The sequence below is a fragment of the Ovis aries genome, chromosome 6 (genome assembly GCF_016772045.2).
Source record: "Ovis aries strain OAR_USU_Benz2616 breed Rambouillet chromosome 6, ARS-UI_Ramb_v3.0, whole genome shotgun sequence".
Lineage (NCBI taxonomy): Eukaryota > Metazoa > Chordata > Mammalia > Artiodactyla > Bovidae > Ovis > Ovis aries.
Genome location: NC_056059.1, coordinates 98,720,799 through 98,864,977, shown reverse-complemented (window position 1 = coordinate 98,864,977; position 144,179 = coordinate 98,720,799). Strand labels below are relative to the sequence as shown.

General features: G+C 42.8%; 2 protein-coding genes and 1 non-coding gene across 5 annotated transcripts; 2 read left to right on the top strand and 1 right to left on the bottom strand.

The window, feature by feature from the left end:
* The first annotated feature begins 39,602 nt into the window (after positions 1-39,602).
* HPSE (heparanase) lies at positions 39,603-90,933 on the top strand. Of its 3 annotated transcripts, none has more exons than XM_060417656.1 (13): positions 39,770-39,932; positions 63,955-64,080; positions 65,641-65,772; positions 69,547-69,596; positions 73,240-73,413; positions 75,760-75,928; positions 76,372-76,419; positions 76,896-76,989; positions 77,426-77,532; positions 79,117-79,231; positions 82,304-82,422; positions 83,587-83,733; positions 88,925-90,933. In XM_060417656.1, exons 2-13 carry the CDS (start codon positions 64,010-64,012, stop codon positions 89,082-89,084), a joined length of 1,386 nt encoding a protein of 461 aa, XP_060273639.1. In that variant the 5' UTR covers positions 39,770-39,932; positions 63,955-64,009; the 3' UTR covers positions 89,085-90,933. The 3 variants fall into 3 exon arrangements, with proteins under 3 accessions (XP_004010012.4, XP_060273639.1, XP_060273640.1); XM_060417657.1 differs by lacking the exon at positions 39,770-39,932 and adding an exon at positions 61,316-61,428; XM_004009963.6 differs by lacking the exons at positions 65,641-65,772; positions 69,547-69,596 and adding an exon at positions 61,283-61,428 and having other exon boundaries at positions 39,603-39,932.
* Positions 90,934-97,002: 6,069 nt separating this feature from the next.
* Positions 97,003-121,105, top strand: COQ2 (coenzyme Q2, polyprenyltransferase). The gene is made up of 7 exons (XM_015096604.3): positions 97,003-97,272; positions 106,223-106,389; positions 111,761-111,882; positions 114,242-114,327; positions 115,834-115,967; positions 119,352-119,540; positions 120,425-121,105. The coding sequence occupies exons 1-7, from the start codon at positions 97,020-97,022 to the stop codon at positions 120,587-120,589; spliced, it is 1,116 nt and encodes a 371-aa protein (XP_014952090.2). The 5' UTR covers positions 97,003-97,019; the 3' UTR covers positions 120,590-121,105.
* Positions 113,720-113,791, bottom strand: TRNAC-ACA (transfer RNA cysteine (anticodon ACA)). Its single transcript has one exon. It is a non-coding gene; the product is annotated as a tRNA-Cys (tRNA).
* Positions 121,106-144,179: the final 23,074 nt, after the last annotated feature.

Genomic DNA, 144,179 nt, shown 5'->3' with positions numbered 1-144,179 from the left:
ACACACACACACACACACACACACACACACACACACTCCCTCTCCTTTCCTCCCTCCCCAGAGAGAATAAAGTATTTTCTTTCTTGTCCACTGTCTCTGTCTCTCCTCTGATTTTAACCTCTCCACGCCGTTTGTTTTCAATCCCCACAAAATGAATTCAAATCTCTCCAGTCCCTACTGAAGAGATTTACACGATGGAGCTGCCGGTGTCCGCCTTAAATTCATGATCACCAACCTCAGATGGGCTCAGCCCTGCCCAGAAATCAGGCTACATCTCTCTGATCAACCCTCTTCCACTCAACAGAATGGCTATTTCAAACCTCCATACCCCTCAGATCTCTGAAGGTTGTAAGGATCCATTGTACAACAGGATGAAAAGAAAAATCCATCTTACTGTCTCAGAGGCCAGGAGCAAGTAATCCCAACCCCAACAGCTAGGAGTGATACAAAATTGAGGCTGGACCCTGGGTTACCGCAGAGGAGACCAGAGCAAGGAGGCAAGTTATGCCGTTTGCAAATTACCATCCCAGGATGCCTCCAGACAGACTAAGGGATGTGCCAACTGAAAATATAAAGATATATTATGTCATTCATTCTGGTAAAGGTCTGAACCTTTTGTAGGTCTTGGGTACAAAACAACAAGTCTTGAGTATACAACAAGTAAAGTTGTATAAAAATACAACTTTACTTATTACTTCTTTATTATTGCTTATCTGTTATTACTATTTATTTTGTTATATTACTCAAATGAGTAAAGAAAGACATATTTAGAAGAGGATGCTGGGATAATTAGTTTAAATTTTAGAGAAATAAAAGCTATTTAAGTTCTCACTTGGATAATATCAAAACCACCTCAAGATACTTTAAAATTATATGAATAAATAGAACAAAAATAAGCTTTAAAATTTTTTTTAATTTTTAACTTTTCAAATTATGAAAGTATGATAACATATTTACAGGAGACTTGGAAAATACAGAACAAGCATTTGGTTAAGAAATAAGCTTTTATCAAATAATTAGAATATGGGAATATTTGACCACATAAAATTTTTATCTGTTATATGTAAAAATAAAATTAGATTTAGAAAAAAAATCTGTGTGGTATGAAAAATGCTGGGAACAAAATAGTTTAGTTGGCAAGGGATTTGTTACAAAGTGAATTGTTTCCCCCTAAACTCATATGTTGAAACCATAACCCCCAACATCTCAGGATATGACTGCATTTGGAAGGAGTCTTTAATGAGGTCATGAAGGTAAAATGAGGAGATTAGGATGGATCTTAATCCAATATTAATGGTGTCCTTATAAGGAGGGGAGATTAAGACACAGACACTCAGAGGGAGGCCATCTGAAGGTACAGGGAGAAGATGATTGTCTACAAGCCAAGAAGAGAGGCTTCGATAGAAACCATTACTGTCAACAAGGTCTTGAGCTTCTAGCCTCCAGAATAATGAGACAATAAATTTGTTTCAGCCACCCAGTCTGGTGTACTTTTTTATCATAGTCCTAGTAAACTAATACAGACATGTATAGATCTTTTACAGAAAATAACACAATTAATAAAATTACTCAAAGGCAGAATGAAAATTCTCATGAAAGAGATGACTTTTGAGCCTGGTTCTAAAAACCAAAGGAAAATTGTTGACACCCAATGAGCTTGTAATCACTGATGTAACCACCGATTTAATAAAAAATGAGTAAATCCAAAACACCAAACTTAAGGCTGTACTTGGGTATCAGTGAAATAAACACTAGCAACAAACTAATTTAAGCCTTGTTGAAACAGATGTATGTCAGATACAAACTTCTTGTTGTTGTTCAGTAGCAAAATTATGTTCAGCTCTCTGCGACCCCATGGACTGCAGCACATCAGGCTTCCTTCCCTGTCCTTCACTATCTCCCAGAGTTTGCTCAAACCCATGTCCGTTGAGTTGGTGATGCCACCCAACCATCTCATCTTCTGTCACTCCCTTCTCCTCCTGCCCTCAATCTTTCCCAACATCAGAGTCTTTTTCAATGAGTTGGCTCTTTGCCTCAGGTGGCCAAAGAATTGGCACATATTCAGGGTTGATTTAATTTAGGATTGACTTATCTGATCTCCTTGCAGTCCAAGGGACTCTCAAGAGCCTTTTCCAACCACAGTTGAAAAGCATCAATTCTTTGGCACTCAGCCTTCATTATGGTCCAACTCTCACATTCATACATGACTACTGGAAAAACCATAGCTTTGACTATATAGATGTCTCTGCTGTTTAGGTTTGTCATAGCTTTTCTCCCAAGAGCAAGCATCTTTTAATTTCATGGCTGCAGTCACCATCTGCTCAAGAAAAGAAACATGTCGCTGTTTCCACTTTTCCCCCATCTATTTGCCATGAAGTGATGGGACCAGATGCCATGATCTTAGTTTTTTCAATATTGAGATTTAAGTCAGATTTTTTCACTCTCTTCTTTCGCTCTCATCAAGAGGCTTTTTAGCTCCTCTTCACTTTCTGCCATAAGGGTGGTGTCATCTGCGTATCTGAAGTTATTGATATTTCTCCCAGCTATCTTGATTCCAGCTTGTGCTTCATCCAGCCTGGCATTTCACATGATGCACTCTACATATAAGTTAAATAAGCAGGGTGACAATATACAGCCTTAACATGCTTCTTTCCCAATTTGGAACCTGTCCGTTCTTCCACATCCGATTCTAACTGCTGCTTCTTGACCTGCATACAGATTTTTCAGGTGACAGGTCAGGTGGTCTGGTATTCCCATCTCTTGAAGAATATTCTTCGGTTTGTTGTGATCCAGACAGTCAAAGGCTTAGCAGAGTCAATGAAGCAGAGTTGGTTTGTTTTGGAATTCCCTTGCCTTTTCAATGATCCAATGGATATTGTCAATTTGATCTCTGGTTCCTCTGCCATTTCTAAATCCAGATTGTACATTTGGAAGTTCTTGGTTTACATATTGTTGAAGACTAACTTGAAGGATTTTGAGTATTACCTCGCCAGCATGAGAAATGAGCACAATTGTGTGGTACCTTGAACATTCTTTGATGTTGCCTTTCTTTGGTATGGGAATGAAAACTGACTTTTTCCAATCCTGTGGCCAGTATGGAGTTTTCCAAATTTGCTGGTATATTGAGTGCAGCACTCTCACAGCATCATCTTTGTGAATTAGGATTTGAAGTAGCTTGGCTGGAATTCCATCACCTCCACTAGCTTTGTTCATCGTGATAAGGCCTACTTGACCTCATATTCCAGGATGTCTGGCTCTAAGTGAGTGATCACACCATGGTGGTTATCTAGGTCATTAAGATCTTTTTTGTATAGTTTGTCTGTGCATTCTTGCCACCTCTTCTTATCTCTTCTGCTTCTGTTAGGTCCTTGCCATTTCTGTCCTTTCTAGTGACCATCTTTGCATGAAATATTCCCTTGCTATCTCCAATTTTCTTGAAGAGATCTTTAGTCTTTCTTCTTCTATTGCTTTTCTCTATTTCTTTGCATTGTTCACTTAAGAAGGCCTTCTTGTCTCTCCTTGCTGTTCTCTGGTCTGTGTTGCTTTGATAGGGTTTTGTGGTGAGCTAATCTTATGGGAAACAAATGACAAACAGATTAGGTAGACTGAGTCTGTTTGTGCCGAGTAACTGTTGCTGTAGCATGTTTGCCATTGTCAGCCCTGGGTCTGCAGCTGTTTCATGGGGATGGATGTGGTGGACAGTCACACAGACAGTCACACAACGCATCCTGATTCCCTTCTAGAGGACCTGGAAAGTTGTGGAGGTGGGAAAACCCAGAGCCACACTTTGCTTCCTATACTTCTTTGTGGCTACAGTCCTAGATACGAAAGAGATGACACCATAAGATGCATGTTCACCTCTACAGCTACTATTCTTTACCTTAGGCTCCTTGTGTGTAAAACAGAGATCACAGCATCTACCTCATAGGGTTCTAATGAGAACTAGTAAATTAAATTATATAAATTGCTTAGCCTGGTGCATAGTATTGTTAGGGGAAGCACACTAATTGAAACCGCCCACCCTGGCCAGGCACCATAGTAACCATTTGCATGAGTTGTTTTATGACAAGAGATCCTGATAAGAAATATGGAACTAATAAGCCACCACCAACCAGAAGAGTTTGGGAAAAGTCAAAAGGAGACACCACGTGTCTATCCGCTTCCCAGAATCCCTCTCGCTAGCATCCATCTTGGCTGAGCAATGCGTGCGCCACCAGGAAAGACTCTGAATTAGAATGATTGGCCAAAGACCACCTGGAAACTAATCCCATCACCATAATACCTGAGCCTGCAAGCCATGCAGCAGAGCAGTTCTCCTGGGCTCCCTTACCCTACTGCTCTCCACCCAGGTGCCCTTTCCCAATAAAATCTCTTGCTTTGTCAGCACGTGTGTCTCCTCAGACAATTCATTTTCGAGTGTTAGACAAGAGCCCAGTTTCAGGTCCTGGAAGGGATCCCCCTTCCTGCAACAGTATCAGTAAGTGTTACCTTTATTACCATCTTTGTCATAGTAGTTATTTTGAAGGTGGAAATGACGGGCAGGCTACCTTCCTGCTGTGTAGCTGTCTTCCTCTGCCCTGGGGATTTCTACAGCCAGGGTTTGGGGTCCCTCATTAACTTCCTAGTAGCCCCAGGCAGTTGGTTGTGGATCAGGGCTGTGGAACCGTTTCTTTGAAGTCAACAAGGCTCACTCAACCTCTGACTCCATGGTGGGCCAATTTTGCAACATGTCTTTGAGACTTATTACAGAGGCCCAGCCTGGAGCCCTTTCTTCCAGCTCCTGCAAGTGATTTTGTAAGAAAATTGTGAAAATTAGGGTTAGGGTTAGGGTCAGGGTTAGGGTTACCATTTTCGATAGCTCTTTCTGCATATGCATCTGTTGCCACAGTTGAGTCCTGAATGTGCCTTTCTCAGTGTCCCTTTGCCCATTTTCAGAGTTCTGAAAATGAACAGGAAAACTGGCTTAGAAGGCATCACAGAGCTGTCTTGCAAAGCCCAGTCTGGAACCCAAGGGTCCTGCTCAGCACTGTTCTGCTTTATCGGACTCCAAGGAGGATATCCTGTCTAGAGCTGCCAACTGACTCTAGAGATCACGCCCCACCTCCCCACAGAGCTAACAACAGAGAAGGGGGAAGGGAACTTGTCCTTTATTGACATCCCCTCTGTGTTGGACATACCTCCGGAGGCAAAAGACCAATCGTATTCATCTTGTAGCCCCAGTACTGGCACAATCTATTCTGTTTATCATGTGTTTGTTATATATCTGAACTGAGCTGTTGAACAGGGCGTATTGCAGAATTCCCACATCTCCACTGAGAACTAAGTTTCTGAGGAAACCAAGGGAAAATGACGATGTGCTTATTTCCATGTATGTTTTAGGTTGGTATTTCAGATTGAATTTACTGTGCATTTTATTTGCTCTGAACTGAGAATGGAAGTCCTAACACAGAAGAACCTAAAGAAACTACTGAAACCATGATACCTCTCTCATTTAAGATTGCATTAACTAAATAAGTTAATTTTTTTTAAGATATTCAGATTCTGTGGCTACTATTTAGTAAGTGGTCTTTATTTCTTAGTCAAAGTTCTTTGGGTTACAAGTTAGAGAAAACCAAGCAGAAGAAGGTAGGGTGAATGGGGGGGTGGTTTATTCTAAAATGCAGGGTCACTGCACAGACTCAAAGGAGAGGATGTGCCCTTGGGGTTACAGGGGACGGAACCAGGAGCCAGAAAGCGATCAGACAGCTACTCTCTGTGTCTCCCATGCGGCCTAGCGCATATCTTCCTTTGCTTCGCCCAGCACTTCTGCATCTTTCTCTCTCTCTTTTCATTTCTCTCTCTCTCTGCAGGCAAGCTCCTTGGGCTCCACAGACATGAGGTGCAAGATGGCTGCCCCACCGTAGTAGCTTCACAACCCCCTTCACAGGGCCTCCCATTTACAGACCAGCAGACACTCTCCCACATCTCTAAGTCTCAACTTCCTAGAAAGGAATGACCAAGTTTGGCTTGCATTCCCAACCTTGGTCAATCAACTGTAGTAGGAAACAGCAGCCATCACATAGGACAAGCTTCCTGTAGAATCAGCTCTGTGGACAGGTGGGAGGGGCAGTTCTTGGGGGCACAGAGAGCAGGTAAACACACCATCCTGTGCATTTGACAATGTCTCAGATAACAGTTCCCTGATAGCTCTGTTGATAAAGAATCTGCCTGCAATGCAGGCGACCCTGGGTTGATTCCTGGGTTGGGAAGATCCTCTGTAGAAGGGATAGGCTACCCACGCCAGTATTCTTGGGTTTCCCTTGTGGCTCAGCTGGTAGAGAATCCACCCACAATGCCGGAGACCTGGATTCGACCTCTGGGTTGGGAAGATTCCCCTGGAGAAGGGAAAGGCTACGCACTCTAGTATTCTGGCCTGGAGAATTCCATGGGGTCGCAACTGAGCGACTTTCACTTTCACAGGGAACAAGGACTTTGTCGCTTTAATGTGAAATTGATATAACTCTTATACTGCCTGCATATAGTAGTATCCTCCTTCACATTTAAAAAATGACGCTCTTTTCATGTGAATGTGTATTTGCGTTTTAAGTGTGTTAGCGTATGGCCACTTAAAATAAACCACATTAGCTCGGTCACTTTAGTATTTTCCTTATCTAAGCAGGATGGTATGGCTCTGAGAATAGTTATCAAAGTAACTAGAAAAAGTATCTAATGAGATAACTAAAAAAAGAATTTGTGGGTGTTGCTGGGTGGCTAAATCATCCTGGGGGTACAAATTAGGCCATTTGGAAGGGACATTCATTTATTCAGGCCACCAGAGCATCACTGGAGGAATTACTATTCTGGGAAGTCAGGGTAAAAAGGACCCTAGTGACTGAAAAATTTTAGACTGCTTCCAAAAGCTCCAATTTGCACCCAGGGAGTACAAAGAAGAATTTGATTGGAATAAATAGCCAGATAAATAATGCAAAAGCAGAGTGTCTGGGCCAAGGTGGAAGTCATATTTGTGAACTCAGGTACTGAGGGAAAGATTTAAAGCATGTTTTATAGAAAGGTGTGCGTGCCTGCACTTCGTTGCATCTGACTCCTTGCGACCCACCCCATGGACTGTACCCCACTAGGCTCCTCTGTCCATGGAATTTTCCAGGCAAGAATACTGGAGTGGGTTGCCATTTCTTTCTCCAGGAAATCTTCCTGACCCAGGGATTCAACCCATGTCTCTTACATCTCCTGCACTGGCAGGCGGGTTCTTTACCAGCTGAGCCACTGGGGAAGCCTTGGTGACCATAGCAAATTAATTGGCATGAGGCTGTGACATTGGGGTGTCAGTATCTAGCACATATACCATTGTGGATACACATCTCAGTTTGGAGCCAAAGCCCCAAAATGTCATATCTGAAGTTTTGTAAGAGGAGCAGGCTCCTATTATCACTGCTTTCCAGACTTTCCCACCCTCACAACCTGTTCTCTTCAACCCTCATCTAAAGCAAGATTCCTCCACTGCAGCAATAGATACTATCAAAGTCTTTTTTTTCTTTATTTTAATGTCCTCATCTAAAGCAAGATTCCTCCACTGCAGCAATAGATACTATCAAAGTCTTTTTTTTCTTTATTTTAATGTCCTCATCTAAAGCAAGATTCCTCCACTGCAGCAATAGATACTATCAAAGTCTTTTTTTTCTTTATTTTAACGTCCTCATCTAAAGCAAGATTCCTCTACTGCAGCAATAGATACTATCAAAGTCTTTTTTTTCTTTATTTTAATGTCCTCATAGGTAGTGTCTATGCACAGAGAATTATTTTTTAAAAATTAGTATCTCAGTTATTTAAAACGTGATTATTTCTTAAGCTTTTAAGAAGTCACAGTCTTTTTAAAATTTTTTATTTATTTATTTTTGACCACACAGGGTCTCCATTGCTGCATGTGAGCTTTCTCTAGTTGTGGCAAGTGGGGGCTACTCTAGTTGTTGCGTGTGAGCTTCCCACTGCGGTGGATCCTCTTGTTGTGGAGCGTGGACTTATTTGCCCCATGACGTGGGATCTTAGTTCCCTGACCAGGGATCAAACCCATGTCCCCTGCATTTGGCAGGCAGATTCTTAACTATTGGACCACCAGGGAAGTCCCATAGTTTTTAAACCATGTAGTTCTTTTTATATATCTGGAAATTTTTAACACTCCCCTTAAGAATAAATTTTTTAAGTGAGTAGATTCCCTTAAATATTTCCTACTATGTTTATACTTTTAACATATTTGATTTACCTTTCAAGTACTATTGAAACAAACAAAACTTTCCTATTTTAAAATCTCGTAAATTAAACTTATAACACCTCAACTTAAAATCAGGAGCCAAATCAGTTGCTCAGATGCACGTTTAACTGGGAGTTACAAAGCTAAAATATTATGAAAACAGGCCAAATTCTCTTAAAGACTTAAAAATCAAATATGTACAATTTCTTTAACCCAAAGATATTCATGTGATTTTCCTAAACACTCTTATACTAGTTGCCTTCTAAGGTGGAGAGGTGCTTATCCACCAAGGAAAAGATGATGTCATCCCACACCCAGGAAATTATCTTCTCAGGTGCTTGAGACATCGCAGAACAACCAGAAGTTTCAGCCTGACCAGCTTTTCTTACAACCCAGCCTAGGCTGAGCTCCCACCTCTAATTACTATAGTTTTTGTGCCATAATTTAAGGGAGTGGGTAGTGAACAGCAAGACTAACATCCATTAAGCAACGGGCACAGTGTCTAGGACTTTGTGTGTGTGCCTGCGTTCAGTCTGGTCCAATTCTTTGTGGTCTCATGAACTGTAGCCCACCAGTCTCCTCCATCCATTGAATTTTTCCAGACAGGAATACTGGAACAGGTCACCATTTCCTACTCCAGGGGCTCTCCCTGACCCAGGATCGAAGTGGTGCCCACAAATATATTCTAATTTTCATTTGTTTTAAAACCAGAAGAAAATATTAATATGATAACAATGCATCAGTTCAGTTCAGTTCAGTCGCTCAGTCGTGTGCGACTCTTTGCGACGCCATGAATTGCAGCACGCCAGGCCTCCCTGTCCATCACCAACTCCCGGAGTTCACTCAGACTCACATCCATCGAGTCTGTGGTGCCATCCAGCCATCTCATCCTCGGTCGTCCCCTTCTTCTCCTGCCCCCAATCCCTCCCAGCATCAGAGTCTTTTCCAATGAGTCAACTCTTTGCATGAGGGGGCCAAAGTACTGGAGCTTCAGCTTTAGCATCATTCCTTCCAAAGAAATCCCAGGGCTGATCTCCTTCAGAATGGACTGGTTGGATCTCCTTGCAGTCCAAGGGACTCTCAAGAGTCTTCTCCAACACCACAGTTCAAAAGCATCAATTCTTCGGCACTCAGCCTTCTTCACAGTCCAACTCTCACATCCATACATGACCACAGGAAAAGCCATAGCCTTGACTAGATGGACCTTAGTTGGCAAAGTAATGTCTCTGCTTTTAAATATACTATCTAGGTTGGTCATAACTTTTCTTCCAAGGAGTAAGCATCTTTTAATTTCATGGCTGCAGTCACCATCTGCAGTGATTTTGGAGCCCAAGAAAATAAAGTCTGACACTGTTTCCACTGTTTCCCCATCTATTTCCCATGAATTGATGGGACCAGATGCCATGATCTTTGTTTTCTAAATGTTGAGCTTTAAGCCAACTTTTCGCTCTCCTCTTTCACTTTCATCAAGAGGCTTTTTAGTTCCTCTTCACTTTCTGCCATAGGGTGGTGTCATCTGCAATGCATATATACTACCAAATCAAGTTTGGATTATATTCATCTTTATTCCGATGCAGTAGTAAAAATACAATAAGATTTTTTCCCACAAAGGCAAAAGTGCCCAAAGCTTGCAGAAATCATCAGGCGACCCTGGTTCCTTAGCCCACTTCCCTGGGTGTGTACTCTATCAGGCCCTCATTCTTAAATCTACAGAATTTTCACACCTCACCTGGATGCATCCCTCATGCCAGTGCATTTCCTTAGCTTTTAAGGTACTTAGGGTCAGAATTCTGTGTTCTTTTTACTTTTTTAATTTATTTTTTTTTCTGTGTTCTTTTTAAATTCTTACTATCTTGAAGGACATACAACACTTACTTATGTTAAAATGCTATACAATTCAGTCATTTCATAAAAGAAGCTGTTCAAATGACAATTGAGCACGTAAAATATGTCATTAGTAATCAGCAAAATGAACATTGAAACCACAATGAGATAGGTTTTTAGTGCCCTATATGGGCATATAATGGGTACAATTTTTTAAACTGACAACGCCAAATGTTGGCGAAGGTATGGAAAAACCAAGACACTCAAACATGGTTTATAGGAGTGTGAAGTGGTACAGTCACTTGGGAAAAAATTTTGGCAGGTCCTATGACCCAAATAATTCCACTTCTGGATATTTACCCTGGAGAAATGAAAATATATGTCCACAGAAGGACTAAGGTAAGAATGTTCTGAGCACTTCCCTGGCAGTCTAGTGGTTAAGACTGCTTTTCCAACGCCGGGGGCATGGGTTCAATCCTTGGTCAGGGAGCTAAGATTCCACATTCTTTGTAGCATGGTCAAAAGATAAAAATAAATAAAATAATAAGAATTTTTTAAAAAGAAAAGAGAATCTTCTAAGTAGCTTTATTCATACTAGCCCAAAAGTGGCAATGCCCATTGATAGAAAAATGGATAAACAACCAGTGGTGTATTCATAGAATAAAAGTGAAGTCTCTCAGTTGTGTCTGACTCTTTGCAACCCCATGGACTGTAGCCCACCAGGCTCCTCTGTCTATGGGATTCTCCAGGCAAGAGTACTGGAGTGTGTTGCGATTTCCTTCTCCACATAGGATGGAAACTGCCTAGAAAAAAAGAATGAATTCTGATACATACAACAGCCTGAATTAATTTTGAAGACATCATGCTGACTGAAAGGAATATTATGCAACCGTACATAATGCATGATTCTAGTGGGGTTTTTTTGTTTTTTATTTTTAGTTTTAGAGCAGGCTGAAGTAATATTTGATGAATGAAGTCAGAACAGTGATTGCTTTGAGGGATGGGGGAAGGGATTCACTGAGGAAGGGTTTAAAGAAAGTTTCCAGAGTGATAGAGATTTAGATTCACACATTGTCAAAAGTCATCCAATGTTACATGTAGAATTTGTGCACTTCACTTGTTAAAAACAAAATTCAACTGAGGAAATTTCAAAGATTTTATTGACTATATTCAGTGATTCATGAACCAGGCAGCATCAAATGCAGCAGTCAGAAAGGAGTTCTGAGGAGCTGGACGAAATGCAAGACTTTTATAGTTAAAAGGGAATGGAACAAGAAGTTGTAGCGGGCAAAATAGCAGACTAGTTATTGCAAGGTCACTTGCCTTAGAGGATGGCAGGGGTCTAAGAAGCCAATTACCTAACTAGTGCTGAGCAAGTGATTCCTGATTGACTGGTTGAAGATTCCATTTCAGTGCTGAAACTGTCCTATCTCAGTTTAGTGACGTGACTCTTTGCCTAAGTGACTCCATCTGGGGCCTGTTGTCTTGTTTTTAACACACTGTATGTAAATTTTTCCTAGAAACAAGAAACTATAAACAAATATTGAGCTAGAGGTAATAATTTTCATGTTGAAATGTTGAAACTACCACAGAATTGCACTCATCTCACACGCTAGTAAAGTAATGCTCAAAGTTCTCCACGCCAGGCTTCAGCAATACATGAACTGTGAACTTCCAGATGTTTAAGCTGGTTTTAGAAAAGGCAGAGGAACCAGAGATCAAACTGCCAACATCCACCGGATAATTGAAAAAGCAAGAGAGTTCAAGAAAAAAAAAATCTATTTCTGCTTTATCAACTATGCCCAAGCCTTTGACTGTATGTATCACAATAAACTGTGGAAAATTCTGAAAGAGATGGGAATACCAGACCACCTGACCTGCCTCTTGAGCAAGCTACATGCAGGTCAAGAAGCAACAGTTAGAACTGGACCTGGAACAACAGACTGCTTCCAAATAGGAAAAGGAGTAGGTCAAAGCTGTATATTGTCACCCTGCTTATTTAACTTCTATGCAGAGTACATCATGAGAAACGCTGGGCTGGAAGAAGCACAAGCTGGAATCAAGATTGCTGGGAGAAATCTCAATAACCTCAGATATGCAGATGACGCCACCCTTATGGCAGAAAGTGAAGAGGAACTAAAGAGCCTCTTGATGAAAGTGAAAGAGGAGAGTGAAAAAGTTGGCTTAAACTCAACATTCAGAAAACTAAAATCATGGCATCCGGTCCCATGACTTCATGGGAAATAGATGGGGAAACAGTGGAAACAGTGGCTGACTTCATTTTTCTGGGCTCCAAAATCACTGCAGATGGTGACTGCAGCCATGAAATTAAAAGATGCTTACTCCTTGGGATGAAAGTTATGACCCACCTAGACAGCATATTGAAAAGCAGAGACATTACTTTGCCAACAAAGGTCCATCTAGTCAAGGCTATGGTTTTTCCAGTGGTCATGTAAGGATGTGAGAGTTGGACTGCGAAGAAAGCTCAGTGCCGAAGAATTGATGCTTTTGAACTGTGGTGTTGGAGAAGACTCTTGAGAGTCCCTTGGACTGCAAGGAGATCCAACCAGTCCATCCTAAAGGAGATCAGTTCTGGGTGTTCATTGGAAGGACTGATGTTAAAGCTGAAACTCCAATACTTTTGACCACCTGATGTGAAGACCTGACTCGTTTGAAAAGCCCCTGATTCTGGGAAAGATTGAGGGCAGGAGGAGAAGGGGACAACAGAGAATGAGATGGTTGGATGGCATCACCAACTCAATGGACATGGGTTTGGGTGGACTCTGCGGGTTGGTGATGGACAGGGAGGCCTGGCATGCTGCGATTCATGGGGTCTCCAAGAGTCGTACACGACTGAGTGACTGAACTGAACTGAAGTCTTTAAGGGTATACTGACTATAGCTTACATTGCAATATCAATAAATAAGCTGATGGGCAAAGAATTTAAACGGCCATTTCTTCAAAGAAAATGTACAAATGGCTAATAAGAACATGAAGTATGTTCAGCATCATTTTTCGTTAGAGGAATGCAAATCAAAATCACAATAAAATATCACTTTACAGCTCCTAGGATAAGTATAATGATAATAATAATTTTTTAAAAAGACAGAAAATAACAAGTGTTGCAAACCTGAGACCCAGCAAGTCTGCTTCAGCAAGTTAATCTAAGGAAATAATGACAAGTTAGTTGAAATAAATGTATGTGGGAAGAAGTTTCCCAAAGTGTTGTTTATCATAACACAACCTTTGGAAACACAGTAAATAAACACTGTGGCAGAGATGAATCTCAGAGCACAAATTGAGGTATGCCTTAAGTATAAAACTGTAAATACTTTTTCTGTGACAACTCAATTTTTACTTTGAGCCCATTCCATAGGAAGTGTAACAATCTCAGTCAATTAATAATTTTCCCTCTTCATGCGTAGAAAAAAGGGAACCCTCTTACACTGTTGGTGGGAATGTAATTTGGTACAGCCACTATGGAGAACAGTATGGAGAGTCTTCAAAAAACTAAAAATGGAGCCACCATATGATCTAGCAATTCCACTTCTGCACACATATCCAGACAAAACTCTAATTTGGAAAGATGCATGTACCCTTATGTTCATAGCAGCACTATTCACAGTAACCAAGGTATGGAAAAACCTAAATGTCCATTGACACATTAATGGATAAAGAAGATATGGTGTATACATATATATATATGAATATTGCTCAGGAATTAAATAATGCAACAACACTGATGCAACTAGAGATTATCATATTAAGCAAAGCAAGTCAAGAAGAAAAAAACAAATACCCTATAACATTCCTTATACAAGGAATCTAAAACATGGAACAAGTGAACACATCTGTGAAACAGAAATAGACTCACAGATACAGCAGATGGGCTTCTAGTTGCCAGGGGTTTGTGGTGAGGTGGGGTGAGGGATGAATTGGAAGTCTGGGGTTAGCAGATACAAGCTACTAATATAAAATAGATAAACAACAAGGTCCTATTGTACAGCACAGGGAACTATGTTCAATAGCTTATAATAAAGCAACATGGAAAAGAAAAATAAACATTTTAAAATAGAAACAAATTGTAAAAAATTTCCACCTGAAACTATCACAACATCGTTCACTGGCTATACCTCAATACAGAATAAAGAGTTTTTAAAAAGGAAATTTTTCCTACCTTGCGGGATTATATCTGAGTTTGAGGAGGGGCACTTGCATGGCGCCAAGGGGTAGTATTTGTAAGGAGCAGGCTGGCAATGGACCGAACTGAGCTTCCAGGTAACCATCAACTCTGGTGTCAGCTGGAACACCTATTGGTCCACCTGCCTCTTGGTCATTGTCAAGGCCTTTCTGCCAATTACAACTTCATCAGTAATTTTGAAATACTTACCATGAAAAAGTTCAATTATATCTAAAAATATATTCACTTTATCATGGGAGATTTCAACATTATCTTTGTCATGAAATTAAAAAGGAATTGCTGTAAAATTCTTATAATAGAATTATAACTATTAAAATTTTTTGCTGTTTATTATATACTTGTATGAACAAAGAATTTAATCAAGATGATGGCCAACCATTTTAAGCACAACACTAGATATTAAAAAGTTTTGTTCATGGAATCATGCTCAAGTCTTTTGTTAAGAAAATGGAAGAGACAGTGTTTGGAAGTTGTGTACAAATCAAATATTTAGCAACTACATGCTCTGTATTTTATTTTTCTTATCATAATTATGTAATACACAAAATGGAATGATTGTTTTCACCAAGTGTACAAGGTTGGGCAACTGCACTCTGGTGACATGTTACCTCTGATGCACCTCACACAATCTCCTTAGAGCATTAGGCTTTTGGAAATGAAAGTTTTTTTATTTTTTAAATTTTTTCTTCTTTTTTTTGCCTTGTTACATCCTTCCCATGGGACAATGAGTCTGGTGGACCACTTGTTATAAAGGGAAGACAAGAAGAAAAAAAGAGTATAAGTTGGTAAAACAAAATTTCAACTGTAAGTGAATAAGGTCTGAGGATCTAATGTAAAACATGATGACTGTAGTTGATGACACTATATTGAATATTTAAAATTCGCTTAGAGAGTAGAACTTAAATGTCTTCTCTCTGTCACACACACACACACACACTAAATATGTGAGATGATGGATTTTAATTAACAAGATTGAGGAATATTTTCACAATGCATACATATCTCAAATCACCATTATGTACACATTAAAAATCTTAACATGTTGTCAGTATACTTCAATAAAGCTGAAATTTTAAAAGTATTTTTTAAAAGACCCAGAATAATATTGATAAAATAACTGTTCTTGAAATGCAGCCCATAGTCCATAAAGGATCCCAATATCCTGGCAGGAGGTCTATGAGGTCAAAACTCTTTTCATAATAATACTAAAATGTTATTTGCTCTCTTCATTCTCTTAGGAGATAACAGTGCAGTTTTCCAGAAGCTACACATGTAATATCATAACAGACTGACTTTAGCAGTTGATAGAGAATCCAGCTGTCTTCCATTAAGCCAGACATGAAAAGGATTTGCAGAAATGTAAAACAATGCCACCCTTCTCACTAATTGTCTTGCTTTGTTATTGTTCAGATGCTAAGTCATGTTTGACTTCGACCCCACGAACTGCAGCTCGCCAGGCTTCACTGTGTCCCAGAGTTTGCTCAAACTCATGTCCACTGAGTCAGTGATGCCATCCAACCATCTCATCCTCTGCTGCCCACTTCTCCTCCTGCCCTCAATCTTTCCCAGCATCAGGATCCTTTCCAATGAGTCGGGTCTCACATTAGGTGTCTTGAACATGAACGTGAACGTGAAGTCGCTCAGTCGTGTCTGACTCTTTGGGACCCCATGGACTGTAGCCTACCAGGCTCCTCCCTTCCATGGGATTCTCCAGGCAAGAATACTGGAGCGGGTTGCCATTTCCTTCTCCAGGGGATCTTCCAGACCCAGGTATCGAACTCAGGTCTCCAGCATTCCAGGCAGATGCTTTAACCTTTGAGCCATAGCTCTAAAGCCAAATTGTGTTACTTATATTAATTTTAAGTGTGTTTATATAATCATTTTAAATGACTAAACATTTTAAGTTCCTCAGTTTTAATACCTAGTACATTAAATATCACAGATATAAACGCACAAAAACGTTTTTTGACTTCCCAATAAATTTTAATTGTGTAAAGGGGTCCTGAGGTCAAAAACTTTGAGAATCACTGCCAAAGTTTTATTCTGTCACACACCTAGTATGGCAGGAAGCTCTGCAACCACTGAAATGGAACATGGAAACCTATCTGCTGAATGAAAAGATAGCTTGTTTATTGTGAAAGTGGATATGATGTGATTCCATATTTATTTACTTAAAGCATTTTTTTATATGGACCATTTTTAAAGTCTTTATGCATTTGTTACAGTATTGTTTCTGTTTTAGGCTTTGGGTTTTTGTCCACAAGACCTGGGATCATAGCTCCTTGACCAGGGATCAAACCCACACCCCTTGCATTGGAAGGCAAAGTCTTAACCACTGGACCATCAGGGAAGTCATGTGATCCCATATTTAATTTAAAAAGTGTGTATGTGTGTCACCATAAGAAAAATGTACAGAAGGATATATGTCGATTAATGCTAATTATTTCTAGGCTGTAAGATTATGAAGACACCTGTTGTCTTTATTCATTTCTTTATGTACTAATATAAAGCACTTTATTGTGGTAATAAATACATAACTTACAACTCACCATCTCAGCCTCTTCAAGTGTACAATCCAGTAGTGCTAAGTATGTTCATATTGTTGTGAACCATATCTCCAGATCTTTTATATCTTGCAAATTTGAAACTCTACGCGCATTAAACAACCACTCCCCATCCTGCAAACTCCCAGCCACTAGCAGCTATGGTTTTACTTTCTCTCTCTATGAATCTCACTAATCTAGGCACTTCATATAAATGGAACATACAATATTTATTTGTCTGTGTGTGACTGCCTTATTTTACATCGAATTATATCCCTTAACGCGAAAGTGTTAGTTGCTCAGTCGTGTCCGACTGCTGGTGGGCTACAGCCCACCAACCTCCTCTGTCCATTGAATTCTCCAGGCAAGAATACTGGAGTGCATCTCCTTCTCCAGGGGATCTTCCCAACCCAAGGACTGAACCCAGGTCTCTTGCATTGCAGGCAGATTCTTTACCATCTGAGCCATATCCCTTAGATTCATCTATCTTATAGCTTGTGACAGGATTTCCTCCCTGTTTAAGACAATAATATTTCATTGTATGTATATACCACATCTGTTTACATGTTTATTCACCAGTAGACATTTGAGTTGATTCTAAGCATACTAATTTTTTAATTTTTTAAAGAACATGAATTCACTTTAGAAATAGAAATAAAATAAGGCTATTTCCATTCTTGGAAAAAGATGACACATTCTCCCTTAAAAAGCACAGGGAACAAACAGAAGGAAAGGGAGGTTTCAGAATTCCTTAATTTAGTTGATCAGCCTGTTGCGCAACACTTGACTCATTGGAAAAGACTCTGATGCTGGGAGTGATTGGGGGCAGGAGGAGAAGGGGACGACAGAGGATGAGATGGCTGGATGGCATCACTGACTCGATGGACTTGAGTCTGAATGAACTCCGGGAGTTGGTGATGGACAGGGAGGCCTGGCGTGCTGCGATTCATGGGGTCGCAAAGAGTCGGACACGACTGAACGACTGAACTGACTAAGGAAAAAAAAAAGATTATCCATAATCCTGTCACTGAAAAATTAATCAAGAAAGAAAGAAATGGAAAATTTTATTTGAACTAAATTTGAGGATTTCAAAAAGCTCCAAGAACTGTTCCTCTTTTTAGAAGTCAAGGCAGAGGATGGCCTAGTGGTTTAGACTCCATACTCCCAATGCAGGGCACACAGGTATGACCCCTGGTTGGCGAGCTAGGATCCCCCATGCCGCTTGTGGTGAGTGAAGTCGTTCAGTCGTGTCCGACTGTTTGTAACCCCATGGACCGTAGCCTACTAGGCTCCTCTGTCCATGGAATTTTCCAGGCAAGAGTACTGGAGTGGGTTGCCATTTCCTTCTCCAGCTTGTGGTGAAGCCACGCAAAAAAAAAAAAAGGCAAGGCAGAACCATATCAGTTTTCTGAGACAGAGGGCTGTACATTAGATGACATATTTTTTAAATTGTCAAATATTTACTTTCTTTGTGTGTTATTTAATTTTTGTTGGAGTATGATTGATTTGCAGTATTGTGTTAGTTTCAAGTGTACAGCAAAGTGAATCTGTTATACAAATGCACATACCCACTCTTTTTTAGATTCTTCGTAATAGGGACCATTACGGAGAATTGAGTTGAGTTCCCTGAGCTATACAGGAGGTCCTTATTAATTATCTATTTCATATACAGTAGTGTGTTTATGTCAGTTCCAATCTTCTAATTTAACCCTCCTTCCCTTACCCCTTGGTAGCCATAAGTTTATTTTTTACATCTGTAACTCTATTTCAATTTTGTAGATAAGTACATCTGTAGCTTTTTTTTTTAAGATTACACATATAAGGGATATCATATGGTATCTATTTTTCTCCAGATGATGTAGTATTGACAGTTTATACAGTCCAGATCTAAGTGTCATCATGACTCCTTATAAGATCGAGAAGGAATGCTTCCTTTTAAGGAGTCGTCTTACCAATGCTGGAAGAATGTTGCACCTTACAGCTGAGCAGATATTTCTGTCTACAGGTTTGCTCAATGCAGTAACAGAGATACACAATACATAGTGCGGGAAGAGAGGAAACTAAAGGGTAGATAACATTTCTCATGTGTAAATTTTTCTTGTCTTGCCATAAAATATGTATTTTACTTCATAATCCAAATATTAATGAAGAAGAAATATGGGTTTGGACAGCTTCTCTGCACATAAAATGTAGAAACCTATCTAGAAGCTGCAATTTACTCTAATTTGACCCTTTTACCCTGAACACTAGAGTCTCCCCAGCCCACTGTCTCCTCAAACTCTCTCCTCTCCAAATTTATACAAAAAAAATCTCATCTAGACACTCTGACTTTCTCATAGGCTGCATGTACATGATCAAGGAATCTGAAAAGTTACCATACTGTAAGATGTATTCTATCCCCAGAGAGCTAAAACCATTGTAAAACCCTTCATGGCATCATATCTTTTAGACAACCTGATGTTGTATTTCTAGCATTTTATTTTTTAAAAAATTTATTTATCTGGCTGCAAGTCTTAGTTACAGCATGTGGATTCCAGTTCCCTGACCAGGGATCGAACCCCAGGTCCCCTGCATTAGGAGCTCAGAGTCTTAGCCACTTGACCACCAGAGAAGCCCCTCTGAGCATTCTTTTTTTAATGCCCATACACATCTTTTGAAAACTTTTTATTATGGACAGTTTCAAATATATACAAAAGTAGATAAAGAGCCAAACGCCCCTCTATTTCATTCCTCTGTTGTTACATAATCTCAAACTTTGTGATATAAATCAAGAACCATTTTTCTACGTTCCTGGCATCTAAAGATCAGGAATTTGGACAGCACATGGCAGACGTGGCTTGTTTCTGCTCCACAGTGTCTGGGGCCTCAACTGAAAAGAGCAAAATGAGTGGTGTGATTTGAATCACCCAAGCTAGAATCATCTGGAGGTTTCTTCACTCACAGGTCTGTGCCTGTGCTGGGGTGATGGCAAGGCTGAAATTAACCGAGGTTGTTGACTGGAGTGTCTCCCTTTGACTTAGGTTTCTCCTAACGTGGCAGCTGGGTGCCCAGAGGGAGCAACCCGATTGAGCAAGAGAACCAAGGGCATCAGGTGGGAGCTGCGTGGCCTTCATGACCTAGCCTCAGAAGTCACCTTCCGTCATTTCTCTTATGCCACGTGTTTTATAAATTGGTCACACTATTGACAATCATTAATCCTTATGAATGTAGGGAAGGCTGAAAATGAAAATCACTATAATTTTGGACAAAAGGAAATAGGTTATTTCTATTCTTGTGTGTTAGTCACTCAGTCATGTCCAACTCTTTGCGACCCCATAGACTATAGCCCACCAGGCTCCTCTGTCTATGGAATTTTCCAGGCAAGAATCCTGGAGTGGGTTGCCATGCCCTTCTCCAATTTCTATTCTTAGTTAATTGAAAATTAGAATATTTTACATGGTTAACTGTATTTGACAATTCTTATCTGCTCTGAATAGGGAAGTCACAATACTCTTCAGTCAGTTTCATACCTAAAGGAAATGTGAAACTTTCCCATTCACCTTTATATTTCTTTCTTTTTAAATTTTTATTGGAGTATAGTTGCTTTGCTAACACAATGTTGTGTTAGTTTCCGCTATACAGCAAAGTGGATCAACTATCTTATGCCATATTGATCAAAGTCATTGTAAGCCTGCTAATATTCAAGGGAAGAAGCATAGATCCTCACCTTTCTATGGGAGGATGGAAAGGTCAAGTTACAGAGGACATGTGGTTTGGGAAATACTGTTACTTCTAAATTTAGAAAATAAAATTGCATCCCCATCACCCAACTTCAAGAACTGTTCACTCAGGGTCAATCTTGTTTCATCCACACCCAAACCCTCCTCTGGCTGAGTGTTATTTTGAAGAAAATAGCAAACATCATACCACAGTAACCATAAACATTTCAGCATACACCTTTAAAAGATAAAGATTCTTGAAAAATAGCCACAATGCCACTGTCCTACCTAAAAAAAAAATTGACAACTTGTCTAATATCATTAAATACCCAGTCTGTATTTCCCTAATTGCCTCACAAATGTTTTAAAACAAAGTTTCTTTGTTTGAATTGGGATTGGAATCAGGTTATTTCTAGCATTTTTGGATAGATTCTTTAGTATGAATTCACATTTGGCCTGCATATGTCTGAAGAACTTCAGATTGAGGATAAACATTTGTCTCTAAGTGCAGCCACTGTGAAAAACAGTATGAAGGTTCCTCAGAAAACTAAAAATAGAATTGCCATATGATCCAGCAATCTCGCTCATAGGCATAAAACCCAGAGAAAACTATAATTAAAAAAGATGCCTGAACCCCCATGTTCATAGTAGCACTATTTACAACAGCCAAAGCAGGGAAATAACCTAAATGTCCATCAACAGATGACTGGATAAAGAAAACGTGTGTGTGTGTGTTTAATCGCTCAGTCATGTCTGATGATTTGGAGCCCCATGGACTGTAGCCGACCAAGCTCCTCTGTCCGTGGAATTTTCTAGGGAAGAATACTGGAGCAGGCTGCTATTTCCTACTCCAGGGGATCTTCCCAACCCAGGAATCAAATCCTCATCTCTTGCATCTTCTGCACTGGCAGGTGGATTCTTTATCACTAGCACCACCTGGGAAGCCCCAAAGAAGATATGGTACACATAGGAAAAGGAGTGCGTCAAGGCTGTATACTGTCAGCCTGCTTATTTAACTTATATGCAGAGTACATCATGAGAAACGCTGAGCTGGAAGAAGCACAAGCTGGAATCAAGATTGCTGGGAGAAATATTAATAACCTCAGATATGCAGATGACACCACCCTTATGGCAGAAAGTGAAGAGGAGCTTAAAAGCCTCTTGATGAAAGTGAAAGAGGAGAGCGAAAAAGTTGGCTTAAAGCTCAGCATTCAGAAAACAAAGATCATGGCATCCAGTCCCATCACTTCATGGGAAATAGATGGGGAAACAGTGGAAACAGTGTCAGGCTTTATTTTTGGGGGCTCCAAAATCACTGAAGATGGTGACTTCAGCCATGAAATTAAAAGACGCTTACTCCTTGGAAGAAAACTTACGACCAACCTAGATAGCATATTCAAAAGCAGAGACATTACTTTGCCAACAGAGGTCCATCTAGTCAAGGCTATGGTTTTTCCTGTGGTCATGTATGGATGTGAGAGTTGGACTGTGAAGAAGGCTGAGTGCCGAAGAATTGATGCCTTTGAAGTGTGGTGTTGGAGAAGACTCTTGAGAGTCCCTTGGACTGCAAGGAGATCCAACCAGTCCATTCTGAAGGAGATCAGCCCTGGGATTTCTTTGGAAGGAATGATGCTAAAGCTGAAGCTCCAGTACTTTGGCCCCCTCATGCAAAGAGTTGACTCATTGGAAAAGACTCTGATGCTGGGAGGGATTGGGGACAGGAGGAGAAGGGGACGACCGAGGATGAGATGGCTGGATGGCATCACTGACTCGATGGACGTGAGTCTGAGTGAACTCCGGGAGTTGGTGATGGACAGGGAGGCCTGGCGTGCTGCGATTCATGGGGTCTCAAAGAGTTGGACACGACTGAGCAACTGAACTGAACTGAACTGATACATGGAATACTTCTCAGTGGTGGCTCAGATGGTAAAGCATCTGTCTACAATGCGGGAGACCTGGGTTCGATCCCTGGGTGGGGAAGATCTCCTGGAGAAGGAAATGACATCCTACTCCTGTGGGTCACAAAGAATTGGACACAACTGAGCTACTTCACTTGACTTATAAAAAAGAACTAAATAATACCATTTACAGTAACATGGATGCAACTAGAGATTGTCATACCAAGTGAAGTAAATCAGAAAAACAAATACCATATGATATCACTTATACATGGAATCTAAAATATGGCACAAATCAATCTGTTCTACAGAAACAGAATCATGGAAACAGAGAGTAGACTGGTGGTTTCCAAAGGGAGCAGGTTGAAGAAGGGATGGAGTGGGAGGTTGGGGTGAGCAGATGTAAGCTTTCAATGTGTAGAATGGATAACAAGATCCTACTGTATAGCACAGAGAGCTGTATTCAATTTCCTATGATAAACCGTAATGGAAAAGAATATATGTGTGTATGTATGTATAACTGAGTCACTTTGTGGTACAGCAGTAATTAATACAACATTGTAAGTGAACTATACTTCAATTTTTTTTAATGCAAAAAAAAAAAAAAGGTTTGCCTCTATCACCACACCTAATGATTTCTCACCTGGTTGCAAATGAAATAACTTAACAAGACCCAAGTTTCTCAGCCACAGTGTTTTCCATTTTCTATTCATTTTATGAATAGCTGACAAAGTCTAATGCAATATTCAAATAATTGCACAATCATGCCCAAATAACTGTTCAATGAGAGTTGTAGAAGCCACTGACCATCCAGCTCATTGAGCATTCCAACATGCACTTTGGCCACAATCTGGATGCAAACAATTACCATTACAAGGCCCAAGTCACCAGCGCTAAATCAGTTCCAACACAAGGCCTGTTTCCTACACAGGCCACCTTAACTCCTTATCTGGAGTCAACAAAGCAGGCAATATTTCCACTCCACTTCATAGCACTTATTTCTTAAGAGAGCCCCAAGCTAGCTGATTGTTTAGTCACTAAGCTATGGGATTCTCCAAGCAAGAATACTGGAGTGGGTAGCCATTTCCTTCTCCAGGGGATCTTCCCAACCCAGGGATCAAACTCATGTCTCTTGCATTGGCAGTTACCTGATGCCTGGACCCAAACCAAGAACACAATAGATAGCATATGCTACATGTAATATGGGATAGACACCTCCTCCCTATCTCTCCAACTACTTCCCTATTTCCAGGGCATTTCTTTGCCCACGTTTGCATTGTTTATACTGTTTATAGAACCAGAGATAACAATGAATAATGTCCCACTTAATTCACTTTATTGTGCTTTTTTGGCACGAGTATAATAATTATCAGGGTCTTCCAGGCTCTTCGGGCTTCCCTCGTGGCTCAGATGGTAAAGAATCTGCCTGCAATGCAGGAGATCCAGGTTCAATCCCTGCATCGGGAAGATGCCCTGGAGAAGGGAATAGCAACCCACTCCAGTATTCTTGCCTGGAGAATTCCATAGCTTAGTGACTAAACAATCAGCTAGCTTGGGGCTCTCTTAAGAAATAAGTGCTATGAAGTGGAGTGGAAATAATGCCCATCCCACTTCATCATCCCAGAGACTGGTGACCAAAACTGAGCAGTCTGTTTGCTCTGGCGACCTCTGAACAAATCCTCAGCTCACACCACAATAACCTACCTGGTTACTGTGAGTGACCACTGCGACTTATAGGTCCTTATTCTAGGAATACTTCCTGCTTTCTCTGACACCCCTAGGCTTACTTCCTGGCTCCAAGTACCTACTTTCCTATAGACATAGAGTGAAATACACATTTACAGGTATACATCGACATAAAGCTAATAAAAACAAACTGGGAACCTAGTCTAGAGCTGTAGAGAGATGCACATCCATGTTGTATAAACAGACGTCCACCCAAGAGTGGAAACAGAATATCTACAGTTTGCTTTTTAAAATATAAATCTAGGACTCTCCTGGTGGTCAGTGGTTAAGAATCTGCCTGCCAATGCAGGGAACATCGGTTCAACCCCTGGTTTGGGAAGATCCCACATGCTGAGCCCACAAGTACAATGCTACAATTACTAAAGTCTGCGTGCCTAGAGTCCATGCTGTGCAACAAGAGAAACCACCGCAGTGAGAAGCCCAAGCAACTAGAGCGGAACGCCCACTTGTTGCAACTTAAGAAAGCCCCCATGCAGCAGTGAAGACCAAAATTTTAAAAAAAATTTAAATGTTATCTAAAATGTAAACCTTGTCATATCACATCCCTTCTCTGCCTGCCAAAAGCTTGAAGCCCTTCCAGTGCCCTCTCTAGCCCTATTGCTACAGGGATATTGCAAGACCCTGCAATGCCAGTCCCTGCACTCTCTCAGTCCAGCACAGCACCTTCACCCACGCACAAGCCATCTCCTTGGCCTCGAATACTTCCCACTCCCCAACTTTGCCATGTTGTTTACTCATCATTCAGCTTTCAACTTAACTTTTACCTCCTATGGAACAACCCCACCCACCCAAATTCAAATCTTTCAACATACGCATGTAAAGCACCGTGATCATCTTTGAAGCATCTGCCACACTTGCAGTTTCACTTCTGTGCGATTTTTATTTTTAATACCATCTGCCTCCCCAGGGAGACAGAGTTGCAGAGCACAGGGACTTCTGCTTGCTGCTTCCTACTGCCCAGCCCAGTGCTTGACACATTATAGGCACCCAGTCATCTTTGAGGGGCTTCCCAGATGGGGCTAGTGGTAAAGAACCCACCTGCCAAAGCAGGAGACATAAGAGATGTAGGTTTGATCCTCAGGTTGGGAGATCCCCTGGAGGAGGGCTTGGCAACCCACTCCAGTATTCTTGCCTGGAGAATCCCATGGACAGGGGGAGCCTGGTGGGCTACAGTCTATAGGACTGCAGAAAGCTGAACACAGCAAGTGACTTAGCACACAGGCACACACAACTTGGAATGACTAGATGAATTAATAAACCTGTAAGAGCTCCTCGAAGAATAACATATGCTCAGTACATGTTAACTTCCTTCTTTCCAACCTCTGACATATACTTGCTTTTAGTTTCTCTTTGCTTTAGACTGCAGCGGGATCATTAAAAAAATTTTTTAAACTTCAGTAAATCTTAACCCAATAACTAACAACATAGTAGCTGTATACCATGCTAGTGGTAAAGAACCTGCCTGCCAATGCAGGAGACATAAAGAGAAATGGGCTCCATCCCTGGGTTGGAAAGATTTCCTGGAGGAGGGCACGGCAACCCACTCTGGTATTCTTGCCTGGAGAATCTCAGGGACAGAGGAGCCTGGAGGCCTACAGTTCATAGTGTTGCAAAGATATGACTGAAGTGACTTAGCACGCATGCATCACAATCTGAAGGGAGCCACAAATGTCTGCGAGATTGCTCTCACTAAGGGATTTCTACATTAGGAAAATCTTAATTTTTCTAGACAGACAAGTGAAAACATTATTTTCTGATGATGCTCTGAAATCAGCTGTTGTCCTACAACTGTTTGCAGTTGTAGACCCAGGTAAACCTTCTGTGAGTCCCTAAAAACTCAGTGTCACAACTGAAGTCAATCCAAGGTCACATAGAAATGATGCCCCTGCATAATTATTGAGATTCACATGTACTGCTAATCATGATCATCACAAAATTTGGGAGTCACTGAGTCTGGGAGAAAATAGGGGGGAAATCTCTAGACTTAGAAAGCTGGGTCCAAATCTACTTTATAAGGCTATTATGAAGATTAAATGAGTCATAATAATAAGTACTCATCTCTTGAACACATACCTCATATTGCATATGGAGCTAGATTGTGTTACATGTATAAAGTTAATTGAGTCTCAAAACAAGCACTGTGAACTACGCATTATTACACCCAGTTTCCCAATGAGGAAGCTGAGGCTCTGGGAAGTTGAACAACTGGCCCAAACTTTCACACCCTCCCAAATTGCAGGGCTAGGATGCTTGTGTTGGGTTGGCCAAAAAGTTAATTTGGGGTTTTCTGTAAGACAGGGGTTCACAAAAAACTCCAAAAGAACTTTTTGGCCAACCCAATTAAAGCACTCTAGCTAGAATGTATGTAAGCTGGAGCATGCCACAAAACTGTAAGGAGTCTAATTATGAAGTGTCTCTGAAAAGACAAGATCTATTCATATCACCATATAGCTTTCCTCCCGTGTGCCTGTGTACTCTTATGTTATTAATATATTATCTAGCATAGTGGATCAAACCAATTGAGATCAGGATCCAGGAACTCACTGGATCTCAACCATCATTTACGCAAGTCAGTTTTCTTCACTTCCTCATTTATGTTTTCCCAGTTTCCATATTAGTAACTCACATGTGGACCACACTGACCCACATCTCAGGATGTCACGAGGACTTACTCTTTAAGAAACTTGCGATGATCAATTTTTCAAATCGCCCAAATATTCCAGAGAAACCGGTGTTACTTTTGCCCCATGACGACAAGGGCATGGGTGAGGTGGGGTGGTTGTGGAAGCAATGTCGTGACAGAGGCAGAAAAAGAGCCAAACGTCTGCTTTTCCACCTCCATGTCTGTGGCCATATGATCTCCTGGGAACTTGGTGCTTATGCAGGAATTTTTTTCTCATGGATTGCTGAAGGATATAAACCTGATTCAGATTGCAAAATTACTGAGTCACGGATACATACATATGTAAAATATCCAAATTGTAACCTTCCTCAATTGACTATACATTTAATTTTTAATGAGAATTTGGAGGCCCAGTGGATAGGACTTAGAACTTTTGCTACTGGGGCCCGGGTTTCATCTATGGTTGGGGATCCAAGAATAGATAGATCTGTGAAAATTAGATTTAAATTTCAGAATAATTCATTTGTATTTATTGCTTTATTGGAGGCACAATCTAAGCAGAAAATTCTGAGGGTTTTGATGTCATTTGCTTACTCAGCTTTGATTGATGTGAGGGTGACTTGAGCTTCCATGAATGCAGTAGTAGTATAAACCCCATTTCTGGAGTTTATAATCCGGCAGGTGAGGACAACAGGGGAGCAATACTAACAGATGTGGCTTGAGTACTATCAAGTTCAGGATGCTGTGAGAGTGTGTCATGGGGGAATTCAGCTGCCTGGAGATTCAGGCAAAGAGTCTTTGAGGAAGTTAACATTTCAGCTGAGACAGACTGCTGTTTCTTCTGGGTTCTATAACTGCTTTCCCATCCGGATTCTCACACTTGGAAATGTCAACGTCTCAGAGCTTGGGTGCTCACATGTAAAATGAGGATAATACCCACTTATCAGTGTTGTGGGAGTAAGTGAGAAGACAGGTAAAGCATCTCTCATGGCACCAGGCACAGTCAATCCCAAGTGCATGGCTGGGTTTCCCAGGTGTGCCCAGTCACCTCCAGCTCTTTGCAACCCCATGGACTGTAGCCAGCCAGGCTCCTCATCCATGGGATTTTCCAGGCATATATACTGGAGTGGGTTGCCATTTCCTCCGTCAAGGAATCTTCCGAACCCAGGGATCAAACCCAAGACGCCTGGATGGCAGGCAGAATCTTTACCACTGTGCCGCCTGAGAAAACAGTCCATGGAGTCACAAAAAGTCCAACAACTGAGCAGGCACCCACACAAGCACATGGGGCTTGTTATAATGTTGTCGCCACGCATTCCGGGAAACAAACTCACTCAGAAGGACAAAGCAGATAGTGGAGTGCAGTTTATTACACCAATGGGCCCAGGGTAGAGTCTCCTCTCAGCCAACGACCTCGACCAGTTTTTGTGAAAACCTTATATGCTCTAAGTGTATGTGCCCAAACCCACTTACTTCCCCAAATTTCCTGAAACTAGTCTGAACAAAGGAAAAGAAAGATACAATCAAAGTTAACCCATGATTCATATGCCTTAAGCCTAGGTAGTTAACAGTGGACAATTATCAATAGGCCTGTGGTCATACCCCAATAAGCATAATAGAATGTATGATTCTATTCGGTCACACAGATAATTAGGGTATTCTTTTAGGTGATGGGTTCTGGGAGCCTGGTTTTCTAGTTGGTATGTTGTTTCCATAGATACTGGGCTATAGTTCAAAATCCACAGTCCAGCCCAAGATGGAGTCCTGCTTTCAAGACAGAGCCTGTTCTGTTTCCTCCTTAAATGATGAATTATCAGTGTAGGGATCAAAGGGAAACTGAAGAAAACTTTGGCCGACAGCTGAAGATAAATGCATCAGGAGAAAACTTGGCAAAGGATCCACATTAAAGGGACAGTCGCTACCCCTTATTTGTAAGGCTTTCAGTTCAGTTTAGTTCAGTCAGTCACTCAGTCGAGTCTGACTCTTTGTGACCCCCATGGACTGCAACACACCAGGCCTCCCTGTCCATCACCAACTCCCAAAGTTAACTCAAACTCATGTCCATTGAGTTGGTGAGGCCATCCAATCATCTCATTCTCTGTCATCCCCTTCTCCTCCCTCCTTCAATCTTTCCTAGCATCAGGGTCTTTTCCAATGAGTCAGCTCTTCGCATCAGGTGGCCAAAATAATGGAGTTTCAGCTTCAGCATCAGTCCTTCCAGTGAATATTCAGGACTGATTTCCTTTAGGATGGACTGGTTGTGAAGGAGGAAACAGACAGATCTGGACTCCATCTTAGGCCTATTCATGCTGATCATGCTCGGCCACCTCTCCAATGAACTCTGAACTCTGTGCTTAGTGGCTATGGAAATGACAAGAGAAGGATAAGACCCTCTCTGGACAGGGGAGCTTGAAGATCACATCCAGGTTAGTCATCACCTAAGAGAAAACACACTCTAATCACCCCTCCCTGCCTCCGGACAGGTCATAAATTCTTATTGATTATTAACTGTTTGAACACATAACACATGAATGATGGGGTTATTGTGATTGTATTTACCCATCCTTTGTTTTATGTAAGTCTCAGGGAAATTGGGGTGGTGGGTTCGGACACGTACACATGGGGTATAAAAGATTTTCACAAATGCTGGTCAGGGTCCTTGGCTAAGAGGAGGCTCTGCCTTGGGCCCAACTCCACTATCTGCATTGTCCTTCTGAGTAAGTTTGTTTCCCAGAATGCGTGGCTATTACATTTGGTGCATGGGCCAGGAAACTCCTCACTTTGAGAGGACAGGTCTCATTTGAGGCCACCCTGAGGCTTTGCGGCTTGAATCTCCTAGAGAGACGAAGGCGCCTCGCCCCTCTGGAAGAATTCAGCCTTTCAAGCCCGGTTTCTTTGCTTTGGCAGGTAGTGAACGGCAGCAAGGGAACTGAGCACTCAGGTGAGGAGGAACCCACCTGGCAGGGTGGAAGAGGGGGCCTGATCACACCCCTGGGAGGGACTAGAAGGGGCACAGACCCACAATAGGCAGGCAGCAGCGATTGCTTGGTACACAGGTTGACGAGCGTGCTAGGGTTTAGGAAGGAAATTTGTGAAGGTCACTTAGGAGGTGTGTCCACGCTGTCTCAGGGAAAATTATCAGCGATCGCCAGGGGATTTTTAGGATAGAAAACTGGTCCTTGTATGTTCATATTCTGCCCTCCCCCAGGAGGTGTCCCATTTGCTGTGAAATTCTTGACCCCCTCAAAACTGTAAGGCTAGAAGGAGGAGGATACATAAGTGAGTATGAATTGGCTTTTCCGGAGATGGCCTGGGGCATGGGATATTTAACCCAATTGTGTTTTCATCAGCACCTGATCAAGCCCACCAAGGCAGAATGGACTTGAAGGGAGAAACAGTCTTGGACCACGTGGTGTTCTGGTACGGCTGTGCTGACCAGCAGGTGAAGGCACACCAATCCCCCTTCTCCCTCTGGGATCTGGCAGGTAAGGCTCTTCTCACCCCAATTAAGGAGGCAGAATGGCAATTTAAGTGTCTTGAGTGGAAATATCAGAAGTACAGAGGGTACTGAGAACTTTGTAGACGAAACGAAAAGGAAAAGTAGAAGGTCTGAGAAGGTAAGCAAGATGGGGGGAAGTGAATCTAAGGCGACTGTATTGGAGTGCAGGATTAAAAATTTTAAGAAGGGATTTGGAGGAGATTATGGGGTGAAGATGAAGCCTAACCGCCTCCACATGCTCTGTGAGGTCGAATGACCCCCTATGGGAGTAGGATGGCCACCAGAGAACACCATGAACTTAAAAATAGAGGAAGCAGTCTATACAGCAGTCACAGGAGGGCCAGGACACCTGGATTAATATCCATATACTGACTCATGGCTAGGCTTAGCTCAAGACCCTCCTACTTGGACAAGGTTCTGTATCCAGAAGGGAAAGGGGAAAATATTAATGGCACAAAAATTGACTGATGATAAAAAAGGAAATTCTACAGGATTTGGACGGGGACAACCTGACCTTTCCCCCATACTGGATAATGACGCACTTGCCTCCCAGTGCTCCACCAGGACCAGACGCAGCCTTACTGCCTGATCCAGGGCCAGGTGAAGTCCTGCAGCAGCCGCTGCTCCTCCACCAGCTCTCCCTGAGGTGCTAGAGCCGCCACCTCAGCAGGCTCCGATCCCGGTAACAGAAGCCTCTGGCCAGAACTTCCAGGATCCAGCTCCAGCCGAACTGCCCAAGCTATACCTCCCACTTCTCCCGGTGAGTACTGACAAGAAGGGGAGGGAGACGTTGGAATTAAGCAGAGACTGCGCTTTGCCAGAGAGCCGGAGGGAACAAAAGAGAACAGATAAGAGATTTGCAATGCTAGCTGCTGCTCTGGGAAAGTCTATCTCGGCCCTCCGGAAAACCTCATCTGCCCCAGGGACAGGACAGTCCTTCAGCCGGTCCGGTCCTGTTACAGCCAAATTAGTGTGCTTGGTGACAAGCTTTTGGCCACTGGAAGAATGAATGCCCTAAGGCAAGGAAGGAAGAGGAAGTTCCCGCAGTTGTGGGGCTTGCTGACTTGGAAATTAAATAGGGCTGCCGAGGCTCAGAGATATCAGGTCCCTGAGAGCCCATGGTAACCTTAAAAGTGGGGGACCAAAACACTGACTTCATGGTGGATATAGGAGCAGAACTGTCGGTAGTAACAAAACCTGTGGCACCACTGTCCAAAAAGATTACCGCCGTAACTGGGGTATTGGGAGAAGTGATGATTAAATCGTTTTGCCAGCCCAGAAAATGTCAGATGGGGGGCACCAAGTGATTCATGAATTCCTCTACATTCCTGGGTGCCCAGTACCCCTGTTGGGAAGAGACTTGCTCTCCAAACTGGGAGCACAAGTGATTTTCTCCCCTGAGGAGAGACCCACCTTCTGGAAGGACACTATGACTTATTAGCTCTCTCTCTCAATACCACCCCAAGATGAGTGGAGTTTGCATGAGCCCCCAAAGGAAGAACCGGGTGGGCTGGAAGAGCATGAGAGAGAGCTAACTCAATTATTCCCTGAGGTCTGGGCGGAAGACAAACCCCTCTCCCCTCAGGCTGGCTAAACATCAAGCCCCAGTGATAATAGAACTCAAAGCAGGCACCATCCCAGTTAGAAAGCGCCAGCACCTGCTACCAATAGAGGCCTGGGCCGGCATACTGCCCCGCATCAATAGATTGAAACAAGCGGGCATTCTAGTAGAGTGCCAGTTGGCTTGGAATACACCGATCCTGCCAGTCAAAAAGGAAGGAGGACAGGACTATAGGCCTGTACAGGATCTCAGGCTAGTCAACCAGCCCACTGTTCCAAACCCCTATACCTTACTTAGCCTCCTCCCGCCGAGGACTAAAGTTTATACTCACCTAGATTTCAAGGATGCCTTCTGCGTATGCCTCGCCCCAGCATCACAGCCCATCTTTGCCTTTGATTGGGAAGATCCAGTTGGGGGCACCAAGCAGCAGCTCATCTGGACTCCCCCACAAGGGTTTAAGAACTCCCCAGCCATCTTTGGGGAAGCCTTGCTTCTGACCTGAACTCATTCCATCCGAAAGAGTATGGATGTTGGCTCCTACAATACAGGGATGACCTGCTGCTGGCCGCCGAGACCAAGAAAAAATGCTGGGAAGGGACAAAAGCACTGCTCCAGCTGCTGATGGGAGCAGGTTACCGGGTGTCAAAGAAGAAGGCACGGATCTGCAAGGAGGCGGTAAGGTATCTGGGGTTTGTTTTAAAGAAGGACACAAGGTTCCAGACCCTAGTTGGGTCCTATACACTGATGGCACTAGTCTGATAAAACAAGGACAGTGGCTTTCAGGTTAGCCAAAGCAGAAGGGGCCATCAAGACTCAAAAGGGATGGTGGGAATTGCCACGCGGCAAATTATTGGTACCAGAGGAGCTGGCACACAATCTGATAAGCCAAACACACCAAGCGACCCACCTAGGCCATGCTGCCTGCTCACAGGTTAACGCTGCCTGTTGGGTATTCAGACAAAAACCTCTGGGCATTCAGCTGAAAGGCACGCTGCCCTTTGAACACCTGGGAGTGGACTTCACTGAAATGAAACCTCAGTGACACTACCGTTACCTGCTGATCATGGTATGTACATTCTCAGGATGGGTAGAAGCTTTTCCTACCTGGACTGAAACAGCGTCAGAAATAGCCCGGTGCTTGCTTAGGGAAATAGTTCCCAGATGTGGACTTCCTACCAGCACTGGTTCAGACAATGACCCAGCTTTTGTAGCTGATTTAGTACAACAAGTAAACAAAACTTTAAACATCAGATGGAAACTGCACACTGCATATAGGCCCAGAGTTCTGAGATGGTGGAATGAACCAACCGGACCTTAAAGAGACTCTCCAAGTGTATCTTAGAGACTGATTGCTCCTGGGTGGACTTGCTTCCAACAGCTCTGCTCAGACTCAGGATGACCCCACAGTCCCATGGCTCTTCTCCATACAAAATTGTGTATGGCAGGCCCCCTCCCATAATAAAACAAGTGTCAACAAATTTGCCTTAGGTAAGGGGAGATAGGATTTCACAGCAGATGGAACAGGGTAAGGTAATAAATTGGGTAACTAAGTTTGTACAAGAAAGCGTTGGGGAACAGATTCATGAGTTTATGCTTGGTGACCAAGTATGGGTCAAAGATTGGACACATGATTTGCTAGCCCTTTGGTGAAAGGGCCCTTGTGTTATTCTAACTACCCCTACTGCAGTTAAAGTTGCAGGTATTGTCCCTTGGATCCATCATACGAGGGTGAAGAGAACATACCACGCAGACCCCAAAAACGCTCAGTGGACTGCACAGAGGGACCCCGCTGACCCTCGAGAGACTAAGACCATCCTTAAGAAGAAGGAAAAGAAGATCCTGGATGAGCCTCTTCAGGATGAAACCGCACAATCAACTCCTGCTGCTTGGCCTCATTAACGTGATTTTGAATTTAACTTCCGTTTCAACTCAGGACAATGTTTTCATCTCATGGGCACATTCCTATGCAGACTTCCACAGCATTTCCAACTGCTGGGTATGTAGGGCTATGCCTCCATAAGTGATGGATGGACTTCCTTGGTGGGTGTCACTGCTCTGCCAAGGAGATTTACAACCACTCTGCTCTTTTCTGGGATGACAAAAAGAGACTTTCCTCTCTCTTATCAATCATAACCTCTCCTTGCTCTCTTGGTGTAAGACCTAGAGTCAATAGACTCAGGTCTTGAGGTTACATTTGATATAAATGCCAGTGTAACAAAAGCCTAACCTACAACAGTTCAGTTCAGTTGCTCAGTCATGTCTGACTCTTTGCGAGCCCATGAACTGCAGCATGCCAGGCCTCCCTGTCCATCACCAACACCCAGAATCCACCCAAACCCATGTCTATTGAGTCGGTGATGCCATCCAACCATCTCATCTTCTGTCATCCCCTTCTCCTCCTGCCCTCAGGGTCTTTTCCAATGAGTCAGCTCTTCGCATCAGGTGGCCAAAGTACTGGAGTTTCAGCTTTAACATCAGTCCTTCCAATTCCAAAGAACACCCAGGACTGATCTCCTTTAGAATGGATTGGTTGGATCTCCTTGCAGTCCAAGGGACTCTCAAGAGTCTTCTCCAACACCACAGTGCAAAAGCATCAATTCTTCGGTGCTCAGCTTTCTTCACAGTTCAACTCTCACATCCACACTACTGGAAAAAACATAGCCTTTACTAGACAGACCTTTGTTGGCAAAGTAATGTCTCTGCTTTTGAATATGCTGTCTAGGTTGGTCATAACTTTCCTTCGAAGGAGTAAGCGTCTTTTAATTTCATGGCTGCGGTCACCATCTGCAGTGATTTTGGAGCCCCCAAAAAAACGTCTGTCACTGTTTCCACTGTTTCCCCATCTATTTGCCATGAAGTGATGGGACCAGATGCCATGATCTTAGTTTTCTGAATGTTGACCTTTAAGCCAACTTTTTCACTCTCCTCTTTCACTTTTATCCAGAGGCTTTTTAGTTCCTCTTCACTTTCTGCCATAAGGGTGGTGTCATCTGCATATCTGAGGTTATTGATAGTTCTCCCGGCAATCCTGATTCCAGCTTGTGTGTCTTCCAGACCAGCGTTTCTCATGATGTACTCTGCATAGAAGTCAAATAAGCAGGGTGACAATATACAGCCTTGATGTACTCCTTTTCCTATTTGGAACCAGTCTGTTCCATGCCCAGTTCTAACTGTTGCTTCCTGACCTGCATACGGGTTTCTCAAGAAGCAGGTCAGGTGGTCTGGTATTCCTGTCTCTTTCAGAATTTTCCGCAGTTTATTGTGATCCACACAGTCAAAGGCTTTGGCATAGTCAATAAAGCAGAAATAGATGTTTTTCTGGAACTCTCTTGCTTTTTCAATGATCCAGCAGGTGTTGGCAATTTGATCTCTGGTTCCTCTGCCTTTTCTAAAACCAGCTTGAACATCTGGAAGTTCATGGCTCATGTATTGCTGAAGCCTGGCTTGGAGAATTTTGAGCATTACTTCAATTGTGCGGTAGTTTGAGCATTCCTTGTCATTGCCTCTCTTTGGGATTGGAATGAAAACTGATCGTTTCCAGTCCTGTGGCCACTGCTGAGTTTTCCAAATTTGCTGGCATACAACAAGCCCCGGTAAATCTACCTTATTTACATGCTAGGTGGACAAGATCCGTGTTTCGATGGTATGAGTATATTGCTGCCTTTTTCGTACCCTCTGTAGGGACAACAGATATCATGATTAAAGCAGAGACCTTGACTAATTTCACAAAACAGGCCCTTCTAGATAGAACAAAAGCCATCCAAGCCTTAAATGAAGAGCAAATCCAAATGAGAAAAGCAGTAATTCATAGTAGAATGGCTTTGGACATACTCACAGCTACTCAAGGACCTGTGCTATGATTAAGATTGAATGTTGTGTATACATTCCTGACTTATCTGGCAATGTATCCACTGCTTTAGATAACATGAAAAACCATGTAAAAGCAATGTCAAATGAAAACATTCCTTTCTGGACTTCGGTCCTATCTTGGGTGAAGGGCGATTGGTGGAAAACTAAATTTACCACTGCTATAGTTAGTTGCCTTGATAGTTCTGCTTTGTGGACCCTGAATTTTACAATGTATTATGAACTTTGTAACCCGAAGGTTGTTGTCATTCTCCCAAATTGGTGGTCGGAGAGCCAGGGTGCAATATATCCCTATGAATGATGCTCATAATATGAGTTAAGAGCATCAAGAGCTGGGAATGAAGGAGGAAACAGACAGCTGGACTCCAACTTAGGCCTATTCATGCTGATCATGCTCGGCCACCTCTCCAATGGACTCTGAACTCTGTGCTTAGTGCCTATGGAAACGACAATAGAAGGATAAGACCCCCTCTGGACAGGGGAATCTTGAAGATCACATCCAGGTTAGTCATCGCCTAAGAGAAAACATACTCTAATCACCCCTGCCTCCAGATAGGTCATAAATTATTATTATTAACTGTCTGAACACATAACACAGGAATGATGGGGTTATTGTGATTGTATTTACCCTTCCTTTGCTTTATGTAAGTCTCAAGGAAATTGGGGTGGTGGGTTCGGACATGTACACATGGAGTATAAAAGATTTTCACAAATGCTGGTCGGGGTCCTTGGCTAAGAGGAGACTCTGCCTTGGGCCCGCCGGTGTAATAAACTGCACTCCACTATCTGCACTGTCCTTCTGAGTGAGTTTGTTTCCCAGAGTGCGTGGCTATTACAGTTGGATCTCCGTGCAGTCCCAGGGACTCTCAAGAGTCTTCTCCAACACCACAGTCCAAAAGCATCCATTCTTTGGCACTCAGCTTTCTTTATAGTCCAACTCTCACATCCATACATGACTACTGGAAAATCATAGCCTTGACTAGATGGACCTTTGTTGGCAAAGTAATGTCTCTGCTTTTGAATATGCTGTCTAGGTTGGTCATAACTTTCCTTCGAAGGAGTAAGCGTCTTTTAATGTCACGGCTGCGGTCACCATCTGCAGTGATTTTGGAGCCCCAAAAAACAAAGTCTGTCACTGTTTCCACTGTTTCCCCATCTATTTGCCATGAAGTGATGGGACCAGATGCCATGATCTTAGTTTTCTGAATGTTGACCTTTAAGCCAACTTTTTCACTCTCCTCTTTCACTTTTATCCAGAGGCTTTTTAGTTCCTCTTCACTTTCTGCCATAAGGGTGGTGTCATCTGCATATCTGAGGTTACTGATATTTCTCCTGGCCATCTTGATTCCAGCTTGTGCTTCATCCAGACCAGCATTTCTCACGATGTACTCTGCATAGAAGTTAAATAAGCAGAGTGACAATATACAGCCTTGACGTACTCCTTTTGCTGTTTGGAACCAATCTGTTGTTCCATGTCCAGTTCTAACTGTTGCTTCCTGGCCTGCATACAGGTTTCTCAAGAGGCAGGTCAGGTGGTCTCAGAATTGTCCACAGTTTATTGTGATCCACACAGTCAAAGGCTTTGGCATAGTCAATAAAGCAGAAATAGATGTTTTTCTGGAACTCTCTTGCTTTTTTGATGATCCAGCGGATGTTGGCAATTTGACCTCTGGCTCCTCTGCCTTTTCTAAATCCATCTTGAACATCTCGAAGTTCACAGTTCATGTATTGTTGAAACCTGGCTTGGAGAATTTTGAGCATTGCTTTGCTAGCTGTGAGATGAGCACAATTGCATGGTAGTACAAGCATTCTTTGGCATTGCCTTTCTTTGGGATTGGAGTGAAAACTTTTCTAGTCCTGTGGCCACTGCTGAATTTTCCAAATTTGCTGACATACTGAGTGTAGCATTTTCACAGCACCATCTTTTAGGATTTGAAATAGCTCAATTAGAATTCCATCACCTCCACTAGCTCTGTTCATAGTGATGTTTCCTAAGGCCCATTTGACTTCACATTCCAGGATGTCTGGTTCTAGGTGAGTGATCACACCATTGTGACTATCTGGGTCATGAAGGTCTTTTTTTGTACAGTTCTTCTGTGTATTCTTGCCACCTCTTCTTAATGTCTTCTGCTTCTGTTAGGTCTATACCATTTCTGTCCTTTATCGACCCCATCTTTGCATGAAATGTTCCTTTGGTATCTCTAATTTTCTTGAAGAGATCTCTAGTCTTTCCCATTCTATTGTTTTCCTCTATTTCTTTGCACTAATCACTGAGGAAGGCTTTCTTATCTCTCCTTGCTATTCTTTGGAATTCTGCATTCAAATGGGTATATCTTTCCTTTTTTCTTCTTTGCTTTTTGCTTCTCTTCTTTTCCCAGCTATTTGTAAGGACTTGTCAGACAGCCATTTTGCTTTTTTGCATTTCTTTTTCTTGGGGATGGTCTTGCTCCCTGTCTCCTGTACAATGTCATGAACCTCCATCCATAGTTCATCAGATCTCTGATAGATCTCTGTCTATCAGATTTAGTCCCTTAAAACTATTTCTCACTTCTGCTGTATAATCCTTATGGATTTGATTTAGGTCATACCTGAATGGTCTAGTGGTTTCCCTACTTTCTTCTATTTAAGTCTGAATTTGGCAATAAGGAGTTCATGATCTGTACCACAGTCAACTCCAGGTCTTGTTTTTGCTGACTGTATAAAGCTTCTCCATCTTTGTTGCAAAGAATCAATCAATATGATTTCAGTGTTGAACATATTGTATGGCTTTACGTCCTGAGTTTCAGATGTTGGAGCACGGAATACTTCAGTGCTCTGCTAAATACAGTTTTCATGAGAAATTGATAAGAAATGTTTGGAGTTTTGATCTATTTCCAGGTGTAGGTTAGCTAATGTCGAGGTCAGATTTTTGTCAGGCAAAACTGAGATGACTGGGAAACAGCACTCCAGCCAGAGAACACACAGTTCATCAGATTCTGGCAAGCTCTAAGGGCTTCACTCATAGCTCAATCGGTAAAGAATCCTCCTGCAATGCAGGAGACCCCCGTTGGATTCAGGCCTTGGGGAAGATTCGCTGGAGGAGGGATAGGCTGCCCACTCCAGTATTCTTGCACTTCCCTTGTGGCTCAGATGGTAAAGAATCTGCCTGCAATGCAGGAGACCTGGGTTCCATCCTTGGGTTGGGAAGATCCCCTGGAGAAGGGAAAGGCTACCCACTCCAGTATTCTGGCCTGGAGAATTCCATGGACTGTACAGTCCGTGGGGGTCGCAAAGAGTCGGACAGAGACTCAGCAACTTTCACTTTCAGTGGCTCAGCTGGCGAAGAATCCGCCTACAATTCAGGAGACTCAGGTTTGATCCCTGGGTAGGGAAAATCCCCTGGAGAAGAGAATGGGAACCCACTCCAGTTATGCTTGCCTGGAGAATCCCACGGACAGAGGACAGAGGTTCCTGGCGGCCCCAGGCTATGAGGCTCCAAAGAGTGGGACACGGAGTGACAAGCAAGTGTTCCAAAAGCCAGACGAGAGTGAAGCGATGTATGCTCACTGGAGGCTTTAGCTGAAGTCAGAAGACCCGGTGGGCGCCACGGGGAGGACCTGGAAGGAGGAACCGCTGGCCTTTTCGCTAACTGACTTCATGCTTCAGGGAGCCAGGTCCGGGGTGCCCAGCCCTCCTCCCCAGGAGCTCCCCGGGCCTCCCGGACACTTGGCTCCGGGCCACGTCCGCACCCTTCGAACGGGTGTGGGTGATTTCGTAAGTGGACGTGACACAGCCACCGTGGGGGAAAGCGTACAGGGAAGCGGGAGTGAGCCGGGAGGCGGGCGCGGTGGGAGGGGTGAGGGGAGGAGGGAGACCGGGAGGACCGCGGAAAGCACGCCGCGCCTGGCGTGAGGAAGTGCACAAGGTCTCGGCGCTGTCTGCGCGCTGCCGGCTGGAGGGGCGGCCAGGTGAGCCGGGGATGCTGGCGTGCGGGAAGCCGGGGATGCTGGCGTGCTGGAAGCTAGGGCTGCTGCCGCCGCCGCCGCCGCTGCTGCTGCTGCTGCTGCTGCTGCTGGGGCCGCTGGGTCCCTGCTCCCCGGGCGCCCCCGCCGCAGCCGCACCGGCCGACGACGCCGCAAAGCTCGAGTTCTCCACCGAGCGGCCGCTGCACCTGGTGAGTCCCGCGTTCCTGTCCTTCACCATCGACGCCAACCTGGCCACGGACCCGCGCTTCTTCACCTTCCTGGGGTAAGTGCCGGCCTGCGGGTCCCTGGCCTCCTCGCTCCTGGTCTCCTGACGTCCACGGCCTGCCCGCCGGCCACTCCTCCTCTCTTTACTCCGGGACCTTCTCACCATCTGTCTCTCTCTCCTTTCTCTCTCTCTCTGTCTCTCCCCAGCCCACCCCCGCTGCTGTGTTCCCCGAACCGCCCTTTCCCGCCTTCATTCATTCAGCAAGTGGTGCCTGAGCGCCAACTGACGGCTAGATATTAGGGTAGAAATTGAGAAAAGAAACTTTCCATCTGCCCCAGAAACTTGCCTGCAGGACGGTACCCACCTAGAACACCTGGAGGGCTTTGAGCGCTTGAATTTACTGCCCAGTGTAGGACAAGTAACGCTGTGCCAGGCTCCAGTCTCTTACACGCTGGTAATGTTGTAGCCACACGTTCTAAAAAACAAACTCACTCAGAAGGACAATGCAGATAGTGGAGTGCAGTTTATTACACCAGCGGGCCCAAGGCAGAGCCTCCTCTTAGCCAAGACCCTGACCAGTTTTTCTGAAAACCTTGTATACCCTAGTGTTCATGCCAAACCCACCTCCCCAAATTCCCTGAAACTAGTCTGAACAAAGGAAAAGAAAGATACAATCAAAGATAACTTTGGGCTTCATATGCCTTACGCCTAGGAAGTTAACAGCAGACAGTTATCAATAGGCCTGTGGTCATACCCCAATAAGCAAAATAGAATTTATGATTCTATTCGGTTACACTGATAATTAGGGTATTCTTTTAGGCAACAGAGAGTCTAGGTAGGAGCCCTACGGCTCTTCCATGCAGGGGGCCTGGTTTTCCAGTAGATATGTCGTTTCCATAGATACTGGACATATAAGTCAAAGTCCACAGTCTGGCCCAAGATGGAGCCTGTTCTGTCTGTTTCCTCCTTCGTTCCCCGCCCTTGATGCTTTTAACTCATAGTAGGAGCATCATTCATAGGGCTGTATGCACTCTGACTCTCCAACCTCTAATTTGGGAGAACCACATCAACCTTTGCGTTACAAAGTTCATAATACATTGTAAAATAAAGGGTCCACAAAGCAGAACTATCAAGGCAACTATAACAATGGTAAATATAGTGTTCCACCAATCACCCCTCACCCAAGATAGGACGGAAGTCCAAAAAGGAAGATTATCATCAGACATAAGTTTTACCTGACCTTCCATGTCATCTAGGGTGGCTGATACATAGTCAGATAAATCAGGAATATATACACAACATTCAACTTTAATTATAGCACGGGTCCCTCTTTGTACTGAAACTATGGTCAGTCTCAAGATGATACCAGCAAGTCCTTGTAGCAGCAGTTGATTGTAGAGCTTCGTCTCTTTTTCTTCTCTAAGATGATCTTGGTTTCACGGGGATCAGTGGGGTCCTTTTATGTAGTCCGCACAGCATCCTCCGGGTCTCGTGGTGTGCTCTCTTCACCCTCATGTGGTGGATCCAGGGAGTGACACCTGCAACTTGAACTGCAGCAGGGCTGGTTAGAGCAACAGTATATGGACCCTTCCAATGTGGGGCCAAGGAGTCGCGTTTCCAGTCCTTGACCACACCTGATCCCTGGGCACAAATTAGTGAATCTGTTCCCCAAGGGGGAACGGCACCCTTTCTTGGACAAACTTAGTTACTTGATTTATTACCTTCCCCAGTTGTTCCATCTGCTGTGAAATCTCATCTCCCCTTACCTGAGGCAAATTTGTTGACACCTGTTTTATTAAGGGAGGGAGCCTCCCATACATAATTTGTACAGAGAAGAGCCATGGGACTGTGGGGTCATCCTGAGTCTGAGCAGAGCCGTTGGAAACAAGTCCATCCAGGAACAGTCAGTCTCTAAGATGAATGTTGGAGAGTGTCTTGGAGAGTGTCTCTTTAAGTGTCCGGATGGTTTCTTCCACCATCTCAGAACTCTGGGGCCTATATGTTGTATGTAATTTCCACTTGATGTTTGAAGTTTTGCTTACTTGTTATACTAAATCAGCTATGAAATCCGGGCCATTGTCCAATCCAGTGCTGGTAGGAAATCCAAATCTGGGAACTATCTCCCTAAGCAGGTACCAGGCTACCTTTGATGCTCTCTCAGTCCAGGTAGGAAAAGCTTCTACCCATCCCGAGAAGGTACATATTATGACCAGCAGGTAATGGTAGTGCCAGTGAGGTTTCATTTCAGTGAAGTCCTCTTCCAGGTGTTCAAAGGGCAGTGTGCCTTTTACCTGAATCCCTGGAGGTTTCTGTCTGTGCTGAGAGGCAGCATTGACCTGTGAGCAGGCAGCGCAATTCTGAGATTTTGTCCTGCATAGGGAAAAGAGGTGGGGAACCAAGAAATAGCTTCCAATTAGCTCTTCCAGTTTATCATGGCCTAGATGGGTTGCTTGGTGTGTTTGGCTTACCAGAGTGGGTGCCAGCTCCTCCAGTACCAATAATTTGCCACTTGGCAATTCCAACCATCCCTTTTCAGTCTTGGCCCTTTCTGCTTTGGCTAGTTGTTTGGGGCTTCAGTGTATTTTGGAGAGTCTAGCATTAGCTCAGGCAGCTCTGCCAAAATGAGAGCTTTAACAGGGGCCCCTCTTGTCACCCCCAAGCCCTCGGCTGGCTTGTTTAGTGGTCTTATCTGTCAGTCTGTTCCATGAGCCCAGGGGGTATCCTCTTTTTGACGTCCTCAGCAGTGTATGACTGCAACCCTTTCTGGTTCCCAGGCAGCATCTAATAGGGTCTTAATTTCTTCCTTATTTTTAATATCTTTTTCACTGACTGTCAAAGGCCTCCTTATACAGAGCCCTGTAGTGTGGCAAAAGCATACCTGGAGTCTGTGTAAATGTTTGTCTTCTTACCTTTTGAGAGCTGGAGGGCCTTGATTAGAGCATATGGTTCGGCCATTGAGCAGACCAGTGTGATGGCAGAGAACTAGCCTCAACGATGGTTTCTTCCATGACTCTTGCATATCCCAAGAGTCATTGTCCCTGTTTCACCAGGCTGGTGCCATTGGTGTATACGACCCAATCTGGGTCCGGGATTGGCTGGTCTCTCAAGTCAGGACTGCTGGCCTATTTCCTTGCAATCATGTGAGGGCCCACCTTCTCCCACAAGAAAGAGAGCGGCCAGATTCAGGGCCTGACAAGGCTCAGTAGTAACATGGGTTTCTCACATAACAGTCTCTGGTATTGAGTAATCTGGGATGTTGCCAGCCATTTATGGGAGTCCCCTGGCAGGGGAGTGTTGACCTCATGTGGGACTTTTAGGAACAAATCTTGGCCCAAAGTCAGCTTGGTTGCCTCCCGGACCAGTAAGGCAACTGCAGCACCAGCCTGTAAGTGTCCCAGCCACCCAGTGGCAACATGGTCCAGCTGATTAGAGATAAGTCACTGGTCTGTCCCATGTCCCCATAGTCTGGGACAACAATCCCGTGGCCATGTTGTCCTTTCCAGTCACATAAAGAATAAATGGCTTAGCAAGGTCTGTCAGGCCCAAGGCGGGTGCTGACATAATTGTACCGGGTTTGAGTTCTCTTACCAGTGGGACTTGTTTTGCAAGCCTGGGGTGGGTTGTCTTCCGCCCGGACCTCAGGGAATTGTTGAGTTAACTTTCTTGACTGTTTAGCCTATCCGGTTTCCCTTCCGGGAGATCGTGCAACCTCCATTCATCTTGAAGGGTTACTGAAAGGAAGAGTAAATAGGTGGTTGAGCCCACTCGAACAGTGGGTCTTTCGTGGGGGGAAAGGTCACTTGTGCCCCCAATTTAGACAGCAAGTTTCTTCCCAACAAAGGTACTGGGCATTCAGGAATGTATAAAAACTCATGAGTCACTTGGTGTCCCCCCATCTGACATTTTCAGGGTAGGCTAGAGACACAAAGGCTGCATTTATCACCATCTGAGATCCAGCTCTCGCTGGGTCTACTGGCGTATAAAGTCTATAGGGTCGCACAATCTTTTTGAGAACTCAGAGGGTGATTTGCTTTCCCTTTGAATCACTTGGGAGGGTTTTGAGATACTCATAGCTTTTTGGGCCCCCCTCTTGAGACCTTGTAAAATAGTCACCTGATATCTCTCCAGGTGGCCCGTCCCTTTTTCTGTGTTACAGTCCCAACTTGGCCTCTCATTGGGGGTAGCTAGTTCTCTCAACCGCTGCGGGTTTGCAGTACACTCGGGTTCCACTTCTCTTAACCATTGTTTGGCCTCAGTTAGGATTCTGTGTCTTTAAAAAAAAAAAAAATCCTGTGTCTTTCCTCATTGCTGAGAAGGGAGACTAGTAGTTGGATTATGTCATCCTATACAGGGCGGTGGGTTCGAAAAATAGCCTCCATTAGCCTAATCGTCGGAGAAGGCAATGGCACCCCACTCCAGTACTCTTGCCTGGAAAATCCCATGGACGGAGGAGCCTGGTGGGCTGCAGTCCATGGGGTCACTAAGAGTCAGACACGACTGAGTGACTTCACTTTCACTTTTCACTTTTCACTTTCATGCATTGGAGAAGGAAATGGCAACCCACTCCAGTGTTCTTGCCTGGAGAATCCCAGGGACGGGGGAGCCTGGTGGGCTGCCATCCATGGGGTTGCACAGAGTTGGACACGACTGAAGCGACTTAGCAGCAGCAGCAGCCTAATCATGGCTTGTGGCTCCTCCAAGTACGGTGGAGGGTATCTCTGCCAGTTTAATACATCCGTAGAGGAAAATGGCTGGTAATACTAGGCTACAGGGGGCTGATGGTAGTTCCCTTGAGTCCTGAACTGGAGGCTCTTGTAGCTCTCTGAGGGGCATCTGTAGTGGGGTTCTTCCCCCTGTTCCTTAGCAGAGCGCAGCCTCTGTCTAATTGCTGTGTTTTCTTCCCCCTTCCCATCAGTACTCACCGGGAGATATGGATACAATCTAGAAGGTCTAGCTGAGGCGGAGTTCTGGGGGCATTGACCAGAGGTCTCCATTGCTGTGATTGGAGCCTGGTGGCTCTACAAACTCCGGGAGAGCTGGCGGAGGAGTAGCGGCTGCTGCAGGACTTCACCTGGCCCTGGATTGGGCAGTAAGGTGGCGTCCGGTCCTGGTGGAGAACTGGGAGGCAGGCCCATCATTATCCAGTATGGGGGAGAGGTCAGGTCGTCCCCGTCCAAATCCTGTAGAATTTCCTTTTTTATCATCAGTCAATTTTTGTGCCATTAATATTTCCCCCTTTCCCTTCTGGATGTAGAACTTTGTCCAAGTAGGAGGGTCTTGAGCTAAGCCTAGTCACGAGTCAATATATGGATATTGATCCAGGTGTCCTGGCCCTCCTGTGACTGCTGTATAGACTGCTTCCTCTATTTTTAAGTTCATGGTGTTCTCTGGTGGCCATCCTACTCCCATAGGGGGCCATTCGACCTCACAGAGCATGTGGAGGCGGTCAGGCTTCATCTTTACCCCATAGTCTCCTCCAAATCTCTTCTTTAAAATTTTAAACATGTATCTAATACAGTTGCCTTAGATTCACTTCTGCCATCTTGTTTACCTTCTCGGACCTTCTTCTACTTTTCCTTTTCATTCTGTCTACGAAGTTCTCAGTACCTTATGTACTTCTGATATTTCCACTCAAGACACTTAAGTTACCATTCTGCCTCCTTCCTAACTGGGGTGAGAAGAGCCTTACCTGCCAGATCCCAAAGGGAGAAGGGGAATCAGCGTGTCTTTATCTGCCGGTCAGCACAGCTGAACCAGAACACCACGTGGTCCAAGACTGTTTCTCCCTTAACTTTTAAAGTCCATTCTGCCTTGGTGGGCTTGATCAGGTGCGGATGAAAATACAGATGGGTTAAATATCCCACATCCCGGGCCATCTCCAGAAAAGCCAATTCATACTCACTTATGTATCCCCCTCCTTCTAGCCTGACAATTCCTTGAGGGTCAAGAATTTCAAAGCAGATGGGACACCTCCTTGGGGAGAGCAGAATACGAGCACACAAAAAACAAGCTTCTTCTCTTAAAAATCCCCTGGCAATTGCTTGGTAATAATTTTCCCCAAGACAGTGTGGACACCACCTCCTAAATGACCTTCACAAATTTCTTTTCTAAGCCCTAACACACTCGTCAACCTGCGTACCAAGCAATCGTTGCCACCTTCCTATTCCAGGCTCCTGTGGGTCTGTGCCCCTCTTAGTCCCTCCCAGGGAGGTGATCAAGCCACCTTTTCCACCCTGCCGGGTGGGTTCCTCCTCACCTGAGCGCTCAGTTCCCCTGCTACCGTCCACTACCTGCTAACATGAAAGGTCCGGGCATTGAGAAGCAGAATCCTTCCAGAAGGGCGAGGCGCCTTCCCCCCACTAGAAGATTCAAGCCATGAGGCCTCGGAGTAGTCCCAGATGGGACTTGTCTCCTCAAAGTGAAGAGTTTCTTGGCCAATGCACCAAATGTTGTAGCCACGCGTTCCGGGAAACAAACTCACTCAGGACAATGCAGATAGTGGAGTGCCGTTTATTACACCAGCGGCCCAAGGCAGAATCTCCTCTTTCTTAGCCAAGAATCCTGACCAGTTTTTCTGAAAACCTTATATACCCTAAGTGGACATGCCAAACCCACCTCCCCAAATTCTCTGAAACTAGTCTGAACAAAGGAAAAGAAAGATACAATCAAAGATAACTTTGGGCTTCATATGCCTTAAGCCTGGGTAGTTAACAGGGAACAATTAGGCCTATGGTCATACCCCAATAAGCAAAATAGAATTTATGATTCTATTCAGTTACACAGATAATTAGGGTATTCTTTTAGGCAACAGAGAGTCTAGGTACAAGCCTCTTCCATGCAGGGGGCCTGGTTTTCCAGTTGATATGTCGTTTCCGTAGATACTGGGCATATAGGTCAAAGTCCACAGTCTGGCCCAAGATGGAGCCCTGCTTTCAAGATGGAGCCTGTTCTGCCTGTTTCCTCTTTCAGTAGGAAGGTTAAAGAAAGAAGGAGGAGGCGGAAAAGGTCATCAAGGAGAATAAGCTTGCTTATTATCCTATAATAAAACTTTAATTTTTTAAATTTTTATTTATTTGACTGCATAAGCACACAGGATTTTTAGTTGCCACGTGTGGGGGTCCAGCTCCCAGACCAAGGATGGAACATCAGCCCCTTACATCGTGAGTGAGTCTGCCCCTTCCATTGTCTCAGCCACTGGATCACCAGGAAAGTCCCAATAAAACTTAAAGGGTAGTTTTAGGTTCACAGCAAAATCGTGCCCTAGGTACAGAAATTTCCCATTACATCAGTGATACCTCGGAGAAGGCAATGGCACCCCACTCCGGTACTTTTGCCTGGAAAATCCCATGGATGGAGGAGCCTGGTAGGCTGCAGTCCATTGGGTTGCTGCAGGTCGGACTCGACTGAGTGGCTTCACTTTCACTTTCACTTTCATGCATTGGAGAAGGAAATGGCAACCCACTCCAGTGTTCTTGCCTGGAGAATCCCAGGGAAGGGGGAGCCTGGTGGGCTGCCTTCTATGGGGTCGCACAGAGTCGGACATGACTGAAGCGACTTAGCAGCAGCAGCAGCAGTGATACCTGGAAGATTATTACAGTGACTTACAGAGCCTTAACAAAAAGCTTTCTCTCCAAAATGAGGCTGCAAAATGTGGCACTGCTTTATCAGCTGGAATTTTTTTCTCCTTTGAGGAAGACTGAGCCTGGTGTAGGCAGGTTCCCTGGCCCCTGCCAGTGAGTGTGGGCTAATCCTGAGATAGGGCACTACCAGACCCAGGTCATCCAGGCCATTCATCTGGTTCATGTGAGCCTCCAGAGAATGCCACGCCTCTCACCCAACTCAAAACAACTGGGAGTCCTGCCATTACCAAACACCTACAGTCTAGCCTTCTGCTGTCATTGGTAATTCTAGTTATTTATTATGCAAATAGGGCTCAGAGGTAAAGAATCTGCCTGCAGTACAGGAGACCTGGTTGATCCCTGAGTCAACAAGATCCCTATGGAAGGGAATAGCTACCCACTCCAGTATTCTTGCCTGGGTAATTCCATGGACAGAGGAGCCTGGAAGCCTACGGTCCATGGGGTCGCACAGAGTCAGACACGACTGAGTGACTTAGCAGCAGCGGCAGCACTGTGCAAATAAAAGCACATGGTCTAACACGACTGACACTGAGCCCAGCCTTGATTCCCAGCTCTGTCAAAACCTGGTGGCTTGGTCTTTACAGGTTGCTTGGCAACTTCAACTTTAGAATGGAACTTCTAAAACCTTCTTGTAGGATTGTGATGAGCATTTGATGAGATAATAAATAAGTACTTAACATAATGTTTGACAGTGTTCAAAATTTAATTGCTACTTTTGTTTAATTGTTTTTTGTTTAATTGCTTTTTTGTTAATTGTTTCCTAGAAATTGGTGAGTATTTGCTAACCATTCATCAGTTCTCTGTGGATTTCTTTCAATGGTCACTAACCTCTATCAAGTGTTTCCTTGTGGGAAGAAGTTCCCACTTTGAGCCCTTCCCCTTACCCATAGTGAGCTGATATTGTGCAGCCCTTGGTGCTGGTTGAGAGAAAGATTACTCTGGTGAAACACTGGGCTACAGGGCTCCATATGTGAGGACCCCCAGGCTTAGAAGGGATGTGAGGAGTGGGGATGGGAGGATGTGATAGGGGAAGAGAGAATGGAAGGTGCCTTACTGCAAACAGAAAAACTAAGTAAATAACCATTTACTGAAATGTGAGAACTTAAGTCCTTTTCTGCTACTGTGGCCAGCACATACCCTACCCCACCCCTCCCCAAAGAAGGGCATTTGAGGATCCCTTTCTGGGGAAACAAGTCCAAAAAACCCCTGAAGTATGACTTTTGGGGTTTGGGTCTGATCACCCTGCAATCAAGCTAACCAACTCACAAGCAATACCCTCCCCCCACCCCCACTCCCCCACCCCAGTCCCAGTCCCAAACACACACACACAACTTCCATCCTGTGATTTAGTGAGTGGAATACCCTCTCCTCTTCTTAAATGCCTCTCTTAATTTCTCATAGCACTCTTTCTTTCCCCACTGATCTCCACCTTTTTGTTAAAGGCTGAAGGATAATGAAAACCAAAACAGTATAGAGTGCAATTAATAAAACTGTTTGCTTACAAAACACAGAGCATTGTTGTTCCCAAGGGCTTCAGGGCTGGCTCCCAGATGAGCTGCTGCTCATCTTCCACGTCTACTGGCAGAGACCTTAAAGATTCCAGCTTAGGACGCATAAGCTCCCTCCCCTTCTCACCTAGGACAGAGCTTCTGAATTAGAGCTTCTGGTGGGTCCATTTCCCCAGGAGGGTTGGCACAGTGCCCAAAATGACCTTGTCATCTCAGAAGACAAAATATTTAGCTTCCATCTCGGAAGACAACCCAGGGCTTATCTGTCACAGGAGCCGAGAGTCACACGGGCATTTTTGTATTTCATTTCCTCAAAAGTTAACTGCTTGGGTGAAGAGCTGAGCAGATGAAAGCTGAAATGCTAAGAAGGAAAGGATTATAAAAATAGTTGACACTCATTGCGCCGCCGTCACAGGCCAGTCCCCATTCTAAGCATCTCCTGGGTATTAGTTCACTTAAGTCCTTGCTACAAAACTCTAAGGTCAGGAATATTATTATCCCCATTTTTAAAATGAAGAGGTTGAATCTTAGGGAGATTCAGCAGCTTGCCCATGGTCAGCCAGCTGTGAGACGAAGGAGCAGAGTTTGAAACCAGATGCTAATTGCACAGACACGAGGACACAAAAAGAAAGTAAAGCATTTTATATATATATATTTTTTTAATTTTTTTAATTTTTTTTAAATTTATTTCTTTTTTTTATTTTTATTTTTTAAATTTTAAAATCTTTAATTCTTACATGCATTCCCAAACATGAACCCCCCTCCCACCTCCCTCCCCATAACATCTTTCTGGGTCATCCCCATGCACCAGCCCCAAGCATGCTGCATCCTGCGTCAGACATAGACTAGCGATTCAATTCACATGATAGTATACATGTTAGAATGGCATCCTCCCAAATCATCCCACCCTCTCCCTCTCCCTCTGAGTCCAAAAGTCCGTTATACACATCTGTGTCTCTTTCCCTGTCTTGCATACAGGGTCGTCATTGCCATCTTCCTAATTCCATATATATGTGTTAGTATACTGTATTGGTGTTTTTCTTTCTGGCTTACTTCACTCTGTATAATCGGCTCCAGTTTCATCCATCTCAACAGAACTGATTCAAATGAATTCTTTTTAACGGCTGAGTAATACTCCATTGTGTATATGTACCACAGCTTTCTTATCCATTCATCTGCTGATGGACATCTAGGTTGTTTCCATGTCCTGGCTATTATAAACAGTGCTGCGATGAACATTGGGGTACATGTGTCTCTTTCAATGCTGGTTTCCTCGGTGTGTATGCCCAGAAGTGGGATTGCTGGGTCATAAGGTAGCAGTTGTATGCCAATAAAATGGACAACGTGGAAGAAATGGACAAATTCTTAGAAAAGTACAATTTTCCAAAACTGAACCAGGAAGAAATCGAAAATCTTAACAGACCCATCACAAGCACGGAAATTGATACTGTAATCAGAAATCTTCCAGCAAACAAAAGCCCAGGTCCAGATGGCTTCACAGCTGAATTCTACCAAAAATTTCGAGAAGAGCTAACACCTATCCTACTCAAACTCTTCCAGAAAATTGCAGAGGAAGGTAAACTTCCAAACTCATTCTATGAGGCCACCATCACCCTAATACCAAAACCTGACAAAGATGTCACAAAAAAAGAAAACTACAGGCCAATATCTCTGATGAACATAGATGCAAAAATCCTCAACAAAATTCTAGCAATCAGAATCCAACAACACATTAAAAAGATCATACACCATGACCAAGTGGGCTTTATCCCAGGGATGCAAGGATTCTTCAGTATCCGCAAATCAATCAATGTAATTCACCACATTAACAAATTGAAAATAAAAACCATATGATTATCTCAATAGATGCAGAGAAGGCCTTTGACAAAATTCAACATCCATTTATGATAAAAACTCTCCAGAAAGCAGGAATAGAAGGAACATACCTCAACATAATAAAAGCTATCTATGACAAACCCACAGCAAACATTATCCTCAATGGTGAAAAATTGAAAGCATTTCCCCTAAAGTCAGGAACAAGACAAGGGTGTCCACTTTCACCGCTACTATTCAACATAGTTCTGGAAGTTTTGGCCACAGCAATCAGAGCAGAAAAAGAAATAAAAGGAATCCAAATTTATATATTTTTAAAGGCAGCAGAGGAGGGGTGGGAGAAAAAGATCGTCTGGAAACGAACTGAGATGACTGATGGACCGAATTGAGAATAGAAAACTCAAGGTTCATACCTCGACGGTACTTCAAAGGAGATCACAGCAAATTCAGTCAGGTGGTTCTGGTTCCAGTTTCCCATAATGGCAAACAGATGTGTTTGGCGGTTTGTTTGCTTGTTTCCCACATTTGCAATTAAAGAACATGGAGTACGTAGAACGTCAATGACAGTGGAAGAACAATCTACAATCAGAAAGGAGCGTCTTTTCAGTTTGTCCTCTTCCCAGAAGAAACTCATCAACAACCCAGGCAAAGACTTCCTAAGCCCGAAGATCTGGTTCTCAAAGACGGGAGGACAGAGGCCAGCACAACTCAATGGAAATAGAATGTGGGCCTCACGTGCAAGCCTCGTAATATAATTTAAAGTTCTCTAATTCAGTTCAGTTCAGTCACTCAGTCGTGTCCAACTCTTTGCAACCCCATGAATCGCAGCATGCCAGGCCTCCCTGTTCATCACCAACTCCCAGAGTCTACCCAAACTCATGTCCATCAAGTCGGTGATGCCATCCAGCCGTCTCATCCTCTGTCGTCCCCTTCTCCTCCTGCCCCTAATCCCTCCCAGCATCAGAGTCTTTTCCAGTGAGTCAACTCTTCCCATGAGGTGGCCAAAGTATTGGAGTTTCTTCTAATAGCCATACTTAAAAAAGGTAAAAAGAAACAGGAATAACTTATTTTAATATTATATTTTGCTTAATACAAAAGTAGCCAAATTATTATCATTCAACATACAATCAATACAAAATATTAATGAGATATTTTACACTGATTTTCGAGCCAAGTCTTCAGAGAAATCTGGTGTATATCTTATATTCACAGCATGTCTCAGTTCAGACTAGCCACATATCAAGGGTTACCGCATGTGGTTACCATCTTGGCAGTGCGGCCACATTTCAATCAAGACACATATTAAGCACAGTTCACTAATTCAAGATAAAAAATTAGAGTGCTGAGCCAGTGGTAGAAATCAGGAGTGCTACAGAGAAAAAAACAGTGGTGCTACACAGTAACCATGCAGTAAAAATAAGACTCCAAGCTCCCCATGCAGGGGGCCCAGCTTCCATCACTGATCAGGGACTAGATCCCACATGCTTCATGGCATGACCAAAACAAGAAAAATGGTTTGCTTATTTTATTTCAGCAAAATACACCTCCTTTGCCAATTTGACAAATACTTAGTATTTGTAACTTCCAATAATCAGGTTCCTTCATCTTCATTGACAAAGTTGCTTTTCCTCTTGGGAAAAGCACTTATCAGCAATGCTAAATGCAGGTCTGGATAACTGATGTTTGCTTCCCTCGTGGCTCAGACAGTAAAGAATCCGCTGCAATGCAGGAGACTTGGGTTCGATCCCTGGGTTGGGAAGATTCCCTGGAGAAGGGAATGGCAACCCACTCTATTATTCTTGCCTGGAGAATTCCATGGACAGAGGAGCCTGGCCGGTTCCAGTCCATGGGGTCGCCAAGAGTCAGACATGACTGAGCGACTAACACTTGACTTCACTCTGTTAGGGTTAGTGAACCCTAACCCTTCACTTCCTGTTGCTGAAAGAAAGAACCACAGCCAACAAAACAACTGAGGGCAATCACAAGCCATAGGCTCATATGTTTTGACCCCTGAGACTCCCCTCTGGTTGAACAGTGCTCACTATTCCCTTCCCTCCCAAACCATTCCCCGTGCAGCCTGCAGCCCTTTGCATAGTAATCCTGCTCCATCCTCCTCGGAGAAAATTCCTGCTTCTTCTTTGCCTTAGCTCAAACTGAGCTCTTCTCTGAAGACCCAAGTGGAGAAATAGATGCTGCTTCTCCTCTGAAGTAGCCCACCAGAGTAGAAGCTGTGCCTTGTCCAACACTGTAGCCCCTTCCCATTACCCAGGGCAGCTTCTAGATCATTGCCCACTGGTTTGAACTCCAGTTGCTGTGGTTCAAATCCCCAGTGGCTTGTTACCTTGGGCAGATGACCTAGCCTCGTTTTGTTCAGGTTCCTTGTCTGTAAAATGAGGGTAATAAAGACACCTACCTCTTTGGGTTGTTTGGGGATGAAGTGAAATAATCTACGCAAAGTGTCTAAAGCATTCAGTTTGGACAACTGCTGCCCGCTGGAGAGGACTGTCCTGATCTGTGTGAGGTTCACTGTCTCGTGTCTGGCTCTCCTCGTCTGCTCTTTGCCACTGCGTCCACTCCCTTCTTTCTTACTCCTCCTTATTGATGATCAGCACTGATTTGTCTCCTCTGCACTTCCACGCCCCGCCACCTTCCTAGGTGACTTCAAGTCCACTTGAATACTGTCTTTCAATTTCTTCACATCTGCATTTTCTAATAATCTTCACTCGGTGTTTTATTGGAACCAGCTTCCACTGGCTTGTGAAATGTGTTCATTTCTTCCCAACTCCACATTCAGTGACATCAGTACCATTATCTTGAAATATAGCCCTGAAGGGAATATTTACATCATGGCAATTGTTAAATGCAAAAAAAAAGGGGGGGGGGCAGTTTTCTGGCAGATGGGAGCCAGTTTCCTAGCACACACCACTTCATTTCAGCCACCTGATGCCATGTCTGTGGCTTGACTCTTCCCATAACTAAGAACCTTTCAACATCTGAACTCTTAAAACTTCTATTCTTGAACTATACTCTCCACTCTCTTAGGTTTTTTTGAGTCTGTGGATCCCAGTACAACTATTTTTTAAGTACCTCTACTAAACAGCCTCTTTTTCTATTCCTTCCATATCTGATTTAGGCCTCTTGGTTTATTCCATGAGTCATTCTTATGATAACACCCCGAAACTCCTGTCTCATTTTCTTCTTGCTAAAACCCAAACCTAGCTTAGTCTAGCTATATTTTCCCTCTTGGGAATCTATAAGGTGGCCATAAAGTCTGGAAATGGAAAATATTATCTAATCATGAATAGTCATGTGTATTAATAAGCCAGTTTTAGGTATTTGCCTCTTCTTTCTGTCTCAATGGACACCCTGTGTAGCTGGGCTGTTACACTCTTAGGGGCAAAGGGGAATCTCCCAGCCACATGGATTGATGCTGCATTAGAAATTCCTGGCCTCCAGATTTAATTGCTCTTTTTTAGAAACAATTTTAAGTAAGTGGCTGAGGTTTCTTTATAATTTATTTATTTATGGCTGTGCTGGGTCTTCCTTGCTGCTCAGATGTTTCTCTAGTTGTGGTATGAAGGCTTTTCACTGTGGTGGTTTCTCTTGTTGCAGAGAACAGGCTCTAGGGTGCATGGGCTTCAGTAGTTGTAGCTCCCAGGCTGTAGAGCTCAGGCTCAATAGTTGTGGCTTAGTTGTTCCGAGGCATGTGAAATCTTCCCCAATTAGGATTTGAACAGGTGTCTCCTGCATTGGCAGGTGGAGTCTTTACCATTGTACCAACCAGGGAAGCCCCCGGACTAACTTGGTCTTTAATGCTACCCTTCATGCTCTATTTCCCTGCCTTTCTCATTCTCCACTTCCTTCAAATCTCTGATCCCACCTCCAACTCATCACTCTTAGCCTATGACCACATTTCTCATTCCCAAAGAAAATGAAGTCACTAGACAGGAACTTGGGCTTCCCATAGCTCCGTTAATAAAGAATCCGCCTGCAATGCAGGAGACCCTGGTTTGATTCCTGGGTCGGGAAGATCTGCTGGAGAAGGGATTGGCTACCCATTCCAGTATTCTTGGGCTTCCCTGGTGGCTCAGCTGGTAAAGAATCCACCTGCAATTCGGGAGACCTGGGTTCTATCCCTGGGTTGGGAAGATCCCCTGGGGAAGGGAAAGGCTACCCACCTCAGTATTCTGGCCTGGAGAATTCCATGGACTGTATAGTCCATGGGGGTCACAAAGAATCAGACACGACTGAGCGACTTTCACTTTCAGACAGGAGCTTCTTTTTCTTCCTGCCGTCGAACCTGCAGGTATAGCACGGATGAGTCTAGCTTTCTTCCTTTCTCTCTTCTCAGGCCAGTTCTTCCAGCTCTGCTGTTGCTTCCGTCCACTCCTGCCTCCCCAAGGACTCTGCTCTAGCACTCATCTCTTCTCTCTCCTGTACCTTTTACCCCTCCCTTATTATTGGATCCTTCTTCTTAGCCTAGAAACATCAAGTCTTTCCCCTCTCAAGCACCTCTGCAGTCACTGCTCTTTCTCCTATTTGCAGCCTTTCTTACTGCTAGTGCTTTCCATGTTCCACCCACATGATGACCCCATCATCGTGTCAAAAAATCAATCTCTCCAACATCATTAGTGACCTTACTTTTTCAAGCTTTTTTTTTAAATTGTGGTAAAATTAATATAAAACATACTATTTTAACCATGTGGAGGAGGAAATGGCAAACCACTCCAGTATCCTTACCTGGAGAATGCCACGGACAGAGGAGCCTGGTGGGCTACAGTCCATGGGGTCGCAAAGAGTCGGACATGACTGAGTGACTAACACACACATTTTAACCATCGGGCTTCCCTGGTGGCTCAGAAGTAAAGAATCCACTTGCCAATGCAGGAAACATGGGCTTGATCCCTGGGTTGGGAAGATCCCCTGGAGAAGGAAATGGCAATCCACTTCAGTATTCTTGCCTGGGAAATCCCATGGACAGAAGAGCCTTCAGGGCTACAGTCCATGGGGTCGAAAAAGAGTCAGACACAACTTAGCAACTAAACAATGATTTTAATCATGTTTAACTACACAGTTCAGTGGCACTAAGTATATTCATGTGATTGTGCCGCTCTCCCCATCATCCATCTCCTGAATTTTCCACCTTCCTGCACTGAAACTCTGTCCCCATTAAACACTAACTCCCCAGCCACCCCACCTCCTCAGCCCCTGGCATCTACCAATGTACTTTTTATGATTTTGACTATTCTAGGTACTTTGTCTAAGTGGATTCAAATAGTATTTGTCTGCACCTAATGTATATTGGAATGCATTTTTAAGTTTCACTTAATGTAGGATCCATGGAATTTATACAGTCCATGGAATTCTCCAGAATACTGGAGTAGGTAGCCATTCTTTTCTCCGGGGGATCTTCCGAACCCAGGGACCAAACCCAGGTCTCCCACATTGCAAGCGGATTCTACCACCTAAGCTATCAGGGAAGCTCAATACATGATCACTGACCTTCATTTATTGAGAAATCCAATCCTTGTCTTACTTGTCTCTATTATGGGTTGAATGTCTGGATGGCCCCCCTACAGTTCCTATGTTGAAGTCCTCATCCCTGGCACCTCAGTCTGTGCCCTTATTTGGAAATAATGTCATTGCAGACACAATTGGGCTTCCCAGGTGGTGCAGTGGTAAAGAACCCACCTGCCAATGCAGGAGACCTGGGGTGGATCCCTGGGTCGGGACAATCCCTTGGAGTAGGAAATGGCTACCCACTCCAGTATTCTTGCCTGGAGAATTCCACGGACAGAGGAGCCTGGTAGGGTCACAAAGAGTCAGACACAACCGAAACAATTAAGCATGCACACACGCAGACATAATTAGTTAAGAATTGGTCATACTGGAGTGGAGTGGGCCCCCATTCAGTAGGACTGATGACCTTATAAAAAGGGGGAATTTGGAAACAGGCACGAACACACAGAGAACACCATGTGTCCTTGGAGCTGTACTGCTCTGAGAAGCTTTCAGAAGCTGGGAGAAAGGCCTGCAGTAGATCCTCCCCCAGCACCTGCAGGGGGAGCGTGGCCTTAACAACATCTTGATTTCAGACTCCTTGCCTCCAGAGCTATGACACAGGTCCATTGTTTAAGCTGCCCAGTTTGTGGTGTTTTGCCACTACGGTTCTAGCAAACCAATTCAGCCTCCCAGAAGCATTTGGCAAGAGTGACAACTGAAATGCCTTCTCATCCCTTCAGATCGGTGTCCCTGCCATCACTCTAAGGTTCTTCATCACCTCTTCCTCAAGCTTGTCTCAGTGGTGCTGTTCCCCGGGCTTCTGACCTAGGCCTTCACCTTCTTTTTTTATTATATTTATTTATTTATTTGGCTGTGCCGGGTCTTAGTTGCAGCATGCAGGTTCTTTAGCTGTGGCATGCAAACTCTTCAGGGTTGAACCCGGGCGCCCTGCATTGGGAGCATGGAGTCTTAGCCACTGGACACCAGGGAAATCCCGAGGCCTTCTTTTTTCACTTTACATAATCTCCTGAGTGGTTTCATCTCATCATTTAAATTACTGTTCAGGCAGTGGTGTGTCAAGCAATGTTTCACAACTGGCTCTCTGAGAGGAGAGGAGACTGATTTTTTTTTTTTCTAATTTCTGTGGTCTAAACACCCCCACCATGGCTGATTTCAAACTGCCAACAGTTAAACACTGGTTCTCAAAACATAACAGTTGGCGCTCACAAGCTGGTACCAGCCAGTACAGGGTGACTCCCACACACCTCCGCTTTTGTGTCAGAGATAAGTAACTTATTTTTACACATACAGTAAAATAAAAATACCTGCAGACGTTTCTTTCCACTAACGAACTGTTCCAGAAACGCAACACCTGCCACAGCTTTTGTGTGCTCTTTGGTTATTTCCATGTCATGGTGGTGGTGGTGAATTATTTTCCTCCTTTCTTTTTTCCATGTGTGATAGAAATACTGTACCTTTGTTCAGTTTTGTTTTTAAGACAAGCTCGCAGGTGTTTTAAATGTGGCTTTTATCAGAGAGCATCAATATTGTTTCTCAAAACAAGAAAAGATTCCATTGTATCAAGGACAAAAAGGTCCTTGATACAATACTCTGAAACATGTGATTTTGTTTACTTGGCAGAAGTCATAGCATTGGGTTTTAATTTTGTTCAGGAAACGGTCTATGTCTGACCCCTCATGCCCTGTTGTCAGGTTGGACTAGATTGTTCATGCACTTGGGCATGCTTGCTGAGTTGCTTCAGTTGTGTCCGACTCATTGCAACCCTATGGACTGTAGCCCACCAGGCTCCTCAGTCCATGGGATTCCCCAGGCAAGAATACGAACCTTTATTAAGCGCCGGCTGTGTGCCAGGTACTTGTCTAGGTTCTCATCTGGGTGCTGAGGCAATTCTGATGATCCGGACAGAGTCCTTCCTTTTCACAGAGCTTAGCTCGAGATGGGGGTGGGGATAGATAATAAACCAAGCAATCGCAATAGAAAGCTAATTTCAGAGACTGCTGGATGCTCAGAAGAAAACAAAGGCAGAGTATTGTGGTTGAGAGTGACCTGAGGGGGTACAGCCACCACCTCCGGGAGCCAGGCTGTGGTGCTCCGACTTCAGAGGCAGGCGGTACACAGACGCCTGCCTTGAGATCCCACAGCTCCTGCCTGCACTCGTGTTCCCTTCATTTCCCAGAGAGCGCCATTTCAATTGCTCTCCCATCTCGACTGCTTACAGACATCAGCCCCACAAATCTAAAAGAACTTCCTCTGTCACCACACACAACCAAAATCAAAATCTAGGACCAGTATCAGTGCCTGGCCAAAAAGCACCAGGGCAGGGCCAGCCCGAAGTGACTCTGCAGAAGTTCCTTGTATCAGGTTTAGGGGGGCAACTCTACTCGCGGGCTAGGGGTTCACTAGTTCACACCAGTGGTTCACATTAGTGGAACCACGTTAGTCAAAGCACCAAAGATGAGCACTGGAGAATTGATGCTTTTGGTGCTGTAGAAGACTCTTGAGAGTCCCTTGGACAGCAAGAAGATCCAACCAGTCAATCCTAAAGGAAATCAGTCCTGAATATTCCTTGGAAGGACTGATGCTGAAGCTGAAGCTCCAAGACTTTGGCCACCTGATGCAAACAGCTGACTCACTGGAAAAGACCCTGATGCTGGGAAAGATTCAAGGCAGGAGAAGAAGGGGACTACAGAGGTCCGTTGAGTCAATTGGATGGCATCACTGACTCAACAGACCTGAGTTTGAACAAACTCCAAGAGATAGTGAAGGACAAGGAAGCCTGGTATGCTGCAATCCATGACGTTGCAAAGAGTCAGACATGACTGAGTGAACAGCAACAAAAGGGTAACCACACTAGTGATTCACACTAAGCATTCACTGACTTTTAAACTGAGGACTCACCTCCCCTTTATGTCTTTTCTGAGCTCCAGACACACATGGCCAGGGGCCTGATGGAAATGGTTATTGGTGCCCCACTGGTATCTTGCAACACTGAGTCCCAAGCCTGCCTTCATCCCTGTCTCCAGTCTAATGCCTATTTATTTTTCATCTCATCAAATGATATTTCCATCTTCCAAGATGCTTCCCAGGAGTAATCTTGGATTCTTCTCCAACATTCCATTAAATACTCAAGCTAGTATTTCTGGGTTTCCCAGGTAGCTCAGTGGTAAAGAATCTGCCTGCCAATGCGTGAGGTGCAGTTTCAATTCCTGAGTGAGGAAGATTCCCCAGAGGAGGAAATGGCAACCCGCTCCAGTATTCTTGCTGGGAAAATTCTGTGGGCGGAGGAGCCTGGTGGACTACAGTCTGTGGGGTCACAGAGTCAGACATGACTGAGCATGCATGCACACTAGTATTTCTATCTCCACTTGTGTCTTGAATTTATCCACCTTGCTTCATCCCTACTTTCATTACCTGACCTCAGCCCGTCACTTTCTTTCAATATTAACACAACCACAGTCTTGGTCCTTCTGTTCAGTGATTTACATGGCAGCCTGGGATTCTTCTCTAAAACAAAAGTCTGGTGCAGCCACTCCATTGCTTTAAATCCTCCCATGGTGCCATCTTATAAACCAGATCTCCTTCCAGGACATGGCAGCTCACCAGCCATCCATGATATGGTCCTGCCTGCCCTGCCAGTCTATCCTCTCCCAGCACCTCCCTGCCCTCAGTCTCTAGGTTCAAGCCACACCTTGAGCATCTTAAAAGAACTTGAAGTATTTTCAAGGGTCCCTGAACCTACGGTGGGTCCTGGCACAAGGAGATGAAGCGCAGAGTGAAATTCATTCAAGGATGTTATTAATGAGGAATTGATTGAAATCCCTGACAGCACTAGAGAACTCAGGGAATGGTGGCCTCTTCCAGGAAATCCTTAGAACCTCTTGAAAACAAAGGGGAATGTTAGCTCGCACCAAGTAAGGATTCAGAAGAAAGTCATTTCCCCTTTGCTACGAACCCAAATGAAACTAAACTGTAGGAAGGGGGGACAGGATGTCAAGAAATATTGGCAATTAGATAGTTCTCTGGCATGATTTTCCAATTTGAAACAAACCCACATGCAAACTAATTAACTGGGCCATTTTGAGAACACACAGAGTCAGTCCCGTGTATTTTAAGAGCTATCCAGAGAGCATGGTGGCCAGGATCCCATATGCGAGGCTTCAGAAATACATGGCAGCTTGTTCCTGTTACCTGCGTCTTCTGTTTTCTTAGTTTTGTTCACTAAGTATTCATGACATCTTCATCTTTCTGAGAGAATGTATTATAAATCATTTGAATTCGGTTCTATAACATTCTGTACTATTCTGAGCACCTAACAGGAACATTTTTGGCTTGATGACTTATGCATTTAGAATTGCTTGAATTGGAAGTGTCCTTGGTGGGTAGGAATCAGAATCTTATACCATTCTAAGTCATTTGACTTATATTGAAAAGGATAGTTTTCCTTGGGGTGGTGGAGGTGGAGGTTGGTGAGGGAGAGGAAAAGCACTCGTAAGTCACTTATGAACTTCTCTGGGAACAGAAATTTTTCAAGACAATATATTTTTCAAAGAAACAGAGTCATCTTTCCTGTAGTTTCCACTCTCTTATGTCTTTTCCTCCATCAGTCACAGAAGATTATGAATTCTCTGAAAGCACTAAACACTGTCCTGCTAGTCAGGTTGAAATATAAGCTCTTGGCTGAGTCAGCACTCCCAGTTGCCTTCAGATGCCTATAAGAGCAGCCTTGCAATTAGGAAGATTCCAATTGAGACTATGTCCCCGATAGAGTGATATGACTTCTTTCTCCAGTGCCCTTACAGCTAGATGTTAGAAAATGGGTCCACCGAGAGAGGGGAGTCAATGTGTAGACGTAATTGTCTTGGGGAAAAAAATAATTTTAATTTCTTGCTTGTCTTCATAACAGTTCTTCAAAGCTTCGTACCTTGGCCAGAGGTTTGTCTCCTGCATACCTAAGATTTGGTGGCACCAAGGCAGACTTTCTCATTTTTGACCCCAAGAAGGAACCAGCATTTGAAGAGAGAAGTTACTGGCTATCTCAAGTCAACCAGGGTGAAATTTTTTAAAGATTACCCATTTATTTGAGTTCGCTTGAGTCGGTCACGAGCATTCTCAGAGAAGAGTGGTTTGTCATATCACCAATTGATAAGAGATGAAGGGCTCCCAGTGGAACTGTGGGGATGCCTACACAAAAGGAGGAAGCAGTGGGCAGGTTTCCTCCTCTTGATGTTCTCAGGAATGTGAGACATGGGGGGCACCAGGAAGGTGCTGGACACGGCTGTAAGAGAGTTAGTGTTACTCGCTCAGTCTTGTTGGACTCTTTGTGATTCTATTGACTGCAGCCTTCCAGGGGATCTTCCCAACCCAGGGATCAAACCCAGGTCTGCAGCATTGCAGGAGAATTCTTTACCATCTGAGCCACCAGGGAAGCCCTTAAGAGAGTTAATTGTGCTGTAAACAGAACAAAGATTGTAGCTAAAGGGCAGAGCTGCCTAGAGGAACCTGTGGGGAGAAATGAACCAAAACAGAGAGTATTCCCTGCTGAAGAGACAGCACTGATTGAAGCTCATTTATTCCAGAAAATGTGGATGAAAGGTGTAATAAGGGGATGTGGAGCTATACTCTACATCTAAGAATGGATTTTAAGGCTTGATTTGTTGGGCAGTGGTTCTCAGACTTTACTGACTATACACAGTCACCCAGGGGGAGTTTGAATATTTGAATTCCTGGGCGCCAACCTTAGATTACAAGTTGAGCCAGCTCCTCCTTGTGATTCTAAATATTAGGAGTCTGTGGGCTTCATCTGAGAAACACTCTAAGGCACCACGAGGATTTGCCCTTGTCTTTCATAAGTGCTATACAAACATCAAATGGAAGTTAAATTAGTATCTTAATAATTATTGAATGACATCTGAATGACAACAATGTATTATATATATATTAATGAACAATATTTTGCTATTTTATATATTACATTTTTTTGTGCTTAGGAAGTGTTTAGAACAGTTCATCAGTAACTGCGCCAAAGTTGATAAAATAGTAATTAGAAAAAATGAACAAAAGCCAGGAGGGTTTTCCTGGAATAACACACTGGAATATGTTTAGACCTGGCCCTTTCCCCCCAGTCAGTCATACGCGTTTTGAAGTTCTCATAAGTTTACATAGGAGACTGTCCTTCATTCATCAGCTTTCTTCATCCTGGTGGGGAGAGAGGATCACTGGGATTATCCAAGTGCTTCTGAAACATCCGTTATGAGGGGCTTCCCTGGTGGCTCAGACTGTAAAGAATCTGCCTGCAGTGCCGGAGACCCAGGTTTGATCCCTGGGTCAAGAAGATCCCCTGGAAAAGGGAATGGCTACCCACTCCAGTAGTTTTCATTCTGTCTGCCCTCTGATGGATGAGGATAAGAGTCTTGTGGAAACTTCTTGATGGGAAGGACTGACTGTGGGGAAAACTGGGTCTTGATCTGATGGGCAGGGCCATGCTCAGTAAATCTTGAATCCAGTTTTCTGCCAATGGGTGGGTCTCTGTTCCTTCCCTGTAGTTCAGCCTGAGGCCAAACTATGGTAGGGATAAAGATTTAAGGGAGGAGGAGGAGGGGACAACAAAGGGCAAAATGGTTGGATGGCATCACTGACTCAATGGACATGAGTTTGAGCAAGCTCCGGGAGATGGTGAAGGATAGGGAAGCCTGGCATGCTGCAGTCCATGGAGTCTCTAAGAGTTGGACACGACTTAGCGACTGAACAACCCACTCCAGTATTCTTGCCCAGAGAATTCCTTGGATCGAGGAGCTTGATGGGCTGCAGTCCATGGGGTCACAGTGTCAGACCCGACTGAGCGACCAACATGTTCTGAAACATCCTTTTTATGAACACAGGATGGATGAGGCACCCGCTGTCAGGAAGCCAGAATGTGAAGCTTCTAAGAAAGGAAGTCACGGGGGGCCAGCCAGTCCTGGCAGCCCGAGCCTGGCAGCCCTGCTGCCTCGTGATAAAGAAGTATGACAAGTACTGTCCTGCCGGACAGGATGGGGTGGCTTTGTCCAAGTATACACGCTGTGGTCTCGGGAGCTTTGATGATACCAGATATGAAGGAATATAAGTCAGCATTCCCTGTCCTACCATTTTGGCAAGAGGAGATTGCCACAAAGCAGATATAATCCATGCAAAGCAAATTACTGTGTATTTTGACAGTGAACTTTAAGAGAACTGAACAATGTTTTGTCTTCCAGAGGGGTTATCTAGTAATTTCAAGTTTCGGAGGAGCCTCCTGAATTGCCAAATAACTTGAAGTTATGTGCAGTGTATCTGTGTCCAGTATATGTGCGGTGTTTCTTAGGAAACATGCCTTTGGCTGTTGGTTTTTTGTTTTTTGTTTTTTTGTTTTGTGGTGATTGGTCAAGCAGCAAATTTGACATATATAACAGAATACATCTTTCTCTGATCTTAGACCCCAAAACCAGAAACTCAGCTATCCTGCTTTAGTTCACATATATAGCTAGGTAAATAAGCGTATGGGATTTCAACCTTATCATTGTAAAAGTAGATTCTCTGAATTATTCATTTCATTTGCAGATATTTGCAAATCCAGATCCATCCCTTCTGATGTGGAGAAGAAGCTGCAGTTGGAATGGCCCTTCCAGGAGCAAGTGCTGCTCAGAGAACAGTATCAGAAAAAGTTCACAAACAATACCTACTCAAGTAAGAAATGAAAGGCACCCTACTGGTGTCCCAGCCCCCGAAATGTTTGGATGGCTTGAACTTGGACTAAAATTTAAGAAGCCCTATAGCAGTCATTGAAGGCTGCATAATCTTCAGATGTTAGCAAGAGTTAGTGGACAATCTTGAACCTCAAGTTTCTGTTTTCTTTACCTGACTTTGCCTACTAGCCAGGGAGTCATTCAGTCTATTTTATCCATAGTATCGGTAGTATATATATATCAATCCCAATCTCTCAGTTCATCCCTCCCCACCCCCAGCTTTCCCCTCTTGCTCTCCATACATTTGTTCTCTACATCTGTACCTCAATTTCTGCTTTGCAAATGAGATCATCTATACCATTTTTCTAGGCTTCCCAGGTGGTGCTAGTGGTAAAGAACATGTCTCCCACTGCAGGAGACATAAGAGACTCAGGTTCGATCCCTGGGTCGGGAAGATCCCCTGGAGGAGAGCATGGCAACCCACTCCAGTGTTCTTGCCTGGAGAATCCCACGGATAGAGGATCCTGGTGGGCTGTAGACCATAGGGTCACGAAGAGTTGGTCACAACTGAAGCAATTTAGCATGCATGCACACACGCATATTGCTTTTCGAAGTAGATAACTATTGAGAACCTACTGTATAGCTCAGTGCTCTGTAGTGACCTAAATGGGAAGGAAATTCAACAAAGAGGGAGTATATGGATACGTATAGCTGATTCACGTTGCTGTACAGCAGAAACTAACACAACATTGTAAAGCAATCACAATTTTAAAAATGAATCATTCATTCACAAGCTAATGATGACCTTAACTGCTCTGAAGAATTAAGAAGTCAAGGAAGACATGAATACATTCCTTGAGAAAAAGTAAAATACCAAAGTGTGAAGAGTGAAATGTGAAATCATTCACACCTCATTGTCCATACTGTTTCGCCTCTCAGAAGCAGCCCCTGTGATGAACTGTGTATCACTGGCAGGACAGTTTTCTCATTTTCTTTCCTGCATGGCTTTGAAAACTTAGGACTAGCTCAGCTAACCAGGAATTTATTTCCATTCGTGGAAAAAGTTTTCCAGTGTTTAAACAGGATGATGTTGTCACGTGTATCTGTGGGTATGCTGTGTGCTCAATTGTGTCTGACTCTTTGCAACCGTATGAGCTGTAGCCTGCCAGGCTCCTCCATCTGTGGAATTCTCCAGGTAAGAATACTGGAGCAGGTTGTCATTCCTAAACCAGAGCATCTTCCCAACCCAGGAATCAACACATGTCTCTGGCATCTCCTACACTGGCAGGCAGACTCTTTACCACTCTGCCACCTGATGTTCTTACGCAGGTCTCTAAAACAAACAAGCAGTCCTTATCTAACTGTGAAACCTGAAAGTTGATGCTTTATACCCAACTAAGGGATGATGTTGCCCCAGATCTCAGTTAAGAAAATGTCCTGTGTAGATACTCTACACCTATCTTCTTTTGACTTCTGAAAAATAAATGATCTTGAGAAGACTCTACACATGAGCATCACCAGATAGTCGACACCAAAATCAGATTGATTATATTCTTTGCAGCCAAAGATGGAGAAGCTCTATACAGTCAGCAAAAACAAGACCGGGAGCTGACTGTGGCTCAGATCATGAACTCCTTATTGCCAAATTCAGACTTAAATTGAAGAAAGTGGAGAAAACCACTAGACCATTCAGGTATGACCTAAATCAAATCCCTTATGACTATATGATGGAAGTGAGAAATAGATTTAAGGGGCTAGATCTGATAGACAGAGAACCTGATGAACTATGGATGGAGGTTCGTGACACTGTACAGGAGACAGGGATCAAGACCATCCCCAAGAAAAAGAAATGCAAAAAAGCAAAATGGCTGTCTGAGGAGGCCTTAACTGTGAAAAGAAGAGAAGCAGAAAGCAAAGGAGAAAAGGAAAGATATACCCACTTGAATGCAGAGTTCCAAAGAATAGCAAGGAGAGATAAGAAAGCTTTCCTCAGCAATCAATGCAAAGAAATAGAGGAAAACAACAGAATGGGAAAGACTAGAGATCTCTTCAAGAAAATTAGAGATACCAAGGGAACATTTCATGCAAAGATGGGCTCAGTGAAGGACAGAAATGGTAGGGATCTAACAGAAGCAGAAGATATTAAGAGGTGGCAAGAATACACAGAAGAACTGTACAAAAAGTATCTTCATGACCCAGATAATCAGGATGGTGTGATCACTCACCTAGAGCCAGACATTCTGGAATGTGAAGTCAAGTGGGCCTTAGAAAGCATCACTACAAACAAAGCTAGTGGAGGTGATGGAATTCCAGTTGAGCTATTTCAAATCCTGAACGATGATGCTGTGAAAGTGCTGCACTCAATATGCCAACAAATTTGGAAAACTCAGCAGTGGCCACAGGACTGGAAAAGGTCAGTTTTCATTCCAATCCCAAAGAAAGGCAATGCCAAAGAATGTTCAAACTACCGCACAATTGCACTCATCTCACACGCTAGTAAAGTAATGCTCAAAATTCTCCAAGCCAGACTTCAGCAATACGTGAACCGTGAACTTCCTGACGTTCAAGCTGGTTTTAGAAAAGGCAGAGAAACCAGAGACCAAATTGCCAACATCCACTGGATCATTGAAAAAGCAAGAGAGTTCCAGAAAAACATCTATTTCTGCTTTATTGACTATGCCAAAGCCTTTGACTGTGTGGATCACAATAAACAGTGGAAAATTCTGGAAGAGATGGGAATACCAGACCACCTGACCTGCCTCTTGAGAAACCCGTATGCAGGTCAGGAAGCAACAGTTAGAACTGGACATGGAACAACAGACTGCTTCCAAATAGGAAAAGGAGTATGTCAAGGGTGTATATTGTCACCCTGCTTATTTGACTTCTATGCAGAGTACATCATGAGAAACGCTGGGCTGGAGGAAGCACAACCGGAATCAAGATTGCCAGGAGAAATCTCAATAACCTCAGATATGCAGATGACACCACCCTTATGGCAGAAAGTGAAGAAGAACTAACGAGCCTCTTGATGAAAGTGAAAGAGGAGAGTGAAAAAGTTGGCTTAAAACTCAACATTCAGAAAACGAAGATAGTGGCATCCGGTCCCATCACTTCATGGCAAATAGATGGGGAAACAGTGGCTGACTTCATTTTTCTGGGCTCCAAAATCATTGTAGATGGTGATTATAGCCATGAAATTAAAAGACGCTTACTCCTTGGAAGGAAAGTTATGACCAACCTAAACAGCATATTAAAAAGCAGAGACATTACTTTGCTAACAAAGGTCTGTCTAGTCAAGGCTATGGTTTTTCCAGTGGTCATGTATGCATGTGAGAGTTGGACTGTGAAGAAAGCTGAGTGCCAAAGAATTGATGCTTTTGAACTGCAGTGTTGGAGAAGACTCTTGAGAGTCCCTTGGACTGCAAGGAGATCCAACCAGGCCATCCTAAAGGAGGTCAGTCCTGGGTGTTCGCTGGAAGGACTGATGCTGAAGCTGAAACTCCAATACTTTGGCCACCTGATGTGAAGAGCTGACTCATTGGAAAAGACCCTGGTGCTGGGAAAGATTGAGGGCAGGAGGAGAAGGGGACAACAGAGGATGAGATGGCTGGATGGCATCACTGACTCAATGGACATGGGTTTGGGTGAACTCTGGGAGTTGGTGATGGACAGGGAGGCCTGGCGTGCTGCGGTTCATGGGCTCACAAAGAGTTGGACATAACTGAGCAACTGAACTGAACCGAACTGAAGTTAAATTGGGTAGTCAACATTTCTAAGAGTATATTTTTGACATTAAATCATTTCTTTGTAAGATTTTACTATAAACTATTTGAATTCCAGTGTAGTCAATGAATTTTTAAAAATATTTTTAATATATAAGGTACAGGAGGAAACTAACATGTAAGAAATCAGAAAATAGGTTATATGCTAATAGAAAATGTAGTCCTCTAAATTATTTTTTGCATTTTGAAGCAGAGGGCTGTGGGGGAAATATTCTAATCCTTTACTGATATGATCTATGGGACTTCCTTGGCAGTCCAGTAGTTAAGATCCTGTACTTCCAACAGAGGGAGTGTTGGTTTGATCCCTGGTTGGGAAAGTAAGATCCCACATGCCTCATGGTGTGGTCAAAAATTAAAATATATTTTAAAAAAAGATTTAAAAAAATAATATGATCCATGGTTGAACAAAATTTGGCATAACAGGGCCTTCTCAGATCCCATTAAAGAATGACACAAGTCCAAGAGGCCCACACAGTAAGATCTCAGTTGTAATAAATCATCCGATATAGGCCTGCTAGAGAAGATGCCACGGTATTAGGCATTTAGAGTCACACATGTTTTCTTGGTCATCTTAAACATATTCCAATTTACCTTAAATTTTTCTTTAAAAATGTTTGCTGCCTCGCATGATCTTTTTAGAACCAAGATGGTATGTTTTTAACATCTTTTCCCTGCCTCTGGAACTTGGACCTTCCTAGTCTCTACACCAGGGGAAAGCCCTTCTTTCACTAACTGTATCACAGGGTCAGTATAATCCCAGCCACCCTGTTGGCAATGCTACAGTGTATGACAAATACTACAGATAGTTAATTGTGTTTGGAAAGATTTTGACTTCTGAGTTGAAAGTTTCTATTTTAATCTGCATGTCTTAGAAACATACAGATAGGAAATTTACTGCATTTGGTCTGGGCACCAACTCATTGCAGGAATAAGTATCTAAGAAGCTCATAGATGTTGCCACACTTGGTTCTGTATCATGGCCAAGGCTGGTAACTTCTGAGTAACTGAGAGTGGTATCATGTGATGGAAGAGGTAGCAAAAGTCTATTTTGTTTTTTGCTTAGTTAATGGCCTGTCCCTTTGAAACAGGTGTCCTAGAAGCTCTAGGTAAGTTTTCTAATTACAGGCCACATCGGATGCTGTGTTTCACTTAAGTAGAAGATGACAATAACATTTGTCATGAGAATATAAATTCACATTGTAAATCTGTCTGGGCAGAAAAAGGAAGCAGTGTTACAGGTGTGATTTTGGGTGTGACTGCAGAAAGGAGGATTCCTTTATTAAAATAATCATATTTAATGAGCTATTTTTTTTTCTCTCTTTCTTCTCCACCTTCCGCATTGTTCCACTCCCAGACTGGATGCTGGACACACTTACACAAACGGAAATGGTACAATAGTCAGTGCCTAGGTTTAATGGTTCATTTAGATTATCTTGGTCCCGGGGAGTTGTCCACCCTCTCAGACAGTGAGAGATAAGAGACTGGATAACGCCTGGGAATCGGATAACTCACTATGAGTTTTCTTATTTTTATTTTGAGGAGGGAATAGGTTGGGTGAGTTTTATTTTTAAAATTTTTATTGAAGCGTAGTTGCTGTGCACTGTGTTAGTTTGTACTGTACAGCAAAGTGAATCAGCTGTGCGTATACATACATCCCTTCTGTTTTGGATTTCCTTCCCATCTAGGTCACCACAGAGCACTGCCTGGAGTTCCCTGAGCTATGCAATATTTTCTGGTTAGTTATCTATGTTATGCAAAGTATCAATAGTGTCTATATGTCAATTTCAGTCTCTTAATTCACCCCATCCCCCACAACCCTCCCACACCCACCCCGCCACTTGGCGGGTTTTTTATTTAATTATTTTTTGGCTGCACTGTGTCTTTGCGCTCAACTAGAGCTTTCTCTAGTTGTAGTGTGAGGGCCTCTCATTGCAGAGGTTTCTCCTGTTGGGGAGCACAGTCTCTAGGTACGAGGGCTGCAGCACTTGTGAGGTAGGGGCTCGGTAGTCTAGACTCAGGCTCTAGAGTGCAGACTCAATAGTTACGGCACATGGGCCTAGTTACTCCTCGGCATGTGGGATCTTGCCTGACCAGGGATTGAACTTGTGTGTCTCCTGCATTGGCAGGCAGATTCTTCACCAATGGACCACCAGAGAACTCCTGCAGTTTTATTGGTCAAGAGTGGATTTGAACTCTGTAAGATACAGCCCTTATCCTAGGAGGAGTTACTGCTATAGAATTTGAAGCTACTTAAAGTGTATTTGGAAAGAGGAGATAGAGGAAGAGGAAGGTATGAACTGAATAAATACTTGAAAATGTAAACATTCTAGGTTTCTTGAAAACGCTATAAGCTTTGTTGTGGTTCTAGGCAATCACAGTGCTTTACATCTATAAGAGTTTTCTGTGGTTTACCAACGGTTTTCCCATGTGCTATCTCAGCTTGGTTCTGTGAGGTAGATGGATGATGGGACCAGTTCCAGGTCTGTAGATCAGTACCTTGGGCTCATGCAGGTTGAAGGGTCATCGCTGATGATTCAGTCTGTAAGTGGGAGGGTAAGGCCCAAACCCAGATATATGATTCTTGATTGAGGACACGTTCTCAGCTTGATTTGCTATAGATGTGTAAAATACAGCTGTGACCATGAATGACAGTCAGAGGGCCTTTATAACAGGCTCTAGTAATCTGGCACTGTCCCCAGATAGTTCTGTGATATTGGGCAGAACTCTTTATCTCTTTGGGTGTCAGTTTCCTCATAGAAAAATGAGGATGGGCACCATATTGTAGGAGTAAGTATCTAAGAAGCTCATGGACGTTGCCACACTTGGGGAAGACTCCATAAAGGCCATGAAGGCCCACGCTGTCCTCCACTGCAGCCCCAAGAGCCCAGGAAGAAGCTGCAAGACTCAGAGCTTTTCAGCCCCCGATGTCTGTAAGTCCTTGATGAGAGGCAGTAGTCTCGTGGAAGCGGGTGACAGAGCAAATATCAAAAACACCAAAAATAGCTTGCTAGTGTCATTACCGCTCCTCAGCTATTATGGGCAGTATTAAATCTATGGTTTCACTGCTATGGTAACCCAAGTAGTTCAGCCTGAAGACTCAGAAGTGAAAGTGAAGTGAAGTCGCTCAGTTGTGTCCGACTTTTTACTACCCCATGGACTGTAGCCTACCAGGCTTCTCCTTCCATGGGATTCTCCAGGCAAGAGTACTAGAGTGGGTTGCCATTTCCTTCTCCAGGGGATCTCCCCAACCCAGGGATCGAACCCTGATCTCCTGCATTCCAGGTAGACACTTTAACCTCTGAGCCACCAGGGAAGTCCAGACTCAGAAACAAAACCAAGACAAAACTGCTTTTAGGGAGAAAGCTGGTAAATTTGCCAGATACAGATATTTTTTTAAACTAGAGGAGGGGCTTTCCTGGTAGTCCAACGGTTAAGAGTCCAAGCTCCCAATATAGGGGTATAGGTTCAATCCCTAGTCAGGGAACCCAGAGGACATGTCCAGAAAAGATAGAAATTTTAAAAAAGGAAAATGAACTAAAGAAGTGAATTTCTGTTTAATAGATAACTCTAAATATACATTAAGATCACCAGATTTTTGCAGATACTAACTGATTTAAAGACGACACTCAAAAATTGTTGCCAGTCTTCCCTGGTAGATTAATGATAAAGAATCTGCCTGCCAAGGTGGGAGACACGGAATTCAATCCCTGGTCTGGGAAGATTCCATATGTCACGGGGCAACTAAGTCCACGTGCACCAACAACTGAGTCAGTTCTCTGCAGCCGGAGCTCCACAACAAGAGAAGGTATGGCAGTGAGAAGCCAGTTCACCACAGCTAGAGAGTAGCTACCTGTCCTCAGCTAGAGAACAGTCCACGAAGCAACAAAGACCCAGCACAGCCAAAAATAAAAACAAATAAGTAAATAAAATAAATACACCGTTGCCAGTCTCAGAAAGAAGTTGCTATTGCTATTGCTAAGTCACTTCAGTCGTGTCCGTGTGCGACCCCATAGACGGCAGCCCACCAGGCTCCCCTGTCCCTGGGATTCTCCAGGCAAGAACACTGGAGTGGGTTGCCATTGCCTTCAATGCATTAAAGCGAAAAGTGAAAGTGAAGTCATTCAGTTATGTCCGACTCTTAGCAACTTCCTGGACTGCAGCCTACCAGGCTCCTCCGTCCATGGGATTTTCCAGGCAAGAGTATTGGAGTGGGGTGCCATTGCCTTCTCCACAGAAAGAGGTTAGAGGCTAGCTAATCGTTAAAAAACTGAGTTCAAAAGTTCCAAAGCTTTAATAATCCCTTAGTGATGCTGTAATTTTTTTTTCACAGCACATCTAGCCCAAAAGAAATGCCTAAGAGTTTTCAATTAAACTGTTAGGTCCGAACAACCTAATAGTAATAGTTTTCATCATGTCCAACAGATGTTAATGTGTTCCCTTGCAAATTTAAAAGATCCTGCAGTACCCTTGTAAGTCGAGTTGCCTGGTTAAATTTTAATTTCAAATAAACAATCATTTCTTTACTGCAGGTTTTTCTCAAATATTGTATTTGACATACACTAAAAACTATTCGTTATTTATCTAAAGTTCAAATTTAACTGATGTCAGATGTCCTGTAAATTTATTGTCTAAACTGTCTCAGTAAATTCACTCCTCAGGGTGCCTTAAGGCCAAAGGAAAGGGGGCAACAGAGGCTGAGGTGGTTAGAGAGCATCACTGACTCAATGGACATGAATCTGTGCAAACTCCAGGAGATAGTGGAGGACAGAGGAGCCTGGTACACTGCACTTCATGGGGTCACAAAGAGTCAGACATGACTTAGCGACTGAAAAACAATGAAAGGCTACCTTGGCACTGAGTTTGGAAACCATGTCCCTAGAGCCCTAAACCAGTTTTTTAAATGTAAAATTTCATTTGTTAATATTTTGGATTAATAAATTATATACATGATTTTTTCAAACAATGTTTTAAAAAGCTAATCAAAATTACCAAGTTATTTTGTGAGTGAAGATTTTTAGGTTATGAAGAGTGGGATTTATGTTGACTAATGAAAAGTCTGGCCTGTGTGTGCTGAGCATTGAGTTTCCCCAGTTCACCTGAGGTCACTTGAGCAAAACCCAAGTGTCAGACCAAAGCCTCTGGTACCTTCCTTGGACTTGATTTAGCAGCTAAAGCAAACAAAGTCATATTGGCTTTTTTTTTTTTTAGTCCAATTTTTCTGGACTCCTATTCATAATTATAAGGACTCATTAGGACTAGAATTCCTTCCATTTAACTACAGAAATAGTAATTTATTACGAGGAGCAAATCTGGAAGCCTTCATCACTTTGACATTCAGGTGCCGACCTAACCATGAAATGGCAACATTTTTCTTTTAGAACACTCAGTGGATATGCTGTACACTTTTGCCAACTGCTCAGGACTGAACTTGATCTTTGGTCTAAATGCATTACTACGAACTGCAGATATGCACTGGGACAGTTCCAACGCTCAGTTACTCCTGGACTACTGCTCTTCCAAGAATTATGACATTTCTTGGGAACTAGGCAACGGTAAGTGCCTCCCACCTCCAGAAACATTTCAATAATAAGGAGACTCCCCTTTGGCATTATTTGTTCCTATTTATGACCTTTTTAATAATAGTAAATGTGACTTTTCTCTTGGAATATTTGTATAAGTGCTCAATGGTATAAGTTTGGAATTGTGGCAGAAAACTCCTTACGTAGCCCAGATGTTATGGCTCATCCCAGTTTACATTTGAGCACTTCCCACAGCTCCCTTGCCTGCCAATGCAGGAGATTGTAAGAGATGAGGGTTTAATCCCTGGGTCAGGAATATCCCCTGGAGGAGGAAATGACAACCCACTCCAGTATTCTTGCCTGGAGAATCTCATGGACAGAGCAGCCTGGCAGGCTACCGTCCATGGGGTCACAAAGAGTTGGACATGATTGTAGAAACTTAGCACACACACACACAGCTCCCTGATTCCTTTGAGATCTTTGGGGTCACTTGGCAGGTCACTTGGCAGGTTGGACTCAAGCAGTTTGCTTCTGCCTTTCCATCTCTTCCTCTGTTCTCCGCTTGTCATTTAATCTCGGCAACCCCATCCTGACATTCATCATAGGTTCAAGCTAGAAGTTCCAGGACTGAATTCCCTCTGGGTCAAGCTCTTGAGTGTCTCCTTCTTCATTCTTTTTTTTGCAAGAACTTCTAAATTCTAATTAAAGTGGGTCTTCTCTGGTGGCTAAGATGGTAAAGAATTCTTCCTGCAATGCAGGAGGCCCGGGTTCAATATCTGGGTGGTGAAGATCCTCTGGAGAAGGAAATGGCAACTCACTCTGATATGCTTGCCTGGAGAATTCCATGGACAGAGGAGCTTGGTGGGTACAATCCATGGGGTTGCAAAGAGTCAGACACAACTGAGTGACTAATACTTTCACTTGTAAAGTGCTAATTAGCCACGTTCATTGAAGTGTTTACAGTGCTTTGTCTATACATCAGCTAATGGAACTAAACAGAAAATGGAAAGTGAGATGGTGAATACAGTTTTGACCTTCATTTCATAGATGACCAAAGAGGCACAAAAAGTGTTAGCTAAATATATAGCTGTGTGCGTACTTCTGTGCTTAGTTGCTCAATCATATCCAACTCTTTGTGACCCCATGGACTGTAGCCCACCGGGCTCCTCTGTCCATGAGATTCTCCAAGGCAAGAATACTGGAGTGGGTTGCCATTTCCGCCTCAAGGGGATCTTCCCGGGGATTGAACCCATGTCTCCTGTCTCCTACATTGTAGGCAGATTCTTTACTAATAACGCTAGGCAATTATGAGTTAGAGAAATCTTAGAGGAGTTAGCATTTGAACCCAGGCAGTCTGGCTCTAGAACGAGGTCATTGCTCTCTTGAGACTTCTGTTCTGGAGGTAAGGAGCCAGACCTACCAGAAAGCAAGCAAAGAAGTGATACATATCTATAGTGGCATGTGTTATGAGAAACTCCAGCCACAGATTTGGGGGCTTGGTGGCTAAGGATAACTAACAAGGTGAAGCACTGAAGCAAAATGGAAGGGTAGAGGCAACCATGTCTTAGCTAGATGCTGCTGACCAGGCTTCCTGCAGCAACTATGTGAACCATAGGTCATCCTTACCTGTCTCTGTACATCCCTGCCTCCCAACTTTTCTACGCTACCCATCCCCAAGTCTTTCTGCTCTTCAGGGCAAGATAAAACAGTGATGTCATCACGTGTCCCTCTTCCTTAGGCTCCATTTTGCAAAGAGAAGGTCTGGTTTTCAGGGTAAAGGAGAAGAGTAAAGTCATTTGGGAAGTAGATTAGACATTTCCCGTGCCTTCCTCCCATCTCTTCAGTTTTGTTACTTCCAGATTACTTCATATATAATTTGCCCTTGTAATTCTCAATAAGACTTTTTTTTAAAGAATTTGTCTTAATTTTTATCTGCTATTAAGATAACTTTTGACATTATAGAGGCAATATGGAGCTTCAAAAATTCTAGTTAGTGAAGATAACACATGTGTATGGCAATATAAGCTCAACAAGACTTTTAATTACATTGTAGAAATGGGTTTTTAAATGCCTTCTCCTCGCAGTCTTTTTTAAAGTAAATTAGGCTATTAAATACTGGATATAGACTATTTCCTGAATATCCATTGGTTTAATATACCCATCATTAATTTCCAACTGTTTTATTACCCCCACATACTTCAGTTATATAACTTAAATTTTTGTTTTCTTGTAACATCTCCTTTATAACTAGGTATTTTACCTTTCTTGACTTTGGATTTTAAGGTTTTGTAATGTGAAAAATGCCCTGTTGCTTTTATGTTTGCCTCTAAATAGAAAAAAATTCTAGGTGAGCATTTATTTTGAGAATTGCTCTTTCAGAACCTAACAGTTTCCAGAGGAAAGCTGGTATTTTCATCAGTGGATGGCAGTTAGGAGAAGATTTTATTGAATTGCGTAAACTTCTAGGAAAATCTGCTTTCAAAAATGCAAAACTCTATGGTCCTGATATTGGCCAGCCTAGAAGAAGTACTGTTAAGATGCTGAAGAGGTAAGAACTAGAGGAAGCAGAACCATTTTTCTTAAAAATATTTTTCTTTGGTGGAGGATCCTCAATAAACCACCTGTTATTAAATAATCTTTGGACTTCCCTGGTGGTCCAATGGTTAAGATTCTGTGCTTCCATTTCAGAGGGGCCTGGGTTTGGTCCCTGGTCAGGGAAGTTCCAAGTGCCACATGGTACAGCCAATAAATAAGTAAGCCATTTTGTTGCCTGACTAGATGGTTTACCAAAAGAGCAAACACTGACTGGCTCAGAATATCAAAGATTTGGGGGCAAATGGCACCTGTGATTAAAAATTTGTATTAGAATTAGGAAGTTTGTGTTGCTTTATCCTAAAGTAGTAACCAGCCCATTTATAGGGAAAATAACTTGTGTGCATATATTATCCATAAAAGAATTAAGTGATAATATAATAGATTTTTTTTTTCTAGTTTCCTAAAGGCTGGGGGAGAAGTGATTGATTCAGTTACTTGGCATCAGTAAGTATGTCTCCTACTGTTAATAGTAAGAAAGTACAGCTAGCTTTACTTATGACCTAGTTTTCAAAACAATGTTTTCATTAAGTGCTAATTGACTTTATAGTGTCTCAAGCAGCATTGTACTAGGATTTTAATATTAATAAAGCAAAAATTTTAACTAATTTTAAGTAACATGGTGGTTTCTACAAGATCAAAGCACACTTTCATTTAAGTCATAGAACAGATATGTGGCTAAAATGAATACACTTGCCAATGAATGGATAACCCACAATACATACACTTATGACTATGTTTTCTCAAGACAGAGTAACTGGTCTCCTCCCATCTTATTCTCTCCTTAGTGGAACCTCTGCCTTTTTTTTTTTTAATAGCACAGGGGTGGGAAGAAGTAGAAAGGAGGACAAAGGTTGCTAGTTAACTTAAAAGCAGAAAGTAAAGTTTGGTATTTCTTCCTGAATATGTTCTGAATAATTCAGCTACTATGTGAATGGGCGAAATGCTACCAAAGAAGATTTCCTAAACCCTGATATACTGGACACTTTTATTTCATCTGTGCAAAAAACTTTCCAGGTAATAGTCTTTTTTTTCCCCCTCTCTTTTTAATGTAAAACCACAGTACTTTGTAGTCTAGCTAGTCCTAAATTCTGTGGGTATATAAATGTACATGTTTTTCCAGTTTTAGAGAACAGGCACTAGTTCTTATTTACCTTCAGTTCCTTCCTCTTGGGTCTTACCCATGTATATTGATTAGAAATTAAAAATATTTCCCACAGCCGTTCGGTAGAATAACTCTCATAGTCTGTAAGAATGGGGTTATTTGCATTCCTTCCACACCTAGTATTCCAATAAAAGTTAATTGCCCCAAACCTAAATGACTGTGAACATATTTTATAACTGTATTGGATGGTGGGTCTTGGGAATGCAAGGTTTTGAATGTGGAGTAATCTTTAGCATCATATTTTGTCCTCTCACTTGCAATTACAAAGGAGACTTTTCTGTTCCACAGATTGTTGAGAAGATAAGACCCCACAAGAAGGTTTGGTTAGGAGAGACCAGTTCTGCATTTGGGGGTGGAGCACCCTTGCTGTCCAACACCTTTGCTGCTGGCTTTATGTGAGTGAGCCTGCACTTGTCTCAGGGACTATATAGTACTCTCCTGTTCTTCTATTCAGCTGAAATAACTCATCGGCCAAAAATCAAGGACAATTTCTATGGCAGAACTCCAAAACTCATGCCAGATTTTACAATAAAATAATTTACTAAATTAGTTGGACATCTTTAATGCATGCCTCAGATTAATCATTGTATGAATGAACTGCTTTAGAAGTTTTGTTCCTTAATTATGGCCCAGAACTATGTGAAGCATTCCTTTCTCTAAAGAAGTACGTGGTGAAAGAGTGTATCAAGAGCCTTGACCCTGAGAAGGATACTGAGTACTTATAGCTCTATTCATAGATTCTCAAGACCGTTTAGAGCCTGGAAGTAGGAGGTCACACCCGAGGGGCTGCCAATGAATGTAAAGATTTACTAAATCACCACCTTGTCCAACCTCCACAAACTTGATTGCTTGAAAACCAACTTGTTTCAGTTCAGTTCAGTTCAGTTCAGTCGCTCAGTCGTGTCCGACTCTTTGCAACCCCATGAATTGCATTCTATTACTCGGTTAACGCCCTTAACCTAACGTTCTGTATCCTCACTGAGCTTTATTCTCTTTCCTTTCCTACCCTCATTCTTAGAAGCCCCGAATAAAGCACACATCTTTATCCTTATGTAGGGGCATGAGGAACAGAGAAAACAGTGGAAGTGTTTGTTTTGCCACTAAATAAAAATGTGGAGGAGTCCCCTGGTAGTCCTGTGGTTAGGACTTTGCCTTCCAATGCAGGGGGTGTGGGTTCGATCAACTGGTTAGGGACCGCATGTCTCTAGATCAAAAACCAATCGCCAGTCCAGGTTCGATGCATGAAGACAGGGTGCTCAGGGCTGGTGCACTGGGATGACCCAGAGGGATGGGATGGGGAGGGAGGTGGGAAGGGGGTTCAGGATGGGGAACACATGTACACCCATGGCTGATTCATGTCAATGTATGGCAAAAACCACTACAATATTGTAAAGTAATTAGCCTCCAGTTAAAGTAAATAAAAATAAAATTAAGTTAAAAAAGAAAAACCAAAACGTAAAACAGAAGCAATACTGTAACAAATTCAATAATGACTTTAAAAATGGTCCACATTAAAAAAAAAAAAGATGGAGGAAAGAGATGTCCATAGAAGCTTATTATTTTGCGTTTCACTGACCACCAGCAACCTTTACTTCTATCCTCAACATGGGGATGGTGGTGGAGAGGTGGCGGGTGGGAGGGGGAGCATGGATCCAACAGGATGGAGAACAATTGTCCGTATTGTCTAATTGTCTATAGCTGTGGGCATCTATGGCTTTGTAGACGTTATCCTACCCTGATAGGGACTCCTATGGCATATTAACAGTCTTCAAGACTTTGTTATCATGCAGCAGTGTGAGAGCACATGAAGAAAAGGATAGTCTCTATTTCATCGGAATGTCTTATTCATGACTAATACCACTTTTCTGGTTTTCTGTCAACTCTTCCCACACAGAGGAATAAATCAGAATAGTGTAGAGGTAAAATTGAGTTATTTTGTTTTCCAAATCTGAAGAAAGCTTGGCCTCACTCTGTTCCAGGTGGCTGGATAAATTGGGCCTGTCGGCCAGAATGGGCATAGAAGTGGTGATGAGGCAAGTGTTGTTTGGAGCCGGAAACTACCACCTAGTGGATGGAAATTTTGAACCTTTGCCTGTAAGTGACCATTATTTTCCTATTATGGTGAGTCGTTTAAATTACTGAGGTCGCCCATTTTAAGCTTTTATGAGGAGTCAATTCTCTTGTTAAATTCAGGGCTCTTAGTAAGTAGCCAAACCATGGAAAGGTGGACTGGAAGAAATCTTAGAAGAAACCCACTGTAACATTTTTGTGTCTCAAGAGATAGAGACCCAGAAATAATGATTTCAACGTGAGTCACTGGGGTCATGTCATGAGTTTTTTTTTTTTAAGGGGGTAATTTGAAATTTTATGACTTCAATTTTACATGATAACAAACTTGAATCAACTAGTTTTCAAAGTAAATCAAAGTTGAAATTGCCATTAGTATCCAAAGTTTCAAAATGTTTTTATGTCATGTTACTTAACTTTTAGATGACCTAGTACCATGTATTTGTTCAAAAATATCACCCTAAGATTGGCTATTTTGTTAATAATCTTCAAGATATTTATGAATAAAGTCTCATTTCCACCCTATCTCCAACTACATCTGGTGCTAAATCAGGAACTGTAGCCTTTCATATAAAAACCACCTTGAAGATATATATATATATATGAATAGTATAGATATAGCTCTGAGAAGTATGACCTTGATTTTTGTTGTCTAAAATAGCATTTGAGAATATCTGTTTTCTAAGAATAATTCCTACGGGAATTATTTGAACACTGTAGGAAAGCTAAGAAGGTCTGCAAAAAGCACATGCTAAATATAAGCTGGGCTTTTGTGGTTTATAGATATCCCCCTAAAATTACTTTTAATCTATAGTGGTCCAAGCTCATGGAGCACACTGTTCATAATAAAACATTTCTACAAAATGGAATCTCTTCCCCAAGTCATTTATAAAATGAGTTAAACCAAGTATGATCATTTCACTGAACAAATATCCAAAATCTACTACTGGCCATTTCTTAAATGGACCTTGAACAAGGAAGAGAAGTTAATAATTTCTTCACAATGTGCTCTAAGTACAATATCTAGAAATTCGCTACTTTACCCCGTCACTCTTTATAACTAATGCCAGCTATTTATAATGTTGTCTAAAGCTTCAAACACAAACTTTTGACTTAAGAATTCTTTGTATATATGCTAAATATATTTCTTCCTCAAGGTTTACAAGTCAGCTAGAAAAACTTGAAGGAGTAAATGGTACCATTGACATCTGCAGGATCCTAGGGAATCAGCCTTAAAGCTATTGTACATGTCTGTTTTCTTATTTGATTTGCATAACAGTCCTGGAAGGTGGCAACACAGGTGTCTTATATTCATCTATCTATTTATTAATTGTTTAATTGGAGGATAATTTCTTTATAATGTGCTGGTTTTTGCTGTACAACAATGCAAATAAATCATAATTTTATATATGTGTGTGTATATATATCCACTCTCTTTTGAACCTCCCTCTCTCCTCCCATCCCACCCCTCTAGGTCATCACAAGACGCCAGGCTTGACTCCCCATTTTTCAAATGTTTTTGTTGTTCAGTGGCTAGGTGGTTTCCTGTTCTTTGTGACCCCGTGAACTGCAGCACACCAGGCCTCCCTATCCCTCACTGTCTCCTGGAGTTTGCTCAAACTCATGTCCATTGAGTCAGTGATGCCATCCAACCATCTCATCCTCTGTCGTCCCTTTCTCCTCCTGCCCTCAATCTTTCCCAGCATCAGGATCTTTTCTAATGAATCGGTTCTTTGCATCAGGTGGCCAAAGTACTGAAGTTTCAGCTTTGGCATCAGTCCTTCCAATGAATATTCAGGGTGGATTTGCTTTCTCATTTTTCACACAGGGACGTTCAAATTAAGGGATGCTTGTGGGATTTGCTGGAGGTCACACTGTCTTGTTATTCTAAAGAATCCTATACAAATCCTGGCTCTTAACCTGCTTGCTTTCTATCCACCCACCCACCTCCCCTCACAGAATCGTGCTAAAGTTATGCCTCTTTTGAAAGCATTTAATTGATTCTTCTCTGTAAAACCTTAAGTCTCCAGTGTAAAATCTAAAGCAGAGAAACAAAAGCTGTTTGCCTATTAAATCTGCTTTATCTCAGTTCAAGGGCTTCCCTGTGGCTCAGCTGGTAAAGAATCCACCTGCAATGTGGGAGACCTGGGAGGAAGGGTTGACGTTATATATATCTAGTGAATTAAAAAATAACTTTCTTATTATGAAAAATTTCAAAGGGAAAAATATATGAAGCCCTAATCTTGTTTAATCCATAATCCTACCTGTCCCTCACCTCCCACTTACTGGATTACTTCCAAGCAAACCTCAGGTATATCATTTTATCTGTAAGTATTTCAGTATGTTTCTCCTTTGGAAAAACATAACACAGTATAATTATCACACTTTAAAATATTGACAATAACTTCTTAATATCATTAAATATTTAGTCAGTGTTTCACATTTTCCTTACTGTCTCAACTGTCTTTAGCAGTTGGTTTATTCACATCAGAATCCAAACAAGGTCCATATATTGCATATATTATGTCTCTTTTTTAAGCATTTATTATATCTCTTAAGCCTGTTAATCTTTAACTTCTCCCTCCCTCTCTTTTTTTTTTTGTCCCTTGGAATTGATTAATTAAACAAACCAGGTAATTTGTTCTATAATGTTTTCCACATTCTGCATTTTGCTAAGGTTTCAGAGGCAGTTCTGTTCCACAGATAGAAGTTTTTATCTTTCAAACTTGGCTCTGTATGTGTATATGTGTATGTGAGTGTGTATGTAAAATTTTTGCTCTGAGTTTTGAATTCTTGGATGACAGACAACACAGAATATTTAAACTGCCTCTGAGCAATCAGTTATATTCTTGAGATCTACCTCCTAGCAGACATAGCCCTCTGAATCATGGAAATATAGTCCTCTGGTGATGAACAGCAGCAACAAGATCCTGCCCTCAGATTCACGGTGGCAACACAGACCAAAAGATAAATCCTTTTTGAATACCTCCAGGATAACAATCACGCTGTTTGTAGGATAGCTATTTGTTTGACACTGTTTTTGTTAAAAAGTAAGTAAAGATCTATTTTGTCCCTCCCCTCTCCAATCACTCCAACTAGGATTATTGGCTCTCTCTTCTGTTCAAGAAACTGGTGGGCAACAAAGTGTTAATAGCAAGTGTGAAAGGTCCAGACAGACACAAACTGCGAGTATATCTTCATTGCACAAACATCAACCAGTAAGTGTGTAACACACCCTTTACCAATCAAGTTTTAATAAGTAAGCACACAACTTCCTACTCTAACACCCTGCTGTCTTCCATTTATACAGTGGATCTAACGTGTCTCATTGTCCTTTATTTGTTTTCATTCTCATAGTGATATGGTGCCAGAGTCAAGCTAAAAAAAAAAAAAAAAGAGGTTAAATGTAGGCATTTACAGTCCAGCAAAGATTTGTACAATGATTTGATTAACATAATACATAATAAAAATATATCCTGAATTTAAATAAAGAATAGTACAAATGTAAGCACATAAAACAGATTTCATATGCATGATTAATCAATTGAATGACTATGGATGAATATAAATATGAATTCATATGAGTGAATAATTATGTGACTATACTTATCATTTTGAATCATATCTGATTAATTAAATAAAGAAGAAAAATTAAAAGGTGACTGATAACAACTCTCATGTTTTCAGAAGTTTTAACCCAGTTTCTGGAATTGAGAGGCCATAGAGATTTTTATAGTATAGTACTCTGGCTTTAGGTAGCAAAAAATATTCCTAAGTTTGAAATTTTTCTCTTCTTAGTTTCAGTTTGTCTTTCCTGATAGAATAATACTAAAATATTAATTTTAGCTACAAAGGCTATCCACGGTTTCCTATTTCACTGAGTGGGAACTCTGTGTTTGGTGAGTGGCCCCATTAGGACTGGTAGGGAATGACTTAGGTGGATAAATTCTGTAAAATGTTGGTAGATTTAACTTTCTTATTTGTGTTGGTCTTTTCATAAGGTTAGAAAAAGTCTTGGTTTATATGGTTTATAATATGAATTCATATGAGCCCACAAAATTTTCCTTTTATCATTTAGCTTTCCTAAGTTTGAACATGTATGAGCTGACTGACTTCCTCACAAGTCAGTCTGGCAAAGCAGCAAAGATTACAAAGTGCTAAAGCCCAGGAAATGGTTGTGTAAAGAGCAATATTTTTATCACATTTTCAAAACAGGACCACATCAGCTGTCTGATACTATCATAACTGGAAGATGCAAAGAGGGTGCAGCATCACTAAAAATACTAAATACATTTGGTATTATCCGTGATTATATTGTAACCAACTACTTAATTGCTTAAATTAAATAAACACTCTTATTGAGTTCATGTATTTGCTTTCAGCCCCAGGTATAAAGAAGGAGATTTAACTCTCTATGCCTTAAACCTCCATAATGTCACCAAGTACCTGAAGTTACCACATCACTTTTTTAACAATCGAGTGGATAAATACCTCGTAAAACCTTCAGGACCCGATGGCTTACTTTCTAAGTGAGTAATTTTCTTGGTTCATTTCCAACTTTCACCCAAAGTGAATTTTATTGGTATTTGCCAGAATATTGTGTGTTGACAGGGAGCAAAAGAAAAAAAATCAACTATTTCAAGTTCTAACAATTCTTAATATTCAGGAAGTTATATGTGAATACACACCAATACAGGTGTAACTCATTTGGAGAATCAAAGCAGTAGGATGGGAAGACAAACAGCAGTTATCTTACAGAAATGTTTTCATTTCAAGACAACTTGATGTATATCAGGATCCACTCAATGCATTTAGATTATTTGCTCCAAAAAAATAATCCTTGGTAATACAGTCACTAAAGCAAAAATACCTGTATGTAATTGCTATATAAAGGCATAGGAGTTGCTATAAAATATCATGTGTCATGGATGTGATTCTCTTACAGTATCACAAGTTTTTTATTGGTTAGAGTGAAGAAAAAGGGTGGTCAGAAATGTGCCTTTAGGTGAATTATTTAAAGTTGGTTCTTAAACATTTTACTTCTAAAAGCCCATGATTGAATATGTCTTAAAAAGCTTATATTCAACAGAATACCCAAGGGACTTCCCCGGTGGTCCAATGGTTAGCACTCCATGCTCCCAATGCAAGGCACCTGGGTTTAATTCCCGGTCAGGCAACTAGATCCCATCTGCTGCAACTAAAGTTTGCATGCCATAACAAAGACTGAAGACCCTGCATGTGCAAATAAGGCGCAGCCAAATAAATAAACAGTCTTCTAAAACCAGACTACCCAAGAATGAGTTAGGCATGACAAATATTTCTGTCCAGCATGTGTTGGAAGGATCTCTTTTCTTCATGGCTATTCTCACACTGCGTGTGTGTGCTCAGTTGCTCAGTTGTGTCTGACTCTTTGCCACTCCATGGGCTCTGGCCCGCCAAGCTCCTCTGTCCATGGGATTATCTCGGCAAGAGTACTGGAGTGGGTTGCCAGTTCCTCTTTTAGTGGATCTCCCATCTCTGCAAATGCGCTATGAGTGATGTTTTCAGTGACAGCATCAGAACCTGAAAAAGTGCCATTAAACATGCTTTCTCCAGAGTCCTATCCCCATGCTGCGAAGTCGCTTCAGTCGTGTCCGACTCTGTGCGACCCCATAGACGGCAGCCCACCAGGCTCCTCCGTCCCTGGGATTCTCCAGGCAAGAACACTAGAGTGGGTTGCCATTTCCTTCTCCAGTGCATGAAAGTGAAAAGTGAAAGTGAAATCGCTCAGTCGTGTCCGACCTCAGCGACCCCATGGACTGCAGCCTTCCAGGCTCCTCCGTCCATGGGATTTTCCAGGCAAGAGTACTGGAGTGGGGTGCCATTGCCTTCTCCGCCTATCCCCACAGACAAACATTATTAACAATGGGTATCACTCCATGATTTTTTTCCTGTCCTTTATTTTACTATATATAACTGTAATCATACAACTTCTAATAGGAGAAATTGAAGGAGAACCCACAAGTTTTCCCAAGTATCTTTCCATTTATAGTCTTTGTAGACATTTTAATGGGCTGCATGTTTTATAAAATACCATGGTTTGCTTACTCATTTTCCTACTGTTTTCTCCCATACTTTTTCCCCCGTTATAAATAATGTATATTTGAATAACAGATACTTCTCTCTTTGGGGATTTTGACACTTTTTAAAGCTCTTAGCATATTTGTGTCTGGCGCCAAGAAGGGAAAAACTCTGAAGTAACCGAATAACAGTTGTAGAGTTAGATGTATCTTAAGAGGGACTTCGCTGGTGGTCCAGTGGTTGAGACTCTGTGCTCCCAATGCAGGTGTCACAGGGTCGATCCCTGGTTGGGGAACTAAGATCCTGAGTGGCACAGCAAAAAGCAAAGTCTTCGAGATCATTTTTGTTTAGCCTTAGATGGGTATCTAGGGCCATTCAGCCCTGTTTGTTTCCTCTCTGTTGGATCTCACAGCATCTGCTGGTGACTGTTCTCTGTGGCAAGGAGAAGGTGCCTTTGGACCTTTCATCTGCTGCTCTTAGTTCTATTCTCTGGAGCAGAGGATGGAATCTGCACTTCATGCCTGCGGACAAGTGGGTTTAGAGGATTTTTTTTTTCTTCTCTTTCTGGTAGGGGAGAGTAGCATACACTCTGTGTTAATTTTTATTTCCAATTAGGTGTCAATGTTGTAAAAATTGACAAGTATTAAAATATCTGGATTTCTAGCTTTCCTTTGAAAATAGGTGCTCTGGCAACTCTGGGGTGTTTTCCCAATTCGATGGAGCTGAACTGGGATTATTCACTTTAGACAACTCATCTAGCTCTCTGTTCCCCTTAGTCCCTATGTGACCCTGCTGTCATGGGCCTGTCCTACTGCTGGTACGTCACTTCCTTGACCCCGAGGGCATTTGAGTTTGCTACTCTTAATCTGAAACAACACAGAATGCTCTGTTTTCTCCAGAATAACTCTCAGATATTTGAGGGACAATTGGACTGTCTTCTCTCCAGGCTCAATATGCCCAGTTTTTTCAGGGATTCTTCTCTATGCTTTTTTACCAGACCCTGTTGCATTCTGATCATATATTTCATGCTTTATACTTGGAAAACTGGTGAAATTGTGGACATTGTTGTATTACCCTAAGTTCTTCTTGATGACTATATATTACTTATATTTTTCTCTCTTTAAAATGTTGCAAAAGTATCCCAGATACGTTTAATGAATGCGCAGTTTGCACACATGCTTATGCTAACAGCCTCAGGGGGTTAAATAATGATTACCTTTAAAAAGTTAGTTTTCACTTATATAACTTGTATAGTGCCCATATAAGGTCCTGTATCATAAGTATTTAATAAATATTTGAACTGAATATACGTTAACATAAAAGCAGTATTTTATAGTTATCTCAGATGAATTTTGCCCACCTTCTCCAATTCTACCAAATCTGTTGCTTGCTAATTCCTTCCAGCTCTATTTGGTCTGAAACTTGACAAGCATGTCTTCTATTTCTTGTCACCATATTACTAACTTAGAAATAGGAAATAAGACACTACCTTCAAATAAAACCCTACCCTTATTGGCCCGCCCAATAAGGAAATATTCCACATGCTTTAAGCTTACACTCAGTATGCGGATAACACCTTTTAGCTATATTCATAGCTGATTAAACAGTGTAGACAGGTAGATTAGATATTATCTTGCCCATGTTTCATCATCTTAACCCAGAGCAGCATTAATTTACAGTGATCAGACTTAGCTTTAAACCCTGTGACCTCTCTCAAAGACTTTCTGAAACGTTTTTGTGCACCTCTGTCACAGTCCTCAATCTCTTGCAGAAGAGCTCTAACTATCACCATTTAGAGATGTTGTCAAGACCTATTTTTGTTTGCGGTTTCCTGATGGTGGTCGTGGCGTTTCCTCCTCCACCCCTTGCAGGAAGTGCTGTGATATAGGTGCTGAGACAAAGCTCGGGTGCATGTGAGCTGAGTGTAACTGCAATGCAGGCTTGTTAGCCTTCAGCACAATTATGGTTATCTTATTACATCTTTAGGTACAGAGCCCACAACTGGGCATTTAAGCAAGGAATAATGGAAACTAATTTCTCTGCTGACTGATACTTGGTAAGGATAGAGTGTGAGAGCTCTTTAAAAATGAAAACTTTATAACAATGCTAAACTGGAAACAAACAAGTGTCTAACACTAGACAATTTAGTAAATAAAATGCTGGTACAATGGAATCTTGTGCAGTCATTAGAATGATGCAGTGGATGAATGTTTAATGGTGTGAGCAAATGTTAGGATATGTTAAGGGGGAAAGAATCAAGTTTTAAGAGACTATATACTGTATGCTCATTTTTGTCCATATGAAAATATGTATGTTCATACATACATTAAAAAGAGATGAAGAAATATACATCAAAATCTTAAAAATGGTCATGAGATAGTTTGCTTCTGTTATATTTATTTATCTGCATAATAAGGATGATGATAGATAATACTTTTACATGCTTATTATGTACAAGGCACTGTTATAAGTATTCTACATATAATATATGTATTAGAGGTATGACATAAACTCTGGCATTAACCTAAATTTTCAACAATATAAAACTTTTTCTTTATAAAAATTTCATAACATAAAAACCATTTAAGAAAAAGATAAAAGAGATAAAAATATCATTTAGAATTATGGAAGTAAGTATCAATAAAACTAAAAGTAGACTAAAGCTTTTTTCCTAAGCTCTTACTTATATAAGATTTGTTGCCATAAGAATATATTGCTGTGTTTAGTTGCTTCAGTTGTGTCCGACTTTTTGTGACCTCATAGATTGTAGCCCACCAAGCCCCACTGTGCATGGGGATTCTCCAGGCAAGAACACTGGAGTGGATTGCCATACCCTCCTCCAGGGGATCTTCCCAACCTAGGGATGGAACATTGCATCCCTGGGTTGCAATCTCCCACATTGCAGGCAGATTCTTTACCGTCTGAGCCACCAGGGAAGCCCAAGTATATATTAATTTGATTTCAATAATAATAAATATACATAACACTTGTCCTTGATTTTTTTCTATTTTTGACTCAGTTTTTAATTTAAATTTTAATAGTGAGATGCAAAGAAAACAATTATTTTTTTAAATCCATGGTTTAGCTAAAGAAAATCATTTTTCTTCACCGCAGCAATATATATTCTACCAAAGTAGCTTAACAGCTTAAGAAAATGAATACATACCTCCTGGGAGACGGGGAGTAAGAGGGTTTACAGACATAGTTACAAGTGGGAAATTGACAATCATTTTGTATGTTAAATTCATGCAAGTCATATTCCATCCTATATATTTGCTTCATATCTAGATGTTTACAATTACTTACCATTCCCCCCAAAAATGCCACAAATCCAGAAGTATGTCATCTTCATCCTTTTTACACCTCCATCATCTTGCCTAGTATGGATTGTATGTGCTTCATTTTCTGTAAAGGGCCGGATAGTAAATATTTGGGGGCTTTGCAGACCGTATGGTTTCTGTCACAACTGTTCAGCTCTACCAGTGTAGCTTAAAGGTCATCTCGGTCAAATACCTACCTGACATAGTGTTCAAATACAAGTTACATGATATAAACTGCCACAGGAAAAAAATTGGGGCCTTAAAAAGTTCTCAGGACTTTTATAGACTAGATGGAAGATGTACAGCTTGGCTAACCTGGATGCATCTTTCCCCTTTGCAGATCTGTCCAGCTCAATGACCAAATTCTGAAGATGGTGGACGAACAAACCCTGCCAGCTTTGATAGGAAAACCTCTCTACCCAGGAAGTTCACTGGGCATGCCACCTTTCTCATACGGATTTTTTGTGATAAGAAATGCCAAAGTTGCTGCTTGTATCTGAAAGTGAAAGACATGTACTAGCCTGGAGATTGAATTTTTGAGTGTATTGATAAGAGGAAAGCAAAATTCAAACTATAGGAAGGCAAGCAGATGTATTACAGACCCAGTGGGTGGGAGATTTCGAGTCCTTGGGAGACTCAGTATGAGATTTAGCACAGAATTTTGTTCTAAGTGGACCCCTGCTAATAAGGCCAAACACCATGGTTATATGTTTACATGTAGTATTTTAAAGTTATTAAAAATGTACATGATATAATACAGCCAGGAGCCAAGTATGTGAAGGATATATTATTAGTTTCAAGAAAGTATTTAGTTGTTTTTATTTAAAATAAAACAGTTACTAGGAAACTGTCAGATTCTTCCCTTATATGCTATCTCTACTGACTGCTATAGAAAAAGTTTGCTATCACAAGCTCCAAATCGTCTATGAAAGAGAGACAATCTCTTTGCATCTTAACGGAGAGCTGAGTTCAGTTGCTGTTTCCCTTCCCTTTGTTGTTTGTCTTTGTCAGTAATACCATGTGAGAAGACAGATGGCTAGATGTGATAGTATTTTTTAAAAAGATTAATGACAATTCAGAGGGAAGGGATTATATACACTTCAAATGAAATAAAAAATGACTGCAAATGAAATAGATTTACCAGGAGGAGAAAATTTAACTCCATACATTACAACCATCTGTTCGTGTTTATCTCTGTTAGTCACGTAGTCGTGTCCGACTCTGTAACCCCATGGACTGTATGTAACCCACCAGGCTCCTCTGGCCATGGAATTCTCCAGGCAAGAATACTGGAGTGGTTGCCATTCCCTTCTCCAGAGGATCTTCCCGACCCAGGGATTGAACCCAGGTCTCTCTCATTGCAGGCAGATTCTCTACTGTCTAAGCCACCAGAGAAGCCCCATGCTTACCTTTAATTTACCTTAAATTCTTGCTTTAGTTGGCTGCAAGTAACAGAAAACCCTGATTCCAGTGGCTTGAACCACCAGACATTCGTAATCCCACATAGTGAGAAGTTCAAGTTGGGTGAGCTCCACTGCTGAAAATGTCACCAAAGAAACAGGTTGCTTGTATCTCTCTGCTCTGTCACCAGCTTCATTCTCAAGCTGGAGGCATGATGTCTGTAGCTCTTCCATGGGCCCATTCAGACCTGGAAGTAGCCAGAGAAAGATGAGCCCTTTTTCTGTCTTCTTCATAGACTTTTGAACGTCTCAGAGGTTCTCTCACCAAACCTCTCTTCCTGTGTCCTTGTGTCATACTGGCCAAGAGAGGGTTGCATAGCCACTGTCTCCAACTGCCAACATCAGTGAGATTCCTCCAGTTGTCTCCTAATAATCTTGGAATGAAGGGTGTTGAGAAGTCTGTGACATTGATCACTACAGCTCCCTGCTTTTATCAGTAACAGAATGTATTATTTTCTCCTGTATCTTAATTCTACTGCTAACTGCTGCTAACTCGCTTCAGTCGTGTCTGACTCTGTGCGACCCCATAGATGATGGCAGCCCACCAGGCTCCCCCATCCCTGGGATTTTCCAGGCAAGAACACTGGAGTGGGTTGCCATTTCCTTCTCCAGTGCATGAAAGTGAAAAGTGAATGTGAAGTCGCTCAGTCGTGTCTGACTCCTAGCGACCCCATGGACTGCAGCCTGTAATTATATTTATGCCTGTTATGAATATTGTCTCATTTAAGTACATTTATAAGGAGCTAAAGCTGGTACCTAAAGTTTGGATGCTTTAATATCTTTAAATTTTATATGTCAGTGGTTTTTATATTTTCACATTTGAAATAAAGTAATTTTTGTAACCTAATGTTACAATGATTATTCTTTTAATAAAGCGTAAGCCTACAGATCCCTTGTTTCCTTCACCACTTTGTTTATACCCTAACCTTTGTTTGTCCTTTCAGCCTTCCCTACACCAAGAGTTGACCTTGACGAAAAGAGACCATCAGGCACAAACATAATTCCCTCCCTCATCATGGAGATCGGATCATGATCAAAGTTCAATCCAGTCTATTTTTCTTCTCCCTGTCCCTTCGGCCACTTAATAAATTCAAGGCCCAATTTTTCACTGGTATTGTTATAATCTCCTAATTGGTCTCTTTGACTTTGCTTAAAATTCTTGAAAATTTTAATGGGCTTAAATGGGCTTAAAATGTGCTTAAAAATTAAAATGGCTCTCCATTCCCTTAGTAGATAGGCCCTTCCAGAACAGCACGGGCTGTTTTCTTTGGCCTCAATTCTTGCTGCTTACCCCATGAATTCTGTTCTCCCGCCCACACGCTGGTTGAACAATCTGGACAAACGGCCTCCTTCACCTTTTGCTTCTGGACCTTTAGTGCTGCTCCTTCTGCTCTGCATCTGGACTCTTCTAACCGTCCTCTCTATGCGGCAAACTTTTATGTTTATTAAGACCCAAGGTCTTCCCTGGTGGTCAAGTGGCTAAGACTCCAAACTCCCAGTGCAGAGGGCCCAGCTTCGATCCCTGGTCAGGGAACTAGACCCCACATGCTGCAACTAAAGATCCCACATGCGTGCTAAGTTGTTTCAGGGTCGTTCATGTCCACCTCTGTGCGACCCTATGGTCTATAGCCTACCAGCCTCTTCTGTCCATGGATTTCCCAGGCAAGAACACTGGAGTGGGTTGCCATTCCATCCTCCAGGGGATCTTCCTCACCCAGGGATTGAACCCGAGTCTTTCATGCCTCCTGCAATGGCAGGCAGATTCTTTACCACTAGTGCCACCTGGGAAGCCCCAAAGATCCCACACATCACAGCAAAGATGGAAGATCCCCCATGCTGCAGCTAACACCTGGCACATCAAATAAAAAAATATTAAAAAAAGGAAAAAGACCCAGCTCAAACAGCAGTTTCAATGCCTTCCCCATCATCTGAGTAGCTTTAGTCATATTTCTTTCCTCCTATAGCAGTTTAGACATTTATTTTTGTATGGTTGATGATAGTCCACTAGTTTTTAAATTAGTTCTTAGGTTACTTTATCAAATGCAACTTATATGTTTATTTACATTCCCATAGACCTTGCAAAGGACACTAACACGGCTAGTTTACCTGAAACTGCAGCACAACAAACTTAATAAGGCAAATCTGCATATTTAACAAAATATTTCTAAACATACCTTAAAAAATTTAAAACACAATTAAAAAAAAATTCTTATACATCTAAAAAAAAATCACACAAAAATTTAGTAGATCAAGTTCCCTAAGCATTTAAACACCTTAAAAACAACATTAATTACAAAACCTATATAAACACAATTTGTACGAAAATGTCATTTTCTCATGCCAAAGTTACAAATTTACTATCCTAGCCAGAGTTAACAGAATTACCAGTTCAGGGCCTCTATACCAAGTACGGTAACCATTAGCATTTGACTAGAGAATCTAGAAACAGGATATAGAACCACTAGTGTGTTGGGTTCAACCCCTTCCTATGCTTAGGTAGAAGAAAAGTCTGAGATAAGGACTTGGGGTCCAGTAGTTTATTTGGGATCTCAGGAAGCAGGCATGAGAGATCAGGGAGAGTGAGATGGAGGAAAAGGAAAAGCCAGTATTGAAGTTTGTTGTTGAATTTGCTGCAATAGGCAATGAGAGTTCAGTTCCACCAGTACCACTGAGAAACAGGGATGCCTTTCATAATTTTTCTCTTATTATTCTCATGTTTCTTAGCAGGTATCATTTCATACTCACTTTATTGTCAATTATAATTTTCACAAAGAACATCTGCTTCACATAAAATAGTTTTAAGGCCAAACTGAAAGCAGTTAGGAACTCTCTTCAGAGAGGAGCCAAGGGAAAGACATTCAAAGAAAGTGTGGAAACAGGAAAAAAGAAATTATCTGGCTATCATTTGAAACTTAGTTTGGCTATTTGTGACTGGTTATCCTTAGTATTTTGATCGCCTAACCCTGAGGTAATTACCAATTAAATGACTGAGCAGGTATGCATTTAGACCACCACAGCACAGAATCACATCAGTCTAATAACTTCCTTGTTGAATTAATGTAATAGAACACATGGAGGAGGAGGGTTGTGTGATCAGGAGGTATTCCCTGGCAATGCTGACCCTTGGCCTAAACATCATACTTGTCCCCCAGAAACCCTATGAAGACCCACATCCTCAAAGAGTACCCTTATCCTAGGGTCAGTGCACACTCAGAAGCTCTCTGTTGTCCTCCACTGAATCAGGGTTGCAAGAACGCCTATCCCTCTGTAGCAGATCCCAACTGGCAAACTATTGCAACATTTATAACTGGGGGTGGGCGGGGTGAGGGGGATAGGTAGGAAAAGTCCACCTTGGATGGCTAGACCAGCAAAGGCAGCCACTTTAGAATGTACCTCATCCTCAGAGGCAGGCGTATGACCCTTTACCTGAAGTGCTTATCTGTCTCAGTCTATTTGTTTTGGCTGCAAATGAATGGCAGTCTCTAGATTGCTATTTATCACTGCCCTCCAGTTAATGTGTCTTTAACAGTGAGCTCATCTGTTTCCAGCTTCTGAAAGAGTAAGTTGCATAGCCAGCTGGAACAAGTACGCTTCAGCACGCTACTGCTCTCTCGTCCTTGGAGCATGTCTTTTATTTTCACAGAAAATGTCCTAAGCTAAGTCTAGTGACCTGACTACAAACACTTGCCTGTTTGTTTCTTTAAGGAAGGAAGAAGTTTATGCAGGTTAAGTTTATATTAGGACTAGAATGGCTATATCTTTTAAGTCCCCTTCTGACTTCTATATACATGCTAAGTCACTTCAGTCGTGTCCGACTCTGTGTGACCCCATAGACGCAGCCCACCAGGCTCCCCCGACCCTGGGATTCTCCAGGCAAGAACACTGGAGTGGGTTTATAACATTTATATATGGAACACATATTTATGAATATTTATATAATATTGTCATATAAGAAAAAGATTTGATCTTTGCCCCCAGTTCTTGGCACAAAGTTCCTGAAATCCTTAGAATTTCCTGAGTGGTAAGAGTGTCTTATCTCATTCGCAAGGAACCCCCTTTGAGCACAGCAGAATTTATACTAAAGAGGGGACTTTTAGAAGTGACTGTGTTAATCGCTCAGTTGTGTCTGACTCTATGTGACCCTATGGAGTGTATGTAGCCAGGCTCCTCTGTCCATAGAATTCTCCAGGCAAGAATACTGGAGTGGGACGTCCTGCAGGATAGAGGCTAGCAGCAAGAAGAACCAACCACCTGTTAGTGAGTTGGAACTTTTACTCCCACTCAGACCTCCAGAGGGGGCAGAAGGACAAAAGACTGAGTTCAGTCATCAACGGCTAGTGATTTTGTCAATCATGCCGATATAATGAGGCCTCCAAAAAACCCCAAAGGAACAGGGTTCAAGGGCTTCAGGGTTGGGAACACATGGTGGTGACGGGAGAGTGGTATCTGTCTAGAGAGAGTGGAAGCTCTGTGCTTGCCCTGTTCGTCTCTTCCATCTGTCTGTTTCATAGTTATGTTCTTTTATTAAGAAAAAAAAGCAAAACTGATCATTGGTAAGTGAAATGTTTTCCTAAGTTCTCTGAGTCACTCTAGTAAATTAATCTGGATGGCAAATGCATGCATCCTCAGTCATGTCTGACTCTTTGCAACCCCATGGACTGCAACCCACCAGGGTCCTCTGTCCGTGGGATTTTCCAGGCAAGAATACTGGAGTGGGTTGCCATTTCCCTCTCGGGGAGATCTTCCTGACCCAGGGATCAAACCTGTGTCTCTTGAGTTTCCTGCGTTGGCAGGTGGATTCTTTTACCACTGTGCCACCTGGGAGCAAAATTTATCACCCCAAAATATGTCTCTTTGGCGTGAAGATTACTGTAGACTGGTTGTTTTCTAAAAAAACAAATGGATCAGGAAGAGTTTTTATCTCCTTCCCTCTTCAATTGCCTACAAACTGGAGAAAGAGGATTTGTTCCAGGAAGGGAGCTATCACCATAGATAAGTACAGTACAATGTGAGCTAGGTTTGGTAGACAGGGAGGAACCTAGCAAAATCTGTTTGTTAAAATTCTCTGTCTGGGGAATTCCCTGGCAGTCAAGGGGTTAGGACTTCAGCTTCCACTGCAGGGGCCACAGGTTCAATCCCTGGCCAGGGAACTAAGATCCCACCAGCCATGCAGCATGACCAAAATAAAATAAAAATAAATAAATAAAACTTCATTTAAAAAACATTTGATAAAAAAATGAAATTCTGTGTCCTATTATTTCTATATGGCCCAGCAAATATTTGTTTACCAAACATTTGCTCTTCTTGTTCCCTCTGTGAAATTTCTTTCTCTTTGAAGTCCCAGACCCCTATCCCTTTCTCTTTAGTCCAGGAGATCATATATACCTCATTTTACCTGTCTCTGGGGGCTCTCATGTTAGGATTCCTCCTACAAATGTAATTAAATTTCACTTTCTCTTATTAATCTGTCTCATGTCAATTAAGTCTGAGACTAGTCAAAAGAACCTAGAGAGGCAGAGGAAAACTTTTTTCCTCCCCCACAAGGATAGCTCAGAAGCACAGGTAACAATCTAGACTTTTGATGGGCTTTGCTGGTGGCTCAGAAGGTAAAGAATCCACCTGCACTGAAGGAGACCTGTGTTCAATACCTGGGTTGGGAATATCCCCTGGAGAAGGAAATGGCAACCCACTCCAGTATTCTTCCCTAGAGAATTTCATGGAAGGAGGAGCCTGGTGGGCTACAGTCCATGGGGTCCCAAAGAGTCAGACACAACTGAGCCACTTTCACTGAAAGGGGACTATCAACAATCTTACAGGACTCAGCCTAAAACCTGTGGGAGCTGATGCAAACTCCAGCTAGATAGCGCCAGGATTGAGTGAAATTTCAGGACACTTGAGTGTTGCAGAAGCATTTGATGTGTGGGAAATCCACACGTCTGGTGTCACAAGTCATATAGTGCTGTAGTTGAGAATAGATAGGTACAGGAGAATGTGTCTTTTCCTTTACAAATATAGAATAACATTTCCCAGTGCCTGGATCCCACTGTCTACAACTAAACAGAGTGTTCAGTATGGAAGCCCTTCCACATTCATTGTTTCTTCTTCCCCATAAAGCTGGAAGGAGGAGAAGGGGAAGACAGAGGATGAGATGGTTGGATGGCATCACCGATTGGATGGACATGAGTCTGAGCAAGCGTCTGGAGTTACTGAACTAGTGTGAACTAGTTTCCTAAATTTATTAAGGACTACTTCCTTGACCACCACCACTGGAGACTCAAGATATCACTGAATTACTGATCGGGGTTTTAAAGATAGGCACTTAAAGACTAACCTAATTCCCTGGAACACTAAAATTCAAACGCAAGACTTGCCCACAGTCACTCAGTAATGATTAAATGGGATAATACATGTAAAGTGCCTGTCAAGGGGCCTGGCACAGAGGGCCACCCAGGAGTTGACTAGAATGAAGTGCTCAGACCAGATGTTCCAGCTGCAAGCTCACAGGAGCCCACACACTCGCTGCCTCTGGGTTATGCGAACTCTGAATTGACTATCAAATTTAAGGTTTTCATTTGTGCAGTGAACGTCCCTTAACCCTGAATATGGCTTTAGTTTACCTTCTTGGCTTTTGGCCGTTTGGTGATCTTTTAGCTTTAAAAAGGAAACAGTTTCTACTGCAAACCAGTATTGGGCTTCCGTAGGTTTTTCTCAGGTGGTTTTATTTTATTTTACTTTTCCCTATAACAACTGCTACGTATTTTGATACCAGGAATTCCTTCCTCTGAGGAACTCCTTCACAGCGCTAGGTGACCGCGACACTTTTCATTTCACGTTACTCGAAAGGATCAGGCCGCTGGGCCATGTAGCCGGACCGGCGCGGACCGTCATCCCGCTTACGTCACCCCGCAGCCTGCCGCTGACCTGACGCTCGTGAATGACGTCAGGCCCCTGCGGGTCCAGGCTCTCCCGAGCGCCATGCTGGGCGCTGGCGGCGCGAGACTCGTGCAGGGCCTGCGGGCTGGGACGCAGGCATGGCTGTGGGGCGCGCGCGGCCGCTCCCTGGCCCTGGTGCACGCGGCCCGCGGGCTCCACGCGGCGAACTGGCAGCCCTCGGCCGGGCGGGGGCCGCGCGGGCGTCCGCTGAGCCTGTCGGCAGCCGCGGTCGTGAACTCGGCGCCCCGCCCTCTGCAGCCCTACCTGCGCCTCATGCGGTTGGACAAGCCCATAGGTGAGTGCGGACCGACGCGGCGGTCCGGGGGCTGGAAATGAAGCCCGAAAGCCGCGGCTTGGCCTCTAGGTGCTCCTTACCCTCGAGAAACCCGAACAGGGCAATCTCCGAAGTGCCCGGCCGGCTGTCACCCGCTCCCTGAATCCTGAGCGGGGCAGAAACTCCGCTCATCCCACAGACCGTGTTTGCAAGTTGTGAATCGAGCGGAAATTCCGTGCCCGCATCCCTGCATTTGCGCAGATTTACAGTGTGTAAGCGGAGAAGGCGATGGCACCCCACTCCAGTACTCTTGCCTGGAAAATCCCATGGACGGAGGAGCCTGGTAGGCTGCAGTCCATGGGGTCGCGAAGAGTCGGACACGACTGAGCGACTTCACTTTCACTTTTCACTTTCATGCATTGGAGTGAGAATCCCAGGGACGGGGGAGCCTGGTGGGCTGCCGTCTATGGGGTCACACAGAGTCGGACACGGCTGAAGCGACTTAGCAGTAGCACAGTGTGCAAGCATTTCCACATTCATTATGTTTCATCTTTCCCATAATGCTGCAAGGCCCCCAAAGCGAATGCAGAGGAAACCTAGGCTCTCTGGAGAGCAGACCGGATGATGCTGAGTTTCTTAGCTCTTTGCCCTGCACTGTTTGTAGCACAAAGATTTAATCCATTCGAATGCTGCAGGCATTGTACTTGTCTACTACTTATCAGCTCACGGTCGCCTCCTAAGGGAGGATTTCCTTGACTTTTCTGTGTAACATACTCACCTTTCACTGCAGTCTCTCTTTACCTCTCATTTTTCTTCATAACCTTCGCTGCTAGCCTTATGCGTTTATTGGTTGATACACTTTTCCAATACAGCATAAACTCCACTTATATGGGACTTTTATTTCTAGTGTCTAGAAGACCCTGGCAGTAATATTGAAAGACTGAAGTCCTACTACATCGTCTAGCCTTAGGGATAGAAAGAGCTGTGGCCACTTTGTCCTTTCAGAGAACTCCCAGTCTGGTTAAAAAAAAAGTAACAAAGTATTGGGTGAGTTGGGAAACTATGGGATCAAATATAAGTGATACAGATAGTAAGTACAGTGGGAAAAGAGTAATTATTGTGAATGTTCATTGCTGGAAAAAAGTTGAGAAGAAAGTGTACCTCAGAGCAGTGGTCCCCAGCGTTTTTGGCATCAGGGACTGGTTTCAAGAAAGACAGTTTTTCCCAATGTTGGGGGTTGTGGGGGACTGACATGGTTTTGGGTTGATTCAAGTGCATTTTGGGCTTGGTAAAGAATCTTTGGTAAAGAATCCAGCTGCAATGTGGGGACCTGGGTTTGATCCTTGGATTGGGAAGATCCCCTGGAGAAGGGAAGGGCTACCCACTCCAGTATTCTGGCTGGGAGAATTCCATGGACTATTTAGTCTATGGGGTCGCAAAGAGGTAGACACAACTGAGCGACTTTCACTTTCGCTTCACGGCATGTACCATTGCAGTGGATGGTTCAGTTCAGTTCAATCGCTCAGTCGTGTCCAACTCTTTGTGACCCCATGAACCGCAGCACGCCAGGCCTCCCTGTCCATCACCAACTCCTGCAATCCACCCAAACCTATGTCCATTGAGTCAGTGATGCCATCCAACCATCTCATCCTCTGTCGTCCCCTTCTCCTCCTGCCCTCAATCTTTCCCAGCATCAGGGTCTTTTCCAATGAGTCAGCTCTTCACATCAGGTGGCCAAAGTATTGGAGTTTCAGTTCAACATCAGTCCTTCCAATGGACACCCAGGACTGATCTCCTTTAGGATGGCCTGGTTGGATCTCCTTGCAGTCCAAGGGACTCTCAAGAGTCTTCTCCAACACCACAGTTCAAAAGCATTAATTCTTCAGTGCCCATCTTTCTTTATAGTCCAACTCTCACATCCATACATGACCACTGGAAAAACCATAGCCTTGACTAGACGGACCTGTGTTAGCAAAGTAATGTCTCTGCTTTTTAATATGCTGTCTAGGTTGGTCATAACTTTCCTTCCAAGGAGTAAGCGTCTTTTAATTTCATGGCTGCACTTACCATCTGCAGTGATCTTGGAGCCCAGAAAAATAAAATCAGCCACTGTTTCCACTGTTTCCCCATCTATTTGCTATGAAGTGATGAAGCAGGATGCCATGATCTTAGTTTTCTGAATGTTGAGCTTTAAGCCAACTTTTTCTTTTTTTTTTTTTTTAAGCAGTGGATGGTAAATACATTCAAATGCCTAGATATAGTCCCTCCACCTTTGCTCAGCTAAGACCCCCAAATTAGGCCTTGTTTTTGGTATTCTAAATTTATGCACTACCAATTTGAGATCAGAGCACTAAGAATTTATAGCAATCAGCAGTTAAAGTGAAAAAGTCAATTAAATGGTAGGCACAGTCCTGTCGTCATGACCCATGGCATTTGGGGCCAGATTCAAGTTGATAGGCATAAAATTTTAAGCCTAATTCTAACCTGAAGCCTAAGCGTTATTCTATTGTGATATGTGTCACAGAGCCGTACGTAGTGTAGGCTTATGGGCTTCTAATATCAGCAACTGCTCTAAGTCCCATTTCCATAAATCTCTGGCTTCTCTTTTAGAGGCTCGACCACATAATAAGAGACTGTAAAGAGTTTATATATGAGTAAAACTCTAGAGCCAGACTTTTTTGAATCTTCACTCTGCTCACTTGAGAGACCTCTGGTAAGTTACTTTACCCCTCTGGGCCTTCATGTCTCATCTATAAAATGAGGATACTAGGAATACTGACTTTCTAAAGTTGTCATGAGAATTTAATAAGTGTCAAGTCCTCAGAACAGTGCTTAACATAATAAATGCATGAGAATGTTAGCCATTACTTGAGAAATTGGAATTGGAGAAGACTGGGTAAGTAGTATTAAGTATGTTAGGAGGATACCTGCCTGCTTGCTTTGGTTCTAAATAAGATGACTGTAGGACTTTTCAGACAACCTATTAACAGTCTCAGTACTGTGCCGTGTGCTAAGTCGCTTCAGTCGTGTCTGCCTTTTCAAACTTGTAGACTGTAGCCCGCCAGGCTCCTCTGTCCATGGGATTCTCCAGGCAAGAATACTGGAGTGGGTTGCCATGCCCTCCTGCAGGGGATCTTCCTGACTCAGGGGTTGAACCCAGGTCTCTTTCGTCTCCTGCATTGGCAGGCAGGTTCTTACCACTAGCCCCACCTGGGCACTCTCAGTACTATTATAATTCATTCAGCAAGCATCGTTTTGAGCCCCTACTGTATGCCAGGAATGATAACTTGACAGTAGTAGAATTCCAGATTTGATTTTTCTTTGCTTAAATTCTTCTTTTGTGGGTATTATGTGTATGGTTTTATAATTTTACTTATTTTTGACCGTGCTGGGTCTTGGTTGCTGCGTGGGTTTTTCTCTAGTTGCAGTGAGCAGGGGCCACTCTCTAGGTGTGGTGCAGGGGCTTCTCACTGTGGTGGCTTCTCTTGTTGCAGAGCACAGACTGTAGGCCCACGGACTTCAGTCGTTGCGGCACGTGGGCTCAGTAATGGGCGTTCTCGAGGGTCAGTAGTTGTGGTGCACAGGCTTAGTTGCTCTGTGGCACGTGAGATCTTCCTGGATTAGGGATCGAACCCATGTCTCCTACATTAGTAGGAGGATTCTTTACCATTGAGCCACCAGGGAAGCCCCTATGTGTGATGTTTTAATTTGCTGAAGTTTGCTATTGTTAAAAAGTGGGTTTCACTGTTTTTCGGAAAGGATTACAACTTCCTACAACCATGTCACAGACTACATTATTTCAGGAAGTCGCAGCAGGTGGCGCTCTTTCCACTAAATTGGTGTAACTGGTTTTACTGTGTTTATGGCTGTTGGTGGTGTCTTGAAGATAGTACCTATTAGCACATGAATCTTAGACTCGGTTTATACAAGCTCCTGGTCCACTCATCACCTTTCAGAATGCTTGCTCAATTTATCTGTAGTTTTCCAGAGAGTCTTTACCTTTTCTTTAAAAAAAAAAAAATTTTATTGTGGTAAAAGTCACATAACATAAATCATACTATTTTAACCATATTTAACTGTATAGTTCAATGGAACTAGGTAAATTCACATTGTTGTGCAGAGAGTTTTTACTTTTTATGTAATGAATATATCTTTCTAAAACCTATTTGTATTCTCACTACCTTTCTTCATGGGAGAGAACAGAATGAAAATATCATGTTGATAGTCAGTCGCAAAAGTGTCATAGGGAAGACAAAGACATGTTGCTGAGTATCAGGAGGGCAAAAGAAAAAGAAGGAATTCATGGTTATATAGAGATTTAGATATCCAGAGTGATAGTCTGGAGGCAAACTGCCTGGATTTGAATTCCAGCCACGTTGAATTCTGCCATGTTTTATCTATGTTGTTCAGTCACTAAGTTGTGTTGGACTGTTTGTGACCCCATGGACTGCAGCTCACCAGACTCCCCTCTCCTTCACTATCTGCCAGAATTTTCTCAAATTCATGTCCATTGAGTTCGTGATGCTATCTAACCATCTCATCCTCTGCCGCCCCCTTCTCCTTTTGCCTTTAATCTCTCCCAGCATCAGAGTCTTTTCCAGTGAGTTGGCTCTTCGCATCAGGTGGCCAAAGCATTGGAGCTTCAGCTTCAGCATCAGTCCTTCCAATGAATATTCAAGGTTGATTTCCTTTAAGATTGGCTGGTTTGATATCCTCGTAGTCCAAGAGACTCTCAAGAGTCTTCTCCAACGTCACAGTTTGAAAGCTTCAGTTCTTCAGCGCTCGCCTTCTTTATGGTCCAACTCTCACACCCGTAAATGACTACTGGAAAAACCATAGCTTTGACTCTAGGGACCTATGTCAGCAAGTGTTGTCTCTACTTTTTAATGTGCTGCCTAGAAGGCGATGGCACCCCACTCCAATACTCTAATCCTGGAAAATCCCATGGATGGAGGAGCCTGGTGGGCCACAGTCCATGGGGTCGCGAAGAGTCAGAAGGTAAGGAGTCTGCTTGCAGTGCAGGAGACCTGGGTTCAATCCCTGGGTCGGAAAGATTCCCCTGGAGAAGGGAATGGCAACCCACTCTGATATTCTTGCCTGGAGAATTTTCATGGACAGAGGAGCCTGGTGGGCTACAGTCCATGGAGTCTCAGAGAGTCAGACACGACTGAGCGACTGACTCTTTCAGGTTTGGCTAGGTTTGTCTGTGTGGCTTTAGGCAAATTACTTTCTCAGTGCTTCAGTTTCTGTGTTTGTTAAGTAAATATAATATCCTACCGCATACGTTCATTGTGAGAATCAAAAGTATTAGATGACAGCACCTGTCGCAGGTAAACACTGAATTTTAATTGTTTTCCATTATCACTGTCATTAGCATTGTCGTAACAACTCTAAGAGGTAGGTGTTCTTTCCCCTCTTTTCTAGATAAGAAAGACTGAACGTTCAAATTTAATATACTTGAGTGTCTGGTATAACTTGGTAGGAGCAGACACTAGAACCTTCATTACAGAAACCTTCCTCATCTATAGGAGTACCCTACAGCTTCCCATCAGTGCATGCAGAACCTATAACACAGACTTACGGCCAAGGAAATCTTGACACCAACATGAAATGCTATCTTTGTCTTCAGAATTCTTCTTTAAGTGAAACCTTCAGTTCTTATTGCATCAGGAAAATGCCTGTGAACAGAACAGGTTCAGCTAGCCACTCCTGTCCCTCTGAACTCTACTGGTAGGTGCAGGGAAAAGGAAGTTCTGAAACCCACTGTGTATTACTTAACCTCTCTGTGCATCTGTTTCCTCATCTGTAAAATGGGAGTAATAACAGTGCCTGCTTTATAAGGGTGTCTTTGACAATTAAATGAGTCTGTATGGAGAGAGCATCAGGAGCACTGCCTGACACTCCACAAATGTTTACCGAACGTTATTGTTGTTACTGTTTGAGATGGGACACACTGAATGTGAGTCTATCCAGGACAACCTAAATTCAGCTCTAGATTGGTCCTTCCTGTGTCTTAGCCTCTCCTTGCCTTGCCTTTTCTGCAGTGTGTGTTTATACCCCTTTTGGAAAAGCTTTCCTGATTTTTCCCTGCTCCGTCCCCAGTTAACTTGGGTGGCACTGTCTTATGCCTTTGTAGGATCCTGTACTTGCCCTGTTGTTGAATTGGTCTATTTTATTGTTATTGTTTGCTTAACTGGGTTTCTCCCTTTTGATTTACAAGCTGTAGGAAGGGAGAAACCATCTCTCTCTTAGTCACCATTGTATTCACAATTCCTGGAACATCTCTAGTACAAAGATGTGCTTTATAAATATTTGCAGATGAATAAAGCTTGAATTTAATGAGGCTTAAACATGAGCCTAAGGACTTTGTCATCTGACCATTTTTGTGCAGTATCTGATTTCTTTAGCCACATGTCCTGTTTCACTTTTTGAGGAGGAAGAAATTACCCTCCACCCTCCTAAGTCTAAGAATTAAGTTGACATGAGACACATTAATAGGAGATAATCAAACAAAAGTTTCATTGTATGAATGCAGGAGAGAGACTCAAGAAGACTGAGCAACTCACCAAAATGGTCAAAATATCCTCATCATAAATACCATCTTTAGCTAAAGACATGGCAGGATATTGTAGGTAGTGGTTTGGAACCTCAAAGGGGTGGGGAGGAAGATAATTCACTGGAGATAGAAAAGCAGATGTTTAATAAACAGTTATCTCTGGTCTCCAGGTCCTACCAAGTTTCCTACAGCACACCTAGCCCATGTTTTTGGCAGTTATCTGATGATAGCACTATTCTATAACAAGAAAACTTCCTCAATCTTCTGTTTCTTAAAGATAATCAGCCTAAATTAATCGTCATGCCAGAGGGACACATTTGAGGGATTGGGGAGGAGGGAGGGGTGGGTGTTGTACTCTTATATTTCTTAGTAGGAAAGGAAAGCTTCAATTCAGTTCAGTTCAGTCGCTCAGTCGAGTCCGACTCTTTGCCACCCCGTGAATTGCAGCACGCCAGGCCTCCCTGTCCATCACCAACTCCCAGAGTTCACTCAGACTCACGTCCATAAAGTCAGTGATGCCATCTCATCCTCTGTCGTCCCCTTCTCCTGCTGCCCCCAATCCCTCCCAGCATCAGAGTTTTTCCAGTGAGTCAACTCTTCGCATGAGGTGGCCAAAGTACTGGAGTTTCAGCTTTAGCATCATTCCTTCCAAAGAAATCCCAGGGTTGATCTCCTTTAGAATGGACTGATTGGATCTCCTTGCAGTCCAAGGGACTCTCAAGGGTCTTCTCCAACACCACAGTTCAAAAGCATCAATTCTTCAGCGCTCAGCATTCTTCCCAGTCCAACTCTCACATCCATACATGACCACTGGAAAACCATAGCCTTAACTAGACGGACATTAGTCGGCAAAGTAATGTCTCTGCTTTTGAATATGCTGTCTAGGTTGGTCATAACTTTTCTTCCAAGGAGTAAGTGTCTTTTAATTTCATGGCTGCAGTCACCATCTACAGTGATTTTGGAGCCCCAAAAAATAAAGTCTGACACTGTTTCCACTGTTTCCCCATCTATTTGCCATGAAGTGATGGGACCAGATGCCATGATCTTTGTTTTCTGAATGTTGAGCTTTAAGCCAACTTTTTCACTCTCCTCTTTTACTTTCATCAAGAGGCTTTTTAGTTCCTCTTCACTTTCTGCCATAAGGGTGGTGTCATCTGCATATCTGAGCTTATTTATATTTTTCCCGGCAATCTTGATTCCAGCTTGTGCTTCTTCCAGCCCAACGTTTCTCATGATGTACTCTACATAGAAGTTAAATAAACAGGCTGACAGTATACAGCCTTGACGTACTCCTTTTCCTATTTGGAACCAGTCTGTTGTTCCATGTCCAATTCTAACTGTTGCTTCCTGACTTGCATGTAGGTTTCTCAAGAGGCAGGTCAGGTGGTCTGGTATTCCCATCTCTTTCAGAATTTTCCACAGTTTATTGTTAGAACTTATCTAATAGGTGCTATATCCAAACAATCATTGAAAGATTTTCTTTTGAAAATTGGATATCTATTCTTTTGAAAATTGGATATCTACTAAAGTTGATGTGTGAAATATCCATCCCTGTAGTCTCCTTGGTTTTAGCTTAATTTCATCTAGTTTAGGAGCTGGGTACCAGAACTACTCATATTTGTGCACGTCTTGTTCTAGCAAAATATTTTATTTAAAAAAAGTAGGTTAATTCCTCTCTCCCCAAGTCATTTTAGTATATTGTATTAACAACAATAAATAGTTTTATTCACTTTTTTGAGCAGGTAATCCACACATATAATAATGCATATGACACGATTCAGAAGGTACAAGGGTGTATGTAAAGTGAAAACTAAGTCTTCCGCTGCTTTTTCCGTACCAGTTCTCTTCCCTGAAAGCAATTGTTATTATCAGTTTCTAATGAGTGCTTCCTGGCATAGTTTATGAACATACATTCGAATGTATATATTTGTGTAGTATGTATGTGCATGTGCCTATATATACACATACACACACATATATAGTAAAAATTCTCAGCTGTCCTCCATAGAATCGTTGGTGACCTCATCAGAAATACATGAGTATCCAAATCCCCAGAGTATGTCAGACTTTGGTTTTTGTCAACCTGATAGGTGAAAAAATATTATCTCAATGTAGTTTTGATGTGTGTTTATCAGGTTGAGTATCTTTTCATTGGTATAAAAGCCGTTTGCATTTTCCATTATGTTTTTTGTCCTTTTTTTTCAGTTGGGCTGTTGATGTCTCTCCAGTTTCTGGGAACCCTACACGTTAGGGAGAATAGCCCTCCGTGACATGAGTTTCAAGTTTATTTTCCCAGTTTTGTCGTGTGGTTTTGCCTTTGTGTTCCTTACTTCTTTTGGCTGCAGCGTTCAAGCGAACGAAAGCAGTTAACTGACTTGACTCTGTACCCTGTTTTGTCTCTTTATTTTTGCTCAGGAACCTGGCTGCTGTATCTGCCATGTACTTGGAGCATCGGTCTGGCAGCAGACCCAGGCTGTCTCCCAGATTGGTACATGTTATCTCTGTTTGGCACTGGAGCCGTTCTGATGCGTGGAGCCGGCTGTACTATTAACGACATGTGGGACCAGGACTATGATAAAAAGGTAGATTCATCCCAGAAAGGCACAGGGACTCCTCTCAGTTCTGCAGAGTAAGACCGTGGCCTGCCTTTTGAATGCCACACAAAGGGACAGGATCACTTAGTGTCCTCACTGAAATAACAAGTGCCGGTATCCTCTGAATAGCTGGTGTTGTAAAGTGCAGAGAGCTACCTTTCTTAACCCAGGAGCAGCTGCGGGGGCCGTGTGCACTTCCTTTTTACAACATAAATTCAAACTTGGAAGGCCAGAGTAAGGATATTGGAAGTGAAAGTGAAAATTCCATCCTGAACCTGGGGGTGCCTGAAAGAACTGTCAGCCCTTCCTTTGAGAACTTTTGGGACCATAACCATTCTTGTGTAAATCAAACCTTAATTTAAATGAACCAAGGCAGCCCTACTAGCATTTGCAAAACATAATTTCATCTTTTTTTCCTCCTTAGAAAAAGCAATACATGCTTACTCTGAAACACTCAATACAAAAAATAGAAAGGATAGAAAATGCCAGTGTTCCTTATCTGCCTTCCCCAAGCCCCAAGAGAAAACTTCATTTAAAACTTGATACATTATATTTATTTTCCCAAGGGAAAGGTCCATTTTGTTTGCTTTTATTCCAGCAGCCATACTATAACAAGTACAAGCTCATTAAATGCTTGAGTAAATAATCAAATAAATATTCAATTTGTAAGAAATCCAGGATGAATTATGTAAAGTAAATAATCATATAACACATAAAGTGAATAATCTTCTGGGGTTTGTCTTTCCTATAAGTCTGAGTTTTCCTTAAGTAAAGCATACCTATAATGATGTTTAGTTCAGTTCAGTCGCTCAGTTGTGTCCGACTCTTTGTGACCCCATGAATTGCAGCACCCCAGGCCTCCCTGTCCATCACCAACTCCTGGAGTTCACTCAGACTCACGTCCATCGAGTCAGTGATGCCATCCAGCCATCTCATCCTCTGTCGTCCCCTTCTCCTCCTGCCCCCAATCCCTCCCAGCATCAGAGTCTTTTCCAGTGAGTCAGCTCTTCGCATGAAGTGGCCAAAGTATTGGAGTTTCAGCTTTAGCATCAGTCCTTCCAAAGAACATCCAGGGCTGATCTCCTTTAGAATGGACTGGTTGGATCTCCTTGCAGTCCAAGGGACTCTCAAGAGTCTTCTCCAACACCACAGTTCAAAAGCATCAATTCTTTGGCACTCAGCTTTCTTCACAGTCCAACTCTCTGCATACATGACCACAGGAAAACCATAGCCTTGACTAGATGGACCTTTGTTGGCAAAGTAATGTCTCTGCTTTTGAATATGCTATCTAGGTTTAATATGCTATCTAGATTTTTAGTTCACATTAGTATATTTTTTAATACAAAAACATTTATCAAATACCTATTGTGAATGAGACACAGTGACGGATTCTGGGATTGCATGGATGAAAGATAACATTGCTGACTTCAGTTTAGTACTGTTAGCTATCAAGAGATAGTGTCCATAAAGAAACTTACTGAAGACCACCTACCTTACCTTAGCATCATGGACGGGGTTAGAGAGACTTTTTCAGGTAGGGTAAGGTGACTTTCAAACTATGACAGAGTAAGATGCCAAAAATAAAGGCTGGGCTGGAAGGTGAAGGCCACTCTAGGTAGAGGGAATCCAGAGGCATGGCTGTGAGCTAAAGTCTGTGATGCTTTATGGTTGCAACTGTGGGTTTGTGTGTGTGGCTGGAGGGTAGGACAGTAGCAGAGAGTCACTTGATCCACAGTAAAGGCATCTCTATGTCTCACTGACCCAGTTGGGATGCCTTGATCCATGCCAAGCGATGCATACTTTCTTAATTTGGGAGGTTGCACTTCCTGGTAGATTTTTCATTCTGTATAACCATATGAACAAGGGTATACTAGTGTATATCCCTTCAGAATAATTATTGAACACATTTAGAGCAGCTTGGTGTCAGTTTCCTGATTGTGATGTTGTAAAGCTTTACAGAATATTCCCCTTAGAGGAAACTGGATAATGGATACAAAGGGTTTCTATATTTCTTAAAATACAGAGATTTTTTTTTAATTGCATATTAATCCACAAATTATCTCTAAAAGTTTAATTAAAAAATAACATAATTAACTTTAAAATAACATAATCAAACCGACCAACTTTTTCTACTTCTAAAATTAACAAAATAGAGCCATTTTAGTTTTCTCTTAAGTAAATTTTTTTCTCCCTAGATAAAAGGGAACTGATTAGATATCTTACATCTCCCCCATGCCTTTTTCACTGATTAGAAGAATCCAGAGTCTGTGTTGACATACAGCAGCGCACTTAAGTGAGTGTTTTATAGCTCTGGTTTTGCTAACATGAATTTTAAAATGTTGTGAGCATCTCTTTGAGGGAGTGGGTTGAAAAGCTTGGTCAAATTGTAATGCTTACCTTACAGTTTCTTAAAGGCTGTATCCCCGTAAGTATATGTTTATGGCTGAAGGTTTTGTTTAATATGTGTGTGTGTGTGTTGCTCAGTCGTGTCCGACCCTTTGTGACCCCATAGGCTGTAGCTCACCAGGCCCCTCTGTCCATGGAGTTCTCCAGTCAAGAATACTGCAGTGGGTTGCCATTTCCTTCTCCATTTGGTTAATATAGTGGATGACTAAGTAAATTGCTGATACATTAAATGATAAGTGAATTGCTATCAGGTTATATGGACCAAATTTGTTTTGTTGATAAGGTATGTAGTCTGCTCAGTTCAGTTCAGTTCAGTCGCTCAGTCGTGTCCGACTCCTTGCGATCCCATGAATCGCAGCACACCAGGCCTCCCTGTCCATCACCAACTCCCGGAGTTCACTCAGACTCATGTCCATCGAGTCAGTGATTCCATCCAGCCATCTCATCCTCGGTCATCCCCTTCTTCTCCTGCCCCCAGTCCTTCCCAGCATCAGAGTCTTTTCCAATGAGTCAACTCTTCGCATGAGGTGGCCAAAGTACTAGAGTTTCAGCTTTAGCATCATTCCTTCCAAAGAAATCCCAGGGTTGATCTCCTTCAGAATGGATGTAGTCTGCTAGTCATGTGATAAACATTATGTCCCAAAATCTCAGTGCGCAGGTGTTAATGATTTGGTTTTGTCAGCTGTGAGCATTCTAGTTCCATAAAAACCACATAGAATATGTTTTTTGATTATCATGTTACATCATTTTTAGTGTTTTGATGGGTGCTTTATTTTCAGCTCTCACGTTTAGCCAGGCAGTTTCCCTTGTCCTGAAGGGGCAGTGTAATCTTGTGACTAGTACCGTGCTTGGTGGGACTGGACTGACTGTGCTGCCTTCATGTCTGTGACCTTGGGGAGTTCCTGAGCCTCTCTGTCTCAGTTTCCCAAAACTTAGAAGTGGCAAGAACTTCAAGTGGCTAAAAACGGTCGTTATAAGGACTCAACAATGTGATGTGTATATAACTCTTAGATTAAGTAGTCTACTGTAACACTCAAATACTGGCAGGAATAAGCATAATATCCTAAGTCAAATATAAGAACATAAATATTATTATTACTTAAAACTACAAATCGAGGATAAAATATCCAGTTCTGGCACTGACCAAGATGAATCATTACAGTTTCTGACAAACTGTTTCATTGCACAGTGAGGCATGCTCTAAATCTGGTCAGCACAACTTTTCTCTAAAGGGCCAGACAGTAAATATTTTAGCTTTGTGGGCCATGTAGTCTTTGTTGTAACTGCTGCATTCTGTTGCAGCATGGAAGCAGACACATACAGTATGTAAGGAAATGGGCATCTCACTGATTCAATAAAACTTTATTTATGGATACTGAAATTTGAATTTCAGCCTGCTTGCATGTGGCACAATACTTTACTCTTTCTCTGATTTACTTTCAATCACCAAAAAAAGTAAAAGCCATTCTTAGCTCATCAGTTCAGTTCAGCTCAGTCGCTCAGTCGTGTCCGACTCTTTGCGACCCCATGAATCGCAGCACGCCAGGCCTCCCTGCCCATCACCAACTCCCGGAGTTCACTCAGACTCATGTCCACCGAGTCAGTGATGCCATCCAGCCATCTCATCCTCTGTCGTCCCCTTCTCCTCCTGCCCCCAATCCCTCCCAGCATCAGAGTCTTTTCCAGTGAGTCAACTCTTCGCATGAGGTGGCCAAAGTACTGGAGTTTCAGCTTTAGCATCATTCCTTCCAAAGAAATCCCAGGGCTGATCTCCTTCAGAATGGACTGGTTGGACCTCATAGTGCCATATAAAAACAGAAGGCTGAATTTGGCTCACAGGCCATAGTTTGCTGAACCCTTGATATAAGTCATACAAAATATATTAATTATAGTAAATATTTATGGCATCAGACATTGCACTGTGAAGTAGGTACTATTATTACCTCTCCCTCTCTTTCCCTTTTTCCTTTAGTAAGTAAGTAACCTAAACCTTGGAGAAGGCAATGGCACCCCACTCCAGTACTCTTGCCTGGAAAACCCCATGGACAGAGGAGCCTGGTGGGCTGCAGTCCATGGGGTTGCTAAGAGTTGGACACAACTGAGCGACTTCCCTTTCACTTTTCACTTTCATGCATTGGAGAAGGAAATGGCAACCCACTCCAGTGTTCTTGCCTGGAGAATCCCAGGGACAGAAGAGCCTGGTGGGCTGCCATCTATGGGGTCACACAGAGTCAGACACGACTGAAGTGACTTAGCAGCAGCAGCAGCAACCTAAACCTGTGGGAGGTCAAGTAATTTGCCAGAATTCACAGAGCCAATAAGTGATGGAATTGGATTCAAATGCTAGGCTCTCTGATACCAGACCCTGAGTTCTCAACTTCCAGCAGTGCTGAAAATTTTGGTTATGCTGTTTATTTGTGGTTGAGTTTAGAATAATCACAAGGTTTCAAACCCTGGCTCCCTGCATTGGAAATTTGAAGTCTTAGCCTCTGGACCACCATGGAAGCCCCATTCCCACTTTCAGACTCACATAATCTGTCTTCTTTCTTCATAGCTGACATCTGTTGTAGTGCTCCCCATACTCACATGATAGCACCCTTATCTGACTTGCTCTGCACTTTCCCTTCCTGACAGTCCCGTTAATTTTGTCCCTCATTGCTCTCTAGAAATTGAGCATATACTTGCTAAGCTGGGTAGCTAGTTAGATTGGGAAGTTGCTTTGTTTTGTTTGTAGATGGGGATGGGCGACAGAAAGAGGAGTGAATGGTGGGACTTTTTAGTTCTTTTCAAAGCTGTTTTAAATAGGAACTTTGATTCTTGGCAGTACTTCCAGTGTTCACTTTTTATTCATGTATCTGTGTTAGTGGGTACCATGGGCCAGTCTCTTGAGTCAATGTTTAAGTAAATAATTGAGCTATTTCTCAACGCTAAGGGATCTGTTTTATGTGTTAAGGTTACAAGAACAGCAAGTCGCCCAATAGCTGCTGGAGACATTTCAACGTTTCAGTCCTTTGTTTTTCTTGGGGGACAGCTGACCTTGGCCCTGGGCATTCTTCTGTGTCTGAATTACTACAGGTACAGTAAATGTGTTTTTCATAATCATGCATAAGATCTCTCATTTGGTACAGAAGTAGATATAAGATAGAATCAAAATACCTGAATCACAAAGTTGTTTAGTACCTAATCAAACATCTGTAAAGTTAACAATCTAAGTAAATCACCGCATGTTGTATAAAGTCAGGAATGCTTTCAGCCAAAGGAATGATGAGAGCAGCAATTTCATTTATCCTTCCCTAGTAACTTAGACAGTAAAGCATCTGCCTACAATGCAGAAGACTGGGGTTCAGTCCCTGGGTCAGGAAGATTCTCTGGAGAAGGAAATGGCAACCCACTCCAGTACTCTTGCCTGGAAAATCCCATGGATGGAGGAGTGTGGCAGGCTACAGTCCATGGGGTCGCAAAGAGTCGGACACGGCTGAGCGACGTCACTCACTCACTCGCTCACACCACCTCCAGGACTTGCGCTGTGTGTTCCCTCAAGGACTCAAGGCACTTTCCTAGGTTTTCTAGGTGCATGCATGGGAGTGTGTGTGTAAACCCATTTGTGTAATTTTTCCTATCCACGTAGTGTCTCTGAAGTGGTAGGGGCAGGAGAGGCAGGAATGATTGTACTCACTTTGCAAAAAAAAGGTCTTTCCCAGAGTCGTATTCCTAATCAGCGACAGAAGAAAAAGGACTCATTTGTGAACCTCTTAAACGCAGACAGAATTAAACTTTTGTGTATCAGATGGCTGCTTACTACATAGTGCTTCAATAAGACAGAAAAGAGGAGGATCTCAGCGAATAAGCATGTGGAGACTAGACTTACTGCATATCTTATCCTGATAGTCTAGTGGTATCTCATCAGTCGAGTGATAACACTTTGAAAGGTTATTCCTGGAGGGGTAATGCCAGGTGAGCTGTGAGCATCCTGAGAACATCTGATGTCTTCCTCCTTTCCTAGGTGCTTTGTGACCTTATCCACAGAAAAGAGGAGGAGCTCAGCGAATAAGCATGTGGAGACTAGACTTACTGCATATCTTATCCTGATAGTCTAGTGGTATCTCATCAGTCGAGTGATAACACTTTGAAAGGTTATTCCTGGAGGGGTAATGCCAGGTGAGCTGTGAGCATCCTGAGAACATCTGATGTCTTCCTCCTTTCCTAGGTGCTTTGTGACCTTATCCACAGAAAAGAGGAGGAGCTCAGCGAATAAGCATATGGAGACTAGACTTACTGCATATCTTATCCTGATGTCTAGTGGTATCTTATCAGTCGAGTGGTAACACTTTGAAAGGTTATTCCTGGAGGGGTAATGCCGGGTGAGCTGTGAGCATCCTGAGAACATCTGATGTCTTCCTCCTTTCCTAGGTGCTTTGTGACCTTATCCTCCAGAGAAATAATGCCTTGTCGTGCGTACAGGGAGGAGTATTTGGACTCCCATTCTCTGTTAGGACATCTCAGTTTACCTGCTGTCTCGATGTTTTAAAGTGAAATTTAGACAGGCAGTAGCATATGGGGAATATCGTGTTGGATACTGGGGCCAGATGCCTTAGGCCTGAGTCCAGCCCCGCTGCTGACTAGCTGTTATGACACGTGGCAAATTACTTTCTCTTTGTGCTTTAGTTTTTCCCTCTGCCCCCCGCCCCGCCCCCCGCCAAAAAAACCCAACCAACCAAGAAGGATGAAACTGCCCATCTCTTAGGGTTGTAGTGAAGATTATTATGACTTAACCATATGTAGAGCCGTTAGAGTAGTAGTCGTGTCCGACTCTTTGTGACCCCATGGACTGTAGCCTACCACGCTCCTCCGTCCATGGGATTTTCCAGGCAAGAGTACTGGAGTGGGTTGCCATTTCCTTCTCCAGAGAATCTTCCCAACCCAGGGATTGAACCTGGGTCTCCTGCATTGTAGGCAGATGCTTTACCATCTGAGCCACCAGGGAAGTCTAATACAGGAAAGCAATATATGTGTTAGCTATTCTTATTTTGTTTGGTTGTTTATAACACTGAAGGTATTTTAAGTTATTTTTGAGTGGAGGATAATTGCATTATAATGTAGTGTTAGTTTCTGCCATAAATGCGAATCAGCCATAAGTATACATATAGACCCTCTCTCGAGCCTCCCTCTCACCCCTCACCCCACATTGCATCCCTCTAGGTCATCACAGCACTGAGCTGAGCTCCCTGTGTATAGCACTTTAGGTATTTTCTAATCATCCTTTATACTAATTAAAGTTCAGGAATCAAGGTCTAGGAAGAAAATTTTACCAAATAAAAAGGTATAATTTAAGATAAATCATTTCCTAATTAGTGTTACTGTTGTTATCTTTTAGTGATTTTTAAGAGATGGTGACACTAATCTTTTTAATTTTTTTTTTTTTTCTTGATTTCAGTATAGCTCTTGGAGCAGCATCCCTACTTCTTGTCATCACCTACCCGCTAATGAAACGAATTACATACTGGCCTCAGTTAGCCTTGGGTGAGCTTGAAATAACTACTTAAATATCTCCTTCAATACCCTCAAGCTATGCTTTTATATATAATATCATACACATATGTGTGTAATGTGACAGAGATAACATGTCAGGTCAGTCGTGAAATTTTCCAAACCAGGAATAAATTGTCATATTTTAATAAGGGCAATTAGCTGCTTTTCTGGCTAAAAAATCTTGGACATTTACTAAGGTCATCATCATTATTTCCTGAAATGGTCTTAAAAATCTGGGTATGTCATGAAGAAAAAAATGAGCTGCCTCGAGCCTACGTGTCCTAAGGATGCCATGGACTGAGAAGAAGGGGCACAGTTTGTGAGAGCTTCCTCCCTCTCTGTGAAGCTTCCTTAGACTTAGCCAGTCTCTCTCATAGCACTCTCATGTGGCACGACTCATTTCAACAGCAGCAGTTCAACAGGAAGACGCTGAGAGCCTGCCCTCTGTCCCCGTTGATAAACTGTAGACGCCTGGGAGATAGAGTATTCTGTATATATATGGATGGTGCTGCATCTAACGTAGCACTCGGCACATTTGGTAGAAAGAGGAAGATAGGTACGTAAGTCAAAATCTATTGCAAAAAGAACTGTTCCTCAACTTTTCTATTCTATTCCTAGAATAATCTTGAAGAGTATTGAGAAAGCTAGTATATTTACTCTAAGTATTTCTTGAAACCCTAACTTTTACTTTGTGTCAGGAATCATACTAAGTGCTAGAAAAATAAAAATGACTGAAACACGTTCACCATCCTGAAGGAGCAAGTCCCTCAGGTACCTCAGACGCAGTGAGTCCCAGACATCTTTTCTCAGACACCCTTTTTTTTTCCTCTGACGTTGCCTGTTTCCACTTAGACTCCCTCTTCGTCAGCTGATGAAGTGCCTCTCGTCTGCGGTCCCACAGAGCATGCGTGTCGGCGTGCCTGAGCGACTTGCAGGTTGGATGTCTAGCAGGCAGCTCAGTATCTGATCTGAAGCTGAGAGAAGTGATTAGGCTGACACAGAGATACTTAGGAGTTGTCGCCATGCAGATGTTTGTTTACAGTCCTTAGAGAGGGGGTAAGGAACCGTGTTTCTGTCTGTGCTCTTTGTTTCTGTAACTTGAAGGGGAAATACAGCAATAAAGAAAAGGACACAGGAGTTTGACTCAGACAGGTCTGAGTGCAAACCCTAAGGCATCTCCTATTTATTGGTTGTGCCAGGCGTCATACTAGGTAGGACACATGTTCTTCCCACGAAACCCCCTGTTTATCGCGGGATATTCTCTCTGTTAGCAATGTAATTTTTAATTATGATTTCGGGTTCTGTTTTCCTGTTTTGTAAAGTGTTGCTAATAACTACCACAGACACTTGGGAGGATTTAAGAAAGAAGCGTGAGAAAGCAGCACACGCAGAGCCTGATACATGGAAGCACCTCATACATGCACATGCCGCCTTCCTCCCCTGTGGATTCTAAAGTACATTTAGACTTTTCTTCTCTTTCTGTTTCACTGATTGTAGGGTTGACATTTAATTGGGGAGCATTACTTGGATGGTCTGCTGTCAAGGGCTCCTGTGATCCATCTGTTTGCCTTCCTCTCTATTTTTCTGGAATTATGTGGACTCTGATATACGATACTATCTATGCCCATCAGGTAAAAAAATATCCTTTTTTGTAACTTTGGTTTAACTGTTGGTTGTTTTTTGTTTTGTTTTGTTTTGTTTTGTGTAAGAACTTTAAAATAAGAAGCAAATTAAAAGGAAAACTTTTTCTTTAGGCTTTTTTAAAAAAATTGAGGTAATTGGTTTATAACGTTATGTGTGTCATTTGTACAGCATTGTATTTTGACTTCTGTATACACGTCAAGGTACTGACCACCAGAAGTTTAGTTTCCACCCATCTCCATACTGTTGACTCCCTTTATCCATTTTGCCCTGCCCACAGCCCCTTCCCCTCTGGTAACCACTAATCTGTTCTCTGTATCTGTGTGTTTTAGTTTTGTTTGTTCATTTATTTTTTTAATATTCCACATGTGAGTGAAATTGTGTGGTATTTGTCTTTTTCTGTCTGACTTTTTATTTAATATAATATTTTATCTAGCATAATACCCTCAGGATCCATCTATGTTGTTGCAAATGGCAAGATTTTATCCTTTTATGGCTAAATAGTATTCCATTGTGTGTGTATATAACACATCTTTGTCAGTTCATCTGTTGATGGGCACTGAGGTTGCGTCCATGTCTTAGCTTGTATATGGTGCTGTGATAAACACTGGGGTGTATATGTATCTTCTTGAATTAGTGTTTTCGTTTTCTCTGGTAGATGCCCAGAAGTGGACTAGTTGGACCATACAGCAGTTCTGCTCTGTTCTTTTTGAGGCATCTCCCTTCTGTCTTTCCACAGTGACTGCACCTGTCTATATTCCCACCAGCCGTGCACGAGGGCTCCTCCTTCTCCCTCACCTTGTCAACACTTGTTATTCATGTCTTTCTGATAGCCATTCTAACAAGCATGGGGTGATATCTCTTTGTGGTTTGGGTTTGCATTTCCCTATTGATTAATGATGCTGAACATCTTTTCATATGCCTGTTGGCCGTCTGTATGTGTTCTTTAGAAAAACTCTTCAGGGCAATGTCTGTTCAGACCCTTTGCCCATTTATTAACTAGGGTTTTTTGTTGTTGTTTTTGTTGAGTTCTTTATATATTTTGAATATTAACACCTTACCAGATATATGAGTTGCAAATATCTTCTCCCATTTGGTAGTTTGTCCTTTCACTTTGTTGATGGTTTCCTTTGCTGTGCAGAAGCTTTTTAGTTTGATGCAGTCTTATTCATTTATTTCTGCTTTCGTTTTGCTTACCTGAGAAGATATATCCATTAAGATATTACTAAGGCTGACATCAGTCAGGAGTGTACTGCCTATGTTTTCTTCTATGAGTTTTATGGCTTCAGGTCTTACATTCAAATCTTGAATCCATTTTGAGTTAATTTTTATGTATGATATAAGATAGTGGTCTGGTTTCATTCCTTTTGCACGTGGCTGTCTAGTTTTCCCAACACCATTTATTAAAGAAAGTTTTTTCCATTTTATGTTCTTTGCTCCTTTGTTGTAAATTAATTGTCCATGTACAGGTGAGCTTATTTCTGGGCTCTCAATTCTGTTTCCAGTGATCTATATGTGTCTGTTTTTCTGCCAATACCATGTGATTTCGACTATGATAGCTTTGTAGTATAATTTGAAATCAGGACATATGATGTCTCCAGCTTTGTTCTTTTTTCTCAAGATTGCTTTGGCTTTTTAGGGTCTTTCGTAGTCCCATACAAATTTTAGGATTTTTTTGTTCTGTTTCTATGAAGAAAGTTGTTGGTATTTCGATAGAGGTTGGATTGACTGTAGATTGCTTTAGGAAGTATGGATATTTTAGTAATTTTAATTCTTTGAATCCATCAGCATGGAACAACTTTCCATTTCTTTTTGTCTTTGTTTCTTTTAACAATATCTCATATTTTCAGACTCTAGGTCTTTTACCTCCGTGGTTAAATTTATTCCTAGGCATTTTGTTGTTGTGACTGTAAATGAGATTATTTTCTTAATTTCTCTTTCTGCATGCTCAGTGTATAGAAATACAACAAATTTTTGTATGTCGAATTGGTCCCCTACAGCTTTACTGTACACATTTATAATTTCTAATAGTTTTTTGGCAGCGTCTTTAGGGTTTTCTATGTATGAAACCATGTCATCTGCCACTAGTGACTGTTTTACTTCTTCCTTTCCAATTTGGGTGTCTTTTCTTTCTTTTTCTTGCTCAACTGCTCTAGCGAGGAATTCCAGTACTATGTTGAATAAAAGTGGCAGGAATGGACATCCTCATCTGCTTTCTGACCCTAGAAGGACAGCTTTCAGATTTTCACCATAGAGTATGTTTGCTGTAGATTTGTCTTATATGACCTTTATTATGTTGAGGTACATTCCCTCCATGCCCACTTTGCATGCAGTCTCTAATGTCACATGACCGTGATTACAACAATAAATAGAAATGCTTACAAATAAAGTTGCTAGAAGAGACCAGTCTGCCACGTGTGAGTGTATCATCAAGACCTAGCTCTACTTAAACAGGAAGGGTTTGACAGGAGAAGCAAGGAATAAACTGAGCCGGACGTGAAATCTGAATGGCTGTGGTTAGGTAGCAAGTGATCATTTTTCTACATGTTTGATTTTCGCAAGATTGAAATATATAGGAAATCATTGAGGTTTGAGAACTCTGAAGTAAAGAAGAGCTATGTGAAGAATTAGACTTGAGTTTGATTTCTGATTTAGTGAAAGTCAGTGTAGGATTGTAAAAGTACAGTGATGCATAGACCTGGAAGATCATTTTAGCAGTTACATTTAACTTCGAGTTGGCCTGCACATTCATATTTGATCAACTGTGTTTCTGAGTTACTGCCATTTTTTACAACTTACGGTATATCTGCGTGGTTTCTATGGTTTTATTTTTTCGTTATGCTGGGTCTTTGTTGCGGCACGTGGCCTTCTCTAGTTGAGGCTCGCGGGCTCTCTTATTGCAGCACATGGTCTTAGTTGCCGTGCAGCATGTGGGATCTTAGTTCTCCATCCAGGGATTGAACCCATACGCCCTACATTGGAAGGCAAGTTCTTTACCACTGGACCACTAGGGAGTCCCTACGTGGTCTTTAAAACACAGTTTCTACTGGAATGAGATGTTACTGATGGTTGCACAAGGCTTCTTGGGTGGCCCTAATGGTAAAGAACCCACCTGCCAATGCAGGAGATGCAGGTTCGATCCCTGGGTCAGGAAGATGCCCTGGAGGAGGGCATGGCAACCCACGTCATTACTCTTTCCTGGAGAATCTCATGGACAGGGGAGCCAGGTGGGCTATAGTCCATACGGTTGCCAAGAGTCGGATATGATTGACGTGACTGAGCATGCACTGAATTACATACTTCAAAATGGTGAACTTTGTGGTATGTGAATTAAGTCTCAGTAAAATCAATTTCTTACTGCTTTCCAATGTTAGGATAAGAAAGATGATGCTTTGATTGGGCTCAAGTCCACGGCACTGCGGTTCCGTGAAGACACCAAGAAGTGGCTCAGTGGCTTCAGTGCGGCCATGCTGGGGGCTCTGAGCCTGGTGGGAGTGAACAGTGGCCAGACTGCGCCCTACTACGCTGCCCTGGCTGCTGTAGGAGCCCATCTGACTCACCAGGTTTGGTCTTTTTCTTTCCTTTCCCTCTTTTTCCCTTGGCATAAATTATAAAAATCATTCAAGCAAAATGCCCTCTGTGTTTTACCAAGCAAGACACTTCCTAAAACAATTGCTTGGGTTATACCGATTTGACTGTCCCTTCTTTGCCCTAGTATGCCATATAAAAAAGCTAGCTGTATTATTTTAGAGAAACAGTATGAACCTAAACCTAGATATTTTTTTTCCTTCTGATTTTCTTGGAATTATTTCTGATGCATGTCTAGAAAAATTTGAGCAATGTCTTAAGGGTGTGACTTGAGTTGAATTACTCTGAAAGCAAACTGATCAACACAACCATGTTTTTTAAATGTGGGCATCTATTGATGGTTAGCAAACTAATCACTCACATGTTCGGGTCCCACTGGCATTGAGACCAAGGCAAGATAAGACACAAAATGCTAAGATGTAGACAGTGAGGGCCACCAGGTACATTAAACATCTCTTGATGCATTGGACAGCCCTGCACAGTAGAGAGCTGTCCTGCCCAAATGTTACTTGCTCTTCTGTTGAGAAACATTGCTCCAAAGGATAAGGCTAAAATGGAGGGTGGGAGCTGGGGGAAGCAGATCTTAGATCAATCAGTGTAAGGAAGAACTTTCTAAGTAGAACTAAAAATGGCATGTGTTGCCTGTCCAAGTGTTCCTCCACCTGTCAAGAGCTGGTTTTTAGGACAGCTTAGAGGCTATCCGTTGAAAGATATGGTCGATCATTTTCTACGTTGGGAAATAGTCTCAGGTGCATTAAAGGCTTCCTATTGCTTGAAATTCTACAACGTTATCTTCTTCATAGTGACATGTTTATCTGTGATGCTGAGGTCTCACATGGCGTGTGCTCTTTCCTCCTAGATTTACACTCTGGACATCCACAGACCTGAGGACTGTTGGGAAAAGTTCACCTCCAACCGAACAATAGGACTAATAATTTTTGTAGGGATTGTCCTTGGGAACTTGTGGAAAGCAAAGGAGACAGATAAAACAAAGAAAAATATAGAAAATAGAATAGAAAATTAGCAGATTAAGTTTATCTAGGGATTTTTAAAACAAATTTTACAAAACACTTTCAGGTCTTGTTACCACATAATTAGATTTGAATAAGTCTTATAGTATGTAACTGAATTACAGACCAGTGGGTGAAGTTTTAGAGCATTTTGGCCTAGATTTTAGTTCAAGTATGTACATGTCAGATTCTTCTCCTGTCACAGGAACCAGGGACTGTTTAGGATTTGCAGTGACCTGGAGTATTTAAATTAATGCTTTCTTCCTGTTGTAATCCTCATCTAGAGTCACAGGAATTACATGATTTTTAGCACTTTAGCAATAAAAACTCATATATGTCTCATCTAAATGAATGTCTCTAGGAAAGTGGGCACTTTTTAGGGGAAAGAATAAAAGCTGTTACAGAAAGTTGGGGCTTACTGTTCTTTGCATTGACCTTTACTTACTACCAAAAGATGTAATTCAGGAAACCATTCTGGTTTTTATATTTTAGGAGAATTTAAGTAAGTAAATAAAATTTTTTTTACCTACTCTACCTGTACATACTGGTGTTATTTTCAACCCTGACATTTATTTGCAAAGCCTCTATGTGCAGCCATAGGGACTAGAATGAGCAGGCGGTCACCAGGGACTATTTTAGTTTCTGTTTATTTTTTATCTCAGCTGATTGTAATTTATAGGATAGTGGTATATTGGTTAAGTGTAATAACTATTTCTTTCCTTGCCCCCTTCAGAATATTCTCAACACAGGAGCCAGCATCATTTTTTTAAGTCCTCTATCAGATCATGTCATTGCTCTGCTCAGAACCCTCCAGGACCTTCACAGGCACCGAGTACAAACTAAAAGTCTAGTCACCTGGCAAGCCCGCCATGATCTGGCCTTGTCTATGACTCGTCTTCTCCGGGGGAATCTTCCCAACCCAGGGATCAAACCCTAGTCTCTTGCATTGCAGGCAAATTCTGTACCATATGAGCCACCCGGAAGCCCCCATTAGATAGAGTTTGGTATATGTTAAAACCTGTTAAGGGCTGAATTGTTTTGCCCTAAAATTCATATAGTAAAGTTGTAACCCACCCTCAGTAACACAGAACATAACCATATTTGGTGACAAGGTCTTTAAAGAGGTTAGTAAGTGAAAATGAGGTTGTTGGGGTAAGCCCTAAACCACTGTGACTGGTGTCCCTATCAGAGGAAATCTGGATACACACAGAGACACAGGCACAGAGAGATGACTGAACACACAGGGAGAAGACGGTCGTCCTCAAGCCAAGGAGAGAGGCTTCAGAAACCAGCCCGTTCAACACCTAGACCTCAGACTTCTGGCCTCCAGAACATGAGAAAGCGAATGTGGTTTTTAACCACCCTTTTTTTATGGCAGCCCAAGCAAACTGCATACCAAGCTGTAGTTCTGAACTGTACAGAAAAGATATTTTACAAGTGCAGTTCCTAGAAAGCACTCCCTTTTCCACCCCAACCGTGACTTTTTTTACTCAAAGTATAAGTTTTAACCCATGTGGTGCCCATAATAGTAGCAATCGGAATACAACCCTCCAAAGATGTCCATGTCCTAATGCCAGAGCCAGAAAATATATCACTTTATGTGGTAAGAGGGCTTTGCGGATATAATTGAGGAGGATCTTGAGGCAGGGAGATTATCCTGGCTTATCCAGGCGGCTGCAGTGTAATCACAAGGGTCTTTACAAGAAGGAGGCAAGAAGGTCAAGTCAGTAGTAGGAGATGTGATGACAGAAGCAAGAGGTTAGAGTGAGGCAATAGAGGGTTCACAAGCCAAGAAATGTGGGTGACCTTTAGAAGCAGAGAAAGACAAGGACACAGCTTGTCCCCTCTGAGCCCCTTAAGGGTCCCAACCCTGCTGACACCTTGACTTTAGCGCCATGAGACCGAGTTTGGACTTCTGACCTCCAGAACTGTAAGATCATAAATTTGTGTTGTTTTAAGCCACTAGATTTGTGGTAATTTATTGCAGCTTCCACACGTAAACTAATAGAACAATTATTTGAGCTCTATTGACCTGTCCTCTGAACTCTTGGTACCAGTGGAGCAGTGGCTGAGAATGCAAGTCCCGGTGACAGCTCACCTGGGTTTGAGTCTTTCCTCTAACACACACCAGTTACCTGATCTTCCTGTGGTTCAGTTTCCCAAACGGGGCTAACAATAATCTTGTAGATTTCAGAATCATCTGTCTGAAAGCAGAGTCCATGATAACTGGAACTTTGTCTTATCCACTAAAATAGCCCCAGTATAGCACACTGTAGGCATTCAATAAATATTTGTATTTTATCATACATCAGTGAGCCAACATTTGAATACATGCCAGAACCAGGGTTAATTGCCACTGTTAGAAATTTTGAATGGTGTTCAACAACACATTAAAAAATTCACAATGTGAGGCACCATAGTAAAAACATAGATTTTCATGTTGTTTGGTTGTTTCATCATGTCTGACTCTTTTGCGACCCCATGAACTGTAGCCTGCCAGGCTCTTCTGTCCTTGGAGTTCGCCAGGCAAGACTGCTAGAGTGGGTTGCCATTTCCTTCTCCAGGAGATCTTCTCGACCCAGGAATTGAACCCAGATCTCCTGCACTGCAGGCAGATTCTTTACCAACTAAGCCATCTGGGAAGCTCAGATTGTGATGTACACATGATTAAAATACATAAACATATATATAATTAAGATTAAAGAAAAAGAGATATGTCATGGGTAATAGCTTATTATAATATGGCTTTATAATAACATTAGATAGGCACTGGTCTTAAATTTCATGTTTTAAACGAATAAATGAATGTAAACGTTAGTTCTCCTATGGCATCACCGCAGAGAAGGCGCTGGCAGCCCACTAGAGTCGGACACGACTGAGCAACCTCACTTTCACTTTCCACTTTCATGCATTGGAGAAGGAAATGGCAACCCATTCCAGTGTTCTTGCCTGGAGAATCCCAGGGACGGGGGAGCCTGGTGGGCTGCTGTCTATGGGGTCGCACAGAGTCAGACACGACTGAGGCAACTTAGCAGCAGCAGCAGCAGCATGGCATCACCAACTCAATGGACATGAGTTTGAGCAAGCTCCAGGAGATGGTGAAGGACGAGGAAGCCTGGTATGCTGCAGTCCATGGGGTCGCAAAGAGTTGGACACAACTGAGCAACTGAACAACAGCAGCAAGATGTTATTTCTGGGCTTAACTGGTGGCTCTGCTGTGTATGCTCTACTGCCCAGTGTAGCTACTGGCCACATGAGATGATCAAGCACTTGACACATGGCTTAACTGAGATATCCTGTAAGTGTTAAATACACACCAGACTCCAAAGACTTAGTGTAAAAGGTGCAAAATATCTCATTCGTAACTTACTGATTTCAAGCTGAAATCACATTTTTTTGTTTTGAGTCAAATATATTATTACAATTAATCTTACCTGTTTTTTAAATGTGGCTACTAGAAAAACATTGTATTGCACTAGTCACTAACGTATTTCTGATACACAGTAACACACTATATGGGATCATCCATATGCAAAACATTTGATCTATAACAATTACATAAACTCAGAGCTTTAGTTTCCTTATCTTCTATACACGGGAACAAATTTAACTTCACTTGGTTGATGTGAGGCAAAACTGATAAATTTCCTGGCACATGCTAAAAAAGAATGTTAGTTTCTTTCTCCCCTATTCCCTTGTTCGAAAGGTAAGCAGCTATGGAAAAAGAAAAACACTGAAGCAAACCAGTATGTCAGCACTTTCAAAGCTCAGTGCTACCAGCAGTATTGTCTTTCTATTTGTCTGGATGATTTTTCTTGAATTAGTTGAGAGAGATGATGATACATAGAAGATTGATAATGGACGGATGGATAAACCGGCCAGTAGAAACATAGATCTTCAGTTGGTCCACCTCATCTACTGACATTTTAATCAGAAAATGGGAAAAAACTTCCTAGCTTTCCTTCCCTTCCCTTCTCAACCTTGAGCTAGAATCATAAAAGCAGTGCACAGAGCCCAGAACAGTAGGAACACCCACTAATTGCTTGTTGGATGAATAAATGGGACCTATTGGAATAGGTAGGGGATGTAGAAAGGCTTCCCGGGTGGTGCTAATTGTAAAGAACCCGCCTGCCGATGCAAGAGACATAAAAAACAGATTCGATCCCTGGGTCAGGAAGATCCCCTAGAGGAGGGCAGGGCAATTCACTCCAGTATTCTTTGGAGAATCTCATGGACAGAGGAGCCTGACAGGCTACAGTCCATAGAATCACAAAGAGTCGGACACAACTGAAGCAGCTTAGCAGCAGCAGTGTCCATAGAAACTACCTAGTCCAGTGACTCTCTCTAACTTTTGTTAAATAGGCAACAGAAATGCATTCTGCAAATAGAAGCTTACATAAAGTCCCAATATATAAATTACAGATTAAAACAGAGACTTGACCCTTTGACCTGTAAAGGTGCCTGAGTCCTTCCTCTGAGCCTCCCTTTTTCATTCAGTGGTGTCCCTGCTGGACTTCTGAGGAGATTTGGGGATTTTCACACCATCCAGTGAGAAAACTGTTTCTCCTCTAATTCTGCAGGAAAGGAAACTAGGAAAAGAAAGAATTTACCTACAGTGATTTACCCATAGGGCTTCCCTGGTAGATCAGTGTTAAAGAATCCGCCTGCTAATGCAGGAGACATGGGTTCGATCCCTGGGTCAGGAAGACCACCTAGAGAAGGCAGTTGTCAACCCACTCCAGTATTCTTGCCTGGAGAATCCCATGGACAGAGGAGCCTGGTGGGCTACAGTCCACGGGGTTCCAAAAGAGTTGGACACGACTTAGCGACTAAGCCGCAACAGAACAATTTATTGCCAGATGAAAGTTGAGATAAGAATGAACATTTAAGTCCACATGTTTACTAACTGTCCAAGAGCCAACCAAACCTTTCCAGCTTCAGATTCTTTATATCTAAAATGAGTAAAATACTACCTACCTCGTGGCAGTGGTATAAGGATTGTGCAAGAAAACAATCTCATCTGGTCTCATGACTTTAAATGTCATCTGTATACTGATTATTCCTAAATGTACTTGCAGCCTAAGCTTTCCCTTTGAACTTGAACAGAATTGACTGTTAAACTGCCTGCTTGATGCTACTCCTTGAGTTCCAAATAGGTACCTCCAGCTCAACATGTTCAAAACTGAGCTATCCGTCTTCCCTCTCAAACCTCCTCCCACCATCTGTACCACCTCAGTAATGGTATCCACTCTCCCAGTTGTTCTGGCCAAACCCTGGGATTGCCCATGGTTCCTCTCCTCTCATATTCCACATCCAAGACATCACAAGAGCCTCTGGGCTCCACCTTCAAAATTGGTGCAGAAGCCCACCTTTCCTTACCTCCACTTCAACCACCCTGGTCCACGTCACCATCTTTTTCTGAGCTACATACTTATACGCTACAAGTATTTTGTGATATACCCTGAATATACTGGTACTTCCTAACTGGCCTCCCTCCTTTCCTCTTGCCCTCTCTCGTTCTGTTCTTACCGAGTGATCCTATGACAACACAAGCTAGCCCTTGTTGAGCCTCTCAGAACTTTCCAGGGGTGCCCAAGTTATCTCAGTGTAAAGCCAATGTCCTAAGCATGGCCCGCTGGTGCTGTGTGGTAAGGCTGCCTGTTTCCTCCCAACTCTCCTTCCGGTCTTTCCCTGCTCCCCTGCTCCAGCTCTGCAGGCCTCCTTGCAGTTCCTGGAATTCTTCCCCTGGGTTCCATCAATGCTGCTCCCTCACCTCCTTCAGGCTTTGCCCGAATATCACCGTCTCTGTGAAACCTACATGTTTGTCTTCCCTTTCTCAAAGTACACACTCAAAATAGACAAACTTCCTTTTCTCTTTTCTTGCTTTATTTTTCTCCACAGTAAAACACAATGTAATTTGATTTGCTGCTGTTATTAAGTCATGGCTGACTGTTTTGCAACCCCATGGACTGTAACCCACCAGGCTTCTCTGTCCATGGCATTCTCTAGGCAAGAGTCCTGGAGTGGGTTGTCATTGCCTTCTCCAGAGGATTTTCCCAACCCAGGGATCAAACCTGTGTCTCTTGCCTCTGCATGTGGATTCCTGTTAGCTGAGCCACCTGGGAAGCCCCATACATAATTTGATTTTACTTACTGTCTATCCTCATCATCTAGAATTTAAATTTCATGAGGGCAAGGATGTTTCCTGTTTTACCAGTACTTATATCCAATGCCTGGAAGAGTGTTTAACACAGAGCAAGCCCTCAATAAATATTTGTTGGATGAATCATGTATGTAAAGCTTTTTATAGCATGGAACATGTTTATTAAATATTGTGACTGTTTGCAGGCATCTTCAGCTTTCCTTTTCTTCCCAAACTCCCTCTTTCTCGAAATCATCAAGAAGGAACTACTCAAGAGATAGCTGATTTTAAAGTTCTATTCTAGAAGAATGATTTTCACATTCAGTTCCTAAGCCTGAGTTTCTTAAATGGTTTCAATTTTTCAGAGTTGGGAGAACGGGGAACAGAAAATAGAGAACTTGTTGAAATTATAGATAAAATTTAAAGGAAATACCCTACCCACTAATAAAGTACAAGTTCAGTGTAAAGAAATGTAATTATGCTAATGCTAATTGGATTTCTGTTTGTTTACTTAGAGTTTAAAATTCTAGGAATCTTTTTGTAAAAATTAAAGATACTGTTGGTTATTACAAAATACCGGCTGTATAACTCTAAATGGAAAGTAACCTTTAAAAATTGTATATAACATTTTAAAATAATGAAATACAAAATTAAATTAAAATTATCATTTAATTTTTCCTTAGGCAACAGTGAGCATTGTAGCAAAAATACATGGTCGTGACTCTTACTTCCTTTATGCTTAGGCATCAGAAATACTTGTACTGTATCAGTGAAAACTACTGGGATCCAAGTTCACGTCTTGTTTCAGAAATGCCTCATAAACACTAATTCCTTTCTGTTTGTGTTATTTCCTTAAAAAGAGACAAGGGCAACCATAACACTTTAGCATCAAGAATGAGTTTAAGTCTCTGACATAACATACTGAATTCTCAATGAATATTTTAAATAAATTTACTTGAAAACAAGAAAGGTTTTTTATTTTTTTTTTTTGGCCACATGGCTTGTGGGATCTTAATTCCCTGACCAGGGATGGAACCCAGGTCCTTGGCAGTGAAAGGACAGTCTTAACCCCTGGACTGCCAGGGAATTCCTGAAAACAAAGTTTTCAGCAGATTAATTAACCACTAGTTGAAAATTATTATGATCTCACGATGTGCAGAAGATTGTAAGAAAAAGGCATACAGTTTCATAATCTTTCCCCCTTCCTGCATTCATGTTTCTGAGCTTCTTCAGTATGTTCCTGGCTGGTAGATACTGTATGTGTAGCTAGACCCTCCTCCAAAGTCAGACGTGCATGAAGTTACAGCGACAGATGTGACTGTGCTCTAGGAAAAAGGAACAGCAAGGGCAAAGCCTGGAAGTAGAGAAAAACCAAGCCAATCCAAGGAACAAGAAGGTCACATTTCTTATTTATCCCTAGTGCCATGCTGTGTTATAACTCATGGTGCCCACGTGCCAATGGACTTGCAAATGGCACTGTCATTTTGGAAGACAGTTTGGCACTTTCTCCTAGTTAACTCGGCTTTTACCACTTGACTCAGCATTCCCATTTGTAGATATTTATGCAAGAGAAAAGGGAACAGGTTCACACAGAAACCTGTGCATGAAAGTTTACAGTAGCTCAATTTATAATCGCCCCAAACTGGGGAAAAAAAAAATGTCCTTCAACTGGTAAAAGGTAAACAATCTATGGCACGTATTCATGATGGAACACTACTCAGCAATAAAAAGTAATTACTGATCTAGGCGTGGCTCTCAAATGCATTGTCCCAAGTAAGAGAAGGGCTTCTAGTGGCTCAGATGGTAAAGAATCTGCCTGCAGTGTGGGAGACCCAGGTTCGATCCCTGGGTTGGGAAGATCCCCTGGACAACCCACTCCAGTATTCTTGCCTGGAAAATTCCATGGGCAGAGGAGCCTGGTGGGCTACAGTCCATGGGGTCACAAGAGTCAGACATGACTGAGAGACTTAACACTTTCACTTTCAAGTGAGAGAAAACAGATTCCAAAAGCAATGTGCTGTAAGGATTCCATTTATATGAGATTCTGAAAAAGGTGAAACTATGGGGAGAGCAAACAGATCAGTGGTTGCTGGAAACTGGAGGTCAGGGGAGAGGTTGAGCATGAAAAGGCGTGAGGGAGTTTGGAGGGATGCTGCAACTGTCCTATATCTTTTTTTTAAAGCTTTTTGTTGATGTGGACCATTTTCTCAAGTCTTTATTGAATTTTTTTGCAATATGGCTTCTGTTTTATGTTTTGGTTTTTTGGCCACAAGACATGTGGGATCTTAGCTCTCTGACCAGGGATTGAACCTGCACTCCCTGCATTGGAACGTGAAGTCTTAACCACTGGGTCACCAGGGAAGTCCCTCTTCTATATCTTGATTGCAAAGATTGTACACAATTGTATACATTTGTCAAAACTCATAGAAATGTGCGCACACACCAAGGTGAATTTTATTTGTTAATTATACCACACACACACAAAGTAAATGAATGTCATTTTTATCAAGTTGAGGTGAAAACAATCAAAATGCAATCACATTGTTGTTATGCTAATTAAGCTAGAAGCTAAAATTCTGTCTGCATATGGATTTATGTTCCAGAAGAACCACCTGTTAACACCTAGAGTCATTCATTTAATTAATATTTCTCAAATACCTACTATATGCCATGCACTGTCAATGAACAAGATGACTCCCTACCTAGCTAGAGTTTGCATTTTAATAACAAATAAATGAAGGAATGCATAGGTAAAGAAATAAATATACTATTTAAAATAATATAATTTGGCATAGTGGTTAAGTTGCAAAGAAAAATAAAGCATGGTAAAGGAAAGAGGGTTAAGGGTAAAGGAGGCTATTTTTGATAGAATGTCTGGGAGGAGATTCTGAGCAGTAGTTGAACAGAGGATTAAATGGTGTGATGGAGGAACTATGTAATAGCTGCAGGACAATTGCTCCAGGAAGAGAGGACAGCAAGAGTATCGGCCTTGAAACTGGAGAAATCAAGCAGATACGAGGAGCAACCAGATTGCTGGACTTCTGGTCTTGTTTCCATAGTCCATAATCATGCCCCATTATGAATTCAGATCATTTTAATTTACACTTATCAAAATAATAATATACTAGGGGAAATTTGATCTGTTTATCCCAAAGTGATAACTTGAAGGTACAATCATGCCCAACTACTGTCAAAAAAGTCAAAAACACAAGGGTGTCAGTTCTTAGTTGCAAACGGGTCAATCTCATCAGACAGTTTGTCGAGAGAACATCAGAAATCTCACAGAAATGAAGAACTGGCATGCTAGTTAAGTTATTGCCTCCCAGCTCTAAGTTCAACCCGCATTACCTGCTCTACGATAATGGAGCTGGACCCTGGAAGCGTTTCTCCTTGGCAGTCAGCCTGATATTAAACTTTGCCAGTAGAGGGTGCTGGAGGGACATCGCAGGAGGAAGAGGCTCCCTTTCCTGGTTCAGGTGTGTTTCTACTTGCTTCTTGCTTTCAATACATGTGGCTGTCAGTGGCATGCGATCAGGAAATACACATTTTCTGTGAGGAAATACATATCTGTTGTTGAAGCCACCCAGTCTGTGGTACCCAGTTGTGGCAGTCCTAGTGAATGAACACACCAGCTGTGCACAGAAAGGTAAGCTCTCGGTGCCAACACAGCTAAGCTGCAGCCCTCCTCACAACAGGCCTCATGACTGCTGGCTGGAAAATGGGTTCTTGGGCCCTAAATCTCCACACAGACTCACATGCCAGCCTCTGTCCTCCTGGATGCCAGAGTCTTTGGCAGCCTTGCCTGTTTGTATCCCAGAGGTGTTTCCTCTTGCCAGTCCTGCTGACCATGATTCCCTGGCTAGCCCTCCTCCTGCTTGTCTGATGCTTATGCTGAAGGCCATCCCATGGGCTGCAGCCACTCCTCTAGGGTTAGGGTTAGGCTTCCACAGGTTTGAGTCCCAGCCTGAGAACAGGGACCATTCCAAGTTTGCTTCTTCCTTGGGTACTTTTCTCAGACCTAGGGTACTCTGCGGAGAAGGCGTTGGCACCCAACCCTACTTCTTGCCTGGAAAATCCCATGGACGGAGGAGCCTGGTAGGCTACAGTCCATGGGGTCACTAAGAATTGGACACAAATGAGCAATTTCACTTTCACTTTTCACTTTCATGCATTGGAGAAGGAACTGGCAACCCACTCCAGTGTTCTTGCCTAGAGAATCCCAGAGACGGGGGAGTCTGGTGGGCTGCCGTCTATGGGGTCGCACAGAGTCGGACATGACTGAAGCGACTTAGCAGCAGCAGCAGGGTACTCTGTAGAGTTCTCTTTACCTCTCATAGTTATTATTCTGTTACAGTTCGTAATTCTTGATCTTAAATTTTCACTTTCATATTATAAATGGACACTCACTGCTACAGTCTGTTATAGAATTAGTGCTGGAAGCTGCCGTAAGAGGCAGACCTGCAGAGATGGGATTTGGAAATTTGCCTGGTGATGTCCTGGCATTTGAGCCCAGTGTTGAGCTCTTTGCCAGTGGGGTGAAAGTGAAAGTCGCTCAGTCATGTCCAACTCTTTGTGACCCCATGGACTATACAGTCCATGGAATTCTCCAGGCCAGAATATTGGAGTGGGTAGCCTTTCCCTTGTCCAGGGGATCTACCCAACCCAGGGCTTGAACCCAGATCTCCGGCATTGCAGGCAGATTCTTTACCAGCTGAGCCACCAGGGAAGCCCAAGAATACTGGAGTGGGTAGCCTTTCCCTTCTCCAGCAGATCTTCCCAACCCAGGAATTGAACTGGGGTCTCCTGCATTGCAGGCCAGTGGGGTATAGGAAGCTAATAATTCCTGGCATGCTGAGATAACACAACCAAACTCTCACCTGTGGTTGACGGTATCAAAGTGCAAACTGTAACAAATGTCTTAGCATCCCAAGTGGTTGATGCACCTGTTATTAGCAGTCAGTGATGACAATAAGAAATGTGGTGCAAGATCAATTATGTCAGGGCACACTTGAGTACTTTACAGAAAGAAAATGACCAACTCAAATCTTTTAACTCTGAGCTCAAGTCACACTTGGAGAGGAACTTCCCTGGTCCAGTGGCTAAGATTCTGGGCTTCCAGTGCACAGGGGGCTCAGGTATGCTCCCTGGTCAGGAAACTAGATCCCACATGCCACAACCAAGAGTTCTAATGCTGCAACTAAAAAATCCTTCATACTCCAATGAAGATAGAAGATTCTGTGTGTGACAGCTAAGACCCAGCACAGCCAAATAACAACTTCAACAAAAGAGTCGCATTTGGAGAACTAGAACTCTTCCATGACAGCCCTAAAAGAAGCTTATGCTGGCACTACTGAGAAATAAAAAATTTAATTGTTTGAGTTGCTGAATTATCACAATGGTGGAACTTAGTTTCTGAGCCTCTCTTTCCTGTAACAGCAGCTTGCAAACTAAGTCGAGCAAACAAGCCTTCCCTTGCTTAAATACCTGTGGGAAACCCACCTGAGGCCACTCAAGATGTCTTGAAAGGGATCTTTCATTCTCAAGACCCAGTAGCCCAGTTTTGTAACTAGATGCATAAGTCAGGTTGAACCTCAACGTGTTCCCACAGGACAGGTACACATTATGACCCAGGAAGAAATGGTTTCCGTGCCAACGGAACTGCCGCATTTTCTAATATAGCTCATCAGAAACCTGAGAAACACATGTGGGAATTTACTTTAGAGATGTTGAAACCAGAAGAATGTGATACAACCCTAGGTCAGGCCAAATGGGCTTCCCTGGTGGCTGAGACAGTAAAGAATCTGCCTGCAGTGCAGGAGACCTGGGTTTAATTCCTGGGTCAGGAAGATCCCCTGGAGGAGGCCATGGCAACCCACTCCAGTGTTCTTGCCTGGAGAATTCCACGGACAAAGGAGCCTGGTGGGCTACAGTCCGTGGGGTCTCAAAGGGTAAAACAGGATTAAGCAACTAACACTTTCACTTTTCAGGTCAGATGTATTGACCCGAGTATGCTTACCAGAAGGCTTTCCTGGCATAATGTGGAGGAGGGGCTGAAAACGGGAGACGGGAGACGGGAAATGAAAAAGGAGACGGGAATGTTGGACCTAATTTATCACGTGTGATCGTCACATCCACCTCCCAGCTCTGTTCCAGGAAAAGGCCCAGAAGATCAGTCCCTCCACTAAGGCACCTACATCCTTGACAGTCTCTGTCCTTGCTCTCTTTCATAGGCTAGGTGTGACTGAAGAGGGTGTCACCATCAAGAGGGGCCCATTGATTTGAATGGGGCTGGGGGCACCCCAGGGTAGCAGAGGCCAAGTGACAGCATTTAACCATCAAAAACAAGATGTGTGGGCATACCCATGGTAAAAGGTGGCAGTGATGTCTCAGAAGTCAGAATGCTTTGGCTCACAGAGGTCTTTGGCAGTGGTTAACTGATGGAAAAGAATGGACAGCCTGCCATATGGTTTGATTTCTAACACAGGGAAAACTCTAGGACTGGTCGCCCAAAACTTGCCAAGTCATTGCCTTTCACTTTGGGTTTTTCAACCTATGTAAATTGATTTCTTTGAATATCTTTGAAGGAAGAATCTCCCTTATGACACATTCTAACCGGAGCTTCACAGGGAAAGAAATTCTGGGCCACCACGCCCAGTAAGGAGCAGAACAGGGACTTGAATTCCACTCCTACTCTCACTCTCCTTTTCTTTTAAGCTGTATTTATTTGTGGCTGCACTGGGTTTTGTTGCTGCGCCAGCTTTTCACGGGTTGCAGCTAACGGGATGCACTCTCGGGCTTTTCTTTTCATTGCCATGCATGGGCTTCTCATGCTTCTCTTGTTGCGGAGCATGGGCTCTAGGCAAGCAGGTTTCAGTAGTTGCAGCTCGAGGGCTTAGATGTCCCATGGCACGCGGCGTCTTCCAGGACCAGGGATCGAACCCATGACCCCTGGGTTGGCCAGTGGATGCTTAACCGCTGGACCACCAGGGAAGCCCCAGCTCCTACTCTTAGCCATGATTATCTTTTATCTCCATACGGGACACAAGATAATGAGACAGTCAGCCTTGGTCTGAATGACGTGTGAGTCCAGCTGAAGCTCTCCAAGCTGTGGGTGTTGTGGATTGCACACAGCATTCTAGATGCTGAGTGGCAGACCTGAAACTGTCGGACAGTGACTGGGGCTGCTTCTCTGGGAGGAGAGGCTCCTAGGAGCTTGCAGATGGAGGATAGTGCTTGGCACCTGTGTGTTCGAGGTGCTGCTAGTACTCAGGGCTTTCTAGGCTTATAAAACTTCCTTACCCCCCAGCTAGGATGAGCAAACATCCTGGCTTGACCAGAACTGAGCTATTTCCTGTGACTTGGGACTTTGCATGCTGCAACTATGGAAATCCCAGGCAAACCAGAATCCCGATATCCCAGTAATCCAGCTACATTCTAGCAGCTGTATTGCCTAGGAGTACAGGAAAACAGAAAGATTAATTGCTCTTCCCTGAACAATGGGTAAGCAATGAATTGAGCTTACCCAAGTTTGGCTCCACTTTGTGATATAATCAAGTATGTTAGTCTATGTGGAACTTTTTAAAATAAACTATCCTCTAAATTTTACACGGGCTTGCCTAGTGGCAGGAATCTGCCTAGCAATGCAGACTACCATGGGTTCAATCCCTGGGTCAAGAAGATTCCCTGGAGAAGAAAATGGCCCTCTCCTCCAGTATTCTTACCTGGAGAATTCTATGGACAGAGGAGCCTGCAGTGGGCTACAGCCCATGGGGTTGCAAAGAGTTGGACATGACTTAGCAGCTAAACAACAACAACAAAAATTTTATGTATCTTTTGGCCATTAGTATTGATTCCAGTCAGAAGATGGTAAAATATTTACTAGAAACTTGGCGGACAAATAGTTAATGTGAAGCTCAAAATTACAAAATCTGTCATAGACAACTGACTTAAAAATAACTACCTCAGAATTGTCAGAATATCTTAACGTCAGTAAAGTCTAACATTAAGCTAATGAGAGGAAGCTCAGTTTCGATCCCTGGGTTGGGAAGATCCCCTGGAATAGGAAATGGCAACTCACTCCAGTATTCTTGCCTGGGAAATCCCATGGACAGAAGGGCCTGGTGGTCTACAGTCCATGAGGTCACAAAGAGTCAGACATGGCTTAGGGACTAAACAACAAAAATGAGAGAAACAAATAGTATGTACGTAAATTCAATGCCTGGGTGATCTGAAAACTCTCTTTTAGACTTTCTTTCAACAGCTGCCTACTGACTTTTTTTCCTTTCAAAAAAATTATTTCTATTCTCTTTTTTCAAAAGGCTGATAATCAGTTAAATATCTAAAAGGCAGACAACTGATAAACGGCAAGAAAAAAGGTAATTTTTTTCCTATGCTGGAATCACAATCTTAAGCATCTTAAATTTCAAAACAATCCCAACAGCTGCCTGAACCTGGCCCTGCAATTCTTTGATGCGTAGAGAGTGAGAGTGACATATTAAAAATGATAAGGGAAGCACCAGAATACTGGAGTGGGTGGCCTTTCTATTCTCCAGGGCATCTTCCCAACCCAGGGATCAAACCCAGATCTCCTGCATTTCAGGCAGATTCTTTACTGTCTGAGCCACCAGGAAACCCTGGACAAATATCCTGAGAAAACCATCATTTAAAAAGATGCACGCGGGCTTCTCTGGTGACTCAGTGGTAAAGAATCCGCCTGCCGATGCAGGAGACAAGGGTTCAGTCCCTGATCCGGGCAGATCCCACATGCCTCAGAGAAACTAAGCCCTTTTGCCACAGCTACTGAGCCTGTGCTCCAGAGCCCGGGAGCCACAGCTGCTGAGTCCATGTGCTGCAACCAAGAAGTCCAAGCGCCCGAGAGCCTGAGCTCCACAACAAGAGAAACCCCCGCAATGGGAAACCTGTCCAGCACAACTAGAGAGTCGCCTTTGCTTGCTGAAACGAAAGAAAGGCCCGAGCAGCAATGAAGACCCAGCACAGCCGAAAATAAAATTACGAAAAAAGATGCCCATGGCTAACACAATATTGTAAATCAACTATATGCCAATAAAAATTAAAATAAAAGACACATGTACCCCAGTTTACACTGCAGCTCTATTTACAATAGTCAGGACATGGAAGCAACCTAAATGCCCATCAACAGATGAATGGATAAAGAGGATGTGCTATATATCTATAATATATATAATACAATGGAGTATTGCTCAGCATAAAAAGGAATGCACTTGGGTCGTTTGTAGTGACACGGAGGGACCTAGAGTCTATCATACAGAGGGAAGTAAGTCAGAAAGAGAAAAATAAATATTTCAGAGTAGCCCCCTTGGCTCTGGTTCTGGTCTAGACCTGAAGATTCTGCTTCCTGTCCTGACTTGTGAGGAGCTGAACTTGCCTCTAGAATATTATTGCACTTGTCTTGATTAACCTTTTCATGTAAGATATTTGGTGATATGCCAGGGGTGGTAAAGGGCTTCCCAGGGGGTACTAGTGGTAAAGAACCTGACTGTATCCCAGGGTCAGGAAGATCCCCTGGAGGAGGGCATGGCAACCCACTCCTGTATTCTTGCCTGGAAAATCCCACGGACAGGGGAACCTGGTGGGCTGTTGTCCATAGGGTCTCTAAGAGTTGAACACAACTAAAGTGACTTAGCACATTATACAGGCAAGGTAACAACTGGTCATCCATGAAAACAAATCCATTCCTGGTACATGGCTACACCATACTTCCAGCCCACCTAATGGATAGGTATGGTCACATGGCTATGTTTTATCTGATGGAATGTCAGAGAACGTGTACCTAGATTTCTGAGCTTAAGCCTTAAGACCATGAGTATGCCTCCGTGTTCTCTTTCCCTTCTTGCCATTTCGGTAGCTACGACCTTGACCATGCAGGCAACGAAGCCCTGGAGATGGTGGAAAATCATGTTACAAGGAACCCGAGTCCCTGGGTAACTGCACAGAATAGAAGCCACCAGCTGACCTGAAATGTTCCTTTCAGGCTCTTGCTTTAAACTACTGGACTGCTTTTGGATCTGTTCAACTCTGCCTTACCTCAACTAATACAGTGCCTAATGGATTGAGCTGAACTCACAGTAACAGGGTGCGTGCGTGCGTGCTAAGTCACTTCAGTCATATCCGACTCTTTGACATATGTCAGATATCTCAGATATGTACTCCCCTGTCCATGGGATTCTCCAGGCAAGGATACTGGAGGGGGTTGCCATGCCCTCCTCCAGGGAATCTGCCCAACCCAGGGATTGAACCGGAATCTCTTACATCTCCTGCACTGGGAGGCAGGTTCTTTACCACTAGCGCCACCTGGGAAGCCCCATGAAGTCCTCACCTACCTTGAACTGTTGGAGGGCTCCAAAATTTCCCAGTAAGAATCTAGCAGTTGTTAACAGCCAGTTAGACTTAAGTCAATTTGCAACACTCCCTTTCTGAGCTCTGTGAGAGAGAGGGAGACACCAAGACTAACTCAAGTTTCTGAAGGACATAACAACATTTTCTAAATGAAGAGAAAAAAGGATGAGTTCAGTATGGGATATGTTGAGTTGAAAGTGACCAAGATTTTCAGGTGGATCTAGAGTGAAATATTTTAGGCCTAGAAATCAGAAGAGAGAAACATCTGGTTTGGGGATAAAGGTTTGAGAATTATCCACATATGGAGATGACCGTAGGGGAGGACATGAAGTGAGGAGATCAGAGGATTAGGCTCTTACAGAGAGCAGGCATTTGGTGGATGGGGGAAGAAGAGGTGTCTGCAGGGGAAATGGCGAGGAGGTGGCGTATTTAGAGATGAACCAGAATATTGATTTCCTGGAAGCCGGAGAGGAGAACCCATCAGGAGTGAGAGAACAGGTAATAGTTTCAGATGCCAGAGAGCGGGTAAGCAAAGCAAAGGCTGAATATGGGTGGTGTGGCAGCAAGAGCCTGGCTGCAGTGGATTTAAGGTGAGAAATAAGAAAAAGAAAGAGAGATAACTTTTCAAGAATTTTGGCTCTGAGTTTTGAGAAAAGAAATAGGACAAGAGTTAACAGAGGAAATTTCCTGGTGGCACAGTGGATAAGATTCTGCGTACCAATGCAGGGAATACAAGTTTGATCCCTGGTCTGGAAAGATTCCACATGCCCCGGAGCAACGAAGCCCACGCGCCACAACTAGTGAGCCTGTGCTCCAGAGCTCGCGAACCACAAGTACTGAGGCCCGCTCACCTAGAGCCTGTGCTACTCAACAAGAGAAGCCACTGCAACAAGAAGCTTGCACCTCTCAGCAAAGAGAAGCTCCCAATTGCCACAACTAGAGAAAGCCCACTCAAAGCAACAAAGACCCAATGCAATTAAAAAGAAATGTTTTTAATTAAAAAACAGAAAAGAGTTAATAGAGGAGGACCAACCCTAAAGAGGGCCTCCCTGGTGGCTCAGCTGGTAAAGAATCCACATGTCACGCGGGAGACTTGGGTTCAATCCCTGGGTTGGGAAGATCCCCTGGAGAAAGAAAAGACTACCCACTCCAAGTATTCTGGCTTAGAGAATTCCATGGATTGTATAGTCCAGGGGGTCGCAAAGACTGGACACGACCGAGTGACTTTCACTTTCTATCTAAAGAGGTTGTTACTTTGTAGTGAGTTCACACGAAAGGAATTTGAGCAAATGTTAAGTACTGATGGGAAAGTCCATCAGAGAATTAGGGTGGAAGATGTGGAGGAGAAGATGGTTGGTGGACTAAAGATCCTGAGGGAGCAGGAACGGAAGCACAGGTAGAGGAAATAATTTTTTCAGCTCAGTACTCAGAAGCCAAATGTCAGCTGGCCACTCCAGCCCTCATGCCCATCATGCCCAGACGCATGGCCTCTGTTTCATTCTCTGTCAACCAGGGACTCAGCACTGGTTCGGGGGGCAGGGGAAATCTAGTAACCCAGATATTTTATAATTCTTCTAGAATGCACTTAGAATTTGGAGGATCCATAGAGAGTCATTGTGCAATGCCCAGTATAATATAATCCTTAGACCTATAGGAAGATCTCCTGGGCGGGGCTCAGTGCTTTAGGGAAACGTACTCTGACCTCCTCTGACCACACCCTCCCTTCAGGACAAGGAACCTGTTGGACCCAGAAGACATACTCAACTGGGTCCAGAGCCACTCCCTTCTATACAATGCTTAGGGTGCCTGAGAACCCAGAATTACAATTACCTGCCCCAACAGCCCTGAACCAGCCCTTCAGGACTTGTGTAGCCTGTTTCCCGATTCAGTCCTCCCAAGGGCAGATGGCTAGCTGAAATACATGCCCAGAGTCCTCATGCATGCCGAAGGGGAAGGTGCTTTATGGACTTTGTGGCTTGGGATGAAGCGACGGGGAAAACTAGAAGAGGAACTGGCTTTAGGCTAGGGAGGGGTGGTCATGGAGCCAGCTGTTTCTTTATTCTGCTGTGAACCCCAACAGAAATTAAATCTGAATCTATACTTTCAGGTCATTGTAAATGTATACTTGTCAAACATTTTATGTAATAGTTTGTTACCTTGATTTATAGCTTTTAAATATTTAGGCATGTTATGTTGGCATCTCTTTACAGGCATACCTTGTTTTATTGTGCCTCACTCTATAGCACTTCACAGATATTACATTTTTTTTAAAACAATTGAAGGCTTGTGGGTTGTCAGATGATGGTTAGCATTTTTAAGCAATAAGGTATTTTTGAAGTGAGCTAAGTACTCTTTTTAGATGCAATGTTACTGGACACTTAACAGACTATAGTATAGTGTAAAAGTAGCTTTTATATGCACTGGGCAACTAAACAATTCATGTGACTCACTTTATGGCCGTGTTTGCTTTACTATGATGGTCTGTAACCAAAGCCACAATGTCCCTGAGGGTAGGCCTGCATACACTTGCCCCACACTCAGATGTGAGCTGTGACATAGGCTCTTGGAGGAGGGGTGAGCTTGGTGACCCTGGTGTGCAGTGCTCACAGTGTCTTTGGAATAAATACTCGCTTCTACCATGGGTATTCTGGCCTGAAGAATTCCATGGACAGAGGAGCCTGGTGGGCTATAGTCCATGGGGTCGCAAAGAGTCAGACACCACTAACACTTTCACCAGGAGTTATTTTAAGCTAACAACACGATGACGCAGCCAGAGTTGCACAACTGGCTTTCCTAAGCCGGCCGGGACACACCACACCCCTGCCCCAATCCACAAATATTCTGGGCTGGGCTGGCCTGCCTTGTGCCATCTTGCTTGCTCATTTTCTCTTCCTGGTCTTTCTCCCCAGCCCCTTTCTCCTTTCTCCCTCTCAGGAATAATATAACTTCTCCTCACTGATGGGTAATAATTTTACAGCCATCTTCTGTTGCTCAAGTCTCGCCTTGGGTCTTAACCGGTCATCCTCACTAGTTTTTCAAAGTGTTTCTTTTAACATATTTCTTGATTTTTTTAACTTCTTATTTTGTTCAGTTCAGTCGCTCAGTCATGTCTGACTCTTTGCAACTCCATGGACTGCAGCACACAGGCATCCCTGTCCATCACTAACTCCCGGACTTTACTCAAATTCATGTCCATTGAGTCAGTGAAGCCATTCAACCATCTCATCCTCTGTCGTCCATTTCTCCTCCCACCTTCAATCTTTCCCAGCATCAAGGTCTTTTCCAATGAGTCAGTTCTTCACATCAGGTGGCCAAAGTATTGGAGTTTCAGCTTCAACATCAGTCCTTCCAATGAATATTCAGGGTTGATTTCCTTTAGGATGGACTGGTTGGATCTCCTTGCAGTCCAAGGGACTCTCAAGAGTCTTCTCCCACACTACAGTTCAAAAACATCAATTCTTCGGCACTCAGCTTTCTTTATAGTCCAACTCTCATATCCATACATGACAACTGGAAAAATCATAGCCTTGACTAGAAGGACCTTTGTTGACAAAGTAATGTCTCTGCTTTTTAATATGCTGTCTAGGTTGGTCATAACTTTTCTTCCAAGGCGTAAGCATCTCTTAAATTTATGGCTGCAATCACCATCTGCAGTGATTTTGCAGCCCTCCAAGATAAAGTCTGTCACTGTTTCCACTGTTTCCCCATTATTTCCTATGAAGTGAAGGGACCAGATGCTATAATCTTAGTTTTCTGAATGTTGAGCTTTAAGCCAACTTTTTCACTCTCCTCTTTCACTTTCATCAAGAGGCTTTTAGTTCCTCTTCACTTTCTGCCATAAGGGTGATGTCATCTGCGTATCTGAGGTTATTGAGATTTCTCCCAGCAATCTTGATTCCAGTTGCGCTTCTTCCAGCCCAGCGTTTCTCATGATGTGCTCTGCATAGAAGTTAAATAAGCAGGGTGACAATATACAGCCTTGATGTACTCCTTTTCCTATTTGGAACCAGTCTGTTGTTCCATGTCCAGTTCTAACTGTTGCTTCCTGACCTGCATATAGATTTCTCAAGAGGCAGGTCAGGTGGTCTGTATTCCCATCTCTTTCAGAATTTTCCACAGTTTATTATGATCCACACAGTCAAAGGCTTTGGCATAGTCAATAAAGCAGAAATAGATGTTTTTCTGGAACTCTCTTGCTTTTTCCATGATCCAGCGGATGTCGGCAATTTGATCTCTCGCTCCTCTACCTTTTCTAAAACCAGCTTGAACATCTGGAAGTTCACGGTTCATGTATTGCTAAAGCCTGGCTGGGAGAATTTTGAGCATTACTTTACTAGCCTGTGAGATGAGTACAATTGTGTGGTAGTTTGAGCATTCTTTGGCATTGCCTTTCTTTGGGATTGGAATGAAAACTGACTTTTTCCAGTCCTGTGGCCACTGCTGAGTTTTCCAAATTTGCTGGCATATTGACTACAGCACCTTCACAGCATCATCTTTCAGGATTTGAAATAGCTCAACCGGAATTCCATCACCTCCACTAGCTTTGTTCGTAGTGATGCTTTCTAAGGCCTGCTTGACTTCACATTCCAGGATGTCTGGCTCTAGTGAGTGATGACACCATCGTGATTATCTTGGTTGTAAAGATCTTTTTTGTATAATTCTGTGTGTTCTTGCCACCTCTGCTTAATATCTTCTGCTTCTGTTAGGTTCATACCATTTCTGTCCTTTATCGATCCAATCTTTGCATTAAACATTCCCTTGGTATCTCTAATTTTCTTGAAGAGATCTCTAGTCTTTCCCATTCTGTTGTTTTCCTCTATTTCTTTGCATTGATCGCTGAGGAAGGCTTTCTTATTTCTCCTTGGTATTCTTTAGAACTCTGCATTCAAACGGGTATATCTTTCCTTTTCTCCTTTGCTTTTCGCTCCTCTTCTTTCCACAGCTATTTGTAAGGCCTCCTCAGACAGATATTTTGCTCTTTTGCATTTCTTTTCCATGGGGATGGTCTTGATCCCTGTCTCCTGTACAAAGTCATGAACCTCTGTCCATAGTTCATCAGGCACTCTATCTATCAGATCTAGTCCCTTGAATCTGCTTCTCACTTCCATTGGATAATCATAAAGAATTTGATTTAGGTCATACCTGAATGGTCTAGTGATTTTCCCCACTTTCTTCAATTTAAGTCTGAATTTGGCAATAAGGTGTTCATGATCTGAGCCACAGTCAGATCCAGGTCTTGTTTTTGCTGACTGATGAGAGCTCCTCCATCTTTGGCTGCAAAGAATATGCTGCTGCTGCTGCTGCTGCTGCTGCTGCTGCTGCTGCTGCTGCTGCTGCTGCTAAGTTGCTTCAGTCGTGTCGACTCTGTGTGACCCCATGGATGGCAGCCCACCAGGCTCCCCCATCCTTGGGATTCTCCAGGCAAGAACACTGGAGTGGGTTGCTAGTTCCTTCTCCATGCAAAGAATATAATCAATCTGATTCCACTATTGACCATCTGGTGATGTCCATGTGTAGAGTCTTCTCTTGTGTTATTGGAAGAAGGTATTTGCTATGACCAATGCATTCTCTTGGCAAAATTCAATAGCCTTTGCCCTGCTTCATTCTGTACTCCAAGGCCAAATCTGCCTGTTACTCCAGGTGTTTCTTGACTTCCTACTTTCACATTCCAGTTCCCTATAACGAAAAGGACATCTTTTTTCGGTGTTAGTTCTAGAAGGTCTTGTAGGTCTTCATAGAACCATTCAACTTTAGCTTCTTCAGCATTACCAGTCAGGGCATAGACTTGGATTACTGTGATATTGAATGATTTGCCTTGGAAACAAACAGAGATCATTCTGTCGTTTTTGAGATTGCATCCAAGTACTGCATTTCGGACTCTTTTGTTAACTATGATGGCTACTCCATTTCTTCTAAGGGATTCCTGTCCACAGTAGTAGATATAATGGTTATCTAGTTAAATTCACCCATTCCAGTCCATTTTAGTTCGCTGATTCCTGGAATGTCAACATTCACTCTTGCCATCTCCTATTTGACCACTTCCAATTTGCCTTGATTCATGGACCTAACATTCCTGGTTCCTATGCAATATTGCTCTTTACAGCATCAGACTTTGCTTCTATCACCCGTCACCTCCACAGCTGGGTGTTGTTACTGCTTTGGCTCCGTCTCTTCAGTCTTTCTGGAGTTATTTCTCCACTGATCTGCAGTAGCATTTTGGGCACCAACCAACCTGGGGAGTTCATCTTTCCGTGTCCTATCTTTTTGCCTTTTCATAGGCAAGAATATTGAGGTGGTTTGCCATTCTATTCTCCGGTGGACCACATTTTATCAGAACACTCCACCATGACCCATCTGTCTTGGGTGGCCTTACAGGGCATGGCTCATAGTTTCATTGAGTTAGACAAGGCTGTGTATATTGTCACCCTGCTTATTTAACTTCTATGCAGAGTACATCATAAGAACCGCTGGACTGGAAGAAACACAAGCTGCAATCAAGATTGCCGGGAGAAATATCAATAACCTCAGATATGCAGATGACACCGCCCTTATGGCAGAAAGTGAGGAGGAACTAAAAGCCTCTTGATGAAAGTGAAAGAGGAGAATGAAAAAGTTGGCCTAAAGCTCAACATTCAGAAAACGAAGATCATGGCATCCGGTCCCATCACTTCGTGGGAAATAGATGGGGAAACAGTGGAAATGGTCTCAGACTTTATTTTTTTGGGCTCCAGAATCACTGCAGATGGTGACTTCAGCCATGAAATTAAAAGACACTTACTCCTTGGAAGAAAAGTTATGACCAACCTAGATAGCATATTCAAAAGCAGAGACATTACTTTGCTGACTAAGGTCCGTCTAGTCAAGGCTATGGTTTTTCCTGTGGTCATGTATGGATGTGAGAGTTGGACTGTGAAGAAGGCTGAGTGACGAAGAATTGGTGCTTTTGAACTGTGGTGTTGGAGAAGACTCTTAAGAGTCCCTTGGACTGCAAGGAGATCCAACCAGTCCATTCTGAAGGAGATCAGCCCTGGGATTTCCTTGGAAGGAATGATGCTAAAGCTGAAACTCCAGTACTTTGGCCACCT

Coding starts and splice junctions, on each gene's coding strand:
- HPSE (XM_004009963.6), top strand. CDS start 39,664: ATGCTGGCGTGCGGGAAGCCGGGGATGCTGGCGTGCTGGAAGCTAGGG. Junction 39,933..61,282: donor CGCTTCTTCACCTTCCTGGG/GTAAGTGCCGGC, acceptor TCTTCATAACAG/TTCTTCAAAGCTTCGTACCT. Junction 82,423..83,586: donor CATTGCACAAACATCAACCA/GTAAGTGTGTAA, acceptor ATTTGCTTTCAG/CCCCAGGTATAAAGAAGGAG.
- COQ2 (XM_015096604.3), top strand. CDS start 97,020: ATGCTGGGCGCTGGCGGCGCGAGACTCGTGCAGGGCCTGCGGGCTGGG. Junction 106,390..111,760: donor ACCAGGACTATGATAAAAAG/GTAGATTCATCC, acceptor TTATGTGTTAAG/GTTACAAGAACAGCAAGTCG. Junction 119,541..120,424: donor GAGCCCATCTGACTCACCAG/GTTTGGTCTTTT, acceptor CTTTCCTCCTAG/ATTTACACTCTGGACATCCA.